The sequence below is a fragment of the Protomyctophum parallelum genome (assembly GCF_964188405.1).
Source record: "Protomyctophum parallelum genome assembly, chromosome: 16".
NCBI lineage: Eukaryota > Metazoa > Chordata > Actinopteri > Myctophiformes > Myctophidae > Protomyctophum > Protomyctophum parallelum.
The window spans coordinates 37,927,863-38,047,103 of NC_139711.1; the positions used below are offsets into that span (position 1 = coordinate 37,927,863).

General features: G+C 43.2%; 8 protein-coding genes across 9 annotated transcripts; 4 read left to right on the forward strand and 4 right to left on the reverse strand.

Moving 5' to 3' along the window:
* Positions 1-29,699: 29,699 nt before the first annotated feature.
* elp1 (elongator acetyltransferase complex subunit 1) lies at positions 29,700-57,487 on the reverse strand. Its single transcript, XM_083785104.1, has 36 exons — positions 57,378-57,487; positions 56,221-56,394; positions 55,847-55,999; positions 55,653-55,734; positions 55,196-55,276; positions 54,532-54,617; positions 53,772-53,962; positions 52,982-53,105; positions 52,696-52,789; positions 52,058-52,288; positions 51,749-51,922; positions 51,478-51,559; positions 50,698-50,862; positions 49,621-49,727; positions 49,239-49,342; positions 48,460-48,513; positions 48,026-48,131; positions 47,772-47,887; positions 46,948-47,021; positions 44,296-44,374; positions 41,294-41,373; positions 41,015-41,152; positions 39,615-39,700; positions 38,952-39,100; positions 38,333-38,456; positions 37,952-38,049; positions 36,937-37,138; positions 36,638-36,699; positions 36,230-36,292; positions 36,039-36,099; positions 35,120-35,233; positions 33,556-33,655; positions 31,998-32,125; positions 31,619-31,770; positions 30,148-30,223; positions 29,700-29,852 (listed from the first exon to the last, which is right to left on the reverse strand). Exons 2-36 carry the CDS (start codon positions 56,368-56,370, stop codon positions 29,785-29,787), a joined length of 3,954 nt encoding a protein of 1,317 aa, XP_083641230.1. The 5' UTR covers positions 56,371-56,394; positions 57,378-57,487; the 3' UTR covers positions 29,700-29,784.
* Positions 57,488-58,419: 932 nt separating this feature from the next.
* On the forward strand, positions 58,420-81,615 carry tbc1d2 (TBC1 domain family, member 2). Its single transcript, XM_083785224.1, has 17 exons — positions 58,420-58,605; positions 59,445-60,173; positions 61,419-61,545; positions 68,463-68,589; positions 69,219-69,337; positions 69,865-70,166; positions 70,636-70,905; positions 71,118-71,243; positions 71,443-71,553; positions 73,033-73,202; positions 73,956-74,067; positions 74,661-74,861; positions 76,587-76,774; positions 77,999-78,119; positions 78,598-78,783; positions 79,889-80,010; positions 80,390-81,615. Exons 2-17 carry the CDS (start codon positions 59,445-59,447, stop codon positions 80,592-80,594), a joined length of 3,216 nt encoding a protein of 1,071 aa, XP_083641350.1. The 5' UTR covers positions 58,420-58,605; the 3' UTR covers positions 80,595-81,615.
* Positions 81,616-81,959: 344 nt separating this feature from the next.
* LOC310873773 (cilia- and flagella-associated protein 144-like) lies at positions 81,960-82,397 on the forward strand (the record flags this gene model as incomplete). The annotated part of the gene is made up of 1 exon (XM_083786326.1): positions 81,960-82,397. One exon carries the CDS (start codon positions 81,960-81,962, stop codon positions 82,395-82,397), a length of 438 nt encoding a protein of 145 aa, XP_083642452.1.
* A 2,308-nt stretch (positions 82,398-84,705) lies between these two features.
* Positions 84,706-86,226, reverse strand: LOC310873774 (diacylglycerol kinase delta-like; the record flags this gene model as incomplete). The annotated part of the gene is made up of 1 exon (XM_083786327.1): positions 84,706-86,226. Exon 1 carries the CDS (start codon positions 86,209-86,211, stop codon positions 84,706-84,708), a length of 1,506 nt encoding a protein of 501 aa, XP_083642453.1. The 5' UTR covers positions 86,212-86,226.
* Positions 86,227-89,035: 2,809 nt separating this feature from the next.
* Positions 89,036-90,028, reverse strand: LOC310873775 (COP9 signalosome complex subunit 5-like; the record flags this gene model as incomplete). The annotated part of the gene is made up of 1 exon (XM_083786328.1): positions 89,036-90,028. One exon carries the CDS (start codon positions 90,026-90,028, stop codon positions 89,036-89,038), a length of 993 nt encoding a protein of 330 aa, XP_083642454.1.
* Positions 90,029-90,609: 581 nt separating this feature from the next.
* On the forward strand, positions 90,610-91,155 carry LOC310873776 (NEDD8-conjugating enzyme Ubc12-like; the record flags this gene model as incomplete). The annotated part of the gene is made up of 1 exon (XM_083786329.1): positions 90,610-91,155. The coding sequence occupies one exon, from the start codon at positions 90,610-90,612 to the stop codon at positions 91,153-91,155; it is 546 nt and encodes a 181-aa protein (XP_083642455.1).
* A 2,526-nt stretch (positions 91,156-93,681) lies between these two features.
* LOC310873777 (dnaJ homolog subfamily A member 2-like) lies at positions 93,682-94,659 on the forward strand (the record flags this gene model as incomplete). The annotated part of the gene is made up of 1 exon (XM_083786330.1): positions 93,682-94,659. The coding sequence occupies one exon, from the start codon at positions 93,682-93,684 to the stop codon at positions 94,657-94,659; it is 978 nt and encodes a 325-aa protein (XP_083642456.1).
* Positions 94,660-98,063: 3,404 nt separating this feature from the next.
* On the reverse strand, positions 98,064-105,214 carry selenot2 (selenoprotein T, 2). 2 transcript variants are annotated; one of them, XM_083785391.1, is made up of 6 exons: positions 104,870-105,214; positions 102,672-102,782; positions 102,289-102,415; positions 101,447-101,534; positions 99,704-99,844; positions 98,064-99,349 (listed from the first exon to the last, which is right to left on the reverse strand). In XM_083785391.1, the coding sequence occupies exons 1-5, from the start codon at positions 105,094-105,096 to the stop codon at positions 99,732-99,734; spliced, it is 666 nt and encodes a 221-aa protein (XP_083641517.1). In that variant the 5' UTR covers positions 105,097-105,214; the 3' UTR covers positions 98,064-99,349; positions 99,704-99,731. The 2 variants fall into 2 exon arrangements, with proteins under 2 accessions (XP_083641517.1, XP_083641516.1); XM_083785390.1 differs by having other exon boundaries at positions 98,064-99,346; positions 99,702-99,844.
* Positions 105,215-119,241: the final 14,027 nt, after the last annotated feature.

Sequence of the window (119,241 nt, forward strand, 5' to 3'; positions counted from 1 at the left end):
CTAAAACGGAACTGATAAATCTAACACTCAGCAACACCAGAAGAATGGTGGTAGAATACGAAGTATAATTTATCGTGTTGGATTGTAAGCATGACAATGCGTCGCTCCAGAGACAACAGCTGTTAGCATATAGGAACAATTAACAAGCTACGCGAACCCAGCGGGAGTGATGATAGTGGTGGTGTTTGGGCGCCATGGTCGCAGAGGGTTGTTCCACGAGGCTGGATCTCTGCTTCTGAGTGCTTTATCTCCGTTATTGAATTCAGGCTGCACTCTCTGGGAAATGAACAGATCGGATCAGATCCATTGCGTACTTTGCAGCGTAAGCGTGACTCTTACACACAGCAACCAACAAACATCCCAGAGGTCACCACGCCAAACACTAGTCATAGTCAGCCTTAAGGCCTATTCAAACTCCAGTTTTAGGTGATGAGGTGACCACCGAAAAACAGAGATATGTGTTTGAGTGAGTGGTGAGTCGCTTACCACCACGATGTGGTCACCTCATCACCAAAAACTGTATGAATAATCCTTTAGCTGACTAAATAAAGGTTTTGTAACAACTCTGGGATTCAAGATGTACAAAGGTCTCTGAGCTCTTAACGACACTTGGATAGTTATTGTACTGACTGCACTGTGTGTGGACACTTGTCACTTTTCTTTGCATTGGCACTGATCGTACGGTTTGACACCGTCAAACATATTTTGGTTATGAGGACACTGTAACCTGTGCTATTGTATACTTTACTTTTGTATTCTGTTGTTCTATATTGATGGTGTTTTCTTGTTATTATTTCTTTGTATTGCTGTATACTTTCCGTACCGTACTCTGTGTAACTTCGTAACTCTAACTGCGACTGCAACTCTGGGCAACTGAAATTCTGAAAGGACTAATGATGCATCTTTTTCAAAATAAGGTTTATATTAACCATAAAAAGCATCATATTTGAAAACAAAGTTAACTAGAAAAAGTGCCCTTCTGGGCACAGGTCTCCACCAGGATTCTTCCTCAGCCTAGTGGGAATATGCGTGCACAGTTTCATCACAATCGGACGCTGCGTTGAGGAGTTGTGGCGATTTGTACAAAGTGGGCTACTCCTGAAAACTGTAGGAGCCAATCGTGGCCAATCAGGATGGAATATGAGAAATCAAACAAACCTGTCTTGATCACATGACTATGGAGATCATGTGTACCGATTTGCGTGAAATTTGGATAAAATCTGAAGGAGTAATAATAGAAAATGTGTTTTACATATGTCGGCCTCCTGGTGGCGCTATAAAGAGCAGATGTGAAAAATTCCAGACAAAGGTTTTTCCTTGGCCTCTAGGGAGTTGGCATACAAAGTTATCCACAGATCCGTGCAGTTAGAGGTAAAAACACTTTTCGGCCAGTTATAGCGCCACCTTGAGGCTGAGTTGAAATTGTTCATGTGGCATTTCGTCCTCGGCCTAGTGGGAATGTGGGTGCACAATTTCACGGAAATCACGCGATGTGTTCATGATTTGCAGCATTTTGTTTGAAACTGAGCACTCCTGTGAACTTTGGAAGCCAATCTTAACCAATCAGGATGGAGTGTGAGAAATCTGAAAGACTGGTTTCGTTGAATGGCTCTAGAGAGACTGTGTACCAATTTGCGTGATGTTTGGACAAAATCTGTAGGTGTACTGTGCAAAAACTTGTTTTGCACAAAGCGGCCTCCTGGTGGCGCTATAACAGGCCGTTCTGGAAAGTTTGGGGCAGAGGTTCATCGTTGGCATCCAGGGAGTGTGTGTGCAAAATTTGGCATCGACCGGGTTAACGGTGGCCGAGATTAGCTGCTCACGGACACACGGACGGACAGACGGACGGACGGACACACACACGGACGGACGGACGGAGTGCAAAACATACTCTCCCCCCATGCCTTCGGCCTGGTGGAGACAACTAAGTAAGGAACAACTGTGTACTTTATAGTACAATGGACAGGATTAGATCATTGACGTGTGACAAAGGCCATCAGTCGGATGCAAACCTACGTGTGACCTATGACCCCACGCAAATTAATCTACTCACCTATATTCTACTACTGTGCCTGTATTTCGTTTTCCAAGAGTTACATTTTCTCCGGGTACTCGACCAGGTACTGACTTTACTAAAAGTGGTCGCAACAGAAGATTAGACTAAGCATCAGAAACACTTTATATGGGTTAAATGCATGTCTAACCATGATACAGACCATATCTAACCATGATACTGACCATATCTAACCATGATACTGACATGATACTGACCTTGATACTGCCATGATACTGACCATGTCTATTGTCTAACCATGATACTGACATGATACTGACCATGATACTGCCATGATACTGCCATGATACTGACCATGTCTAACCATGATACTGACATGATACCGACCATGATACTGACATGATACTGACCATGATACTGCCATGATACTGCCATGATACTGACCATGTCTAACCATGATACTGACATGATACCGACCATGATACTGACATGATACTGACCATGATACTGACCATGATACTGACATGATGCTGACATGATGCTGACCATGATACCAACATGATACTGACCATGATACTGACATGATGCTGACATGATGCTGACCATGATACTGACCATGATACTGACATGATACTGACATGATACTGACCATGATACTGACATGATGCTGATCATGATGCTGATCATGATGCTGACCATGATGCTGACATGATGCTGACCATGATGCTGACATGATGCTGACCATGATACTAACATGATACTGACCATGATGCTGACATGATACTGACCATGATACTGCCATGATACTGACCATGTCTATTGTCTAACCATGATACTGACATGATACTGACCATGATACTGCCATGATACTGCCATGATACTGACCATGTCTAACCATGATACTGACATGATACCGACCATGATACTGACATGATACTGACCATGATACTGCCATGATACTGCCATGATACTGACCATGTCTAACCATGATACTGACATGATACCGACCATGATACTGACATGATACTGACCATGATACTGACCATGATACTGACATGATGCTGACATGATGCTGACCATGATACCAACATGATACTGACCATGATACTGACATGATGCTGACATGATGCTGACCATGATACTGACCATGATACTGACATGATACTGACATGATACTGACCATGATACTGACATGATGCTGATCATGATGCTGATCATGATGCTGACCATGATGCTGACATGATGCTGACCATGATGCTGACATGATGCTGACCATGATACTAACATGATACTGACCATGATGCTGACATGATACTGACCATGATACTGTCATGATACTGACCATGATGCTGACATGATACTGACCATGATACTTACCATGATACTGACATGATACTGACCATGATGCTGACATGATACTGACCATGATACTGTCATGATACTGACATGGCTGCGCCCGCCCCCCCCCCCCCCCCCCCCCCCCCCCCCCCCCCCGTAGCCAATGCCAAATGTCTTTTAAGAATCCCGACCGGAAAGGTCACAATGTGTTGCGATTTGACACACTGTGAGTGTGAGCTTAATGGCCCCCACTTTGACAACCTGTGGGGTACAGATGGTTACGGTCATACAGCGTGTAACCTATTATTGTACTAGAAGTAGGCGTGCTAAATGTTAAATTAGATTAATACCAATTCATGCTCAGTTTTATGACTGAGTATAATCTGAGCCAAAGAGCTAGACTTGTAGATCGGCTATTTAAGTGTGCCATACCGCCGTACGGCTGCATTGTGATGCGAGTCCTCCTGCATTGCAGAGGCATGTGATTCCCGCTGAACTAAGCTGAACAGCATGTCAATCCAGTTTGCGATGAGGAGAAAGATAGAGAGTGCCCTGGATGACATCATAAGTGGCCACAGCTGGAGTTAGGCTTGGGTTCCTGACAACAGAGAATTCACATATCAGTGAGCACGCCAGGACATGTGGGCTGGATGGGGAAAACAGCTCCACTGGAGGTCACAATCAGATATTGTTTTATCGTCTTTCAATCCTGGATGAGAACTGCCAGCTTTCCTGGTATTTATTTTAGATGTATACAGACAGACACACGTACAGTATGCGCATTATGCAGAGGCATTCACAGGCATGCATTGCACATACAGTACACACGCATGCATGGCACGCACAGACGCATGCAGTGCAGTAAGTATTTCATTGTCGTTGGGCCTTTTGTATTCGATTACAAAAACATATCAAAACAAACACGCACCATGCTCACACAGACACTTATCAGTATTTCATTGTGTTCGACTTTTCATAATAAACTAATTGTAAAGATTGTGGTGATTGTGGTGTGGTAATTGTGATGATTGATGAGTGACTTCAACAGAGAACTCCAAGGAGCTCTGTCACCTGCATTGACAACAGCATGCACAGAACCATGGTTAAAAGAAGAACTATGATTCAATGTGTTTACTCTTTTATGTCATACTTGTGGGGTTTATTTAAGAGAAGCTGTTAATGTTAATTATTATTTTTCAAACTCAGTATTTCAATAATGCTTCTATGAAAAAAACCAATAAACAAAGTTATATAAAAAATAAAAAAAATAAGAACTATTCATGATGGAGAGTTTTTTGATTTGTCACATTCCTAAGGCAATAGTTTGATGACCGTCAGACTTTTGAGTCTCCGGTTGCTTAGGAATGTGACAATAACCCAGCCAGCACGGTCAGGACCTGGACCAATTAGCGACGTCTCGATTGGGGCCAGATCAAGTCATACCAAGACTAGTCAGATCTGGCCCAGAATATCACCTGATTTCAACCAACATTAAATCCTGCCCGCTAAGACGAACGTCCCTGGATGAATCAGAGAGTCTGATCGAGGCCAGATCAACTTAAGTCATATATCATATAACTAGTCAGATCTGGCTCAGAATAAGCTATATTATTTCAACTGGTGAAGACGTCCTGGAAATGACCAGGTCTACAAACGTGTTAATGCAGATCGACACGTGTAGATACAAAAAAAATAATGTAATAATGGCATAAGGGCTAAGGCAGCGAGCAAGATAGAGCCTTAATACTGTGCATAGGGGACTCACCCCTAGGCTATAGTGCAGTTACTGGGTATCAGGTCAAAGTTTTGGTTGTGCCAATATGTAAGTCAAGTCAAATCAAGTCATATGCTCCCCACATGGCTGAATGGACGTGCTCAAGTCCATGCATTGTCGCCTCTACTGTAAACCAGTCAGTATGAATTAGTCCTTTCCCACAAAGGAGCACATGTTTAGTCTCCCACCATAAAACATGTTGGCTAATGCGCAGGAATTCCCAGGGCTTTATAAAATAGGTGTGTGTGTGTGTGTGTGTGTGTGTGTGTGTGTGTGTGTGTGTGTGTGTGTGTGTGTGTGTGTGTGTGTGTGTGTCTGTGTGTGTGTGTGTGTGTGTGTGTGTGTGTGTGTGTGTCTGCGAGTGTGTGTGCGTGTGTGTGTTCTACACCTTGTAGACCTCTGTGGTTAGACCTGTGAAGATCCTTTCCAAGTCCTATGTGTGTATGTGTGTGTGTGTGTGTGTGTGTGTGTGTGTGCAGAGAGAGAGAGAGAGACAGAGGGGGGGGTTAAGTGTAGGAAGTGACAGGGAACTGCAGCCTTATTCAGCACTCGCTGGCGTTTCTCTCCACATATGGTGACAATATGGCCTCCAAGCCGCCTGGTGCTGGGCTTGGCTGCCGGGTGTCGTTCTGCATAGCCTCTGCCACTTCGTCGGTAGCCCAGCTACACAACAGCTGGCCCTGCTCCACTTTAATAGATTCTAGATGAATGTGGAGAACGTGGGAAGAGTAGAGAATCGAGGCAGGCCACACTGGCTCCTGGGAGGATTCTAATGGATGCGATATTAACTGAAGGAGGCATATATAGTCTAATTCATATGGACAAGCCATTTCCACTCAGCTGTGGTCGTGGGAGGCTGTTTTGAGACTTTTGGGGTAATGAGCTTGTTGTTGGTGCTAAGTCTGAAGCTATACTGTAGGGCCTGGTTGGGGTTGATTTGCCACTGTATTATTACCTATATATAGTAATGTGATTTCTAGTCTGTATATTTTTGTATCATCCTTTGTTTCCTAAACTAAAGTGCAAAGTTTTGGTAGCACCAAAGTTATCACATTCCCGTAAATTTTTTGTTTGTTTGTTTTTTTAGATTAGTTTTAGACTTTTCTGCCTTTATTGATAGATACAAGTGAAAATTGACAGGAAAGAGGGACAGAGGGATGCAGCAAAGGTCGTCATGAACGGGACTCGAACATGTGACACTCTGTCAGGCCAGAGCCTTTTATGTGGCATGCGCCCGTGTTAGTTTTGTAAAATAGACAATGACAATGACAAAATCTTGCCAGCTTATGATTATGAAGTTGTCATGATGACTGATAGACAACAGATTTTTAGCCCTGCCTGTAGCTCAGAAGCCTAATCTCTCTCTCTTGACCAGGACGATTCCCATTTGGTGGAGCGGTATAGACGTTTGGGCTCGCTCATGGGAGGCACAGGTTAGTATCCAGGTGGTTACATCGTCCGGGATGGTTACATCGTCCGGGATCAGGCTTCCCGGAGGGGAGGTCAACATGGGGTAGTCCTGCCTGAACCCCTGAAGTCTAATAACTTCCTTTGGCCAGGGGGCAGGGGGATTCCCCTTTGGGGTGAGCATGTTTCTCGTGCAGGAGAGCCGGTTCAAATCCAGGTGGTTACACAGACATGCAGTGTAATAATCTCAACATCTGAATATTCATATGCACCTGCCTTTCCTGCGCAAGAACTTGAGGTGTTTATCAACGTGGGGACAAATTTTAAAAGTAATTTGTGAAGAGGGGAGAACATGCATGGCATGTGTCTCTCTCTCTCTGTGTGAGTGTGCGTGTGCACGCACGCATGCATGTGCACGTGCTGCGTGCATGCGTGCATGTGGAATTGTAGGATACAGGTTTAAAGCAATAATTTGAATGACAGCATTTGGGGATTGTCTTTATGATGCCCCCGCAACAAGGCTATAGAAAACCACTATTGTTTCAAGGCAACACAAGACGCTTTGAACTGGCGAGCCAAAAGGCCCGCCCAGCAGCCATCAGCGAGACGTACTTTGCAAGCAATCCGCCGCGTTCCTCAGCATCTCCAGTTCTCTTAAATGATAGGTCTTCTTCCATCCAGAGAGCCATCCATCAAGATGAAACAAATGACTCATTACCAGAGCTTACAGTGCATCCCAGCAAGGGTAATTTTGCCCTCCTCTTGAAACGTGTGGGAGTTTTTAATATTGTGGAGAGGAGAAGAATGTGGCATCCGGGGATCGGTTTGGCTTTTCATCAATCTGCCATTTTCTTTGCTTTTCTCTTTTTTTCTCCCCCCCCCCCCCCCCCCCCCGCCCACCAGACTTTAGTGAACAGTGATACAAAGTCACATAACAAAAGCTCATTAGACTTTTCTTTCTTTTTTCTTTTTTTTGCCTTAGTTTCATATCAGTGCCTATTTTCAACGGGTCTCTCGAGAAACTACTTCACAGAGGTAGATGTTTTTTCCATCACACAATAAGAATGCTCTGGGAATATTATGAAATCTCTTTTATGTGATTGTTATGTATGTCGAAGTCCTCCCGCCACCCCTCCCACAAATGGAATATCAAAGTTATCATTTGTTAAACTTGAAATAACAATTTGAAACAATTATTGCCCACATGCCAGTTTGCAGCTGTGTTCAAAGCACAGCTGAAATGGGGTCACACACGTTAATACCAAGACAGTAAACATAACACAGAAAGTTCATTATCTTAAAGCTGTATTTCATTTGGGCTGAACATTTAGACGGTACAGCATAAACCTCCATATAAGAGCTCAGTTTATGTACAGCATTAAGAAATGGGGATCCACTTTCACCGCTGGTGATCACTCACTGCATGCATGGTCCCAATATCATCGACACATATTTGTCTGAAGTGAATGGTGGATTCATAAAGCAGTCAGAATTGGTACTGTAGTTCCTACTGTAATTCTGTCTTGTAAGAGCTGTAAATGTCCATAGATATTGCTTCAACGCCTATATTTCTATTAGAATATTGTATTTGTTATTGTAGGGAGAACGGGGTAGGATGAGCCACTTTTCACTACTCTTTCCTTGCCAAGGTTAAGATCAAGGTTAGGTTTGTCACGTGAAGCTTTTCAGCCGCGAGCCGCGAGCCCAAAAACTGATCCGGTGAACCGGAAGTAATAATCTATCATTTCCGGGGCAAGCGCTAGTTATTATTCTTTCATCAGAAACGCTAATATAGTAACTGGTCGCAGGGAATTGAGCTCCTAAAACATTGATATCAGTTCTGTATGATCACCTCAATCTGAGCCTCAATTCCGAGAAAAACGCAGCTAAAGATCATCGCTATTTCTTTTAAAAGTTGTCCAATGTCGTTTTAGGCAGAGAAAGAGTTCACTTAAGTTGTCGTGTCAAGGCAACATGACAAAGCAGTCAAACCGTGTACCCTAGTTTCAGTTGAAATTATAAGTAAGCATCTATTACAAAAGGGCCATACAATGGTGACTTCTAAAAATAACGTGGTCCTGTCACTGTGGCTCTACTTGCCCCAGGTTAGGGTAAGTTGATCCAAGTCAAGGGGTAAATTGACCCACAGCATATTTAAAAGTTTAATCTTGAACAAATAATGTATTCACTTATGAAAAATATTTTAATAACACATTTCCCCATTGCAAATAGTTTTTTAAACAATATAAAGCCAATTAAATGAAGTTTGTTATACAGAACCATATACTATTTGCAGTTTATAATAGAATATTGCAAAAATTCATCCAAATTAAAGGTCATTCAGCAGGGCCTGGGCCGTGGCTCAGCGGTCCTGGCTGGTAATCCAGTCTGGCAGCGTGCCGCAGGTTCGACTCCCGATCCCGACGGCCTTTACTGCATGTCACTCCCCCCCCCCCCCCCCCCCCCCATCTCTCTCCTCATTTCCTGCCAGCCTTATCCCTCCATAAAAAAATAAAAAATAAAGGCGAAAGCCAAAAAAAAAAGGTAATTCATATAATAAGTAATATGAATAGTGATTAATAGTAGGATAATTGGCTCAATTTACCCTGGGGCATTTGGTTCATAATTTACTTAATTTTAAACCTGGGTACATTTGCATGCTTTGAGTTAAATTTGATATATTCTACCTGACGTGTAGCATTTTCTTTGTAAAATAATGTTTTCTACTTTCCTCATGTGTCTTAAACTGTCTCTCCCTCCTGTTGGCTCACAAGTGCACACAACATAACCATGTTTGTGCATTGCATGTCCGCGTATCATATATTACCATATAGTCAGACATTCTTGAATGTATATAAACTCACCATTGTGCACACATGTGCACAAGTCATGTCTATAAACATATGTTCATAAATGTATGTTGAAAATGTATGTATGTCTCTCTGTCTAACTCTCACATATTGTGTTTGAGAGATACAGTAATACAGTAATTGTGATTAATAAGAACAACACTACTTCACCAATGTCCGTGAGATTTGCAAAAAAACGAAGAAGAACGTTTTGCATAAGTATATTATCAATAAAATACAAGTGTATATCCCATACCCCAGAAATACATATTGCAGCCGATTAGCTATTTCCACATATAGCCTTGTGTACATCTATAGCCTAGAGGGGGATGGTGGGTCTGAGCCTCAGCTCTGAGGTAATTAATTCACCAAAATAAAAGTGCAGTTGTCATGATGACTGATTTGGGGAATTGAATTCCTTGAACTGCTCTGGCAGCGTGCCGTGCACACAAAATATGATGGTAATTGGTCTAGTAGTTGTCAATATTATCTGCGGATACAGACAGACAGACAGCGTTCTCCGGGTCTGATATGGACGTAAAATGAAGCCTGTCAGTCCTTGAATTGTAAATCGCCATCTTTCTAGATCCGTTTGGGCCCAGCTGAGCCATTGGCTGGCCCAGACAACGAGGCGGGACTTCCCCCCTTCTTCTTCATTGGTTTTTATTTTGACTCGAGTGGGTGGGGGATCCCGTTCATAGACTGTAACGGTAGCCACGCCCCTCAGAACATACGCAACTTTATGGTCAGAGACAGACAGACAGACTCCGCTCTGCCTCCGGCCTGGCGGAGATAATAAATTACTTCTCTAATGGCATAGCATAAAAACAAAGATAACATATATAGGTTAAGCTACGTCAAATGATACTGTATATACTGTCATGCCATCGAATCCCAGCTCAGCAAGCATCATGGTATCAGGATAACTCGACACACCCCGACGGTGTGTCTCAGAAACATGATGGAGGAAGGAGAGGAAGTGATAGGAGATATCGACTCCAGGGAATAGTGGTGCAGCCTATATAGCTCTCAAACTTTGTCTTATCCTAAGTTTCCTATCACAATGCAGTGGAAAGAAATAGGGCTGGAAAGAGAAGGATTATGGAGCCTTATAAAAAATGACTCCCATCTGGACAAAGGAAGATGGGAGGGGGGGGGGGGGGGGGGCATGAGGAGGGGCTGGGGATTTCTTCCCCTAAAAAACATCTGGAGAAGCAATCTGCTGTAAATAAGCAGGCAGCGACTCACTGCCCACCCAATAAATAACAAAAGGAAAGGAATCGCACACAATCTGCAAGGTTTTTCTGCCCAGTTCTACAAGACCATGAATTAGCCTGAGCGTTGTAAGAACATCATGGTTGGTTTCAGGCACACACGCGTGCGCACGAACACACGCACAGACACGCAGACACGCAGACACGCAGACACACAGACACACACACACACACACACACACACACACACACACACACACACACACACACACACACACACACACACACACACAGAAGATGTGCTAAAGAAACCACATTTGGTATTTACAAGGGTGCGTGCAATATATGCAGGTGTCTCCATAGGGCTGCATGTATAGCCTACACAAGTGTTTCATACACTTGTTTCCATTGTTCCATGAGAAGTATACTGAATCCATAATGTCTGTATACCCGCCACCTGAATATCTATTGGCATGATCTCCCATAATTCCTCTTGTCCATGTGACATTAATTATAATAATTACATTTACAATTTTGAGGTATTTGTGATTTGAGTATTTCCAATACTTTTACCTACAATTAAGATCCAAATATTGATCCACTACATTAATTTGAAAACTTCAATTACAAGTTACAGTACTTTGCAGATTTTTTGATTATTACTACAAAACATATATTAACCACTTTAGCCCTATATACATTTTTGGTCATTTGAAAATAGCTGATCTACAAGCTCATACGTCATCTGCCATTTTCAAAAGATTTTTATACATTTGAAAAACTAGAAATGGGACATTCTGCATAATGCGTATACTTTTACTTTTGGTACTTCAAGTACATTTTGATGCAAATATATATATATATATATATATATATATATATATATTTGTAACTTTTACTCAAGTACATTTTGAATTCTGGACTTTTACTTGTAGTGGAGTATTTCTATATTGAAGTACTTTTACGTAATAAAATGGAGCACTTTTTCCACCACTGTTTGCAGGACTCAGCAGCAGTCCCCAAACCATTAGGATAGGGGACTGCGCTGCCATTGTGACAAAAGCAAACTGTCCCATGGGACCATCAAATTGCTCTGCCCCCGAACCAGAAATATCTACATGTTTGTATATTGTTGTGGTTGGTCTTGTTTCCCGCCCCCCCCCCTTTCTTCCATTTGCAGATCGGGGTTCTAGATAAACAGCATATTGCTTGCTTAGCTTGGCACAAACACAGGTTGTTAATTATGTTTTCCATGCCAGGCATACAATCACACGGTAATTGGAGTTGGAGCAGAGCATTGTGAGAGTGTAGAGAATGATAATGACTTTTTGGTCCTCTACACATCATCATCAGCATCATCAGCAACATAATTAGTTGGTTAGTAGGTTCTATGGTTTTGGTGATAATAGTAGGAATTACAGCCATGTTGTATAATAGCCTCTCAACAGGATAGAGTATGGGTTACCAAACTTTTCAGCCCCCGAACCCCAAAATAATGCTGCCATTCACTCATAGACCCCAACCTAACTTCTAACTAATAGTTTGGTGCATGCGCATTTGTCCGGACATGTAATGTATTATGCCTATAGGGTTATAGGGGTTTTGTAACAATCATGGTGAAAATGCATTTGTAATAATTTTTACATTGTATTTCACTCATTCTGTGGAATTCTATTCAGGTGTGTCAAATATTTTTGCTGACCCCAAAATATTTCACGACTCCTCACTCCACCCCACCATCAGTGTCCCGCGACCCTGAACATAGCCCACCTAGTCCTAGACCACAGATTACTGATGTTTAATCTGATATTTTGTAAACAAAAGTGCAAAATCTTTAAATCGATTTGGAAAAAAGTTGCTTAAAGTTTATATTTAACATTTAAAAGGGGAATACCACTCATTTTCAACATTTTACTTACTACTGTATGTCATTAATATACATTAGAGTTGTTGTGTGGAAATAATAAAAAAGTCCCCCCATTCTGTGTTGAACTGGAGGTCTGAAACAGTAACATTATGAAGTGCATCTTTGTGATGTCATTGAGATGTACTTATAATGTTAGGCCTACTGATCAGTCACGTTTCAGACCTCCAGTTCTAGGCAACACAGAATGGGGGGACTTTTTTTATTATTATTTACGGGGAGATTCGGGAAGCGTTTGGGCGCACCACAGAAATGATTGGTATAGTCGCACAGTTGCTCCCAAATATATGTTTATGTCGCACAGATTAAATTTCAGGCGCATTCGCAATTTCGAGCCCTGGACCCCCATCTGAAAATATGTTGTTCCAGGGACCCCTCAGAAGCAAAGATTTGAGCTAAAAACCTTTTCACAAATTTTCAAAAATAGCAGAGCTACAAGCGGCACTCTACCACGCTATGAGCTTGTAGATCCGCTATTTTTCAATAGTTAAAGTATAACATAATGCTTAAAACACCAAAAGGGAATGGGCGGAGCTTATGGGGGGGCAGGGGGGGCATAAAGGCAGTTTGGACACAACAAACACGCCCCCCCATGATCTTGGGGAAAAATACGATTGTCCAAAGCAGCCTATAGGAATTCCCCACAAAGACATTTGGAAAAACCACCTTTTATTACAAGAAGCATGCGTGGATGGAATATTCAGTTTCAATGGATGCTTTTTTTTTGCGTGCCGACACTTCCAGAATGACAGCAAGTCAGTTAAAAAACATGAAACCCCCGTAGTTCTGGAAGTTATATGGAGCAGGCTTTTGTGTGTGTGTGTGTGTGTGTGTGTGTGTGTGTGTGTGTGTGTGTGTGTGTGTGTGTGTGTGTGTGTGTGTGTGTGTGTGTGTGTGTGTGTGTGTGTGTGTGTGTGATGTGTGTGTGCTGCTGTATTACCAAAATAACTAATTTTTAAGGGTTGGGGCATTGTAAAAAACGCAATACAATTGAAAATAATACAATTGCGGGATTCCATCCGACGTATCGCCCCCCTGGGGGTCAAGTTCAAACTACACCCATGAAAAAGGGGTTCCCGTCCTGAATGGGTTAAAAAAGCTAAGCAATGGCCGCTGTTTGTTCGTCTGCTGTCTGAGAACATCCAGGTCAATGCTGTCGAGAACATCCGGGTAAACATCCAGGTGCGCGTCGCGTTACACCACAGTAGGTTGCCCACATTACACCACAGTTGGTTACCTAACCAATTCAGTTACCTCACGTCAGCTGCCTAACACGACACAACTTACATGTTGCTCTTTAATGGGTCATCGCTACTTTCACGTCCACAGAATGACAAACTTCAGTACTCTGAACACACTGTATAGGTAGAGTGGTGGCGGTGGCTCAGGGATAGAGTGGCCGGATGGCAACCGCAAGGTTGCCAGTTCGAACCCGGGCACCCCCAGAGTTAGTGTAGAAGTGTCCTTGAGCAACACACTGAACCAATAATTGCTCCCGCTGTGCTAGTTGGTGCCTTGCATGGTTTCCTCTGTCATCGGTGTGTGAATGTGTGTGTGAATGGGTGAATGTAATGCGCCTTGGATAAACATGCTATATAAATGCACCATTTACCATGTTAACTCCATCATGGACACGACGACCTTCATTCACTAAGGACACGGACACGTATTAACGCATCATTTACATACCTTAAAGGGACACTTCACCCTTTTTGCAAAAAAATATATGTTAATGACGTTTAGAAGCTTTAGATCACTTTCCTGGGGGTATTTATGTGTGTAATATGTGGTTTTAGTTATTTTAGATTGTAGCAGTGAGCCTGTTGTCTCTGATGTCATGGACACTGGTCTCACTACCTTCCTGGACTACAATTCCCATAATTCTTTGGTGCACTGCTCCTCCTTGCGGATAGGGGGAGAGCTGTCTTACTGAGACAACATGTAGTCCAGGAAGGAAGTGAGCCCAGTGTCCATGACATCAGAGACAACAGGCTCACTGCTACAATCTAAAATATCTAAAACCACATATTACATACATAAAGACCCCCAGGAAAGTGTTCTAAAGCTTCTAAACGTCATTAACATATATTTGTTTGCAAAAAGGGTGAAGTGTCCCTTTAATGCAATTGCTACACTATACAAACGCAACACTGAATGTTTGATACTTTCATTTCTATGTATGATGTACTGAATTTCCATGTCCAGTGATCAAGTATATTCACAATTATATTAAAGCAATCCTTCTACACATTAACAACACCGTCTACAGTACAGCCTACATTTTATCATGCCCAGCACCAACTTATTACCAACTACAAAGTTATTCTGACGAATGTCCCGGGCCAGTGGTTACAATGGTGGGGCCAGTGGTCTGGAATTTCTATTTACATCTGCCTTGAGTACACCTCAAAATACATACATAAATAATATGATCTATTAAATCGCATCACCCACTCTGTACACGGCAGACTGCTTGGCCACAAATTCACGTCATATTTGACGGACATAATTATGACCTAATTTCTCCTTTTATTGTCAAATATGAGACAAAAGCTGTATATAGCCTCAAAAACACTTATCATTGTGCCTTTCATCACAATGATAACGTCTGATGATCAAAAACGAAACAGTAAGTCACAATATAGGAAATACTTGTGCTACTGAGTAAATTAAGCCTCAGCTCATTAAGGTCCACTCAGCAAAGCTTCTGAAATCATTTTACTCCCCACAACTAAACCAAATTAACTAAACCACTCCTGCATGAAGTGCACAAAAACACATTATCAGGCTAAATGCAAAAGTTTATGAAAAGCGTCAAATAAATTGTGCTAAGAAGAGGAATCCTCCCTCTTCCTAGTACTCCACACAGTGGATGTGTGTGTCCAGACAGCAGAGGGCCTTCCGCTGCCTCCCCATCTTCACCTCCCTCACCCAGCTGTGCTGAGAGCCACCGGGGCCTGGTGGTGGAGGGATGGATGGGGTGGCAGATGGCGCTGCTCTGAGGGGAATTTGGACAGGCCACTTTGACTGCCACCCCTGCTGCGAGGTGAGGGGTTTCCCGTGTGGAGCAACAGGGGCTGGAACGGGGGGGTGAGAGACCTGGAGAGCATCGGGCCTCCCCTCAACATCTATCAGGGCGGAGTGTTAATGAGAGGTGGGAGGGAGAGAACCCAAGGAGGTGATGGAGAGAGAGAGAGAGAGAGAGAGAGAGAGAGAGAGAGAGAGAGAGAGAGAGAGAGAGAGAGAGAGGGGGGGGGGGGAGGGGGGGTGGTAAGGGAGGTGGTGTGTGTGTCACTATAGCATGTGAGAAAAGAAGGAGGTTAAGGGGAAGAACAGGTGATATGAGAGATGGAGCCGAGGCTGGGGACAGATGAGGAGCAGGGAGGTGACAGCTAGTAACACTGGTGATAAATAAAAAAAACAACGGGGGAGAGATCAGGACAGAGAGAGAAGGAGAGAGAGAAGAGGACGAAAGAGAAAAGTGGAAGGAAAGTATAGGACCAGTAGCAGAAGACAGACGGGTTCCTTATGGTTCATTGTGGGGAAACAAAACAAGAAGACTCAAGAGGATCCTGCTAATTTACAGCAGGAAGAGGGAAAGTTATCAAACTGGGAAACGGGGAAAAGAAAGAGAAATATGCATCTCTGATTAGAAATTACATTTACTGTAGCATAAATGGTGTATTCTGGGCAGGTCTTGCAGCGCCCCAAGAGACACCTCTCCGCCCATCATTCCCCCTTCCTTCCTTCCTTCATCTGGGTTCCGAGCTGAGAGAACATTACAGATGCATTATGGGATCTAAAGGGAGGTGGCCAAGGGGAAGGGGACGCAGCACTTCATGAATAGTTGATAAAACATGAGAGGGACCAAACGGGGGTCGCCAGGAGAGAGAGGAGGGTCATCAATATTGTATCAGACCTCTGCATGGATTCTTCTTGGAGGGCGGGAGGGGGCTTTTTCCCTTTCTCTTTTTTGGTGAAAGGGGGGAGAGAGATTTATAGAAGTTAAACAAAAAGTTTGAAGTCTGCACAGGTGCAATATTCTCTTTCCCCACACCTGCTCTTCATAAGAGTAAAAAAGAATAATAGGCAGGATACTAATCAACCTGACAGGCTTTATAAACATGGGGATGAGAGTATAAAACATCCACGGATGCAACATTAGCAAGCGGCCAAACTATTAAGTTATGAATATGTTTACAATACTGCAGTCGGTCTACTGCAATCCCCAGGAGGTCTTGTGTAATTAAAGATGGTGTGCAATGTACTTTGTTACTAAACTGCTCAGTGCCAACGCAGTTTGGCTGTTTGAAGCGCTTGCTAAAGCGCCTTGAGGTAATTCTCCTGGGCTAGGACCGCTGGCCCACTGTGTATCATGCTATAAATAGGATAATACTGATCACTGCTTATGCACTGTATTATCCTACACGCTTTTCACAGTCACACCACCAGCTTAATATTCTAATCTGCCGTGTGTCTTTGTGCTTTTTGTTGTGATAAATGTCCTCTGCCGAAGATACAGAATTGCCAATGTGGACGCGCTTTTAGCAAATTGACTTTGTACGATAGAGATGACAAACTCTTAAGTTGTAGAACAGTGTGTGTTTTACATGGTGGTTCAAGGTTATCAGTGAGACATGGTCGCTTATGGTTCTACACTATGTAAAACAAACCAGTAAGACGCCCTGAAGGTGACCTCAGAAGGTTGAAGGCTGAAACAACAGGTCTGGGAATGGCTTTTTTTATTTGATTTCCTTTACGTTTTCGGGCCGGGTATAGGGCGTAAAATGTGTGTGCTAATTAGAACACAGGCGGGGCCTCGGGCCAGCCCAGTTAGGGCCCAGGTAGGGCTGGGCCTTCATTTTCGGGCCTGTTGAGAACTCTAGTTTTCGCTGGCTGCCAGGCGCGGCTGCGCTAATAACTTTGGGACGGGCCCGTCTAGAGTTTGAATTTGAGTTGAATGGTTTGACATAGTGCTGCCGTAATTGTCCAAAAATTGGATTTGGATATTCGTTTTAAAAACCCACGTGGATTCGAGCAATTCGACCCATTCGGATTTCGGATTTTAATTCGAGCCATTCGGATTTATTAATAATTATATTTACACCAATACAACCTGAGACATAACATTTAAGATCGCATTGCTGGCGCAACTCTCTCTCCGCGCATTGGTTTTTTTAAGTGGTGCAACCACTTCTACATCCAGCATGCAATGTCCGTGTAGCTGTGTACCTGTTTGTGATGTACCTGTAACCATGAGCATGAGTGGTGTGCGCATGCGTGAAATTGGAATGACAGAAGTATGTGACATGGCTGCCACCTGCTGGACGCAAACGATACAGTGAAGAAATTGGAACGATACAGAGAAGAAATTGGAATGATACAAATTGGAACGATACAGAGAACCAATAGACGGGAGTTGCACCACTTGGTTCACACTGGTGTGATTTTTCTTAAATGAGCAATCCTACCACACAGCCTTATCAAAACGAGGCACGGAGGCAGTATTAATTGAATTCACAGAACACTGCATTGCTGCTGCTGCTGCTGCCGGACCCGGCACCACATTTCATCCTTACGCATTTTATTTATCTTCTTTCTGAATTTCCTGAAGGATAAAGTCGCTTCATGATTCTCCCGTCTGTCCGAAACAACACCGACCCAGATTCTGATCACTAGATACGCTGTTGACGAAAGATTTCACCATTCTGTGCAGCCTACACTCACTGCGCAAAGAACGTAAAAGGCTCCCGCGGCCCCGCCCACCCTGTGCTCACTACGCAGGCTGCGCTGCTAGGAAGAGTACGAGGCAGAGATGATTTATTCTTTAATGTATGCCGGTGTCGGCGTGTCGCGTGGCAAATATAACTAATCTACAAGCTCACAAGTCACAACGCGTCGCTTACCCATGGCACCGTCTCGCGAAAACTAATAATAATAAATAAAAAATATTTTTTATTATTATTTTTAATTCGGACCGTAATTTGATATATTCGGTTATTCATTTATTTTTTGGATTCGGAAATGGATTCGGAAAACGAATATTCGTTGGCAGCTCTAGTTTGACACAGGTATCAGTCAAAAGGGAGACATCAAAGAGAAAGGACGGGTGGGGAGGGATCACCATATGGAATTTCATAACAGGTCAGCACCATATATGGAGATCTAAGGGTTTAGCTTTGAGGTCCATATATGCAGATTTAGGTGATAATCCAGTCTTCTGCATGTACAGTATGGCTAACCAGGGTTAGATGAGGTCAGTGACGTGATCTTCATATATGGAGATGGCCATATGGAGAGTGTCACGAGGTGTGACGGACTGACATCCATATATGGAGCGTGTCACGAGGCGTGACGGACATACCATTACTTTAGTTTTCACAAAATGCTAAAAGGAACCTGTGTTCCATTATGGATCCAATATATTATCAAATTACAGTTTGTGTAAATATTTTAAATTGGTTAAAAATGTCAGAGAGACATAATCACTTTCAAACAGGTGTGCCTATTTTGGGCATGTCATTAAAGGCAATTTGTCTTCTACCAAAAATTGCTTATCTACATGTACTGTAAGTTCACAAACCATTACGACATATTGCGAGCATATACTGTATGCACATTGGCTATTTTTGAGCGGTGCCTAACCGCTCCAACACGCAGCTATGTCTGTCTGTCCCCGTGTATGTCCATTTCAGCATGGACAGCTGCAGTAGCGCTATGTGACCTGGGGTAGCACTGTTGGGCAGCACACACACCCATTGCCCACTGCATCAGCAATGTTAGTGCAGTACACACATTTAGTAGTACGTGTACTACAGTACGGTACGTATAGTTGCACCGCTCAGTTCACACAGGTGTGATTTTTCTAGTTTTGTGTTATACTGTCACACAAGGAAATACTGGTATGTGAAATATGGATATTTCTGCCCAACAGGGATGATATATCTTGCTTAAATTGGATTATACTTGTATGTGCACACTAGTACAGTACACACCATTCAACACACTGAAAGTTTCAGCTCTGGAGGTTCATGGTTGTACTGAATTTCTATACATTTAATAATATCTAAAACATATTTTTGTTTGGCTTCCTTCAGAAAGTAAAGTACCTTTAAAGGTATATTCAGTGATTTCACTCAAAAAACCTTAGGTTTCGTTTTTGGCCTGGGACCCAGCCTTTCGTCCAATCAGGATAGAGAGTAAAAAACGAAACCTAAGGTTTTTTGACCCCCAGGGGTTAACTGGGGACAGGGAGGAACTCCTTATATGGTCAGCACACTCTATAGTAGGGAGGATTATCACAACAAAACAAAAAAATAAGTGATATTTGAATTAAGTGAAATCACTGAATATACCTTTAAGGTAGTGCAGTACCTTCAAAAACATAATTTAGATCGTCAACAAAGCGCATCACATAAATGCTCTTATATATTTCCCTAATGCATTCCACCAGATCAATAGTGTTTACTGTTTTGTTCCAAGATCCCAGCTCAACATTGTACAATTTCTTCAAAAACATACAGTATAATGCATTGTTTATTATCTGGGATGAGCGTTATACGATGCTGTGTATTGTTGTCTCATACCAGGGCTGGGTCTACAGTTCACCTGGAAATGTCAATTTCCATCTCTTCCTGCAGGTCACCAACTGGTGTTTGACATTTTTAAGGTAAGAATAGCAATACCAAAATGTAGAAATACATGTTACACAAGCTGTCCCGCGTTAAAAGGTACAAAAGTACTGTACTGGCTTCAAAATATGGTTACTGTACTAAATGTACATGTATGCATTATGCAGAATAATAGCAGTTCACAGTCATGATTGTAATTATTAATGCATTGTTCATCACTGTAATATTGCAGCTGGTAAAGGTGGGGCTGGGTTTTAATTACTGTCCCGTACTGTACTGTACCATACTGTGCTGTAGCAGACTGTACTGTACCGTACTGCACTGTACTGTAGCAGACTGTACTCTACCATATTGTACTGTGCTGTACTGTACTGTACAATACTTTACCGTACCATACTGTGCCGTACTTTACCATACTGTACTGCTGCGGCCTGTGGGTGTATGTGTGTGCGTGCGTGCAGTGGAAAGGGGTGTGGCCTAAAATGTGATGTAATTTGCATCACCGTGAAATGTTGCGCAATAATATGTCACGCATATGCAAACTGTACGGTAATTTTGACAGTTGCATGGATGCAACATAGTGTGTTATGTCTGGACAGGCATGCTGTACAGTAGGTGTTGTGCATGGTGAGATGTGGGCAAACGGTGTGGTTTGGTAGGAGAAGACCGGGGCGCACGGCTTTAATTTGTGTGGCCCTTCTCTGATTGGACTATCCTTAAAGGAATACTTCACCACTTTTCAACCTACCTTCATATAATTTGTCCTCACTAATGTTCATGATAAAATGCCACACTTTCTTTTCTATACTCTCATAGGAGGTCTGTGGGCAGTTCAGAAACCATCATCGATGGGGAATCCAAGCTGATAGAAACGGCAGGCTTTCTATTCCTGAAAAGTTGCAATGCAATAATGGAAGCCATCGTTCTCACGATAATCTGTTTGTTTAAAAAGGAAAAGAAAAGAAAAAAAAGAAAGAAAAATAAATCTGCCTAACGATGATGTCAGTGCAGGTGTGGACGGGGTTTCTGATCTGTCCACAGCCCTCCTATGAGACACAGACTGAGTAGAAAACAACTGTACTATTTCATCATGAACATTAGTGAGAACAAATTAAATGAAGATAGGTTGAAAAGTGGTGAAGTGGTCCTTCAAGGACACACTTGTCAATGTGTCCTCAAACTAAAATGTAGTTCTAACGAACGGCCTCTTTATACAGGCGGATGTAGAGCTCCTCCTGCTTTAACCCATCCGGTGCACGGACACACACACGCACGCACGCACACATGCGCACGCACGCACGCACACACACACACGCTCGCGCACGCACGCACACACGCACAGTAGATGATCTAAAAATGACAAATGTAATAGCGGTGATTAAGAGGTATAATCTGTAAATATAGGCTAAATAATAAATCCTCATCCATCATCATAAAAAATACAAATATCCAATAGTGCCATAACACTGGTGCAACATCAACGTTCTGTCCATTGTGTCTCCTACCGTTCTAGTGGGAGATACGATGTTCAGTAAAGAACACAAACGAATCCGTCTAGTGTTGAGACCGAGCTACACAGTCATACGGACATGGAATCGTAGGCTACAATGTACTGTACATACAGGGGTGCTGTAATTCACACCAGCACAAGCACGCACGCACACCTTTTTATCTTATATGTTTTATAAATAGTTTGTTTCAGTCTGGGATTTAATTATATTTCCATGCGTCTTGTAAATGCAGCTACAGTATGTACATTTTGTAAACACATCTTACTGGAGTGTAATTTGACTCGACAGTGTTTCTGTTATTGATCAGTACATCTAACTGGTGGAAATAATTTTTTATAAAATAATTTTATAAAAAGAAGGAACAAAAACACCTGGCTGCTCTATGATTAAATTATGAAGATGTTAATTCATCTACAAATTTTCCTATGGACCATTTTTTTATAGACAACAAATAAACCAAAAATGAGAAATATTAACTTTGAGGCAATGAAAACTAAGGAAACAGCAACAAGCACCTGACAGCTACTGTAGCGCTGAATTAAAGCTAAGCGGAAACAACATGATCCATGCAGGGATAAGGAACGGACGGATGGATTTACAGCTGCATGCACAATGTCAATACACTCGGAAATACATTTGAAAAAGTGCTATTAGGTCCTGTTTTATTTATATGTTCAGCCCATCTTAATTGGCAATTCAAATGATAGTTCTACATTGAAAATAAGTATTATGATGCCCTCTGGGAGCCATAAGGCTGGGTTTTGCTATACAGAAATACTATAAGCTACACGCAGTGGTTCCCAAACGTTTTAGCCCATGACCCAAAAGAGAAATGATGTCACCTCGGGACCCAAACCAGTGAACATAGCCGATCTACAGGCTCACAGCGTGGTGCGAAGCGACACACTGTGAGCTTGTAGATCTGCTAATTTCACTACTTGCTAACTTCACTACTTATTAAACATTGTTTTCTAATTTATGGAATTTATTAGATTTTTCCTTAATTTATTTTGAAATTTTGTTTTGAAATAGGCCTAATAATAATTAAAAACAAAATGTAGGAAAAAAGAATTATGGGACGTCCCATAAAAATCTGGCTGTGACCCACAAATGGGTCCCGACCCAGTTTTTTGTGAGCTACAGCATCAGGCACGGGTTCCGTTGTGCTGAAATATGCTGACACAAGAAGCCCAGGATGGACTCTCCCGTCTTAACACCGGCAACCACGAGAATAAAATTAATGACACAAACAAGTTGTTTCTAATGATGCGTTTAAGTAGTATGATGGTGTTACATTCTTTTTGTATATTAGAGAATTCCAAGCTTCCAGGCGGCTCAGCTGGACTTTGTTGTGCCGTCCAAAGGTTCATCGTATTAATAAACTAACTTGACTTACTTGTCAGTGTGACTGTGTGTGGGTTTTGGCTTATTTCCACATACATTTCTCAAATCTGACTAGCTATATGATGGCACATTGGAGAAGAGTGGGGTGAAAGTTTGACATTGCCCAGAGAGGGTATAATATACCCTTTATATATATAATATATAAAAGTGGCCACAAACATTGCCTCATATTATGAGGCAATGTTTGTGGCCACTTTTATATTAAAATGTTTTTACTGGTGGGGGGGGGGGGGGGGGGGGGACAAACAAAGAAAACAATGTGTTTTTGATTTAGCCTTTCCATGCTCTGACCTGATATTTGCTGCCAGCTGGGTTTGAGAGGGTCTGTTTCCCATATGTTTCTTCGTGTTAAATAGTGTACAACCTAACTTTAGTAGCCTTTAACAATGGCAAAAATGTGAAAGAAAAAAGGAGAAAGTAAGCACTTCCATGCGGATGGCAAAACAGAGCATTGTCAAAACATTTAAACATTCAGAATATTCTTAAATATGAGCCATACATCCTGAACAATGTATCACCAAGTGACCTTTTCTCCTCCCAGTGGAGGAGAAATGGGGCGGAACCTGAACAAGTTGCCACTTAGAAAACACTGACTGGGCCTCATTTGAATAACATGCATAAGTTAGACTGACAACATACTCCGTTAGCCACTGTTTGCTCCGATGCACATCATCCTAACAGAACTTCAATACATAATGTAGGAGCGCCTATTTAGAATTCTCCATAGGTGCTACTGAAAGACTGTATGGCATAAGCATGAGGGGGGGAACTCTTGAGAAGTTACACAGACTAATTTGACAGAGAATCCAACATTTCTGTTACTTGCAAGTTGGTGAAGAGCCATTTAAAAAATAGCGCAGTAACAGATATCAAAAGTGATTCATTCATTTCAACTCCTACAGTACGTGAACTCTATAATACTCTATAATATGAAGTTTTATTTCCATTTTAAAAGTGCTTGTCAAGTACAATAAAGTGTCTGTAAAGTTGTGTGATATGTTAACACAAAGTAGCAACATTAACCAAAGAAAAGCACATTTTTCTAGGATTTTACTTTCACTGAATAAGACAAATATTATACTATTATTTCATTTGTATAGCCTACGATACAATCAAATTAGGTAGTTAACTGATTAGACATCTATGTAAAACATTATTTCTACTTTAAAAAAGAAAAGAAAAATACAATTGAGGTCCTTATCAATGCCTACAGAAGAATCTCCTCAACTTGATGTTGGATTTTAGCTGTGGTCACTGCTGCCCCCAAGTGCACACAGAGCGCAAACAAGTTGGCCTTAATAACGAACACTTCTGCTCTGCCTCTTGTACAGTATAATAAATTGCAGTAAGTCAAGGCAATTAGAGATGACAAAGAACATTAAATGTATAACCCTTGTGCAGTAAATACCAATGACTTTCGAGGTGTAAAATCTAAATATGAATTATTAAAGCTACTTATGCATAAAGTTTCATAAGAAATATACTACTTAATAAGAAACCAAGCTCCCCCACTTGACGCAATGAATGAGTTCTCTCGTCACACCCCTCTCATCCTCAGTAGCCAAAACATAATGCACCCTGGCTCAAACTATTATTTTTATTTCTTTTTAAACTTAACTTCCTTTAGTTTATGACAATGATCTGCCTCTACTATTTATTGGATGCTGTTCTGGAACAATTCCGATGTCACTGCTTATTTATGATTATACCATTTGCATATTTTTTTGTAGCAGATTGTGTGATTTGTACGCATGTACACTACAGTATATGTACCATAATGCATTGCAGTACGTATTGCAATATAATACGATTTTATTATTATCATCATCATCATTATTATTATTATTATTGCTTGTTTCATGTACAGTACATGGCCCTTTGGGACATGTTTTGTGATATTCGGCAATAATAACATTTGACTTGACTTCATCCACAAACCCCTTTAAGTTTCTTTGTCCAAGAGTTTGCAAGTATTTTTATGCGTTTGCACGTAAAGGATAAACTAGGACACATTATTGTCACTGGAGGGAGTGACCATAAAGTTCTCCCATAAAAGGACTCCTTCTGCAGCATGCAGAATGCACCAACACAGCTGTTATACTGTACGCACTTAATGATGTCTGTTGTGAATTGTATGTATCCACTGTCGTGTTGTATATTTGTATAGTCTCCTCTTTAGCAACATTGCAGGCTGTGAAAAATTGTATCAATTAATTAAGTAGAATAAGTCATGAATGGGAAGGGGGGGGGGGGCATCCGGTTTATTATTTCTTTATCACACCACTGAGGAAATCTTGGGAGTATTTTAACTGCACACCAAATTACACAACTTGGTGACAATTAAACTTGTCCACATTTCCAAAAGACGTTTCCCATTGGCGCGATCACCTTTATCGGACTATACATTAACTCTCTCATAACATAATAGTCTCTGTAACGCTGTAAATGTAATACACTCAAGACAACAAAGATATATAAATGTAGTGTGTAACAAACTCATCATAATTAATGTTTCAGGTACTCTATTCTGTACAACTGTATTAGATTGGCATGCTCAGTTATTATGCTGTCACAATAACTTGAACTTGAGACACATAAATATAACTGTGTGTTGACTTGCCCATTTACAGCAGCTTGAAAGTCTCATTGATTAGATGACCTGACATTGAGGAGAAAATTTGACTTGCACTGCCACCTTGTGGTTGAAACTTGGACAAGCACAATTTCATTCCCATTGATATGACAGGTACAGACTAGATGCCATGAAAATGAGTTTTGATTGATTGATTGATTGATTGATTGAATACATTATTAACAGTTTTGCCGATTGTACAGAGGAATGGTTTACAATGATTGTTACAAGGATAACAATGCTTTGATGAATTGAGTACAAAATGACCCCAATGTAAACAAGGTTTCCCTGTGCCTGTCCATGCAAACTGTAAAATAATAAAGTATTCAATCAATCAAAACACAAAAAGCCCTTTGGGATGTTTCCATTGTGGTCCCATGTATTCAATTCTTTAAGACATTTAAAGATATACAATAACTGTTTGGCCCCTTTTTTGGAGAGGCCGGCCATTTGAAGGCCCCTCACAACCAACCTGCCCTCCTCCTCCTATAGGCTACCAAAGATACAAAAACAAAACTTTAGCCTAGCTGTGAGATGGTGTGCTCTAGATGATATTTTAGCATTTTAGTTAAGAAGGCTTCCTCTGAGCTGTAATCAAAAGTACAACCGACCTTGACAATGAACTCCTGATGTTTTTTGTTAACAACAATACATCAGGGGTGTTAGCTGAAATGTTAGAGAACACGGGGTAAATTAAACTTTCGGGCAGGTGGAGTTTGCTTTCAGGTTGCCCGACCGGGCAAGTGTTCGCTTGAAAGGGCATGTAGCCGTACTAGCCGCCAATAAAAACAACACGTGATATCGGTCTAAAGACCTGAACATTGTCAGAACGCTCTGTCTTCTGGTCTATGGGATGTAAAATAAGAGCACTGTCTCGTGTGAAGTGAGGGGCACTCTTATCGTCATACATCACATTCCGTGCTCAGCCAATCAAATCATCACAAAAGTAATTCCGGCCAATCACTTTTGGCGTCTTCACTTTCCTGCCCTCACTTTTATCTTCAATATGTACTTACTTTGCTCAGCCAATTAAATCATCGCTATATGGGGTGATCAGCAAATTACAAGCCAATGTTTGTGTTCACACAAACCCAGAAAGCTGGGCATAGGAGGGGCTAGTGCCTCATAAAAATATAGTAATAAAATGTGAACCCAAACTAGAACCGAACATGACCTGTACTTAATGACCTTAGTGTCAACCCCATGCTCGGCTTCACAGTAGAATGCTTATAGCATATTGGAGGACCTGATTATAGGGTCATGCCTTTATATATAGGGTCTCAGCTGTATACATGACACACTTCATATAAATAACTACTAAACTTGATACTTGATAAACAACAGGCCGCAACACAGGACAGAATTCACCCAGCAACAGTGCCATGCAGGCCTAATTGAGAAAGTGGTCAGCCTTCAATGCATCTATGGAGAGCAACAGCAACTTTCCTCACCACACCAGGGGGCAGAGTGAGGCAGCAAATGTGTCAAAGTTTAGAAATGTTCAATGGCCAGGGATGGATCACTGACCCAGCCTATACTGGACCCAGACCTAAGGGCCCAGGCCTGCATGCTGAACCAAGATCTGTGGCCAGATCGTAACCGCAAGGTTGCCAGTTCGAACCCGGGGTCCCCCAGAGTTTAGGGTCGAAGTGTCCTTGAGCAAGACTCTGAACCCCAAATTGCTCCCGATGTGCAGGTTGTTGCCTTGCATGGTTTCCTCCTGCATCTGTATATGAATGTTTGTGTGAATGTAATGCACAATCTATGTAAAACGCCTTGGATAAAGGCACTATAGACATTTACCATGTATTGGTAGTCCGACCGGTGGACCCAGGCCTGAACCCAAACACAATACCAATCACACACTGCTTAGTTATTAGGCCTCAGTATCACCCTATGACAGACTGTAGGGCAGTGTTCAACTAAAACAAACTCTACCTTATGATATTATTCAACAACATAGACGTGTCACAATGCCATAAAAACAACACAGCACAACAGCCATCATAGCAGTGCCAAAACACACATTCCAAATTTGTAGTCAAGACAACAGCATTTATAACCCACTCAAACAGATTTAACCGTTTACATGGCAGCAGTTAAATAACTAACAATAAGTAGCCTTTTGAGAACCGTGCACTTGCGTACGTGCTGCCATGTTAATGATAGTAGCCATGTCGCGTTTCGGGGCTTTAATTAGTAGACCTATAATTGGTAACACCTGTCTTTTTGCTGCCTTGGAAAAGGTCTGAAAATCCAATAGCTATATAAACAAACCCAGCATAGAAAGTAAAAGTTCCATTTCTTATCTTACCGTGTCGTCTTCTTTATCTTTAATAGGCCTACTTCATCTTCAGTCCCGCTCTTTCTGAAGCCCAATGAGACAAAGTCCAAACAGAATGAAACCTCTTCAACACGCCGTTCCTCTGTAGAAATCCTTGTAGTGCAGCAGTCTGTGTATAGATAGCGTGTCATTATAGCCGTAGGCTGTATAGGGCCAGGCTACTTCATTAATAAGTACTTAAAATAATTAAACTTGGTAGCAGTCAGACTATATAGGTATACATACATGTTTGCTTGAGAGTTCCGCCAGTTGCCATTATGTACAAACACATATAGGCCTACATTTTCTCTGACTCCATCCATCCATGGGTATTTTTGAAGAACATGTTGAAATGAAAGAAAACATTGTAATAAAATGCACGTCCATCTTCTTCTGACTCGGAAGAGTTGGAGCCTGGGAGGTCTGACTCTGGTGCCCACTCACTGCCCAGTTTCCATATAGTGCTTCTCTCTCTCGACTATAGCTGCATCTCTTCCAAGGTACCCAGTTTTCCCTGCCTAGAATGTTTTGGCGCCCACATTTCCTGTTATCCAATCAATCAGTATCGGCCTAGGCATTTAAAATAAAATAATAAATTACGAATTCAGACATTCTGTGCTTATTTGACATATTTTATTTTATTTTACATAATATTTAATATTTAAAAAATTCACCATAGGTTTTAGTGCTCAATCCTTTCTGCATGGTGTCGGGGTACAGATAGGCCTACAATATTATTTCAAATGATTCAGCAGCATAGGCTAATACTGGTATCACTACTTACTTTACATTTTTGGACACCAATGACTTTCACACCATGACAAATATGGTACTTTGGGACTCCACAGCATTTCTAGGAAGGGAAGAGTAGCCTACACTGAGCTACATGAATTAACCATATTAAATAGTGAAAATAGTCTGTAGATTGGCTGTTCATTTCACAATAATTGAAAATCTTTGAATTGTTTTGAAATAGGCCTAGGCTATATAAAAATGAGAGTAATGCATTGATATTAAAAGGGAACAGCACTTTAGTTTGTAAGAGGCCCATTATATAGACGCCAGGGGGCCCATGAAGGGGGAAGAAAAAAAATGAATTGAATTGTGTGGCCAGTCACCTGTAATGTTAGCGTACATGGTGACAATAGCAGTTCTCTCGAGTGGTTGTGCGTGTCCAAGCGTGTGTGTGTGTGTGTACGTGCATGCATGCAATGCAATGCGCAGTTTGCACACTTGAGTTTAGGGCGGGGGGCCTAAAAAATATATTTGCACCGGGGCCATCGCCAGGTTCGTAAGCCACTGCCTATATATATTGCACCACGGTGATCCGACCAATATGCAGAGGTTCTCAAATGTCCCTTGGGTTGCACAAACGTTTGCAGAACTAACTGTTCCTTGTGGTAGCAGAGCAACGTTGTGGCTGCACAGGACAGGAAGTTCCATACTTGCTACACCCACATAAATTCCATACTTGCAACTTGCTACACTCACATAAATTCAACCATTCTGGATGAGGAAGTATTAAGAGTATGAAGAGAAAGGCCCACTGGCACTGCTATTTAATTCCAGAGAAAGTCTTGGGACAGAAGACAACAGAACAAGGGCATCAATACAATTTCTTAGTTGTTTGTTTGTTTGTTTGTTTGTTTGTTTGAGTCTGGCAGTATTAAAGACTTACTAGAGGAGATAAAGTTACCTTTATTAACATATATTGGCTTTTTATTTTACAGTTAAAAAAGGAATACGATACGTAAACAAAACATCTACTTCAGAACAGTTAGCTTCCACTTGACAGCATTTCTCATCTTTGGAGGTGTGAGGCTCTCTGAATCTAGAAAGAAAAAAGAACAAATAAATTACAACTAAATGAACGACCACCCCGTGCTGGTATTATACAATTATTTGCCTTTCTGGAGAGTTAACGGCTACCTAGGATGTCAAAGCTACCCACATCAGATTGATAGAAAAACATACATAAATTAGATGTATATTATAAATAATAATATAAATGAGCTCACATCATTTCTCCCACATGACAGTGTATTATGAACCCAAGCATCCCTAATCTTTGCGTATCCGAATGGGAAATCTTTGGCCAAAAAAAATAGGCAAAACAATAAACCTACCTTGCTGGGGTGCTATGGGCCTCTGCTGTTGGTAGGACGCCATGATGCTGTTTGCTGTCGAGTTGGGACCGGTGACCTGTTGAGCAGGAAAAGTGGTTATAGTTGCATTTTATTTGGTTAAATTTTCTCCATTTAAAAGGAGAGTGAGTAGTCCTAGGACCCTGTCCTAGGGAACAAGAGGATCCAGGAGGAAAATACATCACTAACCTGCACACATGCAACAACATTCACACCTCTGACCGGTAAAGCTCTTTAAGGCTAAGCTAATCCTCCATATTTTTCCACTCTTCAACAGTGTTGGGCAGTAACTAGTTACTAGTAATACATTACTGTAATATTAATACTTTACCCAGTACATGAGTAGTGTAAGGTATTACTCTGCAAAAACAGTAAGATTATAACATATTACTTTGTAACATATAACTTTTGTTTTTCTTTTGTTGGCTGCCGTTTGAAAACATTTCATTTTTTAAAAGGTTGAGAGAGATTGCTGCTTTATTTTATAGCCTTTTTGGCTGATTGGTGACTCCTTCTTAATATTATTACTCAAAACAATTGGATGCAGTTCTAAAATAAGTTGACTAAACAGAATGTTTTGCGGGTGGGGGGGGACGCAAAATAATGTAATATTATAAATATATTAGTCTTGATTTCAAGAATGAATAATATATATATACTTTTTCTTAATGAGTAATAAGTAACATTTTACTCTCTTATTGCCCAACACTGCTCTTCAATGTTGCCACTGTGCTCTTAACACCAGTAATGGACCAAGGTCATTTATATGCATAAACGGCATTATAAAACATGTAGCTCAAATCACAAAATGTGATGCATGATAGAATAGCCATATACCATAACTGTAAAGTTGTATGCCTAAAGTTCAATATCACTCTGCAACTAAGAATGAAGTTGTTAGGCTATAAACATCACAATGTATAGTATTAACAATAAATGACAATAATCAGTAGAAAGTCAGGGTTCGGACGTTCTGCATTGTTTACGCATTTATTCAGCCCCAGCTTCAAGTATATTCTTTCAGCAGAGAAGCAAGTCAAAACCAGCTGTAATTTGGAAGAGACATGAGCCGACTTCCAGAAGATACAATGCCTTCCTATGGGACAACTGCACGCAGCGCTCATTCTACACCAGAGGGTGTAGCTTTCAAACGGAGTAAGTAAAAGTAAAAAAGTAAGCCTTGCCGAGCCATGAGGCCCATGAGCCTATCTCCTGTTTCTGTAGCGTGAGGCAGCTTGATGTACAAGTACACCCCGTGGACATGATCTACAAGTACACCCCCTGGACATGACACTAGTATGTCAAAGGGACTTAAGTTACCCCAATCCAACCCTTGGTGCTGAGTGCCAAGCATCAAGAGTCTTTTCAGTCTTCGGTATGACCTGGCCGGGGATTGAACCCGACCTCCCAGTCTCAGGGCGTACATAAGAAAATGTATATTATTTTCACTCACTGGTGTTTGACTCTGTTGCAGGCCCTCTTGCCACACTTCAGGGATGGCTGCCTCCATCAGCTGGAGTGCCTCATCATAAGCCTGCTGCAGCTTCTCCCCCTGTCCGTCAAACTGGAATAGTACCAGAGTCTTCAACAGGCTGTGCACTTCCTCTACAGTGGGCGGGACAAAACAGCTTTTAGACCCAGAGTGCAGTCTTATTATTCTTTCATTAATAGGTAGTGGCTCCTGGACCAGCAGTCTTTAGTCATTAGGTTAGAAATTGTAAAACGTTTACATAGAATGAGTTTGGTTTGGTTTAAGTCAGGGTAAAGATCTAGGAGGGCAGCAACCCCGCAATAAAGCATGTTCTTGCTGGGCGTCAATGCATGGTTGGTACCTCTCATCTTGTCCACGGTGTGGATGATCTCTGCCAGAGCATGAAGCAGAGCTCGGTCCTCCAGAGGACTCCCTTCCTTGAGGCTCAGTTTCTTCCGCTCTGCTTTCCGACGGTTCTTTGACGACCTCCTGTGGGGTTCGGGAAAGGAATGGGAGGGGAACAAGATAAAGAATTGAGAGAGAGGTAAAGAAGATAAAGGAAAGATGCTGCTAACAGCTGGTTGTGATGATGGTTCTGTTGTTTTAACAGTGTTAAATCCTGTGCACTGTTACTCTTCACTTTCACTTTTCCATTTAAAATGTTCAGTTTCCCTTTCTCAATGGATTGGATTTGTGATAATTATATGAACACAACTGACATTATGATGACATTCTTTCCCAAACCGCCTCACTGTTTCCCCTATTATGCATTCAGCAGTGCCGCAGCCACTGAATTGTTACGTAAATTATTATTATTATTTTTAACAATGGAAGGTGGTTCCGTTTTATAAAGCTTTACAAACTAAAGTTATGTTAGTACAGGTGATTCATATCCAGTTGCACAATTGTCTGCAGGGAGGAGAGAAGAGAAGATCCCTCCATCCAGACCCATTGAAAGGGTTACAACACTCTTTGATCTCTCCCCAACGCCATCATGTTACTTATGCATTCTTCTTGTTATCACCGAATACACTGAAACATTCTGAATTGTCCGGGGGAAAAAAGATGTATGATGTTTCTATGGGGTTCCGTACTCTCTCAGTAGTTCTGGGAATCCGACTTGTGGTACAGAATGGTGTTCAGGTCAATTAACTTTACGCTTACTCCTTTAGTTACAACAAGCACTGCGTAGATGTAAACATTGAAGCAAACAGACGTTTATCAGGAGTCATGCAACTTACTGTAATCCATATACTGTATCACTATCGTCTGATACACACCTACAAGCTATCATTTGGTCGCAATGCAACGTGTTGATACCTTGTATATCTGTTATTTTTGTGAAGCAAGCAACACTGTTGCGCAATGCAGTACAAATTAAGCTTAATGCTACATCAAAATTAATGTAATCATTTAACTGCAAGGAAACATCTGTGAAATAAACATTTAGAAGATCCATCTTGAATCATGATCTCGCATACAAATCATGATCTCGCATAGAAAACCTCGGTATTGCACATATGCAGTGTTTTGCCTGGAGGCAGTCCACAGGGCCACTGTGACTGCTGTCAATCTCAAAGACACCCGACTTCTTGTTTTGCTTATTTTCACGCAATATAAATATTCATCACCTCTGCATCTTTACACTAGCCTGACACTCGGCCTGAATTCTCATTTCGTTTCATTTTACATCTTTTTTTAATGGCCATGGTTAGCGATTCAGGGGCTGGAGCCAGTCCATCTTTGCACAGTAATTTACTGTACTGTACTGTGTGTGTGTGTGTGTGTGTGTGTGTGTGTGTGTGTGTGTGTGTGTGTGTGTGTGTGTGTGTGTGTGTGTGTGTGTGTGTGTGTGTGTGTGTGTGTGTGTGTGTGTGTGTGTGTGTGTGTGTGTTAGTGAGAAAAAGAGAGAGGCTCACGAGGAGATACGGGAGTTGCTGTGGGAGTACTTGGAGCCCGTCATCACACTGCTGGCTTCAGAAAACAGCTCTGCGTCGGGGCAGTCTGCACCGTCCTCGTCTGAGGAGGGGGAGAGGAAGGCATGTTGCTTAGTACATTTTTCTAAATAAGCAGTTGATTGGTTTGAGTCAAATCTTCAAACTAGAGAGAGCAGCATAGCCACAGAAGCAGCCGAGGTTATGAACTATGAAATATTATGCATTTTTCATAATATTATAGTACCGTTTACTTCGTTTTGGGAGCTTGGTTACACTTTATATAATAGCATGCATTATAACACTGTAAATGCTTACATTTTAATAATGCTTCATAACAATAATCACAACACATTATACAGCATCTTATAATGACTTATAATTTCAAGTATTAACTTGATAACTGCTGGGTACTCACACTCATATTGTTTTGGCAATTTTCATCATGTATTATAATCAGGCCTATTTGGAGAAAGCTGATTGTACTTAATATGTGCAATCAGCCTTCTCCATAAAGGGCTGTCAACTCTTCAACACATTACCAAGTTATCTTTCACAACAAATCTTAAGTGCTCATTTTATATATATATAGTTGTGATGTGTATTTTAATGTACTTCTATATCTATAGTGTATTGTGGTTTTACGATGAAAGTTGTATTATTATTATATATGTGTTGTAATTTATAATAACGAGGAATTGCGAACTGTAACGTTGCATTCTTCTTATTTATTGGTCTCTCTCTCATGAATTGTAACGTTTTGCATTCTTCTTATTTATTGGTCTCTCTCATTATGATGTTTGTACTTTTGTATCTTTTCCTACTATCTGAATATGTGATGTGAATATCTATTTGTCTGTTTTTAGAGCACTGAAACAAATTCCAATCAACTCTGTTGATATGGCAATAAAGTATTGAATCCTGAATTAATGTTTTTTAATTGCATTATATTATTATACATTACATAAATATTATATTATTGACATTTTCATCTAACTTACACTGCTACTATAAGCTAGAATCAGTATGTGCACAATTGTCAAGTGCAGAGCAGGGCACTGCTCTTATTCGTTTTGTTTGTTTGTCTTTTGTTAACTCCACCAAGGAGGTCATATTTTCGCTTGTTTGTTAAATATGTTTTTGGTCTGTTACCAACATATCTTGAAATAGTAATGGGCAGATTGCCATGAAATTTATTGTGTACATTCATGCTAAAAGAGGAAGCAACCAATTGATTTTGGTGACCCTCTGACCTTTCGCTCTAGTAACAATATCAGGCCAAACATTCAATTTTCAAATGAGCGTTTCTCTTGACCCCTTTAGTCATAAAGACACAATTTGCCGTGCACATTCATGGAGGAGGAAATCTATTGATTTTTGGTGACCCCTCCGACCCTTCTTCTAGCGCTACCGTGAGGTGAAACATTCAAATGAGGAGAAACGGGGCAGACTTTTAGGCATTCGTGAAATTCTGCACTCTACTGAGTGCATTCTTGTTTAGTTTATAGAAAGCACCTGATCAAATAAGTTTAATGTTTGTTTTTTTTACCCAGCAGCTCCAGTCTGGCCTTCTCCTTCAGCTCTCGTACCACAGCCAGGCGGGTTTTATGACGGGTGAACGTCGCCCTTTGACCTTCCATGAAGGACATCTGAGTACTGAAGGCTAAGAAAAGATGACATCATATTAACCTCTCTCATACGTACCGTTATGTATCGTAGCCATCAGGCTTGAATGAGCAATTAGCTGTAGTATGCCCTGGTCCAGTGGTTCCCAAACACTGGGTCGGGGCCCGTTTGTGGGCCGTGGACACATTTTTATGGGTCCCTTTTTTTGTTTCCTACCTTTTGTTTTAAATTATTATTATTTCAAAACATTTTCAAAAAACATTCTCAAAAAAGAAAAAAATCACAAAATGCAATGTTTTTTGTTCAGTAATTAAAAAGATATCAAAGACAAATCTAAAAAAATCAATTCATTCAACAAATGTTTAATAAGTAGTCAAAATAGCTGTATTTTCACTAGTTTGGGTCCCGAGCAAAGTCTAATGTCTCTGTTGGGTCACAGGCTAAAAAGTTTGGGAACCACTGCCCTAGTCTAATACAATTAGACTGGGATCACATGGGAGAACATTTGAAATTCACAGACAATTAGACAATTTCTGCTTATAATGACATGTTCAAAACAGGTGCACCAAGGTTAAAATTGTTTTATGTTTGAAGATGCTTTTCTATAGTTCTTTCCCAATTTTTAATTTAATTAAGTTTTGACATTCACATGAAATGTCCAAAACTACACCAACATAACAAATCGTTATTGTATTATGTTATGTACTACCATATTATCTTCTTACAATGCTAACCATAATGATCCCATCCTTATAGTTGGTGTCAATGAAATGGGAAATTAATCTTGTCTTGTTCTATTCTATACTATTCTATTATCCAGGCTATCACATGAGCAGCCTTACCTTCTAGAAGAGCTGGCTTCAGGTCTGTTTCAATGATGTCTTGTCTGTTGTGCATATAGGCCTGGAACAGATAAAGTGTGCAATGTGTAAAGTGTAACTTACAAAGGAAACACAACAGACATTTTTCAAAGGTTAAACCGTTAAAAGGTTTAAAAAATAAAATAAAATTGGTGGCCATTTTGATAACTTACCAGGCGGAGCGCCTCATCCCAAAGTGCACCTTTGATCAAAGCTGAGATGGCTTCTTCACAGTCCTGAAACAGAAACATCCTCACACAGTTATGTCAGCTGCTCAATAAATTACTTTTTTTGGCAAGATATCTTTACAATGACGTAAAGTGAAGAGAGATAGGAAACGGGGATAGTGGGGAAGTGACATGCAGAAAATCCGCCAGTGGGCTCTGCCATCAAAGCCTATAATGGTACGAGCCTTAACCACTTGGCCTTCAGCGCCCCCAGCTGCTCGACAGATTTACGAGTTCATACAAAAACCGGTAACAACACTGACAATTTCCACAGGACAGGACAACACTGCGGCCAAGAAGAGCAGAACATATTGAGACGTTCCATAAAGGCATTGGGTCATCATGACGTGCTACCTTGGCATACTGGTCCAACAGCACTGCTGCTTCAGCGCACCGTCGCTGTTCAATCAGCTTTTCTACAACAGAAAGAAACAAGAGATGATTTACAGTAGTACAAAAAGCTGCTTGTCCACCAGCAGGTATGCCCTAATAATAATGTGATGTATGCAGTTACACAAGATATAATTGTGCTTTTCTGCATATATTGGATCGTGCACAGTACAGTATGGTGACTGACAACAATTACGATTATCTCAAATAATTAGACGATTGTGTAATGATAGTGACAGGCTGAGGTGAGAGTTCTACCGTACCTGCCAGGTCTCGGGCCAACAGAGCCAGCTGTGCGGGGGGCAGGGGGATCTGTTGGGCCACACAGAGGGCGTGTCTCCAGCTGCTAGCGCCCACGAAGGCCTGCAGGGCGCGGGCCGGCTCACCACAACGCCACAGCAACAGGCCCGCCATCTCAGCCTGCTGCTGGTCCACCAAGTGCTCAGCGTAGGCACAGCTCAGAGCCTGGTGGAGAGAGAGAGGGGGGTGTTCAGACAGGGTAAAAGTCAGGGTTCCAGCCAGGTATAAGGTGAGAACTGAAGTGCAATATTCTCTGGAACTGGAATTTCTGTCAATAGTTTATAACTACCAATGTATACTAAAGTTATGCAGACAAAAAAGTATATATCTTAATGTATTACTACTACCTAATCGAACGTTTTTAAAGTTTTTAATACTTTTGTTGGTTAATGTCCCATCATGTAATGTGCCATGTCAAATTCACTACCAGTTATGAGGCAAATGCATAGTTCATTTAATTGTCATAAGACAATATGTCATAGCATGTTTGGCTATGACCAAATACAAACCAAGAATTGGTCATTGCTCCAATGATGCTGCAACCATTACCAGAGTGTGGTAAAAGCCACTGGATGCTGTATACCTTGTACTGTGGGCTGTCTACTGGGTAGAGTCTCAGTTACTTTGTTCTGTGGGCTGTCTACTGGGTAGAGTCTCAGTTACTTTGTTCTGTGGGCTGTCTACTGGGTAGAGTCTCAGTTACTTTGTACTGTGGGCTGTCTACTGGGTAGAGTCTCAGTTACTTTGTACTGTGGGCTGTCTACTGGGTAGAGTCTCAGTTACTTTGTTCTGTGGGCTGTCTACTGGGTAGTCTCAGTTACCTTGTACTGTGGGCTGTCTACTGGGTAGAGTCTCAGTTACTTTGTACTGTGGACTGTCTACTGGGTAGAGTCTCAGTTACCTTGTACTATGGTCTGTCTAGAGTCTTTGTACTGTAGTTTGTACTGTGGGCTGTCTACTGGGTAGAGTCTCAGTTACCTTGTACTGTGGACTGTCTACTGGGTAGAGTCTCATTGCTTCACTGTACAACTTCTGTTCCTTCACCAGGTTCAGAGCCTCAGTGAAGTGTTCTTCTCCTGCGTCCCAGACAGAAACACAACAACTTTTTTTAGGACTCAAATTGTGCATGGAGAGTGAAGACAGGATCCATTGTCGTATTACTACCTAAATTTTTAACTTTTGCATGACATTGTAATATGATGAAGTATAAAATGGGGAATATAGATACAAGGTTCCTGCCCTGCAGTGACAATATGCATTACTGTCTCGTTTTGAGCACAAAATACTCAGCAACCGATCGATCAAATCAATCATTCTTAACACAACCCAGTAGTGTGTGACTCTGTGTATACCACTTACCACATTTGCTGAGGTGGTGTAATGCCTTTTTGTATCTTTTCAGGTGTTTGTCGATGGTGTACCTCTGGTAGTTTGTCTCCAGAGTATTGAGCATGTTGAGGAAAGGGAGGTATTCTTTGGGGTCCTTCCATGTTTGAAAAAACAAAAAACGAGAATTAGAAGAGGCAACCCAATGGGATTATTTAGCAGCTCATCTTGTTAAAATCTTCGGCTCTTAATTGTGTAAAATAAATAAAGCATTACAGGGGTACATTTATATTATATATCTCATTTATCCAAAGCGCTTTACAAAGAAAGTGCATTACATTCAGCCATTCACACACACAATCACACATTGACGACAGAGGCAACCACACGAGGCATCAACTTGCTGCTCATCAGGAGCAGTTTGATCACAGAATAAAGCTAGTGAGCAACCACTAACTTGGTAACAATGTTGTTAGCATTAAAAAATTCAACATGCATACAAAATTATGTTATAAATTAATTGTGTCTTACAATGTGTCGACAATTATGCAACAATCAATGCTGTTAAGAGTGTTTGTGTCCTGCTTGGATTGGATGTGTGGCTCCAGGTGGATGTATATAACCCAGTCTGAAATGGGATTTATTTTCTTACTTTCTGGGACTTCTCAACCACCATGAGGACCAGGTCAAAGTCATAGGTGCCTAAAGAGTGTTCATATAGGTCGTTGACATTGACAAGAAACAGCAAGTACTTCAGAGCCTCTTCAGCAGTCACTGTACCAGCAGCACCAGGGGGATTCACTGGAGAAAACACACACACACACACACACACACACACACACACACACACACACACACACACACACACACACACACACACACACACACACACACACACACACACACACACACACACACACACACACACACACACACACACACACACACACACACACACACACACACACACAGAGAGAGAAGAGAAGAGAAAGAATATAATACACCGAGACCATTACAAATGTAAAACGTATTGAATTTATACCAGTACACAAATTGAATCATTTGAATTCAGCTGAGATTTAACCGCTTAAACCATCTACACTTGCTTAACTAGTACTTAGTTCACAGGGGTCAGCTCTGTACTCGGTGCAGTCTGTTTATCCCCTTTACACCCAATCTCTTAGCCATAAATAGCATATCTGCATGCTCACAATACATCACGTTGCGAGGAGTTGTGAGCTTGTAGATCAGCAAAATCTACCCCCAGAATAGGAATGCTAGGCTTCTCCTGTGACTTGTCTTGTGTTCATATTACCTCGAAGCTCATGGACTTTCTGCAGAGCAATCTCCAACTCAGGAACGGTTTTCTTCACGTGTGATGTCAGTATAGAGAGACAGTACCTGAGGGGGCGGGACAACAGTTATTAAGGTAATTGAAAGAACAGCCCATAGAGCAGGTTGCTTCCTTCTCGTTTCTTGGCAATATAATCTCCAATTCCTTGAAATGGAAATGAAATATCAGGCAAAGCTCAAAGACTATTTAAGAACTCCGGTGTTAGTAAATAAGTCTTTGCGCTCCACGAACATGTTCCAAGATCAACACCACACAGAATAATTATTCATAATTGAGCTACAGTAGTCACATAAACTGCAATAGAAAAGGCAGTAAATAAGTTAATTTTGTCTTGTTTTAGCAGCACTGACACACAGGAGAAAGATGCTATAACTGGGGCCCGTACATTAGCTCCTGCCCTCATTGTTTTCTACTGTACTGTATGTACACCATAGCAGCAAGGCACAAACTAAGAGAGAATCTAGTCACTGCCACACACTGATTAGACAACTGGACATGAATGTTAGTTAATTATTTGTTGTTAAATACATAAGTGTAAGTGTTGTTGCTGTTTTGTTGTTGCTCTTATTTATGAGGCCGAAGACAAATTTCAACATTGTGGACAAATTCAAAAAGTGATTATATAAGTCTGTGAACATGTTATGTATGTAATATTCTTGTTTCCTATATAACTGTGATTTTGTATATCCTTTCTGTAATGTCCACGCCCACAATCAGGTGATGTCACCAATTAGTAATTCTCAGCACCTGAGCTGTATTGTTTTGGAGTTGTGTAAAAGTAAGTTCTTTGTCTGTGAAAAACCATAGCACTGACGAAGGTCTGAGGACCGAAACGTTTGCTTTTTAATTGCACCATGAGCACAGAGCACCATGAGCACAGCATGATAAAATAAAAGAAAATATATTTTTCTAAGTCTCAGTCTAAGGAGTTTTACTTCTTTTTCTATACGGTGAGCGAGTCTTTTCCAGTCAAAGTTAACATTGTGGACAATAAATGAAACTAACTAAATAAACATATATATTTGACTTTAATTTCCCGCAGGCTACATTGGACCCCTTTGCATGCTTCTAGTGTCACACCGCTGAGCAGTTTCGAGTCGGTCTAATCATTAATCATTAGGACCCCCTCGAAAACAAGTTGATGCATCTCAAGAGGCTTATCCTTTCAATAAAGGTACATTAATGAGTATTGCCTTCATACCTTAAGAGCACAGTACAGTACCTTTCCATTTCGGCTTTGCATTTCGTTTCTCACAATTGGGAGACCAATAACTGTCAATCTGATTAGACTAAAATATTCATTGATATTCTAAATAATATATATCTAGGATCTCAATGACAATGAACGAAGCATCACTCACTTGTGTGGATCCATTGATTGCATAGAATTACGCAAGGCATCACACACTACATCAATTTTCTTCCGCCCTGCAGTTACTGGAGGCTGGATCAAACTGTTCTGAGGGCAGGGGTACATGGTTTTGGTCGTGTCTTCATCCCTGTGGTAGAATAAGAATAATAATAATACGCAATGAACATAATTGCCTTTGAGCACACAGTGGTCAGACTTTGTGGTTCTTTCTCCTCCAGCTGAAGTGAATCAAATCCTAAACAACAGTTCTCAGACCCTGTGATCTTACCTGAGCTCGGTGAGGAACAGGTTGATGTGGTTGATGGAGTTCAGCTGTGTGAGAAAGGTATCCACGTTATCAAGAAACACCTGTAGAAAGAAGCAGACAGAGTCATGGATCTCGACAGTTTGTCAGCACGTTCAAAACCGACATCAGCCTTGTGATCAGCTTTCTGAATTACACGACAGAATCTACGGTCAACATTTCAGAATACAGCCGGACACCGAGCAGTTGCATTCTAGCCTGGCTTCAGTCCTTGAATCACTAGCCACGGCCATTAAAAATATATTCTGGAGAAGCTATTCAGGGTCTGGTGGTGCTGTCGAAGGTAGGGTTTTCTCAGTTGAAAATCGAATTGTCCAATGGGGATGGGGACGATCCAATATGAACCAATGGCCAAATACTCCCACTTTGGCCACTGCCCCAATTGAGAAAATGGCTGCACTGAGAGAGCTTTCAGACGCAATAATGTAGTGAAACTAAATGAAAAGTCAGGATGCGAGTCAGGCTAGTTCCATTCGAAAATGTACCAGTAATTGGTTAGGTTACAGGGGATAGATCAAGTTGTTACAGCTGATTGTATCAGCATATGTGACCAAATGCAGCAAGTACATAGTCATAGAACATTTTTGTTTTTAAGTAGAGGATCAGAGCTAAATATGATGAAACCATTTTGGATATACAGTTTATAGAAACATGTTTCAGAAAATGGAACTTTTGATATTTGGCACAGAAACTACAGATTTTCTCACAGTATCAGTTCAAAATACATCTCAAAGATCAATTAAGGTAGATTTGATATGTAGGCTATTTACTGAATGTAGTCAATTACCCAACAAATGAATAATGGTGGATTTACATGTACATTGTAACTTTTTAAATGTAGTTCAACACATACCAAAGTATGCCTTCATCAGTCTGAATCTTTTAAACATAAGCAGCTGCTCTCACTATTATTTTAGTATAAGAAAACACTGCATTTGAATAGCTAGAGCTCAAGGTGAGAAATAACTCTCCAGGCAATAACGTTTCACGTCCTGCCATCTTTTTTCATTTGAACAAAAAAACTAGGAAAACGTGACTTGATATTTATGCACCAATTTCAGCTCGATATACTGAAGAAGGCAGTTGCATCTGCCAAAACGTTGGTTCCTACTCTGCATCCTAATAAATAATCGGCACTTTGGCTATCAGTGTGTGCAGCCACTCTTTTGTCTTTTTAAGACTTATCTTTTTACCAATGATCAGCTCTGACCGTGGCTTATATTTTTAATTGAAAATGTTGTATGTATTTTTATTGAGGCTCTGAAATTTCACATCTGTTTGATTGCAATACAATGCATATAGAACCACCCAATTTATTTTTTAAACACAACAAAACAACAAATACCACAACATGGACATTAAATTCCAGGTTACAAGAATCTTTTTGTTTTTCGCTTGCCTGTGGCTTTTATTTAACCAGGAAGTGCGTTGTGTGTTTTAACAGCGACTCTGGGCGATACGAATCTCCTAGTGGGCGTTCCTGCTGTCATTACCCATGTCCTCGTATAGGTGGTGTGGAGGGTAAACAAAGCAACACATTAATTGGATTGGCTATTGCCGGACGATGTCGTCCAAAGATAACATATTTTCATGTTTTTGGGGCAGGCCTGTTATCGCCAGCAGTTGTGGGGTCCCATAGACAGATAACGCACTTCCGGAAAATACGTGACTTTTAGGTGAATGATATAAAGACAAATATATGGCATCACATTCAGCATTCACCAGGCTAATATTACTGCGTAGACATTAGTCTGGAATCTCTGTGTGGAACATGCATTTCCAAGGGACGTACTGCATTAAAGAAAATACCTCTTCCCTTTTTTGCACTGGGAGATTCGTCTGGTTTCCAGGCTAAAATAAATGTCTGAAGATTTAACGTATTTAATGTATTTAACTGAATATAGTTTGACAGAAATCTAATTACACACCTTTTTTATATCTGTTTATATGATGGATTACATATACCGTAGACTCTGTAGTATAGAACTACATGAGAAAAACAAAAGAAACTCAAAGTCTAGTTTGAGTGCTGACAACTTGCCAGCAAAGTTCCATGCCGGTGCTAACTAAATCTTCTGTTACAACGTATTACCAAGTATTATGAGCTGAAACTGTCTGTCACCGTGGGTGTGATGCTCCTGTGTGTCAAAGCCAGCAGCTTTGACACACAGTTCTGCTGCCGATAAACATGCACACTTGCCACAATCAAACCTCTGAAATCTCTCAAATAGAAAAGACAAAATTCGTTATTACAATAAAAAATGTTTCGAAATCTGTGAAAGTTCACATCACAGCTAGTGTTGTAAAGTGGCCAGAGGCAGTCTGCAGTCTTCTTCAGTTGGTGTGCAGCACATACAGTATGTACAGTACACACATAGCCCCTGGCTATAACAGACTGTAGCACACACACCTTATATATACATACAGCCTCTTCTCTCCCTGGCTAGGACAGGATGTAAAACTAAACCAACTAAACCAAATTTGCAGGAAACTGTATTATGCAAGTGCGCATGCGCAAAACTGTAAAAAGGAGTACCGTACACTGCAGAAGGAGAGGCCAACCAAAAAATATAAAAAAGACCACACCTGTGTTTCCCATGTTGAAAAGACATACAGTAACAGCCATGGAAATAGATTCTGTAGCAAAAACACAAAGTAATAATAATTGTGTCCCTTTAGGCGTGTTAGGCAAAGTATATAGTATTTGCACATACCTGGAATTTGTCCTCTGCAGTTAACCCATCCTAACTATTAGGTAAACTGTTCTTTCGTTTTGTTTTTTTTAGCTCAGGGAGCAGTTGGGGTTCACTCAAGGACACAAGCCAGGAGGAGACAAACCCAGAGCCTTCTGGTTCCCAGAGAGCCACTCGCACTGCTGCCCATTACCCAGAACATTAACTGTAAAGAATTGGTGGCCACGTGTCAGCGTCAAACATATAAACCCTGGAAGAATAGAGGAAGCCTACCTTGGGGTTGTAGTCGTATATGAAGTTCAGATTTATCCTCAGCTTCTTCATACACTCGAAAGCTTCACGGAACCTCAAGCTGAAAGAGAGACAAGATATATGAATGTGACTAGTGCCTTCACTGCCTTGTCGGTTTTAAATTCGGAATATATTAGAGAAAATAATTGGTGACACATATCAAAAGTGTCTTGCCATACTGATTAGTGCCTTGTATGTCAGCTTTACATTCAGATTAGAGAAAATAATTGGTGATAGTTATCAAAAGTGTCTTGCCACATACCCATGAATGCATATTTTACTGTGGTGATTCTGATTTTAAAGGGCAAGACCAACTCCCACTCACTAACCACTGCTAAAACCTCCTTCTACCACACCAAAATCCAATCCTGTACTTCTAACCCAAGGAAGCTCTTCTCCACTTTCACCTCCCTCCTTAAACCCCCTCCCCCCACTCAACCCTCATCCCTCACTGCTGATGTTTTTGTCAACTACTTCGAGAAGAAGGTTGATGATATCAGCAGCTCCTTTCCTCCCCTCCCACATAAAGTGGCATCTGACTCAACCAACACCAACCCCAACATACCATGCATGTCCTCCTTCTCTCCTCTTTCCCCAGACGAGGTTCTACAACTAGTAACATCCTCTAGACCTACCACTTGTCCTCTTGACCCTGTCCCGTCTCCAATCTTCCAGACCATCGCACCTGATCTGCTCCCCTTCATCACCTCCATCATCAACACCTCAGTAACCTCAGGCTGCGTCCCATCTGCCCTCAAGTCAGCCAGAGTAACACCACTCCTCAAAAAACCAACCCTTGACCCCTCAGATGTCAAGAACTACAGACCGGTATCACTCCTTTCATTTATTTCTAAAACCATTGAACGTGTCGTCTCCAACCAGCTCTCTCTCCATCTCTCACAGAACAACCTGCTGGATCCCAACCAGTCCGGATTCAAGAAGGCCCACTCCACAGAAACTGCCCTGCTGGCAGTCACAGAAGCACTACATGCTGCCCAAGCTGCTTCCCACTCTGCAGTACTGATTCTCCTAGACCTATCAGCAGCATTTGACACAGTGAACCACCAGCTGCTCCTAGAAACCCTAGCGGAGCTAGGCATCGGTGGAACGGCACTAAAGTGGTTCTCCTCCTACCTCACCGATCGGACCTACCAGGTTTCCTGGAAAGGTCTGCTATCATCCCCCCGAACCCTCCAAACTGGGGTCCCACAGGGATCTGTACTTGGTCCCCTCCTTTTCTCACTGTACACTAAATCCCTTGGCACTATCATCTCTGCTCACAATATATCCTATCACTGCTACGCCGATGACACACAACTGTTCCTATCCTTCCCCCCCTCTGCCACTCAGGTGGAAGAGCGCATCACTGCATGCCTGGCTGACATATCACAGTGGATGTCCTCCAACCACCTCAAGCTGAACCCAGACAAGACTGAGCTTCTCTTCTTCCCAGCTAAGTCCTGCCCTATGCGGGAGCTAACTATTTCCGTAGACAACGCCCTGGTAACGTCTGTCCCAACAGCCAGGAATCTTGGTGTTGTCCTGGACAGTCAGCTCTCGTTCAAAGCTCACATCACAGCTGTCACTCGATCATGTAGGTTCACACTCTATAACATACGACGAATTAGACCGTTCCTCACCCAGGAATCAGCCCAGCTCCTAATCCAGACAACAGTCTTGTCAAAACTCGACTATTGTAACTCCCTCCTTACTGGCCTACCAGCATGTGCACTTAAGCCTCTCCAGCTGATCCAAAATGCAGCAGCTCGCTTGGTCTTCAACCAGCCAAAATTCTCACATGTCTCCCCCCTGCTCCGCTCCCTCCACTGGCTCCCGGTCGCTGCCCGCACAGAATACAAAACTCTGATGCTGGCATTCAAAGCAACCAAAGGTATGGCTCCCCCATATCTTACAAGTATGATTGAACCCTACAAACCCTCCCGCGCACTCAGATCAGCCAACGCAGGGAAACTGGAAGTACCCTCACTAAAAACGCCGGGACAACGCTCCACACGTCCCAAACTCTTCTCCCTTCTGGCTCCAAAACTGTGGAATGCACTTCCCATTGCAGTCAGAACTGCAGCATCACTCCCAATCTTCCGCCGTAGCCTGAAAACCCACCTTTTCAGACTCCATCATGGCCCATAGCACTTACCCTAACCCCTTACATAGCATTTCTGTTGGCTTAGATAGCATTTGACACAGACTTATAGCATGTTAAGTAGACAGCACTATAATTGTATTGTATATAGTCATAGCACGCCATAGTACATATGTATAGCATAGTAGTGAATATGTATAGTTTATTATGTATAGTGTATGTATAGTTTCATCATATAGATATTCCACTGTTACCTTCTTATCTTACGCATGTTTCATGATAAATGCTTTTATGTGATGTATTCCCATGCTTTTGTTCTTGCCTAAATGTAAGTCGCTCTGGATTAAGAGCGTCTGCTAAATGCCTAAATTGTAAATTGTAACTCCAAAGGTGGACAAACCTCTACCACAGCGGTCTTGCCCTTTAAGATTCAAACCCCTAATCCCTACCACTTGAAGTCAGTGAATGAATCCTGTGCTCTATAGATTGAGCTACACTGTCCATCATCCACATACTGTAGAGCTGTAGCTCACCTGTCCAGCCACTTCCTCAGCTGAGCCAGTACCAGCGCTCGATGGTGAACGGTCTCCAAGTTACCGCGTGGCATCTTCACACACACACACACACACACACACACACACACACACACACACACACACACACACACACACACACACACACACACACACACACACACACACACACACACACACACACACACACACACACACACACACACAATAAATTGCACATCCCGCATAATGTTACTTTTAGTACTGTAATTACTTTAAGTACATTTTGATGCCAATACTTTTGTACTTTTACTCAAGTACATTTTGAATTCTGGACTTTTACTTGTAACAGAGTAGTTCTATATTGCAGTATTGATACTTTTACTTTTTTTTTCCACCACTGTCAATTTGACTGGTTTAACTGGTGACATGTATAGCGAAAATGAGAACGTATATTAGGTTTACCAACAGATTATTTGGATGAATACACTATAAGCCTAGTGTATTCATCCAAATACCTCTAAACCAACCTGTAGAATGACCCTGGTGTCCTGAGGGACCACCTCTAAACCAACCTGTAGAATGACCCTGGTGTCCTGAGGGACCACCTCTAAACCAACCTGTAGAATGACCCTGGTGTCCTGAGGGACCACCTCTAAACCAACCTGTAGAATGACCCTGGTGTCCTGAGGGGCCACCCATAAACCAACCTGTAGAATGACCCTGGTGTCCTGAGGGACCACCTATAAACCAACCTGTAGAATGACCCTGGTGTCCTGAGGGACCACCTATAAACCAACCTGTAGAATGACCCTGGTGTCCTGAGGGACCACCTATAAACCAACCTGTAGAATGACCCTGGTGTCCTGAGGGACCACCGTGACGATCCTGGAGCCCCTCTCTACGCGCCGCACCGTCTCGTCATTCGTTCCTCCGTCTGTGCTCAATGCCTCCTGCAGCCCTAACGGGGGGGCAAAGGTTGGCATAATAAAAAGGCCTATTCACACTCCACTTTTAGGTGATGAAGTGACCACCCAAACGGCGACCACCAAAACGGTGACCACCGAAAAGGTGTGTGCGTCGCGACTCTGTAACATACCTTTAACTGTGAGCACACTCAGTTGGAGGCAGCGACAGGTGTGCGAGTGTGTGGTGAGCAGGAGAAAGTCATCATAAACCACAAAGGAGGAGACATTAGAGGCCACCTGAGGAGGAACCAGATCAATCTATTCACTTAGTTCCAAAACCAGAGCAGCATGCTGACAATTACAATAGTAGTGAACCACCCATGCCACTATGATTATGCTTACAGGACAATTTCACAACTATGTTTTGAGATGAAGAAAACCAGTTTGCTAACCTGGTAAACCACCCCTACCAGGCTAACAGTTTGCAGTTGGAATGGGTCAACTTTTACAAGTTGATTTGTTGTTTTAAAATGACCCATATTGTGTTTGCTACAATATATGCAACTGTGCCCAAAATAGATTTAAAATGTTCTAAGCTGAGAGATAGTTCATATTGCATTCATACCTCAGTGTCACCAACGTATAGGTGGGATCTGTCTGTGAGCCCCAGCAAATGTTCCTGTGGACATCATAAACATGGAGACAAAGTGCATTATGAGCCTAGAGAAATGTGGAGGGAGCAGTGTTGACATAAAAGTTATTATTCTTAAAATATTCACATTCATGAAAATTCTTCCCAGAACACCTTCAACAGTGGCAATACAATGTTTCTCATTTATGCAGGACTGATACACTTTCAATCAACTCCCACCATGTTTTTTTTTTTTTTTTAAGATTTGTGGCTTTTTGCCTTTAATGATAGTTACTGTACAAGTGAAGATAGTCAGGAAAGAGGGAGAGACATGCAGCAAAGGTCGTCATGAGCAGGACTCAAACACGCAACGCGCCGTCAGGCCAGATCTATTTATTATGTGGCAAGCTCCTGGACCACTAGGCCAGCAGGCGCCCCAACTCCCACCATGTTAATCAATGATACTCTGATTGGCACCGTTTCCGACCTTGAGTCTATTCTTTACCATCACTGGTTTTCAACTTTTTTCATATCAAGTCCCATTATATATTCGGCATATGAGTCACGGACCACCATTTGATGAAATTTAGCCTCTCGGATCCAAAACTAAATTATATTTTGTTATCGTTGGATAACAATTTGTCCATGGTGTATTGATGCGTTCGCAAACTAGTTCTTCCTTCTCTGGTTGCAGCACCAAAAAAGCTCCCCGACAGCATAATCGGAGCAAATATGGCGCAGTGTGTAAGGGCAGTAACTGGGCAGTACTGTACCTGACCACCAATGCTGCAGAGGGCCATCTGCACACAGGAAACAGGGAAATTCACCCTGTAGCCACTGGAATCCATCCACTCCTCCACGGTGAGCTCTAGAGAATCTAGACGCAGGCAAGAGTCTTTATTTTACAGATGTATACAGATGGGTTTGAATTGGGTTGTACAGCTGAACTTTAACAATAGCTTCTTTATAGCTTAGGAAAGCTGGGTGGTCAGTGAAATCCAGACACATACAATTCTGAGGTCTCAGGTACAGTTGTACATTACTTGTACCAGTATATAAGTGCATTCGTTTTACTGGAAATCGTTAATAAGTATGCAGTAGTAAAATAGCTCTAACACTAGTATTAGATTGACTGAAGGAGTAGTTGTGACTGACCCCAGAGCAGCTTCCTGGTTTGTCCATCTTCTAGTTGCAGGGCCACGGTGCTGGTCTGGGAGCTGTAAGACATGCCGATCACAACACCTTCCACCTCCACCTGGGAACTGGACACAACACACCAAGGACACTTCTTTACATTAATGAACATTACATTACAATTGTAGCGCAAATACACTGGATTTAACAGAGATGCTAATTTCCAGACCTTAAACACTAAACAATACTGACATAACAAGACATGACATGAGAGGAAAGCATACAAATACATAGTAGTTTCAAACAGTAAAAAGTGGAAAATGTGGACACTAGGAGGAGCTGGGACTCGAACCACCAATAGGCTTCATACGTACCAATGTCTCGCCTCAGGCCTTTTCTTTTTGTACGCTATGGCAGGCCAGAATATAATGAATAGCTAATTCAATAACTGGATCTTATGACAAACCACATTAATAACTATATTGTTATAAAAGTTATTGGCCCAGACCGCTGGCCTAGCTTAGGCTTAGGCTCTAATGTAGCTTGACAGCGCATCACAGGTTCGAGTCCCAATTGCGACGGCCTTTGCTGCGTGTCACTCTCCATCTCTCTCTCTCCCCGTTTCTTGTCTAACTACACTTAAAAAGTAAATAACGATTTGTGTGGTATAACGACATACTGAAAGAACTGCACATGTAATCAAATGTTACAGGGGCAGATAGAAATCTTATGGTATATACTGTAATGGAACAATTTTGAGTGCTTGAATGTGGCATGAGGTTATTTTGTTTGTTATTTTAAAAAGGTCATTAAATGTTCTTAAAAAAGAAAAAGTCCTTTTCAAACAGGAGCTCTTTCATTGTTCAAGGTCTCTTCAGACAGAGAGAAATGGTGTATTAGTTAAGACATTCAAAAGGCAATCTCAGCATCTGCCATCTGTAGATGATTTAAATAAATTCATAGTCATTGATTCATAGAAATTGAATACATTCGACTCTCAAAATGAGTTGCAAGAGCCCTACTGCAATAGTAGCCTACTACATGAAGAGTGTGCACACATGCACTTCATAGTGTGTCATGCTGCCATGCATTACCGACCTGCTGTGGAGTGTGTGTGGGGATCCGTGGTCCTCCTGTGCAGTGCTGAGGAGGGACAGTGTGGAGGTAGCAGGCAACAGCCCAGCACTCAGCCCCAGAAACACATCCTCCTTCAGCCACAACAGCTGTCTCAAAGCCAGTGGCTCCTCCTGAGTCACTGGAACACTGGAGCAAACGCGTACAACAACACAGTGACACAGATACTGTAAAGGCTCATGCATACTCCAGTTTAGGTGACCTAAAACGGTGCTAATGAGTCGAGGCCATCATACTCGCGTGATGTCCTTAAGCATTAACACTGCCTCCCTCTGATTGGTTTCCGATCCCCTTCCGTTCTTCCGTTTTGCTTCCGCTATGCTTCGCAATAAATCTCGGGGAAAGGTTCACGCGTCGCCGTCGCCTCCCGTTGCCTCCATGTTGCCTTCCGTTGAGATACAGACACCCCAGAGTCGTCTACCTTTATATGTCTATGCAAAACCCCTGTGCCTGCAAAACCAAGGGGATCGCCCACCAAACTTCTAGACCAATCAGTGAACGAGGTGATAGCCCAGAGTGAAAGACTTGTCGGACAGTAATAAACAGAGAGATGCGTGTCGGGGTCCATGGTGATGGCTGACATAATGCTGTAGTTTTCTAACCTTTAGAAAACGACATTGCGGTGATAAGGTATCACCTCAAACTGGAGTATGGGTAGGCCTTAAGTGTTTGTTTCAACAAGGCTATATGTTAGTGGTGACATTGATTCACTCATATTCAAAAATATAAAGTTAAGTGTGTTACCTGTATGTTGTGTGTAGGACCAGGGGGTGGGACAATATTCGGAACCCTCCTGTTGTCGTCTTATGAGATTGTTCTGCAGACTCTGGGTAGAGGGAGAGTAATCGATATCAAACAAACAGAAAGAAAACTAAATAACAACACAGTTGTAACATATGGACTTAAATTAACCATATAAGTAATAGCAAAATAAACTTAAGAGAATACTGTTTTCTCCATTCCTTTGGTTTAAAATGAGTTAGGGCCTGGGACTGGGGCTGGGGGGTGAACCTACCTCCGTGGCGATAGACAGAGATGTGACCGTCAGCTGTGAATGCAGCCAACTGATTGGTCCGCTGGGGTTGACAGAGGAAGGTGACCAGGTTGACGGGGCAGGACAGCTGGAGCTCAAAGGAACACATGGGAGGAGGAACCACGCACTGACGAAACGTCGTCACCAGGATCTTATCTACACATAATAACATTATTAGCACAATCAGTGCCGGGACTTTCTTCAAAATAAAGGCGCTAGAGTGCCAGAAGATATGGGAGATTTTACTCTAAAAAGCCCCGCCTTCCGTTCTCTCAACTGATCCCCTCTCACCTCCATCGATCACAGCAACGTTGCCGTTGTCCGTGGCATCGAGCCCGGGGCTCCGCTCGGTGGTCCAACCCCAGTCGTACGTGAGACTGACCCAGCCGCGGGTCACCACATGGAGCCGTAGGGGCTGCGCCGGGTCCCAGCTGACACAAGCTGGAGCCCGCTGGGGATCGGCGCCAAAGTCCATGTTCTGCTTCAGGTACCAGTGGTAGTTTCCCACCGTCCACAACTGAACTGTTGAGGGAAGATTAGATGTTGTAGACGAGAGGTTAAGACATCAACAGAGTCCCCTACCAGCCTGGGTCTGCTGACCTAGGCAACTTTCTTGGTTAAGGAGATTATACAGTCATAATCCCTTTTTAAATATGACCAAAATCTAAAGTTAAAGTTATGCTAAAGTACCCTTGGGTGCAACAAACAATAAAGAGATATGCGTCGACATTGGTAAACCGAAAGAACGGCAGTCCAATACCATTCAAAACACACATGATATGCTATTCTACACAGCAGCAGACAGTGTAGAATAGCATATAATGAAAGATAATTTGTCAAGACATCTTAGCATTAAAAACAGAGTACATGCAGATTGCAAACATACAGTACAATCAATTCTCATATGCTCATCCTGGTCATGGACTTACTGTATGTGTTGACTTGGCAATCCTCATTTGGAGCCATGTCTTCTAGCCACACAGCCAGAACAGTCGAGTCACTGTTCCACAACAGCTCCTTCACCTGAAACAGACACACAGCACATTTGTATTCTCGACACAAATGCTCAACTACAAGGGGGGGAAAAAGAAAAGAAAATGATGACCGTTTGTAGTGGTGTAATGTTGGTCAGGTATGTCATATCTTTGAATTTTACTATATTAATTGCCATCCTCATTCGCCACTACACAGGTGATGTTTTTGGGTCTCACGTGCCTTAGCCTGGTCTTTGTTTAATGGCAGTGTGAAGTCTCCATGTAGAAGGCCGTTCTTTTCCATAAACACCACACTGTGCTTGTTGGGCTGTCGCTGGGTGGACGCGATCAGACTGCCTGATGGTCTGAAACAGAGGGAAATGGTTTCAGTATGGCTTACGACCAGAGATATACAAGTTATACGTACTGTAATACCACTACTATAATACACTATAATATGCAATAATGCACAAGCGGCATTGGTATGTCTTGATTATATCAGGGCCACGGTAGTTGTTGGCACGACTTGAAGCAAAGTGTCTTAAATGCCTGTAGTTGTGAAGCGAGTTGGGCTTTGAGTGTTCCGGAATTATTGCTATCATTGATTGCGAATGGTTTGCAGCACGACACACCCATATTTGTAACCAATAAACGTTATGTTGCTAACCGAAATCTAGCCTAAGATATGGAACGCATCTATGTCACCTTAGCTTTAACCACTTTAAGCTGTTGAACATTTTTGGTGGTCCTTGCCTGAGGAAGGTCCGGAGGGACCGAAACGTTGCTTCATTAAATAAGAAAATACTCATGTACCAAGCGGGTGTATTCTATAGCTTTCATTGATGTCCACTGGCCTACGCACCTGTGCATACACCTGATTTCTAGGTACAGTATGCGAAGGTTTTCTCCTACAGTGGTCCTTGACATGAAAACGTTTGAGAACCACCGACATAGAAACATAGGTTTTTCTGAAAACCGTCAGGATTTAGAAAACATTTGTAGAATCTGGTCTCGGGTCTAAATGGTCTTACTTCCAGCAGAGAGCTTGCTCCAGTCCATTGATGGTTTCGCTGGTGGCCTGCAGGACACACTCTCTGTTCCACACCCGGACCTTCCTGGCTCCGCTTTGAGGACACACAGCACTCACAGCAAACAGCTGGCCGTCCCCGCGCCACGTGACCCTCGGACGGCGGTCGTCCCACGGCAACGCTGGCTCCACCTCCTGTAGGTTTATTTGCACATATACCAGCGATAGGGTTGTACGAGTTGTATAGAGGAGTAGAGACCAATGATATCATACACTAAGGGCCTGGGAGCTTATAAAATAAAGACACAGGTGAAAACTAAATGTGCGTCATACAAGGAATAGCAAAAATACATTATCTACAAGCTCACAACTCCTCGCCGCAAGACACATTGTGAGCTCTCAGATCAGCTAATTTATTCCCTTTTTCTTCTTCAAAAAATAGGGATGTCAGAGATCATGTGGTTAGACAACTAGTTTAAAAATGTTGATGTATTTGTACTCGTCTTTATCTGTGTTCATGTCCTTTGCTGCTCAGCAAAGCCCTCTGACAAACCTGTTTTGTTCATAATGCATGTGAATTGTCCTTATTGGGAGGGGAGATAACATGTGATTTAATGTGTGAGACAGAAGACAGACACAGGCAGAAGTGCAGAGATGAGTCAAGTTATTGTTAACTTGTGTTGCTCCTATTTGTACTGTAGAACTAACTAGTAGAATAAATTAACAGGAGAGAGACAGGAATGAGACTGGCATTTAATACTAACCAAAGACTTCTTTTGGGCTGCCTGCTTCCCCTCTGAACCATGGAACTGGGTCTCTTTTTTACCCCAACCCACTGTGATGAATTTTCCTTCAAGTAGAATGAACACACACACGCGCACGGGTCAGGTTCAAGCATTGCATATCAATATTTTGACAAGCACAAGGGACTATACATCGTCTGGGATTCTCGATATTGTAATGGCATTCAGAAAATTACGTCATGTGGTTTGTTTAGAGCCTAATTATAGGGTCCAGTGTCTAGAGGGTTGAAGTGGTTTGGTGATACGACTCTAGAAGTATCCAACTAGGTGTCAGTAATGCCTAGCCTACCTACAACAGGTTCTTTCAGAGGAATATGTTGTCTTTAGACTCTTGTAATAGTAGGTATTATGTCCCAAACATCCCAAATCACGTAGACTGTTGTATAACCCAAACTATTAATAGTAATACTACTAATACATGTGACTGAGTCACAGAGTGTGGCTTATTTATGAACGACCAGTTAAAACTGGTTGTCTTAACCAGTTAAAACCGGTTTGGACCGTTTAAACCAGTTAAAACTCAGCACGCACTGACCCTGGCGCAGCACACCCGAACGACAACACACCCAGTGCACTGAATAAACGAACGAGTGCACTCAGTGCGAATTTATGAACGCGCCCCTACCTTCACCAAAGTCATCCTGGTGGATTCCGACCTCTGTGATTGGCTCAAAGTCCTTCGTCATCATTATGACGGTCTCCTGACCTGAGGGGTTAAAAAGAAGAGATTACTCCAGAGGTCAAAAACAAGAAATTACACCTAATATACTTACTATTGTACTAACCCTCATAATGGTTACATATGTTGGTATAGAGGGTATTACAGTAATTACAGGGTAATTTACATGTACCAACCAACCTGTACATTAATACTATTTGTATTTACGGTATTCATAATTATTATTTCGTGACTATGAATTGAATACCCAGGACCTGTATGGAAACAAGACCGCAAGGACTTTTTTTCAGTGATATCCTTTCAGTGTTTGACTGTACTCTGTTTAGCGTTTCCATTTCTGCCTAATAAAGTATTAAAATAATCAATCAATCAATCAAACAATCGGTACTCAGACTGAACTCACCAGTAGTGAGCGTAACTAGTTCCTCATCAGGACTCCAACTCATGGAAGTCAGACCACTGTCCACACTACCAACACACTCTAACTGTGGGACACACACACACACACACACACACACACACAGTGTAAAATAATATTTAGCGCCGTCTGGTGAACAGATCTTCATGTTGTCCCTGAATACAGGAGCAGTTGCCTACTTGGTTTGTGATGAGGTTGTAGAGGATGACATCTCCACTGGCTGTGGCCACACACACAGCCTCTTGCTCAGGCAGGTCCTGGATGCCAACCACTGCCCCGCTACCATCCTCAGGGAGGTAATCCGCGGTTGTTAGCGATATCTCATTCACCACCTGAGAAGGACCAGACAATTGACGAGGTGACTGAACCACCTTACCGGAACAGTTTTTATTTTATTTTAGTTTCTTAGTTTTTATCATCCGGTCTAAACCACGCCTAGACCCGATTACACGGGCGATTTAGGAACACAGATCAGGTGGAAAGTCTGGTGACGCGAGGTTAGAAAGCCAGTAGCTAGATAGAAGCACACACAGCTCGTTTATCAACAACTTACCTGGCCGTTTTGCGGGTCAAACTCTGTGATGGAGTATTGGGAGGCCAGCAGTACCGAACCGGTCTCTGTCCGAACCGTGAAACACTGCGGACTGCCCGGGCCCTGGTGCTCTGCGTTCCGAAGGCTCTTCAGCAACTTGAGGTTCCGCATCTTGCATCCAGATGTATAGTGTTACTGTAACATGGTCAATGCAAATTTAAAAATATATATTATAAATTAGTACTCAAAGGAGACCCGCCGCAGTGGTGAGGTGAGTGGTGAGTGGTGGTAGGTAAGAACCTAACCGGAATGTCTAAATCCTTGACACGATATATGGGTTGTAAGGCCAAATATCCTGTATTGTACGGAAGGCAAAGGAGTCTCTCACGAGGAGCCGCGGAGGAAATAATGTTTGCCTCTTAACTCGGGGGTCAATAATCTTTATCTAGAACTTGGCTGAATGGCTGTCACAATGACAATGCCAGTCAGCTGGATGCTTGTCACGATGCCAATTGTCTGTATCCATATATGGAGTTCTACATCTGGTATGACCCGGTTCCGGCAAGCCGCCCCACGTCCGAAATGGTTGAGAAATGACAGGTGTGGGGGGGTCCCCAGGTGGGCCCTCTACTGTACTGTACTGTAACACCCCAAATCATCATACAGTTAATATGTGTGTGTGTGTGTGTGTGTGTGTGTGTGTGTGTGTGTGTGTGTGTGTGTGTGTGTGTGTGTGTGTGTGTGTGTGTGTTTCTGCTGCTGACACTTGGCAAACCAAACCAAATGCAATTTTCGTGCTCGGACAGACCCAGCTCTCTAGGAGGGGGGGGGGGGGCTTTTAACTTTTTTACAGGGCCTGTCAGATTCGACAAGCCCCAGCTGTCTTTGAGAGCAGTTTTGAAGGAGTCTAGGTTTTCTATATCATAATGGCTATTGGTAGGGCGTTACAAGTATTGGTGCCATATGAGCGAAATTAATTTAATCCCTTGTTTGAGCTGGAACGCAACCAAGCTATAAATTAGGGTTACATTATCTTAAAAGCTACTAAATAAAGAAGATGAATTGAACTGTCATCGTTATGACATGCGCTGCTCTGTCCTGGCTAGATTGTTAGCTCCGGATGCTGGCTATAAAAACTTATTTACTTATTTGTATTAAACCTGTAAAATCCAACCTACCTTGAAGAAGTGGTTTGATTTAACAGATATCCGACTAGCCTACAACATGAACATGAACATCACACACATGCTCGTGTGCGTGTTGTGTTGTGGCGTTATAACCTTTCAACTCAAACCACAACAAACACAGTGAAATAAACCGTTGTCGTCCTCTGGTGGTGCGGAGTAACCTAACGCATTAAAACACATTTGTATTTATTTTGTATTTTATATTTGATTTCAATTTACAAATATACCGTATACTACCTACTATCTTTTTAATTTCAAATAAGTACCAATATATTTATCCATTCTAAACAAGAAACAGTACCCCTAAAGGCTCATACATAGTCTGGATTTACGGTGGTTAGGTGACCACCGAACTACAACATGACGTCACGAGCCACGGTGAAGAGCAAACCACCGCCACCGCTCCAGCCCATCTCTCTGTTTTTACTCACCACCGCTCAATGTTATTTCAGCTCCGGTGGTCAGCTCACCACCGGAGCGGTGGTCACCTCATCACCGAAAATCCAGACTATGAATAGGCCTTAACGGACCACAATGACTCTGGGAGTGTATTTAGGCTATGTGTATGTAGGCTGCATTTAGGTATTTAATGGTAACTTATATATCTACCATTTATCTGGGGAGGCCCGGAAACCCCCCTCAAGGCCCCTGTGTCCGGGGACCCCCAGGGCCCCTGGTCCCTGGGCCCATGGGCCCTGGGTGTTCCCGGACCCCACTTTGACAACCAATGTTTTGGTAAGCCTGGTGTCCCTGGTGAAGCGAGTTATAATGTTTTGCATACTGCATATACTTGTACGTCTTGTTAGCGCGTTCACGACTTCACGCACACCAAAAAAACATGTGTGTTATGGACGCGCGTTCACACACAAGAGACAAGAACAGAACAGGTATGTAAATGGTCACGCCCCTTCGAGGTAAAGTAGGTTCTCCTCTAAACTTATTTTATTACGCTTTGGATCACTTCAACAAAACCGAACGTTGTGTACTATAGCGGCTACACTGCGGATAACACTAACACAACACACACAGAGAGAGAGGAGAATGAGACTTGTTTGTGGATAAGAGCAGGAGGCAGTGCGATCGTCAGGATTATTTTTGTTCGTGGAAATTAAAGTAGAGTGGGTCGGGTGTCTGTCTTTCTCTTTAACTAAAGACACCCGTGCACTTCTGGGATGTGGCGGCGAGAGATCCGACGTGTGTCATTCTGCCTGGCAGTACTGTAAGTATAGCTGCTCCTGCTCACACTAAAAGTATACAAGGTGTGTAAGAAAATAACTATAGGTAACTCAGTAACTCACTCAGTTATGGTATTTCAGTCATTTGTTTTCCTGCTGTAGCCGTTCAGAAAAGGACATTATTTTACCATTATGAGAAATGAATGGTGACATGGTCATTCATTGTACAACACGTCTCACTGAATTTCTTCTACAATATAGTAATTAACTATTTATTTATAGTGGCTTACCGGTATATTCCTAGCCAACCTTAACATCTATTATCATAATTATGGTCAAATAATGTAGGCCACTTTCCTTTTCTGACCAGAACATCAATAGAATTGTTTAGCATTGTAGTAAGCACATGTCCATTTCATAATCACCTTACTGCATTTGTAAATTGTAATTAAGCCTGTTGTAAATAAAAAAAACGCAGTAAAGTGGGAAATACAGGACACAGCAGAGTGACTTTCACTGTTTTACACCTTACTGTAGTACTATTAATAGAACTGGTAATATAGTGACTTAATGAACAGCATGTTGTGTCAGTCGAGTCAGACATGCTTGTCCCATTGTTATAACTCCGTCTCCATCCCCTTTTCCTATCATGCCTCCAACTAGCCTAATTCTAGTTTGTTCCCTGCTCCACTGAGTGTTTTCTGTCTTTTTCTCAATGTATTGGCATCAGGCAACAGTGTGCTTTTGCTGTTACAAAAATAATGAATGTATATCTTTCTAGATAAAGATAACTTAAAATAATCCAGTGAAAGGTTTGCAGCACTGTATGTTCAAAATGTATCTGAAGGTAGGCTGTGTGTATTTGCTCTGTTTTTTTGTTTAGATGATGGAGGGAGAAATCCCAGAAGGAAATCCCACTGCTACCTCGTCTCACTCACTTCCTCCCCAGGCAGAGACTGTTAGTCCAGCGGATGATTGTATCACAACACCAGCAGCAGCCTCTGAGGAGGAGATTGTTACGCACACAAACGGCATGGGTCAGCCCACCCAGGACCTCCACCCCTACTGCCAAGAGGACTCCAGAACTAACACTACAACAGATTCCCACCAGAACCAGGAGGAGGACACAACATGCTCTTCCAGTTCCACAGACTCCCTGCAGGCAGAGGAGGCTTCCAGTGAATCTATGACTAAAGACACAGCAGAGGATCTAAGCCTGACCCCTCCTAGTGACCCACAAACCCAGGAGGAGGGTCTAGTAGCGGCGCCCACTTCCCCAGCAAAGCACCTGCCGAGCCAACCTCCCCTGCCTGCTCCTGTTACCATCGAGGCGTATTGCAAACAAACGCAGCCGCCTCAGCCCTCGTCGTCGTCTGCCCCTGTGCCCAAACTCTGTGGCTACCTTCACAAGCGGGGTGGTCCTCTTAAGGCCTGGAAGGAGCGCTGGTTTACCTATGAGGAGAAGAAGAGCCAGCTGTTCTATTATCGAACGCCACAGGACGTGACCCCACTGGGCAAGATTCAGCTGAGCAGTGCCACCTTCACCTACCCGCTGAAGGGCGAGGATGGAACCTTCCACGTACAAACCCCTGAACGCATCTTCATCCTAAAGGTAAGGTGTGTGTGTGTGTGTGTGTGTGTGTGTGTGTGTGTGTGTGTGTGTGTGTGTGTGTGTGTGTGTGTGTGTGTGTGTGTGTGCGTGCATGCGTGCGTGCGTGCGTGCGTGCGTGCGTGCGTGCGTGTGTGCGTGCGTGCGTGCGTGCGTGCGTGCCACCGCAACCACACAGGCACGTGCTGGCAACTGGCATGTGTTGTTGGTAGTTAATTACAGGGTCCCGACTCCCAAGTTAACTTTCTAGCTCGTCAGTCAATATTACATTCAAATAAAAGGTAGTATAAATGCAGCCTGTTTGTCTCATGTATCGTACATGTTCTATGCACATTAACACATTGTGGAGGTGAATAAAAACAGTGGTCAGAGGAGATTGTAAAGACAGGGTACAAATTAAACAAAAATGCCCATTAAATATTTGTTTGGGGATTATGAAGTGCAGCACGTTAAGAGGGACGGCCGGGGACATTCGTATTGCGCCGCTAGAGGTGAAATTCTTGGACCGGCGCAAGACGGACAAAAGCAAAAGTATTTGCCAAGAATGTTTTCATTAAAAGTAGACAACTGATGGATTAGGGTCTATGCGGAACACTCAAACACTAATACATGACCGGTATGTTGGTGATGACATATTCACAAATTTAAATTTTTGTAAAAAGACCTGGTTAGTTAATATCCCCATTTGCTACTAGCAGCAGCTCTTTTTATAGCCATGGTTCCAGGTGAACAGTTGAACAGATGTAAGCATGTTACCTGAGGAACAGAAGTCTTATAGTATCTGTATTTAGGCCTGTATATTCACCGGCAAGACTGCTGAAAAGAGCCCAACATCCAACAGGCGGTAATTATCCAGGACATATTGTTGTGGCATACATCACATCCTGCTAGAGCTGAGACGAGTTGAATGACCAGTGATTAGGAAAAGCCTAGTGCCAGCTCATTGTTTCATGTTTCCAGGAGCTTCCACCAAATCATCTGAGCGTTTGGTGTGGCATTAAAGCACTATAGCCTACAAATATATTGGCTATAGAACCTCTCCTCTCCTCTCCTCTCCTCTCCTCTCCTCTCCTCTCCTCTCCTCTCCTCTCCTCTCCTCTCCTCTCCTCTCCTCTCCTCTCCTCTCCTCTCCTCTCCTCTCCTCTCCTCTCCTCTCCTCTCCTCTCCTCTCCTCTCCTCTCCTCTCCTCTCCTCTCCTCTCCTCTCCTCTCCTCTCCTCTCCTCTCCTCTCCTCTCCTCTCCTCTCAGGCAGCAAACCAGGAGGCAATGATGTACTGGCTGCAGCAGCTGCAGCTGAAGAGACTGCAGCACAGAGAGCAGCTGTCTGGGGGCTCAGCCTCCTGCCCCGACAGAGCCAGCAACATCAGCTGGCCAGGTGAGAGCCGTGTCCTTCTCTATATGTTCAACTCATTCTTTCACTTTAAGTGGTGTTATTTCACTTTCAAAACACTGCAGGGGTCATTTTTAACATTAGGCATTTAATATTCATTACATCGGCATCAGTCACACCCCGTCCTCCTATACGTATATGGGTGACCAGATCCAAACTGTTTGTTTGCAGGACAGCATTGTGCGGGGCAATGTCGTGAGGGAGGGGATTGAACGGACAGTGATAATATATAATTACATTCTTAAACCCCAGGGTGGAAAAAACATCGGAGTTGGAACCTGAGACCAATTGGGTCTTCATTTACCCGCTGAGAGCTGTCATGAGGTGGACAGCCTCTTGCCGGCGGGGGCAATGGGGCTCAATATTTGACCCGTAGAATGCTGATACTGAAACATGACTGAAGTTAGACATTATATAGGGCTATATTTTTGCGCCATCCCTTAACCCTTATCCCTAAACTTATCGAATTTGCCATTGTTTTGACTATTTTGAAAAACCTTTTAACTATTTTTAAATGTTTTTCAAATAGTAAAAAAAAAAGCCAAATAAGTTTAGGGACAAGGGATGAGGGGTGGCGCAAGATATGGCCCTATATGTTTTGTTGGAGGGGTTACAGCTAATGTGTCTCTTCAAATCTAAAGCATATAGAAATTGAATGTTTGATCCATCATAAAGTTTACGTAACTACAGCCCAAAGTTAGAAATTACAGCAGAACTTCACTTTGAAGGGACACTAGTAATCACATGGAAATGATGATAAATCAGAAGGTTACACCCTGCATGTTTACTCCCCTTCAGTTTGTTTGTGTGTGTAATTTCTTCCTGTCTGCCTCCATCCAAGCCCATGCCCATAGCAGATTCACTCAGCCACATACAGGAAGTGGTGGGTAGCCAAGCACAGCGAGCTAGGCCTCGCTTTAGGAAGACTTGGAAAATACCTAAAATGTTTTGTTAGTATTCAGGGAGTGGCTGGGAATGACAAACCAGATTTTATGACTCACTCACTGTTTGACTCTTTCTTTAGGCTCTGGGGTCAAGTCTGGTAAATGTTGCCTGGGCCATGGCTCAATGGTCCAGGCACCTTGGCTGGTAATCCAGTCTGGCAGTGTGCCGCGGGTTTGACTCCCGATCCCGACGGCCTTTACTGCATGTCTTCCTCCCATCTCTCTCCCCTTTTCCTGTCAGCCTACTGTCTGTCCCTCCATAAAAAATTAAATAAAGACGAAATCGAAAAACATAAAAAAAATAAAAGTAAAAATAAAGTCTGGTAAATGTTGATATATCACAATATCACATCATGCCATGGAGAGGTAGAGTGACTAGAAGGCTTCCGTTCCGAAAATAAATAATTTTCTGAATTATTGAATACCTAAACAAATATAGAGGATTTGATATATGTGATTCATTAACCATGCAGCTACTTTTATGTTTTTGTAACAGCATGTGTCACTTTTTAACTGGCATTTAATCATATTTCGTAACAAAATTATGGTGAGCAAGCACAATAGTTATGACTACTGTGTGTAGATGGGGACGGGTGTTGTGTGAACATGCACACGTGACCAGATGATTTCAGCAAGTGGTTACACATTACTTTCAGCTGTATGAATGAGTGGGCTGATGTGTGTAACAGCTTTTCCTGTAAAGTGTGTGTTGTCTGGTCTTGTCCAGTATGCTTGGCTGGAGATAGCAAGTGCATGCCTAAATAATGCTGCAGACATGATACTGTATGACACAAAACTAACACACCTTTGTGTGTACAGCTGTAATGCACGTAACTCGAGAACTGTTCGCCCCACCGACTTCAAATTCGACACAGGGAGTGCAGTGGTCGGTCGGACAGACGGTTGTCCAGAACCACCACAAAAGGCCTCTGCCCGGGCTCTGGACAGTGCCCCTGCCCAGGCTCCATATACTGTATGGAGCTGGCCTGTTCTGACATCACAACACTCCATATGTGGGCATGCCTATATAATAACTCCATATATAGGACACAGAGAGAAAGATACAGAAATCTCCATATATGGGTATAAAAGGGACACAAACAGATTGGTGGAACGGATACTCTGACATGGGTACAAAGGGACACAGAACTCCATATATAGGAATATGGAGGGACACAGAGAGACAGATACAGAAATCTTCATATATTGACATGGGTACAATGGGTATTTTGCATTGTTCCAAGTAGGCGAGTGCCCGACGGGCACCACTCTAGCCAGAATAAATCTGATATCTGATGAACAACCATTTTATATCCCATTGTCTCAGTTTTGTATTTCAGATAATCTCACATATCTCTGCTGTCTGGAAGAAACCATAGTGTTAGATGAGTTCTTGGTGGAGCTAACTAAGGACTCTTGAGATTCAGTATACCCAAATACGGATATGGCAGGGATATGCTACAGCTGAATGACTAGATCAGTACAATTCTCACAGACAGCAGCATTAAGAATTCACTTCAGGCTGAACTTTAGAAGTGAATAACAGAAGCTGCTTCTAGGTCTAGGGGAGACGAGACAGAACTGTTCCAGTGCTCCTCTGGCATTTTAAATCCAAGTCAGCTGACAACTGGATGATCAGCTGGTATTGTTTTCCGATTCCAACAATGAAGCTCTTTATAAGGTAGCTTCTGGGCACTTATTATTGGCAGTTCTGTTACAGTGGCTCATTGTTATTCAGGTAACTACATTGTGGTAGGGTTTGTTTGAATAAGCCAAATGGCAAGGTTTTGGTTTTATGCTGTAGTTAGTAGTTAACAGGTGCATAAAACTAGAAATTGCTTGCTTGCTTACAAACGATCACAATCATTTTTTATTTTTTATGTTGCTCTTCTCTCAGAAAAATGTCCAAACGGCAACTTATGTCCAATTAGAGATAACAAAATTGGAACTGGAACACTAACATACTGTATGGATCAATGTTTATTCTCTCCTGCCTGCCTGTTAGAGCCACGTCACATTGATAATTTGGTAAGGAAGGACACATAAGAGGCTGAGCACTCTGAACTCTAAATCACAATAGTTTGTGGTAAATAGTAATATGTGCTAATTGCAACAATTACTGAGATGGAGCTCGGAACAGGATGTGATATGAACAGATACTCTTTGATCGTTTTCTGCTCCACTGAAGACCACAGTCATTTCCCAGAAATGCTGGGCTTGGTGGCATGATGGCATCTCAGAAGAAATGGGAAATTACTTCTCCTCAGTGGCAGTAAATCATTAATCTCCTGAAAGTTATTGAGGGAGTACAGAGGGACATACAAAGATTACAGTCATATCCGTTTATCATTTGGTTTTGATTCAAAGACATAATGCAAAGCCCCCCATTTGCAGTGCTTATGTTGTCTTGGTAATCATCAATCATCATCAATCTCCCCATCTGAAGTGGATTTACTGTAACAGATCAAATCAATAAAGGGTCAGGATTTCACTATAGAGGAGATTGATAAATGTGTTAAATTGGTCCTTTGTTCATGATAGCGAAGAATAAAGGACTCCTGATCTTTTTCACTTGTAAATACAAATATGTATTAGGTACGACGCATACATTCTTAAGTTCTGTGTACGGAAATATTTCATAAGTTTGTGTGTCTTTTCTTCTGCATTAGTTGACCCTGTGGTCTTCTCTGGCACACTTGTCGATCTGTAGGTGGTTCTGCTCTTTGATGATAGAGAACCAATTCCACCCCCTCCACTCCACACGCAGCCCACAGACTCCTCCGTTTGATCGTTTATTTAAACGGCCAGTGTTTAGGCTCCAATGACACCTGCAGGAAGTGGCCTTAACGGACAGGAAGTTTTGTACAGCCTGACACCAGGGTGGGCACTAAATATAGCTACTGTTACGTCATGTGGACAGACACTCATTAAGACTGTTGTATTAGATTTGATACATAGACTTGTTTTATCCTTTATTTAACCAGGGTACTGTACATCACATTGAGATTTCCATCTTTTTAAAGTGACCCCTGTGACATTTGTCAGCAGTGCCCTACTTTACACTCAGATAATAATTAACATTTCCTAACCACAGTCCTACACTACTGGCCAATGAGCAGCTCCACTGGAGGGTTAATTGATTGAACATGTTATTAACAGTTTGTAGAATGGGTACATGCAGTTCCAACGAAACTACAGGTCAATACAAAAACTGCTACGAGGATAAAAACCAGAAAAAGTTCTAAAACTTGTTTACATCAGGGTCATCTATTTTTAATTCATCAGAACATTTAAAGACGTACAAATATACTACACTTCTATGAAAAAAGGTTAAATAAAGTATTTATTTAAAAAAGGGGGGGGGGGAACGTTTTTTACTACTTATTATCAGTGTAATTATGCCACTGGAGGAGCATTATTAGAGTAATCAGGCCCCAGTAATCAGGCCCCATTTAGACTGCAGTCAAATCCGATTCAAATATGATTTATTTCTCAATTCTGAACTTTTGGCCCGACTGCATTTGCAAGTGACCAGATCTGTCACAGATCTTTGTGTTCAGACTGGCAGCCAAATCCAGCGTGAATCAGATCTGTGCCACATCCAGATTGGAATCAATTGTCTAAATCAGATTTAGATCAGATTACTGCTTTCAGACTGAGACGGATCTCCTGAAATCAGCTTTGAAGAGACTAAACTAACTGGATTCCAATCTGGATGTGACACAGATCTCAGGCTCGATATTGCTGCTAGTGTAAATGGGGCCGGCCTTACAGTAGATCATCAAATCAACCTAAGAGACATTAGAGATATTGTTTTTTGTCAAGGAATGTGTATTGTTATTACTTCCAAATTGTAAACGGTAGCGCCTTTTTCCAAAGCACTTTCATTACATTCACACACCGACAGTGGACGAAATCTTGCAGGGCCCCAACCTTCTCATCGGGAGCAGTTAAGGCTTGCGTCTTGCTCAAGGACACTTTGACACTAACCTATAGGGGGAGCCGGGAATCTAACTGGGAACCTTCCGATTCGCAAGCAGCGAACACGAATGAAAATAAAGGCCTGGGTACCGAGGCTACTGCTGCCCCAATTTTAAAGAGTGTATCACAAGATAAGAGGTAGAAAAGTCCTGTCATTCCCTCTGACTCAGACTGGTTCAGGAGGTATATAGTCTTTTGTTCTTGTTCTGGCTTGCCCCCACACTGTGCCAGCATTGGAGGAACAGTTCATCTGCATAGTTTGTCTAGCACTGGGTTAGGTAACTTAGGTTCCTCTACAGTTGGTGTTGTTAACTTGTTACGAAAGCCTTTCGTCATTATAGTGCGTATGAGATCTCCGTCTTACTTTCATTCTAAACGACCTGTGTGAATCAGTTGGAAAGTTTCTTAGTTTAGCGTACTGTATGTGTGTATTGCTACACAAATATGGTTGCATACTGTATAGCTGTACACGGATATATATGTAAACATCCTTGCATAATAATGATTACCCTTTGAAGTCTACTTAATTATTTCAGGTCTGTTAGGTATGGCCTCCCAACATTCAAGGCGTTTGTTCTATCCTCAACCTACATTTGTAGGTTTAAACGGTCAATGGTTAGTTGAATCTCTTTTATTTTACCAAATTATGGCTGCACCAGTTTCTTAAATAAAGTATTATAATTTATTTCTAGACTGACTGACTGACTGTCCAAATGCTAGATAATGAAAGAAGGTTATATGTAATGTATTAGTAATCATATCACATTGAGACATGGTTAGGTTTTCATTATACAACTGTTTTCGGATCGGTATCGACTGATACAAAATGGAATTGAGTGAAAGTGCTACTGATACCGGTCCGCGTGCTGAACTGAACTGTCACAATGCGTGCCAAAGCATGATTACTGCGGATGGCTTGGTCAAATTCACAGATGAGTATACGCTGGAGTTAATCCAGGCGCAAAAGAGACTAAACACAGAGCGGAAAAAACAGTGACCTTCAATGGCTAATGGAATGGACCAGCAACACCTTCCATGTTCTGAGTCAACTCTCCCCACTCTGATGGAACATTCCCTGATACTTCATTTTCATAATTTTCCTCATTATTATTTTATCTGGCAAGCATAATAGACCTGACCTCAGGTCTATGGTGCACAGGCAGTGGGACTCAGCATGATGTCAGCCTCATTGTGTTTCAGAGGAAGCTCTGAGCTCATGTGCACCACCCTCCCTCCCTCCCTCCACTACTAGCCTTTGTGCAAACCTCCACCATCAGAGCATGTTGGCTCACTTAAGGCCTCTACATAGTCCGTTTTGTTCCTTGCGTGGGGGAGTCAAACGGACACAACACAGCTCTACTTCCCGTTCTGCAGACAGTGGTGTAAAATAACAATACTTAAGTAAAATGTTGCAGTATTTGTACTTGTATTTGTACTATACTTGAGTATTTCCGATTTCCTGTTCTTTTACTTCTACTCCACTGCATCTCAGAGGCAAATATTGTACTTTTACTCCAATGCATTTATTTGAAAACTGTGGTTACTAGTTACTTTGGATTATTATTACAAAACTCCTTCAGCTTTATACATTTCGGCCATTTGAAAATAGCCGATCTACAAGCTCACATTGCGTCGCGATGTGATGCATTGTGAGCTTGTAGATCTGCTATTTTCAAAAGATTTTTATACATTTGAAAACTTGAGACATTCTGCATAATGAGCAGGTACTTGGGATGTCCCGATACACCTTTTTCGTTTCCGATCCGATCCCGATACCACAATTTCTGTGTTAGCCGATACCGAATACCGATACAGTATCGGGACATCTCTATTAAGTACATTTGGATGCCAATATTTTTGTACTTTTCACTCAAGTACATTTTGAATTCCAGACTTTTACTTCTAACAGAGTTATTTCTATATTGCACTATTGATACTTTTACTTACGTAAAAACATTTGACTACATTTTTCTGCAGATAACTTCCTGCCCACAGTGAAGACCCCGTTAGGCCTGGTGGGCGAGGAGGCAGCCAACCGGCCAGCTCCGTCCCAACGCACCCCGCTGGTCAACATGTCCATCAAACACCCTCTCATCGAGATCCAGTGAGTCCACTGTCATACGTATCAGACCTGCTTATATTATTATCACAGATAAAAGTGTTAAACCGAGAGTTTCTGCCTACATGGTCCCGCCTGTCTGACTGCATTTAAATGGTGCTACATTTAGTAGTGTAAATTTGTAATGTTTATTTGGATGATTTTGGCAATAATAAGACCCTAAGGGCACTATTTGTGTCAGTGCCTCACCCCTTATCCTATAACTATACAGAAATGTTCTTTTTTAAATAGTAAAAAAAAAGAAAAGGCAAAGACATTTATGGATTTGGCATTGATGACAATAAGGCCATTGGCCACATTCATAATCTACATATGTTTATTTTTTATAACTTCACAATTCTCATCAGGCATTGCAGAAACATTAGCCAGATTTCTGCCACAGCAAGGAATTGATAATGTTGCAACATCTCTTACTTTCAGTTTTATCACAGGCAAGCTCAGGCTAGCAAGGTGTGGTTGTAGTTTAGCTTTTCATGTGTTTGGGTTTGTATGTTCACCGTACTGTACATTTAGCCTTTATTAAAAACGTGTGTGTGCACTGTGCCTGCCTGCCTGCGTGTGTGCGTGTGTGTGTGTGTGTGTGTGTGTGTGTGTGTGTGTGTGGTCCTGTACAGGAACTCAGTCCACAGTCTGCGTTCCAAGAGGAACTCTGTGGAGGTGAGTCAGAGCGTGTTCCATGTGGAAGCTCCACCGTGGACTCCAAACAGCCCTACACCAAGCATCGTCCTCACTAGTAGGTCACTGCAGTACCACTAACCACCACACACACACACACACACACACACACACACACAGACAGATCTACAAGCTACCGGTAACCTATACTTCGGAAGGGCCCTGTATGAGGGTGTAAGGCTCATGGTTGATTGTAACCCTAAAACCCTAAATATGCCATTTTACTGTGTCCCCTATAAGTGTTTATAATCCTTTTTTTCTCTGACAAATAAATATCTTTTCCAAAAATAGCAGATAATGCCATTTTCTAAATAAATAAATAAAAATGGCCAAATATTTGCATATGCCCAGGCCAGTCCACATTGCCCAGAAGAGGGAATCGAGGGATGCTATAGGCCGGGTTCATATATGTTCATATTACAGTCTACAAAGACAACAGTAATGCAACAACATCTAATTTAAAATAATACATCGCCATCTGAGAATTTAAGTGAAATACAAAATCATCCAGAAACAACACGTACATATAGGCCTACATCCGATGCCCAGCAGTCAACCAATGCACTCCTCCCTGTTGCCATGCAGCCCCCACGACTCCCGTTGACAACCGCTGCACCACTCCTGTCCTTCTGGCTGGCCCAGCGAGCCATCTGAACCGCTGCACCACTCCTGTCCTTCTGGCTGGCCCAGCCAGCCAACAACAGCCAGCAGTGACGGACGGCAGTCAGTCCCCGTCGCTGTTCAGGTCCCAGCGGAGCAGGAGGAAGAAGAGCTGTGGTTCTGCCACCATGCCCATGGTCCGCAGGGACACTTCCGGAGCCTCAGACAAGATGTCCCGCCTCCAACAAGAAAAACACATGCTGACAGAAGAGGTCAAAGCTCAGAAGGTATACAAAAGGAATTATCAATTTGTGGGTTTATTGATTAAATTGTTTGGTTGATTATGGTGGGGAAAAAAGACTCAAGCATTAGAAGACAGATGTGGCCTGGTGATAAGAAAGAGCATTGCTTAATCAGATTCCCACAATATCCGTCTTTGTCTAATTGGGTCTTGAGAACAACCGAATAATATATAGCATATAGCGGCAAAACAAATTCCTTTACTGTATACCATGTTGATTAGAGAATAAATCAACGGCGGTTCGAATCCCAGCTCCTCCTGTCCACATGCCGAAGTGTCCTTGGGCAATGAGTCGGTCGGTGCTAGCTTGCCACCGTTGATGTGGGAAGTGAGGACGCTGGTGTCGGCTGTTTGCCACTTCACCTCCCAATGAATGAAATGAGTAAAGCGCTTTACTTAGAAGAGCTCTATAAAATGTAATTCATTCTCATTATTATGTTCTCCGCCTCTTTCAGGAGCTCGTTTGGCTCCTACACAAGGCCCTGGAGGCGGCCCAGCTAGAGAAGCGAACGTGTGCAGATTTCCTGGCGGCCACGGGCGAACAGGAGCGCCTGGAATTGCTACGGCATCGGGAGCGCCAGGCTGCCGACCTGCGCAGCAAACTGGAGGATCTGAAGACGGAGGGGGAGGGGCTGAGGCAGAGCCTAGCCCAGAGAGACGCACATGTGGCAGAACTACAGGAGAACATCAGGCTGACGATGGAGAAGAACCACGCCAAGCAGGAGGTGAGGAGGGACTAAGATGCAATGTGTTAGTCTATAAAGCTGAAACCTTGAATTATTTTAATGTTCACTTCATTGCGTTTCAAATCCTGTGTATTGAGTTAGCGCCGCCAGCGGTCCTCATTTTTAAGGAAATTGCAATAGTATAGTGTCAGGGAGTACCAATGTATGGCTGCTTACATTGGTAAAATAACTTGTGTCCTGCATTTTCCCAGGTAATACTGAAGCTGTCGGAGCAGGTGGCCGCCTGTATGGCCGAACCCAGACGGACCCTCACGTCGCCCAATAGCCTGGGGAGGCAGACCTTCAGACAGCTTCAGGAGCAAATCGAGAACCTGAAGGTAAAGCCGTCCTATCTCCACGACACGTATCGGTGGGTTTTGAAAACTAGATCCAGCTGATACAAAACACAAACTGAGCTGTCTAATGCAGAGTGGCTTGATGCTCATGGACTTTTTAAGCCATGATAGAGATGGCAGAAGCTGGATAGAAAAGTTATGATGATGATGATGTTCTTTTATTTTTCTCCTACCTCCACAGGACGACATTGAGGCTTATAAGATTCAGAACAAATTCCTAAACTCTGAGATCTTTCAGTTGACAAAACTGTGGAGGAACAGCTCAGAACAAGAGAAAAGCCTCATGGTGAAGGTAGGTCTCCCTGTTGGATAAATTCATATAGGCTTAGTGATTGGCCTTGGGTTAAATCAGTGGATGTTTTTAAAAGCAACTGCCGTACGTTCTTACCTTTGTCTTTAAATAGGAGCAGCTTTATTGATATATATTTTTTCACTGCTTTTGTTTAGATTATTTTATTAAATGAAACTTGTTATTTTTACAATTCATTATACCCAGCCCAGCAGAGCCGTGGCATTGTAATCGCTTGTCTGCCATAGCACTCTCTTAATACATTTCTAGTTTTTGTATTCGCGTTAATAAGATATTTACAAAATCTGGTTTTCCTCTGTGTACTACCCTGGACAACAATACCGTTTTCTCCATGGAGGTTTCTTACTTGTTTGAAGTCCTTACATCATTGTACTAACATGATGTATTTGTGAGTTGTCTATAATAGTCTTTGCATTTTGCACCATACAGTACATTATGTAATGTTGCGAAATACATTACATTATGTTGTTTCATTGCATCAAGTGTCTTCTGCTTTCTTCTCATCCTGCCTCTCTCAAGGCAGAATATCCAGGGAGAGGAATCACTTTATCAAGTATTACAAACTATGACCCAGTGAACCACATTGAGAACATATTGATTGTCAACTAGATATAATAAGACAGTATAGATAGGCCTTTGAAGCCTTATGTCCCATAGGGGACGAAGAGGAGTAAGTAAGTAATAGATAGGCCTTCCCCTGCTGGCCTACGATCTGGTCCCACCTGTTTGTTTCCACAAAGGAAACAATGCTAGGGGAGTGGACTGTGTGGAGGAATTCTCTATCAATCAGGATTTCTTGAGGGCAGGCAAATGGAGTTGGAGTCTCAGTGGAGACACTTTGCATTATAAGATAGAAGTTTATTACATGAGTTCATAGGAGAAGTACATTTACCACATGCAGTGTAACATCCCTATTTAAACCCTATATGCACTCGGTGGTCAGTGGTGTTCTCTAGCGACGGTAGCAGCAGATCATAATATACAAAGATAAGGGGTGAGAGCTTGTGTCAATTTCTGATGAATTGAAAATGGAGGACCCTGATCTTCTTAGTCTTAGTGTTTTTTCTGGTTTTATCCTCGTAGCAGTTTTTGTATTGACCTGTACTTTCGTTGAAATGTACTGTGAATTCTACATACTGTGAATAACATTTTCAATCAATCAATCAATAAGCTGTGCCATAAATACCAGGCCTGTGGCCATGGTAGCCTGGTAACCCACCCTGGTCACGGAATTCAATTTAATTTTCATTCTGAATTGCTGAAAATGTAATTGAATTCCGCGACCAGGGTGGATTACCAGGCTAGTGCCATGGTGTCTTGACTCTATGATATTTAGATGGACAGAACATATCATGAGGCCAAAGGTAAACAACATATAGTAACAATAGAAGGAATAATTTGACCGTAATACTCTCTTTCTCCCATTGAAAAACAATACTTTATTCCTCTTATTGGCTGCAGTGTGCATTCCTGGAGGCCAGTAACTGTCAGATCGAGAGTCGCTATCTGGGCGTTCTCCAGAAGCTCCAGGAGAATAAAGCTCTGGATCCGGGGCAGCAGGAGGCTGTCAAGAAGTTAATTGAGGATGCACTGCAAGGAGTGAAAGGTGCCGTCAAACTCATCCCAGTCAGGTAATACCAAATACCACACACACACACATGCACACAGGCAGTGGCACACACACACACACACACACACACACACACACACACACACACGCACACACTTGGTTTCATGCTGAAAATAGCCGATCTACAAACTCACAACGCGTTGCAACTCACTAACACTAACACTAACACATTCACTAACACATTCCAGGTGACTAAAACTAAATGAAGTTTCATTCCAAAGACTATGACTAAACAAAAGGGGTCAGATTAAATTATGGAATAGATGGTTCTTAGTCTCAACTGCTCATTACGTACTGCCTCTTACTGCTGAATCCAGCTACGAAGCACGTCATTCCCTGCAGAAACCTTGACTGGGGATAACCTGCAAAATTATAGATTTAATTTGGACCAAATTGTCATTTGTCACCTGAGTTTAAAAACAGGGATTAATGGCTGAATGCATACAGTATGAGGCCAAAAAGCATCACTAGAGAATACACTATCGCTGACATGACTTCTATCAAGCAATAGTGGAACTTTGTGTTAACAAAAATAAGTTTCAATGTGTACTATTAAACCATCAGGCTTGTTCTAATTGTAATTATATTAACAGCGCCATGTGCACGATTTCCAGATATATTTTATTGTCTAAATAAATCTATTCCCTTTAAATTGATAGTGACAGTAGAAACACAGAAAAAAGATTTATTTTGAAAAAGTTTGAGAACCACTGATGGCTTTGTTCTTGTTACTGTTCTGTGCTCAACTGCTCAGGGACCATGATGAGTATGGCTTCAAGATTATTCCAGACTACGAGGTGGAGGACATGAAGCTGCTAGCTAAGATCCAGGCTCTGGAGATCCGCTCTCACAACCTGCTGCATCAGGTCTTTACACTTGCCTTTCTTACTGTTGTACAACCCCCCCCCCGGCAATGTTTTTATTATGGTCAACTAGTTTCAACTACTGTGTTCTTATAGAGCACAGTGGTGTGGGGACCACCAGTGGTCCTTGAGTAGGTTCTACAAGAAGTTTACACAATTAGAGTATGTAGAGGCATTGCTATTTTGATCAACGTTTGCCTGTTACTGTATCTCTCCTAATATCCTTATAACAAAATCTTCTAAGTTTGGGGTCTGAGAGGATAAATCTCATCAAATGGTGGTCCCGTGGCGCAAATTCAGAATAAATAATGGGTCTTGACATGAAAAAGATTGAAAACCACTGTTATAGAGCACCGAAGTCTGATGTCAATATCGACTGACTGTCGTAAACGATACAGAGACACCTCCCCGACAATATCGCAGAGACAGTTATTTTTTGGACCACAATTCTTAAGATGATCTTAAGATGACCCCATGTTATTCTCCATAGAGCAAACCCCTCGGAACCAGGAGATGAGCGAGTATCGGTCAGGACTTCGACGCTCTATTGTTTCTCCGTAAAGCCAGCAGTTAACCTTATTTCCTTGTGACTCCAGGAGGCTGGAGACAGGCCACTGCTTGGTCGCTGGGCGCAGTACCTCGCTGGCCGCTCTGAAGAAGACCTCTGTCCCTCGCCAGAACTCAAGAATCTGCTCCGATGTGGCGTCCCACGAGAGTACCGGCAGCAGGTTTGGCGCTGGATGGTGCGAACGCGGACAAGACTGATGAGGGAACACCATCCTCATCGCTATGAACAGGTAAACAAGGGCAGGGGTCACCAACATGTCCGTACATGTCCGGACGGGTCCATTTGGTTCCATTTGAACACTCTGAGAGTTACAGACCTGGTATGGTGCCCCCCCCCCCCCCTCCCCTGGCACCAGCATTACCCAGAGAGATCTGTGGTGTAGCAGGTGTAGTTGTTCCAGTATTTAGAAAGAGAATGTGACTGGGGCGCCCGCTGGCAGAAAAGCCAAAAACAAATCTTTAAAAAAAGGGGAAAAAAGGAGAATGTGACACCATTGAAAGTAATAGCTGAAAACCTCTCAAGTTGGTTTTGATTTTTTGATTGAAATATTTATTAACAGTTTGTAGAATTTACAGTACATTTTAAGCACAAACTCAATACAAAGACTGTCAACTGTGAGTGGACGACCCAATTAAGCATTACACTTGTTTACAACAGGGTCCACATTGTTCAATTCATCAAAACATTTAAAGACATACAAACATTTAGAGACATACAAATAGACATTTCTATGTAGCTAAAGTACAGAACAGGAATTCATCATATGGGAAGCAAAAAAGGGAAAAGATACAATATACAGTGAGGGGAAATGGGGGGGGGGGGAGATTCAGATTTTACAGAGGCCAGTTTCGAATTGCAGCCATCCGTAGGTGCCCTTTGAGAGCGGTTTTGAAGGAGTCAAGGGATTCACATGTCTTAATGACTGTTGGTAGGGCGTTCCACATTTTGGTGGCATAGGAGCGAAAATAATTTAGTCCCTTGTTTGTGCCGAATCTGGGTTGTACATGGTTTGTTGCACTCCCTCTGGTGTTGTGGGTGTGGACTTCGTTTACATTAAGGAAGTATTTAGACAGGTACATGGGTATCTTGGTGGTGTATCGAATCTTGTGGACCAGACCCATTGCAAGATGCTGTACTCTGTCGTCGACCCTAAGCCATCCCAGCCTGTCAAAGTGGGCAGGGGTGAGGTGGGTTCGGGGGGTGAGGCCAAGTAGGAGCCTGACCAGTTTGTTTTGGGAGGTCTGGAGCCTTGTTTTAAGGGCCTTTGAGGTGCTGTGGTACCAAGAGGTGGATGCATAGTCAAAAAAACCTTGTACGAGGGCTCCTGTTAAGGTCTTCAAGGTGTTTTTGCTGACCAGTGAGGAGATCCTGTAAAGGAATCTTGTTCTTTGATTGACTTTTTTGATTACGTTGGTGGCCATTTTATCACCGGAAAGATTGGCCTCCAGGATGGAACCTAGGTAGGTAATTTGATCTTTTCGTGTGATAATATTGTCACCCACTCTAACCAAGAAGCCATCTGCCTTGCTGAGTTTACTATTTGATCCGAAGAGGATGGATTCAGTTTTTCCCAGGTGTAAGGATAGTTTGTTATCAGCGAGCCAGGTGCAGATTCTACCGAGTTCAGAGCTGAGGGTCTTTTCAACCTGCAGTTTGTTCCTGTCCGAGACCAGCAGTGCTGAGTCATCTGCGGTGCCATGCCACCTGGCCATTAAACTCAATGGACGGAGGGAGGCCGGGCGGTCGCTCATTCTAAATTTGCTTAGTGCATTCATTTATATAAAAAGGCTGGTGACAGGTGCGTACTGCGTAGGACAAAAGTGCATATAATAAAAGGGTATCTTTGAAAAACAAAGGAAAGGGCCCGCACACTGTCGGAACTCGGAAACGTTGCTCTTTATTAATTCATCGTTTCTAATGAATAACAGTAATGATAATGAATCTGTCATTCTAGCTGTGTGAGAAGAGTCACACCGCTTCCCACCCAGCATCGAGACAGATCCAGTTGGACCTCCACCGCACCCTCACAACCAATCAGCACTTCTCCTCCCCTTCCAGCCCCGTCCTGGAGCAACTCCAGCGTGTCTTATTGGCCTTCTCCTGGCAGAACCCTACCATTGGATACTGCCAGGGACTAAACAGGTACAACAATGAAACACACACACATACCCTAGTTATAGAGGTACATAATAGATACGGACAGGAGATACAATGGAACTACGGGTTGATGGTTTCTGAAGGCGTCATTATAGGACTTCACACGGGAAGCGTAGTTAATTCATTTTCAGTTTAATACAATCAGATAGGACTTTTCTGTTAGGATGAATGGGCTGTCAATGGGTCAACTAGGTTGCACCTAGTTAGCACCTTGCTGGCAAGATGGCCGCAGTCTGAATATCAATAGCATGGCTCGTTTGAAGTTTATCAATTTGTCCGAGGTCACCAGAGGGGGCGTTAAGTCTTTAAAGGTATTATGACATGATTTATAACATAATTTTAACAACATTAAAAGTCTTGGCCATGGTCCTTCAAACGTGTCTAAAAGGTTTGAACACTCAACTCCACTCCAGTATTTCTTGACACGAGTGTTTGTGCATGTGTAAAGTTCATCCTGAGAAGCCATGGAAAAACACATTATTTTAGCCTGTAGATGTCGGTAATTCCCCCTTTCCTGTCAACCCAAGATGCGCTTCTTTGACAACGTGGTAGGAACGTCGTCAAAAATAAAAGAGTCATCTAGGCCAGTTGGTATCCAGTGTAAGTTGGTATCCACAGCCAACAACAGAGCAGATTGATTTTTCTCTAGAAGCCATTATTAGTAAGTATTACAAAGAAACAAAGTCGCGGTCACAATGAGGAAGCGAGGGTAGGCACTAGGCAGGGAGCAGAGGGGAGGGGGCGGAGATTTAGCAGGGATCTACGTATATGCCTGCCGTCCAACCAGATGAGACATTTTTGCATAATTATTCACAAAAGTCCAGACAGCAGAGAATACACTGAATTTCGTTTTTTTTTGGTGAAATTGATGTCAAGAAAAGCCAAAAAAGCCAAAAAATCTACAAAAATGTGTTTTAAATGTCACAATCCCTTTAAAAACCGTTCACATTAACTGGTGCAATTGCACCATCTAATGGTCAAAGAAGGCACTGCTCAGTGCTCACGCATCATAATCAGTCAAATGTATGTACTGAACACTCACCTGCACAATGACCCTACTCAATCCTAACATACATACACAGACATCAAATAACAAAGACAGACGAAAATGCCAAAGATATGACATGCTATATAATTAAATGCAAAGGGTTTTGCCAGTAAAAGATGACATTCTGCAGTCTGAAATCCATTCCCCACCCTCTCCATCAGACTTGCTGCTATCGCACTGCTGGTTCTAGAGAAAGAGGAGGATGCCTTCTGGTGCCTGGTAGCAGTGGCGGAATACATCATGCCACAGGACTACTACACCAAGAACCTCATCGCATCCCAGGTCAGGTCAGGCAGCTCCATGCTGATTATAATGTAGGCATTTAATCCAGAGCGATTTACAGTAAGCAAGAACAACACATTGTAATACATCAAATACATCAAAAATAGTCATCAAGAATCATACGTAAGCTAAGAACCTAACACTCGTCTAACAGTGGAATATCTATATACATTAAATAACTATGCTTATACACTATAGACGGCTATGTTTACAGAAAATGCTAAATTACATGAGTTGAGCCTTTGCATACGCCTGTAAGGTCGTCGAGGCTAGTGCAACTGATTGGATGAACAGTGTCCCAAGTGAATTATTCAGCACATATTCCAGCTTCATATTAGGTGCCATATCTAACCATTGAGCACTATTAAGCCACAATCAGTTTAACCTAGGCTTTTAGTGTTTTAAATGTAGTGTGGGTTTTTGTGTGTGCGCGCGTGTTTTTTTACTAAAATAAGGAAACTCATTTGAACTGCTGCAGGCAGACCAACGAGTGCTGAAAGACTTCATGACGGACAAGCTGCCCAGGCTCATGGCCCACTTTGAGGAGCATAACATCGATGTTTCCCTCATCACCTTCAACTGGTTCCTGGTGGCGTTTGTGGAGAGCCTCCCCAGTGACATCCTGCTGCCTGTGTGGGATGCCTTCCTGTTCGAGGGCACTAAGGTATGGTTACTGCACGGCCAATCATGTTTTATCAAAATCAACAGTGGTTTGAATGCCAGGTCAGCTACAGAATAGCACTCCTTTGGAGGACCAGGGCCCTGTGCTGGTACCTGTAAACATAGGCATACTGATGCAAAGTGCACAGTATAGGCGAATCGACAGTTTTGCACAGTGATACAGTTTTTCCTCTTCTGTGTGCTGTTGTGTACCGGGAAGGGGAGGAGACGTGTATAGCAGTGTTCTACAATTTTGTGTCAGCAAGGACCAAGACTCTTTGCTATTTTTGTCATTTTAGTTTGTGGAGTCAAACCCACATAATTATACTAGTAGGCATCTCCAAAACCACACAAACCTGCTTTTCTGTATTGTCCATCAGTAGTACTGATGATCAGTGGTACTGATTCAGTACCACTTTAAAATTCTCTCACAACAAGAAGGTGCTCCTGAGTAGGAATTATGTATTATTAGAGGCCTTTCTGTGTGGAATTTGCATTGCTTCCCTTGCAGGGACGTCGCTGACTATTTCGTTTCCCAACACATGATATTTATATTTTATGTTTGTGCTATTAAATTCATGCTGAGGTACATCTTCAAGCAAGACATAGCCAAGTGAAAATATAAAGTTTGGCAACAAAAGTTAGACATAGAGTAAACTTCAGACTTCAGATTCCACAGACTAGATTCTCACACGAAGGAAGAGAAATCAATAATGCCTGAGGCATAGCTGCAGGAAGTTGTTTTTACCACCCCCCCCCCCCCCCCCCCCCCCCAGTGGAGGGGATTTAAAGGTGTCCCGTTTGCACCATTTACAGTGACGCTCTCATAGACGCATGCAACCCATGTTTTAATTTAAACCCTGATGTATGCCATGGCTGTTGTTCTAATCCAGGGGTTCTCAACCTTTTTGGCTGGGGACCCCCGGAAATGCTTTGGCCATGTCTCACGACCGCCGTCTGCCCCCCTCTCCCTCCCCTGGTTCCGCCGCTTGCTCTAACTTGCTTCAGCAGAGCAGACACATATTTTTTTCATTTTTGGGGGAAATGTTGAAATTTTCAATACAGCAATGCATTGATCTAACAACAAAATGTATTTTTGAATACTTCAGGTGATCTTCCGCTATGCTCTGGCCCTCTTCAAGTACAAAGAGGAGGCTATTTTGAAGATCCATGACAGTGTTGAGATATACCAGTACCTTCGCTTCTTCACCAAGACCATCACTGATGGAAGGTAAGGGCCTGACCTGAGCTCACCTCCAGTGTTCTCAAATCCTAATCAGTAAGGAGTGGAAAGAGTTCCATAAACCCCCTCAAACATTTAGGGCCGATTCATACTCCTATTTTACCGCTGTTTCGGCTCTGTAGTGCCGAAATGATTTTGGCTTGTCAGACATTTTCAGTAGCACCGAAGAGCCGACTTTAGGACGGTACCCCTGTTTTAACCTGTATTGTTATTTGCTGTTCCTGTTATTTCTGTTACTTTGTAACTGTGTTAGGAAAAGTGCTATATAAATGAATTCATTATCATTATAATGCTATCTGCAATGCAAGTTCCTCATTCTGTTTTTTTGGGTGGGGATGTGTGTTTTTTATATTATGTATTTCCACAGGAAGCTGACAAACATCGCCTTCAACGATGTGAACCCATTCCGCGGCAGGCTGCTGAGGAACAGGCGTGCAGCGCACCTGGAGCGCCTGCAGGTGGAGCTCCAGGCCCTGGAGGAGCAGCAGAGGGAGTTTGTGACAGAGAGCGACGAGCAACGCAAAGACACAGACCTGGACACTTTGGTCAGTGAGGACGATGACGAGCTGTAGTAGTGGCATGCACACTGCAGCCACTGATCATGGCTAACATTACATTACATTACCAAAATTTACATTGACAGTATAGGGAACTTATTTTGCAGCTGTTTGCATGCAGTGCCAATCCATTCGTGACTGAAGTGGATTTAACAGACCCAATTGCCGTAATATGGCATCATAGCTTTCATTTGGATTTCATTAATTATCTATTTCACAGAAAGAGCAAGTGTGCTGTTGAAGTCTACTGGAACAAGGCACTTGACCTCTATACTGTACCTACTGTTCATCAGACAATGAGTGGCCTTGTGGTTAGAGTGTCTGCCCTGAAACTGGGAGGTTGGGGTTCAATCCCTGGCCAGGTCATACCAAAGACTGTAAAAATGGGACCCAATGCCTCCTTGCTTGGCACTCAGCATCAATGGGTTGGATTAGGGGGTCCAATCAAATTAAATGATTCATGACAAATCGTATGACTTTGACTTTGAACCTGTCATCCCTATTTTGGGCAATGGACATGTCAAAACCTCCAAGAATTTCTAAGATTTTGTGGAAAAAACTAAAATAGCAGCTCTCCAAGCTCACAATGTGAAGGAACGAGCTGTGAGGTTGCATTGTATATTTGATATTTTTGCCGTGAGACATCATCATGCAACAAAGTATGAAATAGGGCATACAGTAAGTGGTTAAGCCACCATGCCAAAGAAAGAATGCCAAGAGTGTCACACTAAATCACTGAAATCAAAACCTGACGAAGTAAATTAGCCAATGACATTCTTGTTGATAGCACTGACCTGTATCCATACAGTATGCAGTATGGCCTCGTCATCTTCATTCTGAATTTGACCACACTTTAAAGTTTTGTACAGTTTTAGTTATTTAGTACAAATCTTTGGACTCTTTTAAAGGCTTGTGGCAAATAGCTGTTTGTTGTTTTGTTTATTTGTTTGTTGGTTGTTCATTGTTTTTGATGTAATGTAAAGTGTCCTTGGGTTCATGAAAGGTGCTATATAAATTCAAGCTATTATTATTATTACCTACCGTCTTGTCTATCTGTCTCTTTTATGCCCATATATGGAGTTCCGAGTCAGGCATGCTCAAAGGGCTGGTTCTAGGCATAAGCAATATTAAGCATTCGCTTAGGGGCCACAACCACTAAGAGGGCCACATCACAGGGAGAAGATTATAATTGTAGTACTGAATAAACACCTGAACTAGGCCTAATCACCAACGGCAACGGTTGGTGATGTCACATGTAGCGTGACGTGTCTTAAATGTCCTTTATAAGGGGTCACTGCAAACCGACTATATAATCGACTATATAATCTAGGTGGGAAATTAGAAATCTAATAGTTTTAGGATCGAAGTGTACTAACCATAATGTCATTTAATAAAGCGCCAAAACGGGCACTGACCACCGTCCACGAGAATGTGATTTGGTCCGATGAGGTCCGAAAAGAGCAAAGATGGAACACAATCCACAGAAATTTCAACCACGATTTAAATGAAGCGGGTCGCGCTTCAGACAGACCAAGAAAAGGCCCCGGGTCGGACGACGACCCTGAACTGACGGAGGTCATCGACAGGGCTCATCACAAGGACCCTACCCAGGATTACACCCACACAGAGTGCGAGAGTCAGGAGATAGGATGGATATCCACCACACCACTGATGGAATCGGTCATGGACCGCACTGACTGGAGACTGAACTACCCCAGGTACTACTCGGACATCACCACTATTATGGAGAAGCCTGGTGCCTGGCCGCAACTAAAAAAGATAAATTTGCGCGAGAAGGGTGTTTTGCGCTGGAAGTGACCACTCTGCTCATGTGGACCTTGGAGAGTGTTGGGCGAGCTGCTTTAAAAATGTAGCCACAGCTGCGTAGATCAGTACTAGTCGTGAGCGACAACGTTACGCAAAGCACTTTTGTTGTTCCTTTCCCAACCCAGACCCAGGGCTTAATTTTTTTAATTGCATAGATCAGTTTATTATGTAAAAAGAATCACGCGACAACAGTTGCAGCACGAAAGAAACACGTCTGTTTACCTCCGCCATTCACACTATACAGACAGAGCCAATGACTTCAATAGCACTCACTCACCCAGGCATGGTCCAATGAGTGAAACAATAGCAAACAATGCTAGGCATGACACAATGACTGCAGCAGGATAGAACAGTCTTAACTCAACGTATCACTGATGACCCAGTGTGCATACATATCATAGGTCTTTTTTTACCACCCAGTTTTTATTTTAGAGACATAATAGAACAATGCTCATCATTTTTTTTGTACTCAACCCAGAGCTTTTTTATTGTATAGATCAATTCTTGTCAGGAATTGATCGCACTTCTGTTTTATTTCTCCCTGCCAAACAATACGCAGGGATTTTTAGTTATTTTTATTTTTTTCTTGTTTTTTTTTTTGTTCAATTTCATTTATTATTGCACTTGAGCACTTTACAGGCCTTAATTTACCCAAATGTATTGATAATATTAAAACACCATAACAAATGTACGTACCACCCAGTGACCTGATGGTTTGGGGGCTTCTCCTTCATTTGCTATGGGAGCAGGTGGCAGTGGCATGTCAGAAAGTTGAGTTTGGCTTTATTCAAACTTGAGTGTCTGCTCTGTATCTCTTGAGGCCTAGTGGTGCCATCTATCTATCTATCTATCTATCTATCCATCTCCACCAGGCCGAAGGCATGGGGAGAGAGTATGTGTTGCACTCCGTCTGTGTGTCCGTCTGTGTACAGCTAATCTCCGTTAACCCGGTTGATGCCAAATTTTGCACACAGACTCCCTGGATGACTACGATGAACCTCTGCCCAAAAACTTCAGAACGGCCTGTTTTGCTATTATCCTCCAGATTCTGTCAAAATCCCGCAAATCGTTACACACTATCTCTATAGTCATGTGTTCAAGATGGATCTGTCCAATATTTCATATTCCATCCAATTAGGATGGAATCTATCTAGATAGATATTGGCTTTCAAAGTTTGCAGGATTGGCCCGTTTTGAACAAAACGCCTCAAATCATGAACGCAGTGTGCAATGTATGTGAAATCTTTCACAGACTTTCCTACCAGGCTGAGGAATATATCCCACCCTTTTCACATTGGTCTGTTATACTGCCACCAACAGATGGATTTTTGAAAAACAAAATGCCTTAATTTACCCAAATGTATTGATAATATTAAAACACCATAACAAATGTACGTACCACCCAGTGACCTGATGGTTTGGGGGCTTCTCCTTCATTTGCTATGGGAGCAGGTGGCAGTGGCATGTCAGAAAGTTGAGTTTGGCTTTATTCAAACTTGAGTGTCTGCTCTGTATCTCTTGAGGCCTAGTGGTGCCATCTATCTATCTATCTATCTATCTATCTATCTATCTATCCATCTCCACCAGGCCGAAGGCATGGGGAGAGAGTATGTGTTGCACTCCGTCTGTGTGTCCGTCTGTGTACAGCTAATCTCCGTTAACCCGGTTGATGCCAAATTTTGCACACAGACTCCCTGGATGACTACGATGAACCTCTGCCCAAAAACTTCAGAACGGCCTGTTTTGCTATTATCCTCCAGATTCTGTCAAAATCCCGCAAATCGTTACACACTATCTCTATAGTCATGTGTTCAAGATGGATCTGTCCAATATTTCATATTCCATCCAATTAGGATGGAATCTATCTAGATAGATATTGGCTTTCAAAGTTTGCAGGATTGGCCCGTTTTGAACAAAACGCCTCAAATCATGAACGCAGTGTGCAATGTATGTGAAATCTTTCACAGACTTTCCTACCAGGCTGAGGAATATATCCCACCCTTTTCACATTGGTCTGTTATACTGCCACCAACAGATGGATTTTTGAAAAACAAAATGCCTCAAATCATCCAATTGCCATCCAAGGTGTAAGAAGAAATGACACCTTTTTCACATTGGCCTAATATAGCGCCACCAGGAGGCCACAGCCTGACCTGCCCTGGTGGAGACCTGTGCCCAGAGTGGCACTTTATCTAGTCTATTTATCTATCTATCTAGCCTGGGAAGGGAGGGATGTTTGTGGGTGGGAGCATTCACATCTCTATCTTCCCAACCAGGACTCGAGAATACTCTCAAACACTCACACTCTAGTGAGGGTCCGAGTTTGGTTCTTGTGGCTGATTTCAATTAAACCTGGGGGTTGAAGCCATGCCTCCCCATCTACCTGCACAGGAACACGTTCATCTCCAAGGATGGTGATCTTTACCGTACAACACTGTGCGATGCGGTGATGCTGTAGGTTGATGACTCTAGACACAGCCATCTGCATAATGCCAAACACAGCAACCACCTCCAACACCTTATCATCAAATGACTGAGCAGCGAATACATCAGTCTTCTTGGTTCCTCCCCAGAAGTTGGTCCCTGCTGCATAGCTGGGAATGTTCAAAACAACGATACCCTGTAGACTGGGCAACGGAATGGGACGACCATCACACTCTAGCAGGACCCTCTGTTCCAGGTTCCTGAAGGTTCTTTGTAGCAGTTCACTGATACCCATAATCCCATACCACATCCTGTTCTTAGTACGACTTCTGCATTTGTCCGGATGTTCCTCTCTCTTGTTGTTGAAGTCCAGGGAGATCTTAGCATCCAGTCCTATGCCAAAGTAATTATTCATCACAAACTTCTCTGTATAAGACTCCATGTTTTCGGTACTGGAGTCCTCTGTAACCAACAACTGTTGCTGTGGAAACTTGGTGTCGTGTATCATAATACTCCACCTGTCTAACATCTTGATGCTAGCTCTCTCAAGTTTCTCCAGTATCTGAGGTACTTGTCTGTCATCGTCGCAGGCTGCACCCCATCCCAGAACCCTTGACAAGTCATTCCCCGTTCCCAATGGCAACACTCCCAGCTGGCATTGTTTGTGCAACGTTAGTGTGTCTATCTCAGACAGCACCCAACTGACACTTCCATCACCACCACACACCAAAATACTAAACGTATCAAACCTCTGATACAGACGCAGACCTAGGTTTGGTCCTCCGTTCCCCAGATCAAACACCTGAGCAGGGTTCAGCAGCTGTTTGAAACGTCTGAGGAACTTCACTCCCTGGTTGCCTCCGCTCTTAGAGTTGACAAAAACTAGAAGAGGACTGGTACAGGATGGAAGACAGGATGCCTCCCAGAAACCATCAGAGTCAATAGTGTTGAGTGCAGTCGGTGGGATAATGGAGACTTTACACCGCCCAAGAGGACACTTGGACGACAGCTGCTCCTTACAACGAGTGTGTACCGTAGCTTTACACCAGATACATCTCCAGTCTTGCAATCTGAGGACACTGCCACATGTTTTATCACAGATGGTGCATCTGGCATGGATGGGCAGGTTCCCCTCTAACCACTGATGAGGCATGGAGATCCCCTCCTCGTCCTCGATGATGTCTTTGCATATGGATGCCAGCGTGGTCCATTTACAGTTGTTGGTCGCATGGACAGCACATCGCTTATGAGCCTTGAACTCGCACACTTCGCAGGATAGTCCATGTGAGGTTATTCCACACATAGCTTCTCTACAGACATTACAGTATGTTGGTTTAGTGTGACAACGAGCATACCAGTTATGCATCCCATTGAGGTCCATACTGTACTGGGTAGACTCAAAATACTGTGCAGTCGCGGGGTTAGTACAGGGAGGCAGCGTGTTTCCCCTATAAACCAACCTTGCACAAATTTGCTGAACCAGAAGTGAAAGCAGCTTTCATGAAATTACCATCCATAAATACAATTAAAATAAATGTCTAGAGCCTGCTAAAGTATACATCAATTCCCAATATAGGAATTATTCCATGTGCACAAGTAACATTCGGCTGACAAAGCAGTCAGTTGGTGTCTGTTTGTGTGTCTACGCATGCACATGTTCCTGTTGTGATCTTTCTAAGACGGTTATGTAGTTGCATGCACTGAAATGGACATGTGCAACCCAGAGAAACCACACACTATACTATTGAGAACGTTATGATCTGAACGACTTTTCAAATGAACAGCAGGGAAATGACATGTAGAAATGTTTAAATAAGTATAGTGAGCAATTGACATCACACTGACATCACTCTGAATTCATAATCACATATCCCACCACCACCCACCAAATCACTGAGGAGTCAATATGACGTCATGGTGATGGTGCTCTCGCCCAGCAGTGTGCACATTGCCCATACTAGAGGTTCGGGGGGCCGTCACTCCTACAGACTGCACTACAGATCTGACCTTTATCACCATACCAAACATCGAAAACCTGTCACCAAAAGCAGAGCTACTGGGACCAAATTCAGGCGTAACAAATCTTTTATATTGGGAGAAACTTTAATACCAAGGTATGGAAATCCGGAAGTTGTTCATATCACGCCTGTGTGAAGTGAGGGGCGCTCTTATCATTATACAATGCATCATACAACATCTTCTCATGAACAACTGAATTTATGTGATTTAACCGATTTGCTCGTCTACATATACGTAAATTTCCCTTCATTGTCAATGGCATTTAATGTTTGTATATAGCTGTATATAGGAGGGGCTAGCGCCCCTCAAAATTCACACTTGTGTGAAGTGATGGGCGCCCACTGTATTTACAGTATATCGGCCACATGATGTAAAATAAGTCATTATACAAGTAAGTGCAGTGCCAGGGCTATATACAAACATTGTAATATCCTCAATGTCCTAGACTTGGCTGGCACAAATTACATCATAATTTACCCTAATAATTATTAATTACCTGACGTAATTCCGAAAAGCCATTCATTAGTGCTAACCTGTTGTTCTGGGGCCAGTTGTAAATATTCTTTCTGCCAGATGTCTGGCAGATTTGTCTTGTTTCCAGGCTAGATGAGTACCTCCTCAATGTAGCTGGCTGGTCATCATACATATGTCAATTCTTTGCATAGATTTGCTTTTTTTTAAAGTGGCTCTAATACACATATGGATTTCGAGAATCACATTTTCTGCTTTTTGCCCAATTCCATTCTATGTGGTTGTGAAGGCTTGGCACGTGGATCTCGGACAACATGTGGCCAGCCTGTGACGTCAGGATTAGTAGCATATTTCAGAGCCATAGAGTAAGACAGAGTTACGACAACTCCGTTCACTTCATGCTCATGGGGCCAATAGACTTCTATTGGCGAATAGGGACACCAGAAGTTTACGGAATGCATTGGAGTCTATGGGCTCACACGAGTACATGAACCACGTGACCGGGCTGTTTTCTGTCCCCTCAATGTCCGGCTGGCTCTGGCATATTTGAGTCTGACAAGATCTTGGAATTGTAGGAGTTGAGGCATTACATTTTGTTTGACTGGGTTCCACAGATAAATATGGTGAAAATAGCTGATCTGCTTGTAGATCTGCTATTTTCAAAAACGTATTGTTATAGTATTGTGACGGCCCCCTGGGCCTTTAGTCTACTCTGGGGTTCTGTGTGTTTGTGGCTGTGCCTTTAACCATTCTAATGCAGTGCTGGATTGGAGGGCGGAGCCAGAGATGATGAGTGGAAGGGGAGACACCTGGCCATTGTCTCCCCAAACACTATTTAAGAGACCTGCTCTCGCAGCACTACAGATCTGCTTTTCTGCAGGGGTGGCCGCAGGAGAGAAACCTTGTGCATTTCTTTGTTTTGGTTATAAGCTTTGGGCAGCATGTTTCCCTGCCAATTTCAGTTGGAAAATTCAATTATTTAATTACTATTATTCTTTCACTTTTCTGTCATCTGGGACCCTCCCCCAAATCATGTGGGCCGACCCACAGGTTGAGATCTACTGTATGACGTATGACTCCAAATCCCCAGACATGCACAGGACCGTTGCGATTAGCCCAACATACACAGATGGACTCGCCTTAAAAAAGTAAAAAGATCTATGAACTCATCAGCTAGACTCTAAAGTGAATGATATCAAATGAGGCTGAAACTTTGCCCAAATATGGATTCATACTTCATAGACACGTCATAGACAACTGCCGTCATAATCTGGCCCCATGAGGTCTGAGATGAAGCCACACCGTTACCGGACCCAGTGTTGTTTTTTCCATAATGTTTTATACTTTTTGGAATACTGTATACCTTTAATTTACGCCACAGATAGACAATGGCCCCGAATTAAGCCTGAGATCCGTATGAAACCACACCATTCCCATTTGGATCTCAAGAACCACACAATCAGGTTTGGTCTGATCATAATGGGGGGATTTGGGGGAGTGACGAAGTTCTTCATGTTTCTTGTTCTACCAGACAGATCGTGGCCATGTGTCATCGTATCGCACAAATGGCAAATTTATATATTTAGATATTTATCTTTTTAAACCGTGCATGTTCTTTTCATGTGTCCTCCTGGCTGTATTCCTCTAGCTGTGACAGCGTTCACCTGATATGGGTAGAAAAGTGCAAGATTCACTCAAACTGGCTAGTAATTTAGTTACTTAGCGTTGATTTGGTTGAAGAGTTTGTCCTTGATGACTTGAGACATCAGACCATGTATTGTCTCTATGGTTGTCTTGCTACTGTCTCTTGTTGCTTTGGCCAGCTTGTCATCAGACCTCCTGTCGTGCATGTCCGACATGCCACTGCCTCTTCCCAGTTGTGCCTCTGACTGCTCTAGCTTCTCAGACAGGTCGAACACCTGGTCTGTAATGTATTCCGAGTTTGTAAGAAGACTGGAAGAGCTTAAGGTATTCACCCAATATTTCTTCCAAAGGAGCTCCAGGAGCTTTACGTCAAGGGATGACTTGAAGTAAGTGACCTCCAAGGCATAATACTGTTTACAGTGCACACCGAAATCTTCGATCTTGTTCAAGGGGATTGTTTGATATTCCGCCTGTCCTTCATTTGGAGCCTTGTAATCTTTCGGGTAGGTTCTGAAGGCACCAAGGTTGACTTTCCCTGCCGATATGGTCCGAGTGGGGTCTACCACAATAGCCACGAAAGGCTCCTGGAACTGCTGGTTGAGCATCTGAGTGCCGACATCTATGCCCGAGAGCCAGCATCCATAGCCTGGGTGACTGTGGTACCAGCCAATAGCATTCTCTAGCCGACCAACCCGTTTGGCATTGTCAATGTAGGCAGCCATGTATTCATATGCTGCACTCTGAGCATTCACTTGGGTCTCTGTGCCTTCCACCGGTAGGGCAAAGCTGTCCATGATGATCATGGTGTCACCATGTACCTTCCCTAACATCAGACCCATGACCTCAAGGTTGCCTCCTGACCTGGCATGCATCACCATCTTCAACAGTGCCAATGCTGAGATCTTGCAGTTCTTGAAATAGTGAACGTTGGATTTCCATGGCTTTGCAGCGAGGAGTTTCTGCTGTCGATCTTTGTCATACTTGTACAATTCATCTATGCTCTGAATCTCCTGCACGCTGTTTTCCATCTCCCACGTTTTCTGCGACATCTGCCTCCCTGCCATGACAGCTGTTCGTTGCTCTTTGATTCCAACGTGTGATCGGAAGACTAAGTAGCCTTTATAAAGCGTGCTTGTGTGTCATGATGTAACGCAATGTGACCAGCCATGCCCAAATATGTCATCAGCCCTGACTGGAAGCGAGTTTCCATGATGAGTGTACATAGAACACTGAAGTTGAGAGAAAGAAGACCATACAAATAACACATTTTAAATACCACAAATAACCTATTAGTATGATACTCATTACTTAAGTAATGTTATCAGTCAGGTGCTACGATGCGTATGTCCCTTAGCATCAGTCTGTCTGTCTGTCAGTGTACAGTTATATTATTGTTTTAGATTTATTAAATACATATAAACTGTATAGTATCAGGCAGCAGGACATATACTGACCCTATACCTTGGCAATGCCGCTTCCAGCTGAGTTGACACAATTTGGACAGAGCTGGTGAACATCATGGTCGGTGACGTCATCAGGAATAATATTTATAAAGGCTCAGCCAGGTTTTCCCCTTATAATAATCTTGCACTGTTTGTAGAGAAATTGCTGCTTCTAGGCTCGTAAAACCCTGGACTGACTGAAGATGATGCGCTTTCCGGGGAAGCAGCAGAAGAAAGAGGAGAAACCTGCCGGAGGGAACAAGACCGGGGGTAAGAAACAGAGTGCAGCCCAGCTACGAATACAGAAAGACATCAGTGATCTGAACCTGCCAAAGACGTGTGAAATCAGCTTCCCTGATCCCGATGACCTGCTCAACTTCAAAGTAATCATCTCGCCAGACGAGGGTTTTTACAAAGGCGGCAAGTTCGTCTTCCCCTTCAAGGTGGGACTTGGCTACCCGCATGACGCCCCCAAGGTAAAGTGTGAGACCAACGTATATCATCCCAACATTGACCAAGAAGGAAACGTTTGCCTAAACATCTTACGAGAGGACTGGAATCCCGTGTTGTCGATAAACCACATCGTCTATGGTCTGCAGCATGTATTAGCAGAGCCTAACCCGGAGGATCCATTGAACAAGGAAGCAGCCGAGGTCCTGAGGACAGACCGGCAGCTGTTTGAGAAGAACGTCCAGCGTGTTCTGAAGGAGAACTCCGGAGGACGTGGTCGTGAAGTGACCCGTCGTTAGCTTACAACCTTGTTCAATAAACAACTTGTTCATAAAGACCTACCTCACTTCTGTTTTTAAGGGGCCAGCCGTCTAATTGTCTTCATGTCCCTCTCTCATTTTGCCCATATATGGAGTTTTTCCCCCAAATATGGAGATGACTCACCACCATATTTTTTACTGCGTGTCACAGAAGGGGTGAATCGTCCCAAAGGAGTTCCAAATGGCCGTTGTTAAGCCCGTCTTTCCTTTGTTTGTGTCTTTTTGTATTTTTTCACCACTTTCTTTAATGATCATTACATTGTAGGCCTTTAAATAACGGTTCCCCATGCAGACAGCGGATGGGTCCCAGGTGATCTTTTGTTGGTCTGAGACTAACTTTTTTATTGACTAAGTTATATTTCAACTGTATGGTCTATTTCTAGCCTAAAATCTAAATCTGCTTTTTGTTGGATTGTACAGGTTAGTGTTTAGTATTATTTACTTTTAATTTTAGAATGGATGTGGTCCCACCTGCAGTGGAAAACAGTATGTCGAGTAGAGATGTAGTGTACATAGTGGTATGCATGTAGGCCTATACACTACATTTGTTTCCGCCTTCCTCCAAGAAAGCCGTGGATTCCACTGTGGTCTCAAGACTCTGTCCTATGTCCTTGAACTGCTCTCATAACTTATTTACTTATAATGTATTGGTGTATGAAGAAAGTCCACGTTTCAGTAGATAGTGACCATGTTGCATGAATTTAGACAAACACAATTGACATGTTTTATTGTAGTAGTCAGTCAATACAAGTTGTGGGCCACCCACTCAAATAGCCTATAGCACCCTCCCATGTCACCAACTTGCAGAGGTCAGCATTGACAACTTGCGATTCGCACACGTTATATGTCTAATTGTCTATCCACTTCAACTGTTTCTAAATGTGTCGTATATAAGTTTGAAACTCAAATTGGTTACGTCATCCACATACATATTGTATACCGACATATTTGTGCATACTGCAAGTAGGCCTTTTGGAGGGGCATTAGCCCTTCCTATACTCAGCTATTAGTGTAGATTTTCATCTTACACAAACATTAAATTCCCAATGACAATGAATGGAGAAGTGTCTGAGCAAATTGGCTTATTTTTGTGAAATTAGGTCAAACTTCTGCTAAATATGACATCATTTAAACATCGAAATGAAAAGAGTTAAATTATGGTTATGCATTAGCCTACTTAAGTTAATTTACAAGAAGTCTACACAATTAGAGAATGTATAGAAGAATTGTTATTTTGATCAAAGTTTGCCTCTTTGTATCTCCTTTGTGTATCTCCTACATGTGGACATATTCTGCAAGGCTTTGGGTCTGAAAGGCTAAATAAACCAGTCAGTGGCCTTGTGGTTAGAGTGTCCGCCCTGAAACTGGGAGGTCTGGGAGGTCACATCGTGATGCAGTGTAACTTGTAGATCTATTTTCAAATGGCCAAAATGTAATATAGGACTTAAGTGGTTAATTATGTTTTGTATCAAAAAGTATAGTAACTAAAGTTTTCAAATAAATGTAGTTGAGTAAAAGTACAATATTTGGATCCGAGATGTAGTGGAGTAGAAGTAAAAGTATTTGAAGTTGGAAATACTCAAGTAATCTGTCCTTGTACTTTTACTGTACGTAATAATGTTTATAATGTTCCACTTCTTACATAAATGAATGCCCTATTTGATATATATTGAATTTTTAACTGCTTGTTTTAGAAATCTTAATTCTGAGCTGGGTAAGACAGCTTTTCATTCATACGCCCCGGAACTGTCTATCCATTTTAATTGATCGATTTAAAAGTCTTGTAAGGAATACTCTGAAATCTAGCTGTACTTGTTCTGAAATGTCTATTATCTTGTAATGTATTTGTGTGTGTTTAAATTGTATGTTATGTTTACTGTAATCAGGACGTCATTGGAAAAGAAAGCTAGCTCTCAATTGACCTCCCTGAATAAATAAAGGTGAAATTAAATGAAAAATCACACTTGTGTGAAGTGAGGGGCGCTCTTATCATCATACAGTACATACATCATAACATCATCTTACGTCACATTCCGTGCTCAGCCAATCAAATCATCTCCGTGGTACACACAGACACACAAAGCTATGTAGGACTTGAAACTACAAAACCAATCAGGCAATCACCATGGCAATGCACTCCAAATTTAGGGTTGACTTGACACCATTTTGGGCAGGGTTAGTGACATCACCATACGCATAAGAATTATCTTTATAATGGCTCACAGATGGGAAATATGTCTTCCTTTCTGACTCTCCATCATGGTGAATGATACCAAGCTCTATGATATCCTCGGCGTGCTTCCGTCTGCCACAGAAAGTGAAATCAAAAGGGCATACCGCAAACTGGCAATACAATATCACCCTGATAAAAACCCAACTGGTGGTGAAAAATTTAAAGAAATCAGTTTTGCCCATGAGGTTCTGAGCAACCCAGAAAAGAAAGAACTTTATGACCGCTATGGGGAAAATGGCCTGAGGCATGGACAGGAAGTGTGTGGGGAAGGGATGGATGCCATCTTCTCCAACATCTTTGGTGGAAGAGCCAGTGGAGCCAGTCTGTTTGACATGTTTCGGCGTGGACGCAACGGAGGTCGAAGGAAAGGAGACGACAAGTTCAGCAAGATCGACGTGTCCCTGGAAGACCTCCACAATGGGAAAACCACCAAACTAAAACTTACCAGGAGCATTCTTTGTATCACTTGCAACGGAAAAGGGGCGAAAGGGGGGGCTGTACAGAAGTGTTCTACCTGTAAAGGACATGGCGTGCGTACCGTAACGAGACAATTGGCTCCAGGAATGCTCCAACAGATGCAGCAGATGTGCTCAGATTGTAATGGAGAGGGTGAAGTGATCAGTGAGAAGGACCGCTGTAAAAAGTGTGGTGGGAAGAAGGTGGTTAAGGATGTGAAGATTCTAGAAGTGCATGTGGACAAAGGCATGCCAAACGGCGAGAAGATCACTTTCAGAGGAGAAGGTGACCAGGCGCCTAACATGGAACCCGGGGATATCATTTTTGAATTACAAGAGAAACAACACGGGACATTCAGACGAGAAGGCAATGACCTTATAATGACCCATAAGATTGGCCTTGTGGAAGCACTGTGTGGATTCCAGTTCACATTTAAACACTTGGACAACAGAAAGATCGTCATCAAGCACCCCGCTGGCAAAGTCATAGAGCCAGGATCAAAGAGAGTTGTGCGAGGGCAGGGTATGCCACAGCACCGCAACCCCTTTGAGAAGGGAGACCTGTACATTGAGTTTGATGTCCAGTTCCCCGGACACAACTGGACCAGTCTTGAGAAACTCGGAGAGTTGGAGGCCTTGCTGCCCGAGCGTTCAAAGGAAGAAGTCATCAGCGGTGACACTGAGGACGTCGAACTGCAGGACTGCAAAAAAGGTGATGGTCTCCAAAAGCACGACGAAGAAGAGAAGGATGATGAGACATATGGGAGAGAGCGTGTGCAGTGTCAACAACAGTAGTGGATCATACTGTCTATGACCAGTACCAGTGGTTCCCAAACTGTGGTGCGCGAGCGCCTTCTAGGGGGTGCACGACATGAAAATGCTAATGGTGGCGCTATGGTTTTATTATAAATATATTAACATATGCCAATATTCGGCAAGTATATGCAGAATATAGCCTATGCTGCATATGCCATATTCAGGTTCATATATGTGTGTATATATAAGAAATATATATAGCTTATACAATTTTTATTTCCATGTGGGGGGGTCAGCTATGTCAGGAGGTAACAGGGGGTGCATGGCCAAAAACGTTTGGGAACCGTTGCTGTATACACACACAGTACTAAGTATCCGACTTGACGATGAGGAAGGCCTGCTGTCCTGATTATTCCATGTAAAGAAAATGCTCTATGAACACTAATCATGTTTTTTTTTACGACGTGGTACTGTAAACGGCAAGCAAGACTAGAAATGGTAATGTCTGTGAGTGTCTCTCTGGAGCTAATCCCACCTTGATCAGCGCCATATTTATTGTTCGTGCTGGCAAGTAGGCCAAGCAAGTGTGTTGACAAAAGACACAGACTTGCCTTTATCCAAATTTGATTTGATTTCCCTTTTTTTGTTGGGGGGACTTGAGCGATGCTAGCCGCTCCAGCGTTGGATTGTGTTTATCTAAGCATGGGAGTGTCTCTATCCAGAAAGGGTTAAGGCCTCTGATGAAGACCTATGCGGTCTTCATCACAGTCATGACTCTGATGAAGACCGCATAGGTCGAAACGTTAGTCGTTTCTGTATACTAGCACCTAATAAAATGGCTTAAAATGTTTGTGCTGCTCCAGTGTCATCTCCTCCTTCATTTAACATTGTTCCTCATACAGACAGAAATTGACTTGTTATCAGGGTTGCCCACTGGCCAAGTGGTCTAGGCTCATGCCACATATAGGCTTTGGCCTGACAGTGTGTCGCGTGTTCACCTCTTTTTCAGCTGTCTATCCCTAATTTTACAAACTGCTGAAACAGTCAGAACCACATTTCTTTGTGCACGCTGCCAGCAGGTGAAGAAAGTAGGCTACCTCCATTCATTGTTTTTCCACATAATTAATTGTGTATACATTTTTGAGTGCTAGCCCCTCCTATGTCCAGCTTTGAGGGTCTGTGTAAACACAAACCTTGAAGACAAAAGTGAGGACGCAAATTGTGATTGGCGAGAATGAGATGATGTATGATGACGTATGATGATAAGAGCGCCCCTCACTTCAGGTGTGATTTAAAAAAATCTATAGTATTTAACTAATCGGTCATACGTCATGGATATGTCATAGGCCTACTCGTCTAACAGATGACTGGATTGCCCTTAATTATTTTCTTTTTAATAGTGTGCTCAAGCCTCAAAGACAAGTGCAATTTGGTCACAATTGTCTTTATATTGCTCGTAGGCCTACAGATTCTATCCATACATCAAGTCGATATACAGTACATACACTATCTCTACGGTCATGTGATCAATACGGACCTGCCCGCTTCCCCATATTCCATCCCCATCGCTAAGATTGCCTTAGTTGTTAGTTTCCAATAAAATGCCTCAAAAGTCAAATCATTAACCCAGCGTGCGTGAGATTATGCACACATTCAGACTAGGCAGAGGAAGAAATGCCACATCTGCTGGTTATAGCACCACCATGAGGCCTATTTTGGCAAAACACATTTATGTACATTATCATACACATTTTATCCATACATCATGCAAATCGGTATACACTATTTCCATAGTCATTGATTGAATGATTGATTGATTGATTGACTACTTTATTGGCAGAGATGTATGCAGTAGTCTGCAGGGTACAGTCAAACACACTTCCAAAGTGTCTGAATCACCGAAAATAGTCCTTCCGGTCTTGTTTCCATTCAGGTCCTGGGTATTCAATTCATAATCAACAACAGCAGTCGACGTGAGCAACCCAAATCATCACTGACTGTGGAAACCGCACAGCAGCCATCAACCAAGAGATTTTAGATCCATCAGCTGATTAAGGCTGATTTCCTTTTGCATCGGGACTGCCCACAGTGCCAAAACTACTAGTAACTGGTTTGCTGACTATGGTATTACCTTGCTTGATTGATCAGCCACCTCTTCCTCCATTGTCAAGAGGAAGAAGAGACACCAGATCAGACCCAAAGGCTGCTCTCAAAACAATCTGGGCTTCCATAACACCTCAGCATACGAAGTGTTCATAAGATATTATTTCTCATTTAATGTGTTATTGCATGGTATTGCAAAAATACAATGATCAAAGGGTGATTGCCTCCATGGTCTATGCCACACTGCATGGAAGCAGTACATTTGTTCAAAAAGGAGCCCCAAGCCCCCAACCAAGTATTGAATGCATAAATTAACATATAGGCCTACTTTTCAAAAGGTCTCTATGATTTATATTTTTTTTGATTTTCAGGAGCTGTAGGCCTATGCCGTAATCAAGATAAAATAGTTTAGCTTACATTTTTTTGGAACGCACGTGTGTGTGCGTATATGGTACACTAGGTGTTTATGCATTATATATTTATGGATATTTAACCCACATATACTGTGATATACATCCCTTTCCCCTTTACTTGGTCTGCATTGAAAAAAATACAGCCAATGTTCATCATTTGTAGTGCCAATAAAAATGAAAGTTTACTGCACCCTAACTAAACACTTCACTCAGCAGGTAGGGTGACTTTCCCATGGACAGGACATATTGGCTGTCTTCCAAAACATTCACACCTCATCTTTTCATATTTATGAACTAGAAAAGGTGCTCCTCAGTGCACAGATCTCCACCAGGTCAGGTAGGTTAGTGCATGGGCCAGCAATGTTCAGAATTCACCTGACAGTAAGGGGGAGAGAGATGGGGGGGGGGGGGGGGTGACACAGCAAAGGTCGTCGTGCTTGGGACTCGAACCCGCGACACTCTGTCAGGCTGGATTACCGGTACCTGGATCGCTCAGGCCCAGGCCAATTTGTGTGAAATTTTAATAAAATCTGAAGGAGTAATGTAAAAGAATGTTTTACATAAGTCTGCCTCCTGGTGTCAACTCTTCCTCAGCCTAGTGGGAATGGGGGTGCAAAGTTTCCCCGGAAATCACACGCCGTGTTCATGATTTGAGGCGTTTTGTTCAAAATGGAGTACTCCCTCAACCTTTGAAAGCCAATTTTAGCCACTCATCTGAAAAATCTGCCTCCTGGTTGCACTAGAACAGGCCCATGTGAAACATTGGGGGCAGAGGTTGGGGCACTGGTAGCAAGGGAGTGTGTGCGATCAAGCCAACGGTTCCAGAGATTAGCTGTCCACAGGACACACACAGATGGACAGACAGCGAGCAAAACATTCGCAGCCATGCCTTTTGGCAACACCATGATACCTCACACACAGGTCATATATAGATCGTTAAACTTTATTTTCATTCGAGTTGACAATTAATGAGTTTGAATTGAACCGACCCAACAATGTCATCAGGAAGACTTATGAAGAAAGAAAAACTAATGAGGCCTACAGCCTCACTGTGGGAACAAGGCCTATAAGCCTCACTGCTGGAACATGGCGCTTCTCGACTACGAAGGGTAACCCCCGAACCTTCCAAAAGCTTTAACTTTTCATAACATGTGATGTGCTGTCACCTGCTGTGGTTGTTGTGTTTCCTTTTCCATGATAACCAGAACAGACCGTGAATGGAAGGTATGTTATAAAACTGCAGCTCGCTGCTCTAATTAGCTGTGCATGTTTCAGTCAAATTATCAGCATATAAAGTGCAACAAAAAAAAACACACATACAATAAAAGATTTAATTATGAAATAAATTATAAATGACTACTGTTAATATTATTGGCTGAGGCTCATGTTACAACTTTGGAGATTTTTGTATTATAGGTACTTTGAGGTGTATCATAGATGTATTATTGGCTGTTACTTGACATGTACGATGTAGCATTGAAGTGTAATTTTATTTCTGCCTCTTGGCCAGTTTCCACTTGAAAAAGAGACTGTCTCAATGTGTTTTTACTGGTTAAATAAAGGGTCAAGTATGACAGACGAAAGAAAGAAGACGATTGAATTGTGCTTTAAATGTGTGGTGGCTCAAATATTTTCTTTACCCTCATCACGCTGGTAATTAAAGACTTTCTGGTTACGTACTGAAGAACTGATGTTAAGTGTTTCGGCACGTGTTACTTGTGTCGCTTAGTTCTTGTATAGTCGAAAAGTGCCAGGCTAATTATAATGACTAAGATAGTTTATATACTTATATAAACTAAACATTACAAGCATATGGAATGAACTACAGACTGCTTTGTAAATAACATTACTACAGAGATAATAAATATGTAAACAGACTGTCACTGAAGTGAAAATCTCTCTTGGAGAATCAAGTTACATAGCAGGCTGAGATATAAAAAGATTAGATGTATTTAGGCTGAAACATCCCTTCACTGAAAGTCTGAAACTGACACCAGGTCAGCTGCCTCCCCTGTCCATAATAGATTGTGGTAAGGTGGACTGTGGGTGGATTTTCCTGAATGGCAGCATGGGTTGCAGTGCAGCAAGTGCAGCAGGGGACAGAGAATTGTTGTTTGGTGGTATGAGACATCCAGCCGAGCCAGGCAGACAGACTGCTTTATGACCAGGCCTTCATAAACACCAGCAAACACAGTGTCTCTGTTCCAACACTCCTAGGACAGACAAACGTATCATTTCATGAAAACAAAATAACTCAACTCTCAACCCATTCTGACCTGAGATCAGATTCATACGAGGTTTCCGCCGGACACACACTGGTCTGATGAACCCATTCTGACCTGAGATCAGATTCTAAAAAATGTCAGTCGTTCTTCGATTTTTCAAAAAATAGCAGACCTACAAGCTCGTATCGCGCCACTCGGTGGCGCGATATGAGCTTGTAGATCTGCTATTTTTCAATAGCTAAAGCATAACATAATGCCGACACCAAAATGGGTGCCCGGTCAGAATGGGTTAAGTTATATGAAATAAGCCCTATATATAACCAGCAGTATTAGGGTCCACACCTGCACATTGTGAGATTACCCAGCAGGCCTATGGGGAGGTGAATGGCATTGTGGTCATCTTCATCTGGTTATCTAGAATCTGAAACAACTCCTGGATGTTTGGAACGTAACCTGACTGCAGTTTGGACCACACAGGAACATCTACAGCACAAAACACAGCATGTTAAGTAGTATTATGAGAGCAAACCGCTGCTGTCGATGTGGTATTCATTGCATAACATTTGTGCTGCATACAGTAGCAGTATGATATGCAAGACCCCAAAGAGGCCGGTGCCATCCTAGACATAGGCCCTCATTTATCAACTGTGCGTACGCCAAAATATGGGTGCACGCCGAAATTTACCATTTCCGCCAAAGCTTGAAATTGAACTTGAGTAGGACAAAAAGTCACGTCTGGTCGGGAGCTGTCGTACGATTTGTCCTCGGCTGTTTTTCTGTCGTACACAAGCGGAGCAGCATTGTCTGAACTGCTGACACGCTGTCACAGGCATCTAAGCATATGTTTTCACTTCTAAAATGTTAATATAAAACTATGTATATACATCCAACTTTACAAGTAATTAAATTCGCGCAATTAAAAACAATATAACATGTTTACAATGTATTAGTTTGTGCTTAATCCAACAGTGCTTTACTGGCCTTGTTATGCGAGCGCACTTGTGAGATGATTTGGGAGCCGAGCGCATGCGGCATGACATCAGATGCCTATATCACTGTACTGTGATAATGTGATATTATTAAAAAAAAGGCATAAATGGACTGCACGCCTCTATTTCCAAGTGACAGTGACAAGCATACAGCTTGCCTATTTGCAATTGTAGCAGGCTATAGGCGTAAGGGGCTTAATCATTCACCATTTAAAACATTTTCGGGGGTCGGGAGGACGGGACCGCGGCGTGCGTCGCCAACACATACCAGCACACATGCAAGCGGCAAGCCTTCATTCATGTTTATGATTCGTTCATCAATGATCAAATCACTACAGAAACGTTGATTATGACTGCCTTGACGACATGATAGCCTATCTCTCATGCAGGCATCACTCACCCACAGACAGGACTTATCACAGCAGTGCGCAGTCTCACGCCTTCGCCGTGCACTGCGCACGAATGGGTAAAATTAGTAGGCCAGCCTACAAACGTATTCCATTCATGGCGATGCAATGTAGATGTGTCATGTAGGTGCGTGCGTGCATGACAGCAAGGCAAGCGAGGTGAGAGGGAAACAGACAGGGTAGGCCTACAACTTTATTTAATTCATGCAGGTGTTCGTTCTTTATTTCTTTATTTAACAACACACCAGTTAGTTGGGCTTGCAAGTTGCGTGTGCGTGCTGTGCGTGTGTATGAGAAGGGGGGTGAGACGGGCAGCAAGGCACGGGAGAAACTTATTTTTTCCTGTAACCATGGTTTCAGGAAACGTATTGCCGTTGTTCATGTCGCAAAAACGAGGGCGAGGCTTGATTTCATAGGGCGTGCCAGATAGATTTCAGCCGTCACATTTATTAACGTCAGAACGAAATTAAGGAAGGATCAGCTGTTTGCGATCACTTTATAAATGCCGTAGCAACGTGGGTGTACTACGAAACCTGCACTCGAATCTGTGGCAGATGTTACACTCTATTGATAAATGAGGGCCATAATGTGTTACTTCAGATTTACTTCTCAGATAATCTCCATTTAGTGTCTTGCATTATGGTTTTGATTGGTTGAAGGTGTAGTCAATCAAAATCAAACTGACTCACCATTTAATGTGATCTCAAAAGCTCCGGTAGACAGGAAGTAAGTCTCCAGCATGTTACTGAGGAAGAATGCCATGAGGCATGAGAATATCTGAAACGCACACAAATGAACACAAGTTAGGATCAAACTTTGATTGTAAACATTCTAAAACTGCCATAAAAATATGGTTTTTCGTTTATCCTGTTGCTATTATTGATCTGATCCAGTAACTGATTCCCGTCTCATTTGTACAATAATCCCACGATTTTTGTAATCCTTTTTTCACCCAGTGTCAATTGTAATGTAATCCTGGGCTCTACACTCCCTCCCTCTGCCAACCTGGGAAGAGCAATGGACTGACATCATGCTTCCTTCAATGCATGAGGAGTCCAAGCCACTTCTTTTCACCTGACAAGGGGTAGTTTCCCTGATTGGACTTTGTGTGTGGAAGGAACAAGTTATAACCAGTTCCTTTCCCCTCCATCAGCCGCCCCGGTCGGCCAGGGGGAAGCAGTATAGAGACCAGGATTACTGCATGTTTTTTGTGAGGGTACCCTAGCGGACACAGGGAGAACATGCAAACTCCACACAGAAAGGCCCTTTTGCCAACCCCACCTAGGGTATGGGCACTGATGACGCGGCGGAGAGAACACGCCCCCAGTGGGAATCTAACCCAGGACCCTCTAGCTGTGATGCGACAGCACTAACAACGGCACTACCGCCTCACTCCTTTAACTTTTTTCCACTTCAACAATAACATTTTGCTAGTTTTTCAAATCTTTCATTAAAGTGGGAAAACTTTTAATTTGTGTGTGATAAGTAAGAGCCTTTGTGCATTATTCTTTTTTATTATAGTATTTTTTACCTTGTTCTCTTGGCTCCAGATCCAGGCCCGTGGTGATGCCAAGCCCAGCAAAGGGAAGGGGTTCTGGCCACTCACTATCAAAGTAATGGCCAACAGCTTGAAGTATGAGAAAAAGTTACCTAAATACCTACAGAAATAAGAGAAGTTATGTAAATACAGTAGCAATAATAATAACATCTGTACAGAACATGACATCACACTATTGAAAGTAATAGCCGAAAACCTCACAAGAGGGAACCTCGTTCCATTGAACTCAATGGCTCAGGGTGTGTGTGTGTGTGGGGGGGGGGGGGGGGGGGGTCGATCGTTTTTGATTGTGTAAAATTCAAATTCAACAAAAACATTATGGTATCTATAATGTGCTGTATCAGTGGTACTCTAACTTGTTTATTGTGGTGGGTGGGTAGTTCTCTCCCTCTATGCGGATGTCAGGGTACAGCTGGCTGATTGAGCGAGAGTACTCCTGAAACACCTTGCTGTAGCCTCAGGAAATGCTGCAACACACAAACAGAGAAACACACCATGTTGTACAACAAACACAAACAGAAACTCCTGGCTCCAACTATAACTATTAGGGCATGACTGACGCATGCACGCACAGATATAATACAGGCACTACTACTATTAATAGGTAACACAATAGCACATTCATTAATAATTAAAAAGTGTGCAAAGTGTGTAAAACATTATACAACAACAGTGCACATAGACAGTGAATTCCCATAGACTAGACATAGGGGCTATGTAGCCCCTTTCGGGACCCTCCATAAAGCTTTTCTGAAATTTGGACGAGTTTTATGTAGGGTCCCTGTTCATGACTATATTTTCGTATGGGAATTCTGGAACGCGGACGTAAATATTCTCTCTGAGATGATTGAGATCGTATATGCGGCGTTTGACGTCCTTTTTTTGTTTGTGTTATTCTGAATTCGTGAACTTTAAGTACCTATACATCCCGCTGCGAATATCTCCTGTGGCGCGGAAGCCGTTTGTTTGACCGATTTGGTCGCTTTATTTCTTCTTGTTTGTTTACCGTTTATTGTACCGTCTCCCGGTGTGCGGTTGGCTTGTGCGGCTAAGTCCCTGCCTCTGACCTGCTCTGTCATAGCTATAGCGCCACTAGCTAGCCAGATAGGCGGTACAATGAGGTGTCAATAAACAAGGAAGGAAGAGAAGAATCAAAGCGACCAAATCAGTCAAACAAAGATTAAAAATACTTAACGGCTTCCACGCCACAGGAGATATTCGCAGCGGCATGTATGGGTACTTATACTTCACACATTCAGAAACCCTCACACGAAAAAATGTCGTCAAAGAGCGCAGACAGGCCATAAACACGTTGTTTATGTTTTATGTAGTCTGCGTACCAGGTGGCAGGATACTGCTGCAACAGGACGCAATGCTCTGTGTCGTCAAAAAGTCAGAAACTTCAGTAGCATTGGGTCCTGCTTGGAGGGCTAGGGGCTATGGTATACAGGTAGAATATACATTGCATACCATACAAAGAAAAAGAAAGACTGTATGAAATAATACAATCTACCGAGGATATGTTACTTTTATATACAGTTTAGAATTATTTTTAACCTCTGTGGCCAGAGTTACATGTTTTTTTTGTTAGCAATTTATATTAATATACTGATTTCGTGATTTGTTCTATAAGAACAATTTGTGTTATTTTATGTTTTATTACGGGTGGTGAGTTGGGCAACCCACGTCATACCAAAGCCTACACGGGTTGTGCAAGGACGCACTGTGATTGACAGCCTAACCCTAACCTCAGTAAACTTAACTTGCCCGGGGGCATGGTTATAAGCACAACCCGTGTTGGAGTTAGTATGTCGCGGGCAACCCCACCAAAAGGTTGAGTTGATTTCCATTTGGGATATCCCAGCAGATAAAGCAAACTTTTATTTCCATTGTGAATTGTTCTGTGTTAAGGATTTCTGTGCGGAAGAGTTGGTCTGGTGGTAAGAGTAGAATATCTTGCCATAAATTAAGTGAATAGCCTATTTTCGAAGTCGTTTTCTTTTGGACATTGGACTTTTTTTTACAGTGACAGCCAGGACATAGGAGAACTGCTGAATTTTATATTTTCCATTAAGAAAAAAAAAAGAAAGGAATTATTAGAATCATTGTTTGGCATATAGCTTTGGTATGTTCGGCATATTAATGCCATATTGTGCTTATTCTTTTATTTAGTATTCTGAACTGACCCTTCACCTCCATCATATTGCTATAATTTGAGTGATCCTCATCCAACCGTTATATCTTTGAGGATAAGGATGAAAGTGCTTTCATCTCACTACTGATAATAATACCGGTAATAATAATAATAACACACTTTATTTATATAGCACTTCTCAAAAAACAAAGTGCTTACAACAAACTGTGCAAATGATTTATGCAAGCAGACTGTAATTGGCTTTGGTCCAATGGTCCATATAGCTCTAATGCCGTGCAACGGCAGCAAGAGCCCATGACCAGAGCTAGGGTTTGCAGTCCATTCATCAAAATGGCATAAAATAAAATAATTACATGACCTAAAGCCAAAGGCTAAAGATAAAACGTGCTTCAGTCTCACCAGTACTGAAACTTCAGGGCAGGCCCGGTGTACAGGGAGTGTTTAGCCGGCTTCCCAACCTCGGCCTCAGGCTCAGGCAGGCTGTCAGGCGGTAGGCCGACATCTCCATGGTGCTCGATGAACTGCTCTTGACTCATCATATTTCTGCCGATATAAATGTCTTTTAACGTCAGGACTGTAAACAGCAGCAGGGCCACCAGGATCCCCGACTGGCTGTATTCTGCCATCTCGATCTCGCTTTAAACGGTCTTTAGGGACCGCAAAGCCCTGTAAAAACAACCTGTTCGTTTCCTATACTATACACCTGCTGCTGTGCTGTGCTGTTTGGTCTTGTGCTATCTGCTATGGATGCTACAACAGCACACACATGCTAGCGGCAGCGTCTAGTGAGCTAATCTAGTGAGCTAATTTAAGACTTCCGGTGGACGATCTCTTCAAAATAAGAGTACCCTCTAGAGTATTGAAAAAAAGTTTAATTTGCACATTAAAACTACAAATTAAGCATTTAAATGATGCTATATGATGCTATAAGACACACATTATGTTTCTGTGTAAGAATAAGTAATTAAATCCTTATAATAATAATAATAAAGTTATCTAAATGGATAAATGCTATTCACTGGAGTGCATGGACTTTATAAAGTGGACACTGGACAAAAGACAGCTCCGCAAGGCAACTATCTGGACATACCCACGCGTTCGGGGAGATGTCCTATACCACACCCCACTCTCCGCTAAGCGGGAGAGGTGTAAAATTCACAGCAGCAGACCTTCTACTGGGGTCAAGGCTGACAAAAAGTACCGTTTCCGGACCCAGAATGGACACTGGACAAAAGACGGCTCCGCGAGGCAACTATATGGATATACCCACGCGTTCGGGGAGATGTCCTGTACCACACCCCACTCTCCGCTAAGCGGGAGAGGTGTAAAATTCACAGCAGCAGACCTTCTACTGTGGTCAACGCTGAAAAAAGTACCGTTTCCGGACCCAGAATGGACACTGGACAAAGAGGCCTCCGCGAGGCAACTATCTGGACATACCCACACGTTCGGGGAGATGTCCTCTACCACACCACACTCTCCGCTAAGCGGGAGAGGTGTAAAATTCACAGCAGCAGACCTTCTACTGGGGTCAATGCTGACAAAAAGTACCGTTTCCGGACCCAGAATGGACACTGGACAAAGAGGCCTCCGCGAGGCAACTATCTGGACATACCCACACGTTCGGGGAGATGTCCTCTACCACACCACATTCTCCGCTAAGCGGGAGAGGTGTAAAATTCACAGCAGCAGACCTTCTACTGGGGTCAAGGCTGACAAAAAGTACCGTTTCCGGACCCAGAATGGACACTGGACAAAGAGGCCTCCGCGAGGCAACTATCTGGACATACCCACACGTTCGGGGAGATGTCCTCTACCACACCACACTCTCCGCTAAGCGGGAGAGGTGTAAAATTCACAGCAGCAGACCTTCTACTGGGGTCAAGGCTGACAAAAAGTACCGTTTCCGGACCCAGAATGGACACTGGACAAAAGACGGCTCCGCGAGGCAACTATCTGGACATACCCACGCGTTCGGGGAGATGTCCTGTACCACACCCCACTCTCCGCTAAGCGGGAGAGGTGTAAAATTCACAGCAGCAGACCTTCTACTGTGGTCAACGCTGAAAAAAGTACCGTTTCCGGACCCAGAATGGACACTGGACAAAGAGGCCTCCGCGAGGCAACTATCTGGACATACCCACGTGTTCGGGGAGATGTCCTCTACCACACCCCACTCTCCGCTAAGCGAGAGAGGTGTAAAATTCACAGCAGCAGACCTTCTACTGGGGTCAACGCTCAAAAAAGTGCTGTGCCTTGGGGCATTGACATGAAATCACTTTCTCTACGCAAGCTAAGTCAGGTCAAGGAGTTACCTCTAGCTTTGGAATGGGTGTCACTTGTGTGCGTTGATTGCATCTGTCTGTGCATTTATGCATTTGTTTGTCCTGACGAAACTTGATTATTTCTCGACTGTTTATTTTCTCGTATGACACGACATAGAAACTACTTGTGACTACTGTCTTTGTGTGCTGTCGAGCGGATGTTCTTTGCATCAGCTCAAAGGTATAGCCTGCTGTGTCATTCGATTCATTTGTCCAGATATGCCATTTATGATCTTTAAGGATGTACAATGACGCATATGGTGGCCTGTCGAAAAATACACACATACTGGTCAAAGCATACTCATTTTACCCTCTAGAGTATTGAAAAAAAGTTTAATTTGCACATTAAAACTACAAATTAAGCATTTAAATTATGCTATATGATGCTATAAGACACACATTATGTTTCTGTGTAAGAATAAGTAATTAAATCCTTATAATAATAATAATAAAGTTATCTAAATGGATAAATGCTATTCACTGGAGTGCATGGACTTTATAAAGTGGACACTGGACAAAAGACGGCTCCGCAAGGCAACTATCTGGACATACCCACGCATTCGGGGAGATGTCCTATACCACACCCCACTCTCCGCTAAGCGGGAGAGGTGTAAAATTCACAGCAGCAGACCTTCTACTGGGGTCAAGGCTGACAAAAAGTACCGTTTCCGGACCCAGAATGGACACTGGACAAAAGACGGCTCCGCGAGGCAACTATCTGGACATACCCACGCGTTCGGGGAGATGTCCTGTACCACACCCCACTCTCCGCTAAGCGGGAGAGATGTAAAATTCACAGCAGCAGACCTTCTACTGTGGTCAACGCTGAAAAAAGTACCGTTTCCGGACCCAGAATGGACACTGGACAAAGAGGCCTCCGCGAGGCAACTATCTGGACATACCCACACGTTCGGGGAGATGTCGTCTACCACACCACACTCTCCGCTAAGCGGGAGAGGTGTAAAATTCACAGCAGCAGACCTTCTACTGGGGTCAATGCTGACAAAAAGTACCGTTTCCGGACCCAGAATGGACACTGGACAAAGAGGCCTCCGCGAGGCAACTATCTGGACATACCCACACGTTCAGGGAGATGTCCTCTACCACACCACACTCTCCGCTAAGCGGGAGAGGTGTAAAATTCACAGCAGCAGACCTTCTACTGGGGTCAAGGCTGACAAAAAGTACCGTTTCCGGACCCAGAATGGACACTGGACAAAAGACGGCTCTGCGAGGCAACTATCTGGACATACCCACGCGTTCGGGGAGATGTCCTGTACCACACCCCACTCTCCGCTAAGCGGGAGAGGTGTAAAATTCACAGCAGCAGACCTTCTACTGGGGTCAATGCTGACAAAAAGTACCGTTTCCGGACCCAGAATGGACACTGGACAAAAGACGGCTCCGCGAGGCAACTATCTGGACATACCCACGCGTTCGGGGAGATGTCCTGTACCATACCCCACTCTCCGCTAAGCGGGAGAGGTGTAAAATTCACAGCAGCAGACCTTCTACTGTGGTCAACGCTGAAAAAAGTACCGTTTCCGGACCCAGAATGGACACTGGACAAAGAGGCCTCCGCGAGGCAACTATCTGGACATACCCACGTGTTCGGGGAGATGTCCTCTACCACACCCCATTCTCCGCTAAGCGAGAGAGGTGTAAAATTCACAGCAGCAGACCTTCTACTGGGGTCAACGCTCAAAAAAGTGCTGTGCCTTGGGGCATTGACATGAAATCACTTTCTCTACGCAAGCTAAGTCAGGTCAAGGAGTTACCTCTAGCTTTGGAATGGGTGTCACTTGTGTGCGTTGATTGCATCTGTCTGTGCATTTATGCATTTGTTTGTCCTGACGAAACTTGATTATTTCTCGACTGTTTATTTTCTCGTATGACACGACATAGAAACTACTTGTGACTACTGTCTTTGTGTGCTGTCGAGCGGATGTTCTTTGCATCAGCTCAAAGGTATAGCCTGCTGTGTCATTCGATTCATTTGTCCAGATATGCCATTTATGATCTTTAAGGATGTACAATGATGCATATGGTGGCCTGTCGAAAAATACACACATACTGGTCAAAGCATACTCATTTTGGTGGTACAGACAGGATAAATTTAACGTTTTTGGAATTTTTGTGCCAGCTCTTAACAGGAGAAGTAAGGTCTGTGGGCTGTTAATTACTTCATATGTTGATAAGCTCTTTTCCTGCTGACATGTTTCACATTGTTCAGATTGAGCAGGTAATATTTGTGCAATAGTGTCTAAGATGCCTTTTTGTGACACGTCAAGTGGCTGCACTATGAATTGTGACATGTTATTTGTAGATGGTAAGGCCTTGTCACCACATTGAGTACAACTATACAGACTTTTCAGGCAAAGCAGGTCATCTCCAAGGAAAGGAGACCGAAGTGTGTATTCTACAAAGCTGTTTAATATGGTGCATAATTTACAATTTACAATTTAGGCATTTAGCAGACGCTCTTAATCCAGAGCGACTTACATTTAGGCAAGAACAAAAGCATGGGAATACATCACATAAAAGCATTTATCATGAAACATGCGTAAGCTAAGAAGGTAACAGTGGAATATCTATATGATGAAACTATACATACACTATACATAATAAACTATACATATTCACTACTATGCTATACATATGTACTATGGCGTGCTATGACTATATACAATACAATTATAGTGCTGTCTACATAACATGCTATAAGTCTGTGTCAAATGCTATCTAAGCCAACAGAAATGCTATCTAAGGGGTTAGGGTAAGTGCTATGGGCCATGATGGAGTCTGAAAAGGTGGGTTTTCAGGCTACGGCGGAAGATTGGGAGTGATGCTGCAGTTCTGACTGCAATGGGAAGTGCATTCCACAGTTTTGGAGCCAGAAGGGAGAAGAGTTTGGGACGTGTGGAGCGTTGTCCCGGCGTTTTTAGTGAGGGTACTTCCAGTTTCCCTGCGTTGGCTGATCTGAGTGCGCGGGAGGGTTTGTAGGGTTCAATCATACTTGTAAGATATGGGGGAGCCATACCTTTGATACTTCTGTCCTAGAACATTTCTGAGACACTAATGACACTGATGTGTTGGCTAGATTGAATTTCTCAAGTTTCCGTCTAAATGTTGAGTCCTGCGCTGCTGCTTCTTCAAGCCGTGTGTGAAATTTTTTGATAGCAGATGTCTGTTGTAGAAATGTTAGAATTGGTAATGGTATAGCTTCACACATATTGTCATTTAGACTTTCATTGCATAAAACCACATCATCATCATCTTCTTCCAAATTGTCCTCCGTTATTGTTCTGTTAATTGCTTTCAACTGTCCAGGCACAGAATGTACAGATGTCTGTATGTTTTGCTTGAACAACTGTGTGGACACCACACATACTCAACCAAACTACTAGTTGTCTCCACCAGGCCGAAGGCATGTGGGGAGAGTATGTTTTGCACTCCGTCCGTCTGTGTGTCCGTCCGTCCGTGTGTGTGTCCGTGTGTCCGTGAACAGCTAATCTCGGCCACCGTTAACCCGGTCGATGCCAAATTTTGCACACACACTCCCTGGATGCCAACGATGAACCTCTGCCCCAAACTTTCCAGAACGGCCTGTTATAGCGCCACCAGGAGGCCGCTTTGTGCAAAACAACCCGGTCGATGCCAAATTTTGCACACACACTCCCTGGATGCCAACGATGAACCTCTGCCCCAAACTTTCCAGAACGGCCTGTTATAGCGCCACCAGGAGGCCGCTTTGTGCAAAACAAGTTTTTGCACAGTACACCTACAGATTTTGTCCAAACATCACGCAAATTGGTACACAGTCTCTCTAGAGCCATTCAACGAAACCGGTCTTTCAGATTTCTCACACTCCATCCTGATTGGTTAAGATTGGCTTCCAAAGTTCACAGGAGTGCTGTACAAATCGCCACAACTCCTCAACGCAGCGTCCGATTGCGATGAAACTGTGCACGCATATTCCCACTAGGCTGAGGAAGAAATCCTGGTGGAGACCTGTGCCCAGAAGGGCACTTTTTTGTGTATAAAATCTAATGGGTCATTGTGCATTCCTAAGGCCAAGTAAGATGCTATTCACTAGTTGTTGAGTGACACCACAGATTGTTTTGCAATCAAATGTGTGACCTGGATTTTGAAAAAACGCTTGAATGAGAGCTGCTAAATTCCCCGGCATAGATGACAACTGAACCATCGAAGTAGGTGTCAATGGTTTCAATTTATCTTGTACTACTTGTAGATGCAGTATACCCACGCGTTCGGGGAGATGTCCTGTACCACACCCCACTCTCCGCTAAGTGGGAGAGGTGTAAAATTCACGGCAGCAGACCTTCTACTGAGGTCAACGCTCAAAAAAGTGCTGTGCCTTGGGGCATTGATAATTATTTAATTAACGAATTAAATAACCTTATTTTATTCTGAAGGCAACCGGATGTCTTAAATTAGCTAGCTCTCAGACAGGAAGTTCTGTCTGAGAGTGGAGCCTGCCTGGCAAATGACATGGGGGGTCCTTTTTGTGGGCTTGGCCGAAAGTGGGCGTTACCAAAAGGTGGGCGTGGCCATGGCCGCCAGAAGTCTGTCAGATTTTGACAGCTTCAAATTAGTGTTAAACATAATATAACCCAATTGACTCCAGTCCTCTCTGTTTAATATATCTATAATGAAACTATATAAACTATGCATATACCATGAAGTGCTATGACTACTAGCTCTGGTCCATAGCTCTAATGCGTTTCATTTAGAGCTATGTTACTCTAAACTTCCCCGCTCGCATGAATGCAGACCAGCCTCTACTCTTTGGCGTAAATAAAAAGAACGTTTTTGCTACACATAAAAACAAAGGCGAGTTGTGTCATTAGAAAGCCTACTTTGGTAATTGGTTCTAGTTCTAGTGAACAGAAATAATAAATAAATAGACTTGGTAACCTAACTGTAGGGAGTGAAAACACATTAAAGAACCTGGGGGTTATCATCTATGAAAAGGCAACACAATGAGCAGAAAATAAAAATGAACCATGTAAATACAACAAATTGAGCAGAGCACTGCAGGGAGTTGAACCCCATTCCGGTAAACCAGAAGTACCACAACCAGTGCCTTGGTTTTTGTTTTGTTTTACGAGGTCCATTCGTTGAAATGTAAATTTTGCATTGCAACGGTAAAGTAATTTCACAATTGACATTGTAGGCAATAATTAATAACGGTATGGCACCAGGCCAAAGCCATGGGGATAGAGTATGTTTTGCACTCTGAGTGAGTGTGTGTGTGTGTCCGTCAGTTTGTTAACAGCTAATCTCCAGCACCATTAACCCGGTCGATGCCAAATTTTGCACACACACTCCCTGGATGCCAACGATGAACCTCTGTCCCAAATTTTCCAGAACGGCCTGTATAGCACCACACATTTTTGTATGCCCTCCGAGACTATGGACTATAGCCTTTCGCTTTTCCGCGATTTAACATTTTTTCAAATCGTGAACAATGATGAAGAATCGCGCACTATAGCATGCCACTTAATGACCTTGGGGTCATCAAGGTCATTGATATTGATCAATAACCTTGAGCAGTATAAATGACCTTCAATAAGACTAGTAAATGACCTTGACCAGTATAAATGACCTTGACAAGTACAAATGACCTTGACCAGTATAAATGACCGTGACCAGTATATGACTGACCAGTATAAATTACCTTCATGAGACTAGTAAATGACCTTGACCAGTATAAATGACCTTCATAAGACTAGTAAATGATCTTCACCAGTATGAATTACCTTGACCAGTATGCGGTCCGTGACCATGGACTATAGCCTTTCGCTTTTCCTTGATTTTCACCTTTTTTTTAAATCCTCAACAATGATGAAGAATCGCACACAATAGCGCGCCGCTCAATGACCTGAGACCATGGACCAATGAACCATGTAAATATAACACATTGAGCAGGGCACTGCAGGGAGTTGAACCCCGTTCCGGTAAACCAGAAGTCCGACACCAGTGCCTTAGTTTTTGTGTTGTTGTTCATTTAAAGGTCCAGGTGTGCATACGCATGTGCGCCTGTGCGTGTGTAGGTGCATGTGTGCATGTGTGTGTGCACGCTTCAATGACCACTGTTGGACCCAATGGCGATCAAGGACCTCAGGGAGCCACCCATAATTCACAACGGTCACAGCAAACTCTGTTGCATCACAACTGGTGGCCAACAGTCGTAACCAACACCGCCGCCGACCCACAGGAGAATACCATCGCACAGTGGTATCAGACCAACCACAATCAGCCAGCCCTCAAACCAAACCATTCGACCTAGAAGAACTCGAAACCCGGAAAAGCAGCAGGGATTGATGACATACTGGCAGAAATTATACAGCACCTGGAACCTAACGCAAAGACCTGGCTCGTGGGGATGCTGAACACATGCATGGCACAGAAAACCATCCCTTCTGTCTGGAGAAAGGCCAAAGTGGTTGCAATCCCCAAACCTGGCAAAGACCCATCATCCTCAAAGAGCTACCGACCCATTTCCCTCCTCTGCATCACCTACAAGAGAGGCTGCTACTCCAACGCCTCATACCACTCAGACACCAAGCTGACTAAAGACCAAGCTGGTTTCCGTCCCGTCCTGTGCTGGACAGAGCTCAACCTCACCCAACACATTGAGGATGGGTTTGAGGGAAAACAAATAACTGGAGCAGCAACTGGAGGGCGAAGCAAGCACGCAGGCAGCTTGTGCCTGCCTGCGTGCCTGCCTGCCTTCCTGCCTGCCTTCCTCATGTGGAAACTGCATAGTTGACTTTGTGTGTGTCTTTCTTTTTCTGTCTGTCTTTCTTAGGATGAAGATCAAGGTAGACGCTGTTGGAAGGCTCAACACAAGCCGATGCCCCTAGAGATCCATCCCAAAGCTTCCCTCAGGGAGCCCAGCAAGCCAGCTAGCCAGCAAGCCCGCCCAGTCAGCCAACGCAGCCAGCCAGCTCCGCCAGTCAGCCAGTGTAGAAAGTCAGGCTGACAAGCCAGAGCATATCAGCCCTTGCAGTCCGCCATTGCAGCCATACCAGCCTTGCTCAGTCAGCTCAGCCAGGCCTCTCTCGAGGCCTGGCTCTCTGTCTGCCTGGCCCGGTCTGCCCTGCCCTGCCTTGCAGCAACAGAACCAGCCTTGCTAGCAAGCCAGCCAGCTCAGAATACGAGCTCAGCAAGCCAACGCAGCTGGCAAGCACGCAGTTAGTCTAAACCAGTTTCAGACAGGCAGGCCAAGGCAGACAGACAGGAAGACCGAGGCGCCTAGGCAGGCAGACAGGCCAGGAAGGCAACAAAGTGCAGGCAGGGGGACTATCCGGCCTAAGGCTGCGCTGCAAGGGTTGGAGCCTGGCCAGCTCCTGCTGGTCTTGGCTGAGTGGCTGTGGCTGCACAGTAAGGCTGCGGTAACCTAGTCTGGGCTTGCTGCTGCACTGGCTTGCTCAGCTCGCATTCTGAGCTGGCTGCCTTGCCAGAAAGGCTGGTTCTGTTGCTGCAAGGCAGGGCAGGGCAGACCGGGCCAGGCAGACAGAGAGCCAGGCCTCGAGAGAGGCCTGGCTGAGCTGACTGAGCAAGGCTGGTATGGCTGCAGTGGCTGACTGCAACGGCTGATATGCTCTGGCTTGGCAGCCTGACTTTCTACACTGGCTGACTGGCGGAGCCGACTGGCTGCGTTCGCTGACTGGGCAGGCTTGCTGGCTAGCTGGCTTGCTGAACTCCCTGAGGGAAGCTTTGGGATGGATCTCTAGGGGCATCGGCTTGTGTTGAGCCTTCCAACGGCGTCTACCTTGATCTCCGTCCTAAGAAAGTAAGACAGAAAAAGAAAGACACACACAAACCCAACTATGCAGCTTGCACCTGAGGAACCGAGACGCGAAAAACCGCCACCGACCCACAGGAGAATACCATCGCACAATGGTATCAGACCAACCTCAATCAGCCAGCCCTCAAACCAAACCCTTCGACCTAGAAGAACTCGAAACTGCAATGGGAAAGTTGAAACCCGGAAAAGCAGCAGGGATTGATGACATACTGGCAGAAATGATACAGCACCTGGGACCTAACGCAAAGACCTGGCTCGTGGGGATACTGAATACATGCATGGCACAGAAAACCATCCCTTCTGTCTGGAGAAAGGCCAAAGTGGTTGCAATCCCCAAACCTGGCAAAGACCCATCATCCCCAAAGAGCTACCGACCCATTTCCCTCCTCTGCATCACCTACAAGAGAGGCTGCTACTCCTGTTTACATTCGAGGGTTGCCGGTCCTCTCGAACGGAACAGTTTAACGTCATGCCCAGGACGAAAAGATATAGAGAACACCAACATGACAAATAACAGCAGGAAGGCATGAGCCACAATCCACCGTCTTGGCAAAGACCACACCACCCATAATTCACAACGGTCACAGCAAACTCTGTTGCATCACAACTGGTGTAGGTATTGGATGGAGCCCGCACATCACAGGTGTAAAAAAAACGTTCTGTATTGAAATACTGACAACGTTTCGATCTATTTGATCTTCATCAGGTCATGTGTACACAAAACATACACTTTTATACTAAGGGAGTGCCCCCATCAACCAATCAAAACACCACATTTTGGTGCCCCTCCCATCACTGCAGGTGTGACACGTCAACCCTGAGTGAGTATGTGGGGACCCAGACATATTGATGTAAATATAGTCTGTTCAGAAATGTTAGTGCCTCTCATAGAGCTTGTAGGTGATGCAGAGGAAGGAAATGGGTCGGTAGCTCTTCGGGGATAATGGGTCTTTGCCAGGTTTAGGGATTGCAACCACTTTGGCCTTTCTCCAGACAGAAGGGATGGTTTTCTGTGCCATGCACGTGTTCAGCATCCCCACAAGCCAGGTCTTTGCGCTAGGTCCCAGGTGCTGTATCATTTCTTCCAGCATGTCATCAATCCCTGCTGCTTTTCCGGGTTTCAACTTTCCCATTGCAGTTTCAAGTTCTTCTAGGTCGAAGGGTTTGGTTTGAGGACTGGCTGATTGTGGTTGGTCTGATACCACTGTGCGATGGTATTCTATGTGGGTCGTTGGCGGTGTTGGTTACGACTGTTGGCCACCAGTTGTGACCAACACCGCCACCGACCCACAGGAGAATACCATCACACAGTGGTATCAGACCAACCTCAATCAGCCAGCCCTCAAACCAAACCCTTCGACCTAGAAGAACTCGAAACTGCAATGGGAAAGTTGAAACCCGGAAAAGCAGCAGGGATTGATGACATACTGGCAGAAATGATACAGCACCTGGGACCTAACGCAAAGACCTGGCTCGTGGGGATACTGAATAACTGCATGGCACAGAAAACCATCCCTTCTGTCTGGAGAAAGGCCAAAGTGGTTGCAATCCCCAAACCTGGCAAAGACCCATCACCCCCAAAGAGCTACCGACCCATTTCCCTCCTCTGCATCACCTACAAGAGAGGCTGCTACTCCAACGCCTCATACCACTCATAGACACCAAGCTGACTAAAGACCAAGCTGGTTTCCGTCCCGTCCTGTGCTGGACAGAGCTCAACCTCACCCAACACATTGAGGATGGGTTTGAGGGAAAACAAATAACTGGAGCAGCATTCAGAGATCTCTCTGCTGCCTACGACACTGTCCAACACCGCACAATGGTCAGGAAAAGCCTCCTCAACAACAGGCGCTTCTATGTCCAGTTAAATGACCAGAGGAGTAAATGGAAAGCCCAAAAGAACGGCCTACCACAAGGTAGCCTGCTCGCCCCCTCCTTTTCAATATCTACACAAACGTCCAGCCACTACCCAAAGTAGTAGTACTGGAATGAAATGATAGAACACCTCACACACACATAGTTTCCTTTCGTGGCTGTTTACATTCGAGGGTCGCCGGTCCTCTCGAACGGAACAGTTTAACGTCATGCCCAGGACGAAAAGATATAGAGAACACCAACATGACAAATAACAGCAGGAAGGCATGGGCCACAATCCACCGTCTTGGCAAAGACCACACCACCCATAATTCACAACGGTCACAGCAAACTCTATTGCATCACAACTGGTGTAGTTATTGGATGGAGCCCGCACACCACCAAAAATAGAAAAACAACATACTATAGTATGCCCTCCGTGACAATGGACTTTAGCCTTTCGCTTTTCTGCGATTTAACCTTTTTTCAAATCCTCAACAATGATGAAGAATCGTGCACTATAGCGTGCCACTTAATGACCTTGACCAATATCAATGACCTTGAGCAGTATAAATTACCTTCAATAAGACTAGTAAATGACCTTGACCAGTATAAATGACCTTGACAAGTACAAATTACCTTGACCAGTATAAATGACCTTCACCAGTAGAAATGACCGTGACCAGTATATGACTGTGACCAGTATACATGACCTTCATGAGACTAGTACATGACCTTGACCAGTATAAATGACCTTTATAAGACTAGTAAATGATCTTCACCAGTATAAATGACCTTGACCAGTATGCGGTCCGTGACCATGGACTATAGCCTTTTGCTTTTCCTTGATTTTCACCTTTAAAAAATCCTCAACAATGATGAAGAATCGCGCACTATAGCGCGCCGCTCAATGACCTGAGACCATGGACCAATGAATGAAATACAACACATTGAGCAGGGCACTGCAGGGAGTTGAACCCCGTTCCGGTAAACCAGAAGTCCGACACCAGTGCCTTAGTTTTTGTGTTGTTGTTCATTTAAAGGTCCAGGTGTGCATACGCATGTGCCCCTGTGTGTGTAGGTGCATGTGTGCATGTGTGTGCACGCTTCAATGACCACTGTTGGACCCAATGGCGATCAAGGACCTCAGGGAGCCACCCATAATTCACAACGGTCACAGCGAACTCTGTTGCATCACAACTGGTGGCCAACAGTCGTAACCAACACCGCCACGACCCACAGGAGAATACCATCGCACAGTGGTATCAGACCAACCACAATCAGCCAGCCCTCAAACCAAACCCTTCGACCTAGAAGAACTCAAAACTGCAATGGGAAAGTTGAAACCCGGAAAAGCAGCAGGGATTGATGACATACTGGCAGAAATTATACAGCACCTGGAACCTAACGCAAAGACCTGGCTCGTGGGGATGCTGAACACATGCATGGCACAGAAAACCATCCCTTCTGTCTGGAGAAAAGCCAAAGTGGTTGCATTCCCCAAACCTGGCAAAGACCCATCATCCTCAAAGAGCTACCGACCCATTTCCCTCCTCTGCATCACCTACAAGAGAGGCTGCTACTCCAACGCCTCATACCACTCATAGACACCAAGCTGACTAAAGACCAAGCTGGTTTCCGTCCCGTCCTGTGCTGGACAGAGCTCAACCTCACCCAACACATTGAGGATGGGTTTGAGGGAAAACAAATAACTGGAGCAGCAACTGGAGGGCGAAGCAAGCACGCAGGCAGCTTGTGCCTGCCTGCGTGCCTGCCTGCCTTCCTCATGTGGAAGCTGCATAGTTGAGTTTGTGTGTGTGTTTCTTTTTCTGTCTTTCTTTCTTAGGACGAAGATCAAGGTAGACGCCGTTGGAAGGCTCAACACAAGCCGATGCCCCTAGAGATCCATCCCAAAGCTTCCCTCAGGGAGTCCAGCAAGCCAGCTAGCCAGCAAGCCCGCCCAGTCAGCCAACGCAGCCAGCCAGCTCCGCCAGTCAGCCAGTGTAGAAAGTCAGGCTGCCAAGCCAGCGCACATCAGCCCTTGCAGTCAACCATTGTAGCCATACCAGCCTTGCTCAGTCAGCTCAGCCAGGCCTCTCTCGAGGCCTGGCTCTCTGTCTGCCTGGCCCGGTCTGCCCCGCCCTGCCTTGCAGCAACAGAACCAGCCTTGCTGGCAAGCCAGCCAGCTCAGAATACGAGCTCAGCAAGCCAGCGCAGCTGGCAAGCACGCAGTTAGTCTAAACCAGTTTCAGACTGGCAGGCCAAGGCAGACAGACAGGAAGACCGAGGCGCCTAGGCAGGCAGACAGGCCAGGAAGGCAACAAAGTGCAGGCAGGGGGACTGTCCGGCCTAAGGCTGCGCTGCAAGGGTTGGAGCCTGGCCAGCTCCTGCTGGTCTAGACTGAGTGGCTGTGGCTGCACAGTAAGGCTGCGGTAACCTAGTCTGGGCTTGCTGCTGCACTGGCTTGCTCAGCTCGCATTCTGAGCTGGCTGGCTTTCCAGAAAGGCTGGTTCTGTTGCTGCAAGGCAGGGCAGACCGGGCCAGGCAGACAGAGAGCCAGGCCTCAAGAGAGGCCTGGCTGAGCTGACTGAGCAAGGCTGGTATGGCTGCAATGGCTGACTGCAAGGGCTGATATGCTCTGGCTTGGCAGCCTGACTTTCTACACTGGCTGACTGGCGGAGCTGACTGGCTGCGTTGGCTGACTGGGCAGGCTTGCTGGCTAGCTGGCTTGCTGTGCTCCCTGAGGGAAGCTTTGG

What these genes read in the sequence shown, in the direction of transcription:
- elp1 (XM_083785104.1), bottom strand. Translation starts at nt 56,370, where the DNA reads ATGCGGAACCTCAAGTTGCTGAAGAGCCTTCGGAACGCAGAGCACCAG. An exon ending in ACACCACCTCAGCAAATGTG is followed by an intron (nt 38,050 to 38,332) that starts GTAAGTGGTATA and finishes TCTGGGACGCAG; the next exon opens with GAGAAGAACACTTCACTGAG. An exon ending in TGTTGGACCAGTATGCCAAG is followed by an intron (nt 36,293 to 36,637) that starts GTAGCACGTCAT and finishes TTTCTGTTTCAG; the next exon opens with GACTGTGAAGAAGCCATCTC.
- tbc1d2 (XM_083785224.1), top strand. Translation starts at nt 59,445, where the DNA reads ATGATGGAGGGAGAAATCCCAGAAGGAAATCCCACTGCTACCTCGTCT. An exon ending in AAGAGGTCAAAGCTCAGAAG is followed by an intron (nt 70,167 to 70,635) that starts GTATACAAAAGG and finishes CGCCTCTTTCAG; the next exon opens with GAGCTCGTTTGGCTCCTACA. An exon ending in AGAACCACGCCAAGCAGGAG is followed by an intron (nt 70,906 to 71,117) that starts GTGAGGAGGGAC and finishes GCATTTTCCCAG; the next exon opens with GTAATACTGAAGCTGTCGGA.